The 143,709-nt window shown below is 43.5% G+C and overlaps 4 protein-coding genes across 7 annotated transcripts; 3 read left to right on the forward strand and 1 right to left on the reverse strand.

Moving 5' to 3' along the window:
• Window positions 1–13,769: 13,769 nt before the first annotated feature.
• PTDSS1 (phosphatidylserine synthase 1) lies at window positions 13,770–42,279 on the reverse strand. Of its 2 annotated transcripts, none has more exons than XM_005517007.3 (13): window positions 41,983–42,279; window positions 36,682–36,773; window positions 35,707–35,751; window positions 33,469–33,593; window positions 30,289–30,447; window positions 26,962–27,113; window positions 24,859–25,000; window positions 23,779–23,891; window positions 22,240–22,305; window positions 19,332–19,431; window positions 18,102–18,170; window positions 17,489–17,558; window positions 13,770–16,190 (listed from the first exon to the last, which is right to left on the reverse strand). In XM_005517007.3, exons 1-13 carry the CDS (start codon window positions 42,159–42,161, stop codon window positions 16,081–16,083), a joined length of 1,422 nt encoding a protein of 473 aa, XP_005517064.1. In that variant the 5' UTR covers window positions 42,162–42,279; the 3' UTR covers window positions 13,770–16,080. The 2 variants fall into 2 exon arrangements, with proteins under 2 accessions (XP_005517064.1, XP_005517063.1); XM_005517006.3 differs by having other exon boundaries at window positions 13,770–16,193.
• A 115-nt stretch (window positions 42,280–42,394) lies between these two features.
• On the forward strand, window positions 42,395–56,866 carry MTERF3 (mitochondrial transcription termination factor 3). 3 transcript variants are annotated; one of them, XM_005517008.3, is made up of 8 exons: window positions 42,395–42,523; window positions 42,953–43,286; window positions 45,619–45,771; window positions 46,761–46,950; window positions 49,977–50,124; window positions 51,325–51,396; window positions 54,117–54,278; window positions 56,610–56,866. In XM_005517008.3, exons 2-8 carry the CDS (start codon window positions 42,971–42,973, stop codon window positions 56,802–56,804), a joined length of 1,236 nt encoding a protein of 411 aa, XP_005517065.1. In that variant the 5' UTR covers window positions 42,395–42,523; window positions 42,953–42,970; the 3' UTR covers window positions 56,805–56,866. The 3 variants fall into 3 exon arrangements, with proteins under 3 accessions (XP_005517065.1, XP_087911962.1, XP_087911957.1); XM_088055831.1 differs by lacking the exon at window positions 42,395–42,523 and adding an exon at window positions 42,538–42,676; XM_088055836.1 differs by lacking the exon at window positions 45,619–45,771.
• A 2,118-nt stretch (window positions 56,867–58,984) lies between these two features.
• Window positions 58,985–63,707, forward strand: UQCRB (ubiquinol-cytochrome c reductase binding protein). Its single transcript, XM_005517009.3, has 4 exons — window positions 58,985–59,112; window positions 60,399–60,470; window positions 62,135–62,301; window positions 63,469–63,707. Exons 1-4 carry the CDS (start codon window positions 59,094–59,096, stop codon window positions 63,544–63,546), a joined length of 336 nt encoding a protein of 111 aa, XP_005517066.1. The 5' UTR covers window positions 58,985–59,093; the 3' UTR covers window positions 63,547–63,707.
• A 32,150-nt stretch (window positions 63,708–95,857) lies between these two features.
• On the forward strand, window positions 95,858–106,877 carry GDF6 (growth differentiation factor 6). The gene is made up of 2 exons (XM_005517397.3): window positions 95,858–96,253; window positions 106,009–106,877. The coding sequence occupies exons 1-2, from the start codon at window positions 95,917–95,919 to the stop codon at window positions 106,875–106,877; spliced, it is 1,206 nt and encodes a 401-aa protein (XP_005517454.2). The 5' UTR covers window positions 95,858–95,916.
• The last annotated feature ends 36,832 nt before the right edge of the window (window positions 106,878–143,709 follow it).

A 143,709-nucleotide genomic window follows, 5' to 3' on the forward strand; every position in this document is an offset into this window, starting at 1 on the left:
AGTGAGCGAGGGTGGGCAGCCAAGCAGGGAAACACCTGCCCCTTTTAATCCAGATTGGTTTTGCAAGCACTGGCATGGAGAAGGGGCATGCAGTGTTGTACTGCTGCCTTGGAGTATCCTCCATTTGGTTAAAGTGAGGACATGGGAATGGGATTGCCAAAAGATAAAAATGGGAATGACAGCCTGTACTTTCAGAGCTTGAATTCTGCCTCAGCCTTTGAATCCAGGGCTGGCTGTGGTCTTTGAGGTGCACACATGCATTTAACACTAAGGTGAAGGAGCAGACAGAATGGATGTCTTTGAATGGGATTTGTAACCTGCCCTTGAAATCCTAGCTAACTCCTGAATGAGCTATAAACTAACCAGAAACTGCCTTCAGTAAGCTCTGCTTACCTGAGCACCTCCTTGCCCAGGCCATAAACAGCCCATTATTGAACCAAAGCCTGGAGCAGGTGATTCTGCCTCCTGCCCCAGTGGTCTCTTGGTCAGAGATGTCCTGTTAGTCAGGGCTGCAAGTACCCCTGGCCCTAGATCAACAGCGTTGTGCTAGCAGAAGTGTAGTGTCTAAGCCATCAGAGCATGAGAAACTTCTCACTGCTGTAGATGGCTTAAGGGGCAGGGAGTGTCAGGGGGCTGGCAGTCAGGGCATAGCAGGGGGCCAGGAGGCAAAGGTGCCTGCTCAAGAGCCAAGCAGGAATAAGATGCCTGTTGTTTTGGTGATGGGCAGCACATTGCCTGAGCGAGGAGATGGTGGTGCTCGGGAAAGCAAAGCTTGCTGAAGGCAGCTTCTGATTAATTTTTCGCTTACTCGGGAGCTGGCTGGGATTTCAACAGCTGGTTCTACCACAGCGAACCAAACTGTCTCCTAGCAGAGCCCTGTCTGGAAAGGGGGAAGAAGAAATTTAGTTGAATCCAAGGAAATAATTTTTCAAGATCCTGTTGTCAACTGCCAGCTTCTTGGATAGCTTTTTCATTTCTCCTGTGCTCCTCAGTTCTGTGCCTGTGGTTAATGTGATGGGTTTGTAAACAGGCAGAATGTAAAGTCAGCCCTTCTGTGCTGAGAACAACAACTCTGTGGCCCACAGCATAGTATTATCTAATAATCTTTCTTCATTGTTTTCTCAGCTCACAGAGCAAGGGAAATGATGTGCAATTGTTCACATATATACACACACACCTATATATATGCATTTTCTGACATTACAACATGAAATATTCATGTGGAGAATTTTTCCATTATTTCTCAAGCTCAAGCAGAAATTTCTTAGATGCATTTGTCTGACTGTCATTATAGAGATAATGTTACAGTTTTTAAAGGATTGAGGTGATAATTCCAGAAAAAAATGAAAAAAACTATGCCAGAGCCTGCTGATTTTGAGAGTGGGAAACTTTTAAGAGTTAAATTTTCAAATCCTTGAAAAACTCTTCATTGAGTAACTTCCAGACTGAGACAGACCCATTCCAGCTAGCTCTGTTATGCAATGGCAAGATTGCCTGAGTAACTGAGAGATGTGTTTGATATGGCTCTCTTAATGATATCAAAAATTATACAATGAGTCCCGTGACATACTGGTCATGATGGATGTTCTTTGGTAACAACCACCAGTCATGTGAATGTGTGTGCTCTCTTCCAGTTAGTTAGGAAAGTCTGTGTGCCAGGCCATTAGAGCCAGGATACAGACTGAGCAGTACAGAAAGGGCAGCTGAAAAAATACACTATACCTTTGAATAACAGCTCTGAGTCCAGACAGCTCCCTTATTTAAATCCAATCTCCAAGCTGGAAAATAAGATGAAACAAATTTTCTGTCAGGGACTGTATCACCCACTATTCTGTCCATCCTCTCACTGGAGAATGTCTTCCCTTTGTCCTCAACAGTTTGGAAGAACACTTTTTTTTGCCATCTGCATTTCACCATATTAAATGAGTAAAACTTGCACAAGAGCTCAGAAGAAAAGAGGATGCCCCATATCCCAGGCAGTCACTCTTTCCCACGCAGCATGGCCACCCTCCTGCACTGTCCATCTGCCAAGTAAAATTCAACATCTTGGAGACAAATGGCAAGGGGGAAAGATTTTTCATGAGAAATGGTGAATTTTAAGAGCAAACACTATATTCATATTTGTCAGGAACAAAAAGTACCATTTATAGCCACGTGCAGCTGAATATAAATGAGTTTGCACAGCTGAGTTAACTTTAACCCTGCTGGGGAGGAAGAGATTTAGCTTAACTGGAAAACCCCACATCAGATTTCTCCAGCCACAGCCCCATGCACTCCTGTACTGGCCCTTTTGGTCACACAACTGCAACCTGCCAGCAGCATGAAAGATTTGTAAATTAAATACCATACTCCAGGACCAGGGGAAAGAAATACAGTTGAAGACTTTTTCCACCCTATTGAATCCAAGCCCAAATGCATTTGCAAACCTACCAGGAAAGCCCTCAGTGTTCTTACTTATCCAGACTATATCATGGTTCCATGAAATCTGAAAATGTCTGAAAATTAAGTCAGGGTGACCCATCTGAAACAGGAAGGGTGAAGTCAGAGGGCAAGGCAAACACAATTGCTACCTTTTGTCCCATTTCCAAGTCAGTCTCTCAGGGTCTATAGTTCCTCATCCAGAGATGGGGCTTCAAGTCCCTGCTCTGACCCAGCTGTTCCCACAGGCATTTCTGATGGAGCTGGCTGTTTTCTTGGCCTGCTCTAGCACTCACAGCACCTCTGCCCTCGCTGAGGTAGCTAGCTCTGTTGCTTGGTCAACAAGACTCTGTTTCACTCCTGCAGCCTCTCACTCAAGCCTGGTTTGGGGCTCCCTGGTAGGACTCCCCATTGCTGATGTGGAGCTGTGTGTGCCAGGCTGGAGAGAGGATGTCTGCATGTGACAGTGGCCGAGCGTGCCACCTGCTGCCTCCATGCCCTCGTGGGGAAGCCCAGAGGAGATCAGGGGTCTCTTTGATGAGGGTCAAGCTCTGCCACTTTCTTCATCATTTGTCAAAGATCATCTGGAGATACTCAGGACATACTGTGATTAGCACTATCTGTCAAACACGGGCTGCCAGAAGAAAGACTAAGGGATAGAAAGGGAAAACAATATATCTGGGATTTGTCCTCTTTCCAACCCATGCATGTTGCCTGAGTTGAGTTTCAAGGTTTTGTACATGTGCCTGGCTGCCAGCTGAGAGCAGGAGCAGCAGCTGGGCTGTGACATCCTGCAGTGCTGGGGGTGTGCAAGCTCCAAAGCAGTGCAGGACAGGAAGTCCCAGGCTTTCCAGGCATGGCTCTGGCTGGTCCCACTCAGGAAGACAGCAGCTGCTGGTAGGTCTGATATGCTGGAGCTACTGAGCTGCGATTTCAGCCAAGTGTCACAGGTGCCAGATGACAACCTTGCATTAAGCAACTTCCACACCCCCTGCCCCTCAGTGAGAAACAGGTTTAAAAGAGAACATCTTCAGGATAGTACACCTTCTAGTTCATCCTTTGAATCAAAGCTAGTCAATTGTGGATGTAAATAACCTGAGTAACTTGGCCTTAGAATTCACTTGGATGGATGGATGGATGGATGGATGGATGGATGGATGGATGGATGGATGGATGGATGGATGGATTCACCTTTGGTAAAACTCCCCTGGCTTTGGTGGCCTTGTCCTAGATCAGCAGCTGTCCACATCTGGTTCCTGCTTGCTGACAGCTGGAAAGGCTGAAATAGGCTGTGATTCACCTAAGAGCTGAAGTGGATGATCCTTGTGGGTCACTTCCAGCTCAGAATATTCTATGATTCTGTGATGGAGGAGCTTCTCCAGATTTTTAGTCTGTCCAAGGCCACTTCAACATCAACCAATTTCTTACAGTACATGCAGTCCCTGGAGGGAAGGTGGAGCCCTGGACTCAGCAGGGGAGCTGGCAGGCACATATTTAGTCCTTGATCCCTAAGCAAGAGAGTAAATACAGGAAAGCAAAGCAAAGTTTTCCACAGTAAGAAGAAAAAGGGAGGGGGAAGAGTCAGCTTGCACATTTTTATATTGAGATGCACTTGTCAGGAGCCATGAAGCCAACACATCACTAAGAAAGCAGAAGCCCTGAAGGGCTCATTTGCTGACAGGCTCAGTCTCCTGTGGCCGTTGAACTCAAGACCTACAGGGAGGTGAAGAACAATCATTTATGTTGTTCAAAAAACCACTGGGCTTTATCATAGCCTGCCACAGGAGTACACACACCTACAGATCTGGGAGTGTAGCTCAGATCAATGGCAAGACTAGAAATGAGGGAAAACTTCCCTGGGGGTATTGAAAGCAAAACAGTCCCCCAATCTTCAAAGGCAGCTTAGCAAGAGAAACAGATCTCACAAGCTGATTTCTGCAGGCACTGCTTATCTTTTCCAGTGCTGGAGGTTTCATACTTTAAAGACTGGCTTCCTCTACAGTGCTTGCACAACATCAGTATAATAATATTTCCCCCTCCTCCCTGGTGTCAGTCATTATATTCCAGTCTCCCATATGTCTTACTCAGATCACAAACACTGCTTGTGGGCTCTTCTGCACAGTCAACCCTTCACACTGACAAACAACAAATAACTGCAAATCATTCCCAAGGTTTGTTTTCACAGTGCTGCCAGATTTTTTCCAGACATTTTATAAAAACCATGCAGAATGACTCATTCTGACCCATGGGCAGCAATGCCTGTAGCTCATGGCAAGAGAGTTGTTAACTGCAGCCTACCATTCTCTCCTCTCCCATTCCATCCACCTAGGTCACTGTCTGTCTGTCTGTCCAGTGCACAGCCCCTGGCTTTTGGGCAATCAGGAGTCTGGCAGAGATGGCATGGGAAACCAGACAAAAATCCTGCTCTTCACCCCTTCACATGCATCCACGAAAATGGTACAGATAGCAGTCCCTTGTTTTCAGAATGCTGTCATGGTCTGGGAATGCATAGCTCTGCGTCTTTCTAAGTCATCCTTCCTTTAAAGAAAGTGGAAAGCCCACTGTTTTTCATGTCATGTGCAGAGACTGGCAGAATAGACTGGGTCCTCTGCAGAAGAAAGACAACACAAGAAAATTAGTAACATTTGGGGAGATTTTACCCAATTTCTATTAAGTTCTACTAAGAATACAGTTCCCAATTTCTATTAAGAACTGTAGTTGTGACAAAAGATAAATTGCCAGTAACTGAAGATGGCATGAAGCAGAGAACCTGAAATATCCTACACTGGCATGAATGTTGGCTCAGAAAATTATCTAATTTCTGTTTTTCTATCTTTGGTCCCTGCCTATCCACAACACTGCTTCATGCAATAGTAAAATGTTTTCTAAATAAAGCTCCAAGCCCAAAGACCTCACTCTGGGTAAATTAACGGAAGTAAACAAGCAAGCAGCTAACTGGAGCTAATTATATATCTGCCAGCAGCCTTGCTTTTAAGCACCTTACAGGTGAACATTTTAATTACTTAATGTGCTCTATTGTTCTTGAATTAGATATAAGAAAAATAACATTGATCCAATCCTTTTTTTATTTTTACACACTGGAATTGGAAGCAAGTGGCTTTGTAAGGGGATTATGCATGCGTTAATCCTCTTTAGCTATGATAAAGTTCTCTGCTTCCTAGTGAGGTTGTTTAACCCTCTTCTAACAGCTGAAGGAAGTTGGAGAAGATGAGTTACAGCTTGGGAGAGTTGACAGCAGAAAGAAAAAAACCTTTGTTTCTTATCTTTTGCCATGCTGAATATTGCTTATCACACTAGTAGGAATACCGCCTCAAATTTAGCAGGTCCTGTAAGAAAGCAGGTGAATGTCATTCCAGCAAGGAACCCTTAGTTTCCTTTTTTATACTGTATTTGGCTCAGAGTATCAGCATCATCCCAAAAGCCCCACATCGGGAAGGGGGTGATGTGTAATTCCCATCAGGTGGAATTATCTTCATTGCTGAAGTACGGTATTCCTGCATCTAGAAAACAGCATCATGCTGTGAGGACCAATGGGGAAAAGAGATGGATGCCTCAAATCAATGGAGCACCGGGAGCATGTACCTGGACTCATCCCTCCTAATTTGGGTACTTGCAGGAGGTGATGCAACGTGAAGGCTGGTGTAGCTACATGCCTGCTGTCAGCACTGAAGGCTCCTTTGGAGGTCACCTGCAACTCCAGAGAATGATTAAACCATCTACAACCTCCCTTGCTCTTTGAAGGTACCTATAGAATATTCTTGACTGGCAAGGTCAGTGGGGACTCTGCACCTAATTAAGGCTCTTCTGTTAATTGTCTTAAGTGGAGATGAATCCAAGCAACACATCCTGCTGCTGGGAGCGGCTGACTACTGCATGACAGAAGGTGACATGGCTGCTGAAGGAGTGAAAAGTCGTTGTTAGGTGTGGAGTGCCCCTGCCCAAAGAGGCAGGGATTTGATTTTAGACAGGCAGTGTTAAGGTGAGGGGCATGGCTTTAAGTCCCAGGAAGAGTGGATTCTGCCCCTCTGCCTTGGGGGATGTGCCCTATAAGCCTGGGAAGAGTTACTCCACCACCAAATCCCTTATAAAGTAACAGAATACTTTATCAGTATCACCAGAATGTTCTACCCTTCTTGTGTTGCTATTCCTTATATTCTGCTGCATTTATTTTAATAGCCCCTCCTATTGTAATCCTATTGGTTTGTGCCCCTGAGACTTCTTTGCTGTGTCCCTGTTGGACCCAGACCCAAAACTCCACCCTTGCTCCACCCCGTAAAACCCACCACCCTGCCCTTGTTCTTAGTTCTTTGTCTCTGGTTTATGGTGGGTTAAATCCTGTGTTGGTGACACCCCAATAAATGGATACCTGAGTTTAACCAAATGGAGACTCGTCTCGCTGATTTCCCACGTTGGTCACTGGTGGCTGCACCTCCCTGGATGAGACTCTGTTGCAAACATGACACAACAGCTAGGGGAGCAGAACAGGCTGATCCAGGCTGTCACCAGGACACATCTGTCACCTGCTCAAAGCTGAAGATTTGTGGGACTATATTAGGTGGAAGGATAGAGATGAGCCAGGAACCCAGCTCAGAAACAAAGGCTTTATTTCAGTTCCTTTTTCTTTTCACTTTAAAATGGCTGCTATCAAGTTCTAAAATGAATTAGCCCTTAATGAAATATCTCTGATGTGTCAAGGCAGAAAAGCATGGCTGACAGAAACAAACACCAGGGTCTGACAGGTTGAAGAACAGTATTTAAAAGCAGAAATTGAAACTTTTGAACCTGGTACAAGGACACTTGGGTCATCTTCTCTTTAATGCTATAAGAAAACAGGGAAAACATTCTGATGAAAAGATCAGCTCATTCAGCAATTACAATAAATGCAAAACCAAGAGGGCCTTAAGGTCCTGGTGTTAGTGGCAGGCCTTTACCAAATCATCCACTTTTACAAATTAGTTTCTTCATGCAGAAAGGCATTGCATGCCTGGGCAAAAAACCCACAGCAAACAGGTTTCTCTGGAGGTGTCCATCCAAGAACTGCACACAGCACTGCAGGTGTAGAGGCAGGGCAGAGCAGAGAGGCAGAATGCTCACCCTGGCCCTGCTGCCCACAATGCTTTGGATGCAGCCCAGGACACATTTGGCTTGCTGGGCTGCGAGCGCACATTTTTGGGTCACGGCCAGTTTTTCATCCACCAGAATCCCCAAGTCCTCCTCCACAGGGCTGCTGTCAATGTGTTCTCCCAGTCTGTGTGCAAGATCTTCTACTTTGCCCTATGTGTGTTGATCCATCTTTAGCAAACCTTAATTTTACATCAACAGCCAAGGTATTGGTTCCAGTGAGTGAAAGCTCACTGGAAAAGGTAAGTAAATTGAAGTAAGCCAGTGAAACAAAATTAATATCAGAATATAAGAATGGAGGGTGTATCATCTTGCTGCTCCTGTTCCATCTTACATTTATTTTCATTTTTAAGGACTAAGAGATGTGGGTAACATTCTTGGATTTACTACACAAGCTCTTTTTTAGGAAGTCCCATGGTAATTTTCAGGTAACAGCATGGAACCCAAAGGTCTGGGATTTTACTCTTCTCTTTGTCTTCAGCTTCCTGAGGAAATGTAGACAAGTGACTTCCCCTTTGTCCCCATTTCTATTCTTTAACGTTAACTTACTGGCCACTCCCCCCATCAAGTTTGCAATGACCTATGCATTGTTCCAAAGAAATTTCTTCAACATGGAAGTGGTACAAGAAAAAAAGCTACAGCATGAAAGATCATTACTGGTAATCATGTTACCATCCCTGTGAGAAGCACTGGGACTGAATGAACAGCGTGTGCTGCTGAAATCCAAAGTCACCAAGTGGAACATTTCACCCTGAGAGATATTTTGGGATGTTTAGACAACATGTCACCAGGAAATTGCAATTCAGCTCTATCTGGTTTCTCCACCCCAACCTCTGTCCTGCTATTCCAGATGCATTTTAAATGTGGGCAAATGGAATGCATAGATGTGGATTTGGGAGCCAAATATGGCAAAGTCAGCAAAAGGGCAGAAATAATAGTATTTAAAAAGTTATAAGCAGCATTTTGCATCACCTACAACCCTTACAGCACATAAATAAGAAAAAAACACAACCCTAAATGTCTCAGCTAATGTAATAAAAGGTCTTGGTTTTCTTCCAGGTTATTTATTTGATTAATGGAAAAATATGACTCTTAGCAATATTTTTCACTGTATTATTTTTCCTCTCCATTAAGTACTGAAGTCAGGCTACAACAAAAAACAATACAGGCTTACTTGTATTAGTGGCTACCCTATGCAGAACCAGATTGAGAAGAGCAAGGATACTGTTTCCTCCTGCAAGGAATGATGGCTGCAATTTCTTCTTCCAGCTGACCATATAAGTTAAATGATTTTTTTCTCCAATAGCCATCTTAGCATTAATAGAAGTTGTAGTAATTGGTACAAGTTGGGTGCCTTGTTGGGGGGTTTGTGACCAGAAGGATTTTCCAAATCTTTAGAAAAAATGACACTTAAAGGAGAAATGGGAATTTTTTGCAGATGGTATGAAGTTCTGAATGCTCGCTGATAAATACTCTGAGTCATCCAAAACTCTAAGCCACATAAACACATGAAGCAATAACATTCTGCACCCAGTGGCTTCCCTGTCCCAAGCAGATTGGCAGGGATGAGGGACAGGCTCATCTGAGCAAGGAGATACAATCACAACTTCATGGCTACAGCTATAAATTTAAGGGAATGGGCAGCACTGAAGATCAAGTCCTGGTTCAGCTGAGCTCCTGGGAGCAAAAACCAAACCACCTTTTCAAACAGCAGTCATCCTATCCCTCCCAGTGCCCCACACAAAGGCCAGTGGGAATAGGAGGAAAGCCATAAGAACCCTGCCCAGAGCTTCATCCTAAAGATCCTCAGGAGGCAGCAGGGCTCTCTTCAAATCAGGAAGGTACTGAGACAAGAAATTGGTAGTCTGTGTATGGTGGAAACCAGAACAGAAGCCTATTGCTCTTGCTCTCCAAAGACTAGAGCTGTCATTTAATGCTTTAAATAAAAGTCTTCTCAAAGCTACTAATTTGATTTTATTTTGCTTTGGTTATTCTGTAGCAAGTTTGACAACATGGGCACTTTGCAGGACTGTGCACATGGCACTTGTAATTAAAGTCAACTGGAGTTATGAAATCTTTAAAACCGAGCCGAGTGGCTAAGGCCAGTAGCCCAAAATTAGAAGCAACATTTGAAAATCCAGGTCACATTTTTTGTGTGTGTTACAGCATCACCTAGGGGCTGCAACTGAGATTAATGCCTACTCCTCCTGGACCTTCCAGGGGTACGGACAGACTTGGATTCTTCCAAATGCTCAGTTGTGCTGTAGTCATTGTCACAGAGACTATACTGAACCAGGCTCTGAGCATTTTGATGAGAAAGGTCATCTGGTAGATTTATATGTACATATACAAATGCACACAACTATTTTATGCATTGTCTTCTGAGCAAGAACCAGTAAAATACTGAACTGGAGGGTACAGCTGTTGTAGAACAGCCTTTGGATCACAGCCACAGGAATGCTGCTGCTGTGAATTCCCCTACTCTAAAAACATTAAATAAGCCATCCAGTTATTTCATGATCATCTGAAAACTGAGACCCTCAAAAACGATGAAAATTGAACCCATGTGTATCCTCAGTATACTCTGGCACTCACACTGTTGCTGATTATAGGAATTCAGTGTTTATAATTTACATTCTTTCCCACACTTGCTTTTTTTTTCAGCATTGAAGTAAAAACTCACTTGGTCTTACCATAATACAATTTATACTGTTGAGGGTAAGACTGCTCCTTTGTAAGAAAAACAATATCCAAGCATGAGAGACCAATTCTTGTCTTTCACTGAGAAATGATGAAAACGGAAGTCCAAATTAAAGACACAGGAAGGATCTGGAAATAAAAATGATCACCCCAAATTTCCAAAGTCCTTTGAGATAATAACGACTTGGACTCAGAGTACAAAGGAATTTGGTAAGTTTTGCTGAGCAGCTGTCCAAAGTGAACAGAGAGGTCACAAACATACAACAGAAGACTTATGCAGGATCTACTCTCTGTGATGTTCTTCAGATGGATAGCATAAGTGCAAAAAGCAACAGCAGATCTAGAATCATCCACAACCTAACCAAACCAAAGTACTTTCTCCAGACCCAAACTGGGTTCCTAGAGCCACCCTCATGGTTTATGAATACAGCTCTCACGTACAGGCAGGTTAGTGGCGTCATTGGTACAATATAAAATGTGAGCAAGCCTGAAAGCCTACTTACTATCTTCACACTGCCAATGGTATGCCCTCTGGCCCCAGCTGTGCTGACATGTCTGAAAGGTGTATCACTTAGTCCAAAAAAAGCTGGAAGTAGCAGAGCCTGACTATCAGCAGGCTTATACAAACGGAAGCAGCACAGGGGAAGGCACCTGAGGTGCACCTGCAGCCACAGCACTGACAGATGAGTGAGCAGGCATAGAGATAACAGACCGTGTACCCTGCTGGGCATAAGCCAGGAGTCTGGTTGTCCTTGTATTTTTCAGCCCACTATATGAAGAGCTTATGGTTTCCTAGTCCTACTTTCTTTGAGTAATATGTAAGTGCCCAATTCCTGACCAGCCACGCTAAAGCAAAAGTGAGTAACGTGGGCAGGGTGCTTGTCCAAACCACATTTCCACTCAACTGGGAAACTGCACCTTTAGGGAACTACCTTAATTTGCTGAATTAGGACCAGGGTCTGCCATGGCTCCACAGAACAAAACTGTAGTGTGGATAAGAAGGCAGATCACATCTGCAGACAATGGGAGCCACTTATTGTACTGCAGGAGGTATTTTGAGCACACAGTAAGTAAAATCAGCTCAGAAACCTCTGGTTAAACCTAACTGTGTGTTCCTTAGATTGCTCCTGCCTATACCAGAAGGAACAGGTGGCTCAGGAGAGTAGTGCTTAGGCCCATGCATACAGTAACATGAGGTAGCTAAATGAGAGCACTCAGACACTAAAGTAGGCACACCAACACCTATTTCAATCAAGATGCCAGCTTTTGGCTCCAGCTTCTAGTCTGGGCCAAATCATATGATCTTAATAGTGTGCAAGTTGTGCCACAGTTGTGACTGAGCACAAACGAAGGCACTAGGCCCATCTGACACTGCTGATAAAGCTCCACCCTCAACAAGACATAAACCAAGGATTGATCCTTCAAATGTAGCAGAGCTCCATGCTTATAAAGGAGTACATTTTTGAAGTGTTGCTTCTTACACAAAGTTTCTTCCCTGTTCCAATTTTTCCCCAGTATTTTTAATGCTTTGAAGAATGCATGAAGCATTGAATGAAGAATGAAAATATAAGCACCCTCCCCTTCTCTAATGTAGTAAGCAGTGTCTGAGAGAGGTGGCTCCTATAAATTTTTTAATCAATTATTTTGCCACCCTGCAAAAGAGGTTTTCAAACTGAACACCTGACTTTCAGGTGTTCTTCCCAGACTATGAACAAGCTTAATTCCTTAAGTTAGGCTATCCTTAACTTTACTACAACCTCAGAATGTATGGCCTCTGTAAAACAGAATTCAAAAAGATAAGTCATGTTGAAGGAAAGCCCTTCCCAGCAAATCAGAAAGTCCCAGTATTCAATGTCTGTGTAGAGAAGGAACTGAAGAAGAAAAGGAAAGCTGTGCTGCTTTACAAACTACACACCTGGCTCTGAAGAGCAATCAACAGCTCACAATAGGTTTTAGGTATAACAGAACCAGGAACTGCTGTTGTGGGAGGTGTCAGCAGTGGAAGCTAAAGCAAAGTGTTGTAGACACTCAGTAGCACCTTTACGCTGGCTGTTTACTTGCTGACAGCCAGTCCTACAGTCCTTGTACAGGAGGCCTCCTTTCTTCTTTGAAGGTCTGTCATGGGACCATCTTGCAACTCAGCTCTCCCATCCAGTAATAAATAAAACCCGAAAAGAACAAGCAAGACAACAACTTATCTGGTACAGTAGAAAAACTTCAGAAGGGGTAATGTAACTGTTCTTGTTATCAGATCTGCTGCTTCAAAATAATAAATTACAGAAAAACCTTAGAGTGCACTGTAGGCTGCTTAGGAACCACTGCATTTGTCAAAATTCATTTACAACATAATAGCTTCTAAAGGCAGTATATCATCATTTCCTATGCCTTACAGGTACAGACAAACACACTTATGGTGACACTTATGGTTGATTTACTCAGTTATTGCAAAATACAATACTTTGCAATCAATACAGAGCAATTCTATTCAAAAATTATTAAATATGTGGTAACATCTGCGTCCTCTTGTGATAACAAAGTAAAAAAATTAAAGTTTTATCAGTTGGAATATCAAGTGATGATCTTCACAGAAGAGTAACAAAAGAACTGGTCTAAACCATGCTCAAAATATTTAATTAGATGTGGTGTATGATCTATGCAGCAACCTTAATACTGGAATTCAGTACTCAACACAAGCTTTGATTCATTGTAAACCTCTATTTTAAAACTCTCAATTTTTATTTAATCTACTACTTAAAGTTCTTGCTACTACCTCCTGCTTACACCATGCTGCCTCAAATTAGCCTCCCTTCAATGACTGACATTGATGGACAGCCTCTGGAGGGCCAATTCCAATCTCTCCACAGCAGCATGAGAGATCACTGGAGGACAGAGAAAGGAAAGAACATCAGAAGCAGGAAAGTAGGAATGAGAAGCTGTGACAGAACAAGTAGTTAAAAACAGGACAGCGCATCCATGACTGTTACAAAACACTCTTCAAGCAGCAGAATTCACACATGGATGCTTGTTGTTAAACAGCTCAGTGATTTGTCATTATGGGAGTTACACACATACAGAAATCAGCAACAGCACGGTAATTGATAAAACTGAGATCATTAATTATACAGCAGTGATCAAAAGCACCTTTCCAACGCCTTCCAGTGCAAAGCTCATATCCAAAGTGATGGGCTGAAAATAACAGTTGTCAGTCAGTAGAGGACTCATGAGAACACATGCAAATTCCAGCCAGAGCTACTGCTAGAGACAAAGTGCCATTTACCAAACGGCACTCAATCAGTTTACTTAAGTTTCCCTTCTCCCTAGCTATCTCTCTTTTAAAGAAAGGGAAAAAACCCAACAAACCCAAGCAAAAAAAAAAAAAAAAACCAAAACATAAAACCAAACCCTCAAAACAAATAAACAAACAAAAAAAACCCCAAATCAACACCCTCCCAAGCCCCCCCTAAACCAAACACCACATGACAACAACAAAAAAAAACCAAACACAAAAATTTAAAGTAAAAAGACTTAATTGGAAATAATTTAAATGTGTTGTCAAACAACATTTCTACAAGGCCAAGCTGTTGTCATAGTTTACAGAAGTCAGCTTCCAACAAGATGACACTTCAATATTTCTCTTTCCAATATTTTTAGGGTGCAGTTCAGCAATGTGAGCACCAGGTCTGCATTTACAAAATGTGTGCTTGTCCCCACAGGCAGGTAGATGTTGTACTTCAGCATCTGTTTACATATGTAAGCTTTGTATACATAGTTGGTGTGTAAACCCCTTCCAAGTACAAAATAGGCTCTCACACTGGAAAACCACAGTACTTAAAATAACTAAACCATTAGATTTCAAATCTCTTGCTTTGGTATTGAATCAATAGAAAATTTACAATGCCATTCTTCAGTCTTACACAGACTGAGTTTTTAACCAAGGAAATAAAAGAAGTAACAAGTCAGTATCCAACGAAATCTACAAATACATTCATCAATATGTAGTACATTACAAATACAAAGGCAATATATGGAATTGCTATAGTATGAATGAAAACCAAGTAGTTGTAGGAGAGCCTGAAAGTTTTCCTAACATTTTTTTTTCATGTAACATTAAATGTCACTGCAGCAATGATGATATAGCAGCTTCTACTACATTACTTTCCAAGTTGTACACTCCATGTCTGATTGAAAAGCAGTGTAGGAAATTAAAGGCCTCTGAGGAGCTCAGCAGCAACACTTAAGTGCATTGAAAACATTGATAATCTGTGGCACATAGGAATTGATGGATTACACAGGATACTTTCTTCTATTTACAGTATCATACACTTGCATAAAGCCTCTGCTGCATTTTTGATTTAGTACCTAGCCTGTGGCAAATCACAGTAACATTAGTCAAAGAAAAAGGAAATCCCATTTTATCATAAAGACTATGTAACTAATGGGTATTACTTATCCTCGCTTAAGCTAGCTACTCCTCTGAATGCCTTGAATCCCACAATTTAATTGGCACTGAAACATTTTGATAACTTAATACAGAAACTGATTGCTCATGATTGCTTACCTCTTGACTTAATAATTACATTCACTGCTGGAGAATTATCCACTTTGCTAGATGTCACAATGAATACATTAAAAAAATCCAAAAGAACATCCAGACAAAAAGTAAATCACACCTCTCAAAAAAACCCCAAACCTGCAAGAAAGAGTGACTTTGCTGTTGAGTATCTGATGCATGATAGGAAACACCAAAGCAATGGGGTCTATCACAGTGACATCATGCTGCCTCTCAGACACCACAGACTACAGCAAGTCTTCACAAATAATTATGTTCATGGAGATAGTAAGCAACTTGGCTTCAGCAAAAAACTGCCTTATCACCAAGCTCAGTAGGGCATCTGAGCTTTCAAAGCAGTTTCTGGTATCAGTCTGAAGACAATAGGATTTCTGAGTCCAGCTAGGACGGAAGAAACAGAAGGAAGTAGGAAGAAACATTGTACACAATGTGGCACAGATGAAAAAAAGACAAATTTGCACTTGAAAATGCAAAACATACTACAATAGAGGAGGAAAAACAATGACATGACACGACCTCTGTCACTAAGGACAGGAGGCACAGCTTTCTACTATGAAGCAGATATTTATATATATGTATTTTAAAAACTTCGAATGTGTAGGGCTCAAGCAGGAGGACAATGTAGAACTAAAAAAACTCTGCGTTTGAAGATCAATTTCACATCCTTTACAAGAAACCTGGACCCATTTCCTTACTGGTAAAACCCTGACATAAGGCATAATGAGCCTTTAAACTAAAGTAAGCAATATGAAATTTTTAAATCCTTATTAACACTTGCATGGGAAAGATTTGTTGTGAGACTGAGAAAGAAGGGAAGAGTTGCTTTTAGTCAAAGGGTTGCAACACAATAAACCAAACCACAAAATAGTCCAATCAGCTATGCCAACTGACTATCATTTTACTAACCTTTGGGTTTAAGTCCTTGACTAAGATATTAAAAATGACCTTGCAACACCTGAACACAAAACAGGGAGTACCTGCTATGACAAAATGACATTTTTTTCCAGTATACCCTTTGTGAACTTTTGGTGCCACATGCTGAAGAAACTAGATTTACATCAGTGAATGGCAAGTGTCATCAGGCAATGATCTGCACTACACTGGTGGTTCCATCTTCATCATCCTTCTCTTCAACACCTCCTTTTCTAAACTTAAATTTAAAAATCAATCTTCCATTTGATAATACAGAGCCAGGTCTGATCTTCTTTGTCACTTCTGGTCACACTGTAGGATGTCTTTAGATACCATTCTTATTTCTTGCCAATTCCATTCGATACTTTTGATTTGGAGTGTCGATTCCTCCTTCTAGATGAATGGCTTTCACTATTAACTGAATGTTTTGGTGGACTATTGTCAGGACCTGCTGAGAAATAAATATTTATTTAATACATACACATATAGTTGACGTCAAGCTCCTATCTGATAGGCAGTAAGGCTCTTTAGAACTACAGTTTTACAGTACAGATTATTGCAGGCCAATACAAACTGATTGATACTTGTACCCCATCTAGTGGCCTAATTTTTTTTTAAAGCAATTTTTAAGACTTGTAAAATTATTCCCCACTCCCAAAAAAATCATAAGTTTGCTAGAACAGAGTACAGTGGTGAAACATCTTCCATTTTAAATCATATCAATAATTAAACATCCCCATTTTTCTTAGTGGCAGGTACTACTATCAGAAATTAAGAATTAGGTAAGCAAAGTCTTTTAAGGATCTTTTAAGAGTACTTCTAGATTTCAGTCTGTCAAACGACAGAACATGTTTTATTCTGAGAAAAAACGGGAGGCAGTGGGCACCAAAACAAGAAATCAAGAACAAAATGTGAAAGAAGCTGAAGCCTGTAATTAATGAACTAACAGGAAGCTATAGAGAATGGGGTGTTTTTTGTCAGATTTCTCCAGCATGCATAAATAGGAAAAACATTGAGTGCAAATAATTTTTCTCCAAAATATGAAAGTCCACAAATTTACTAAACTGAGATTTAACATCTGGAAAAATAATGTATGAAATATAAAGAAGATCAGCTGTAGGTGCTTTTCAAGCATATGATATGTAAGAAGTATTTTTAATTTTACAAACACCTGGAACAAACTCTGACAGATAACTTCCAAGTGTGAATTTTTGATATCTTTTCAATAAGCAAGACTACACCAAAAAGCCAATGGAGGAGACAGATAACTGACCTCTAATGTAGGGAAAAGAAGTCAGAAAGAAGATGCCTTTGCTTAGTTTAGAGAAAGCTGCTTGTGACCATCAGTACTGCACTGACAAGGAAAGTGTCAGTAAGAACACAAGCTCCAGGGCACATTGCTGACTATTTCTTAACCATCAAAAATAAAAGTACAGCAAATGCAATGTTCAGAGAGAAAACCTATCCACAACAGTTATGAAATGCATAATGCCCTACACCTACAATAATGGCCTGGAGTAACAGCAGAAAAAATCAGTTGACACATTAAAAAAGAAACACATTTCCAAGAATCAGAATTTAAAAAGGAGTAAAGAAAAATAACTTTGCAGATGATTTATCTGTATTGGTCCTGCAGGGATGTTAAAACAAATCCAGCTGAAACTAGATAAGTTTCTCAAGCCTCATTTTCCAGTGCTGAGCCTTAATGATATCATTTCAGGAATACAGCTACAGAAGTACCAATACCTCTGCTGAATTTAGAATGAAGCCAGGAAGCATCTGGACTGTATGGACTGTCTTCACTTTCTGATAAGGTCTGCAAAAACAAGGACACATGTCATTGGGATGTTGGTGGTTCTTGTTATCAGTACTCCTCCCATTTTCAACTGGACTTATAAACTGTGGCAGAAGTCCTCATAACACATTCAGACATTACTTTGGCCTTTTCCCTTCCTAGTTAGAAGGCACCACAGAGATGATGCAGTAAGAACTCACCACTTGCCACATGATCTGTTGTGTAACCAAGTATTCTTAATATTCCCCTAGCATTCCACCTGTACAATGAGAACATTAGCTAACCATTCATCCTTGAATGCTTTGCTAAAATTACGGCCTCATTTTGAGTAACTAAGAGGACAGCATTCTTTAGAAACCACAGTGTAATTTGGGATCTGTCCAAGGCCTGCTGAATTCAGAGTTCTTTCTATTGACTTCAGTTACACTCCAGACCATCCCCCCTTATCCCCATTTATGCTAACTCTGGTAAAGAATTCCAATATCTAGGAGCTTTGCAGTCTTAACTCTGGTATAAAAAAAACCCAAAAAAACAAACAAAACAAGACTTCTTTTATATAAGTACCTTTTCTCGGTGGCCATAATACTCTGCGTACCAAACCATACCATATAAACACAGGAAAGTTGTAAAGGCCTAAACAAGGGAGGAGAAAAAGAACAACAACAAAAAAAATAATCTGTAAAACTTTTTCTAAATTCCTTGCTGCTTCAAGGTTTCCAGAGATGTGCATTTAGACTTTCATGCTCTGTTTTTTCTGCATCTTTTGTCAGGATGAGTAAGACTCATGCATCAACTTCAAGCTACACACAGAGCCTGCCACCATGGGCTATGCAGAACAATTCTCAATGGGAGCAGGAAGATACATCCAGATCACCCACAGGAAACACTGCCAGTAGGATTTCTGTCCACACTATGTTCAGCCATCACACAAAGGCAGTTGGTAGGCACTTGTAGGTATATTATCAGGAACCATCAGTATTTTTTGGAAGAAAACCAAATTCTTCTCCCTGCCCCATGCTTCAAGCTAAGTTAGTTATATATTTGGTTTTGTGGTACTCTGATCTGAGAAGCAATTCAATACTTTTCTCCTCTGAAGTAAAAGGAATAAAATCACCTAAATCATGCTAAATATGAGAAAAATTAATTCTGGCTCTCCTTCACCTGTTCAAACTGTGTTCCCAATTAGAAGGGAGAAGTATTTATCTGTCAGCCCATTATAAATGCCTTATTTTTCACTGACCATGAAAAATGTGTTTGGCATCAGAGTTACAAGTCTGGCAAGACAAACGTCCATTTACTGTTATAAAATGGGCATTTCATGCTGCATTTGCAGTAATCACACTGAAGTACAGAAAGTTACAGCCTTAGTGAGAATGATTTGCTTGATAAATGAGGGTTGTTTATGCAGTTGTAAGACTTCAGTGTGGCACAACACGCATTGCTTATTAACACTATCCATTAACTCCTGTTCGTTTCCAGCAGGCACTACAGCAAGCTCCACCAAAGCTAAGCTCAATGAAATTGACATCATCTCACATAAAGATAAAGCATCCTATAACTACTGTTTGTTTCATTGTTAAGCACCAGTAATCTGCCATGTCAAGAAATGAGAAAATAAGTTATTCTAGTCCCTTCAAAGCAAGTTCCAAGCAGTCTACCATTTGTTTTAACTGCGACATGCATAAAGTTCTTTACCAGAATTGCCCCACAATGATCCCCTGCTGTCAGTGTTCCAGAGAGGAAGCTATTTAGATGCTTTCAATGTTTTTGTCATGCTTTATGTTTTTCACTTACCACACAGAGAAGCCAAAACACAACATACAGTATTTGTGTTTTGGAAAAAAGATCTTGTCCAAACTTTATGCACACAATAGCTTCGAGGAAGGCAATCACCCTGTGGGTAAATGAAAGCAGGGAGGAGAGTGATTAAAAACACTAAGGACTTAACTCACAACTCAGACCCCAGACTGTCAACCCTAAACAAGCACTACCCTCTAGTGAGCACACACCTCCCTGACACCACCATTAACTGAAATTCTTTGACAAATGTCTTTTTCTTTCTATACTTTTCTCAGCATAAACAGCACACAAAAAGAGATTGACTGGGAGTTCACTGTTCCATGGGGCTCCAGGGAACAAGGAGTATATGCCAACAGCAGAGAATTTTCAATTGTGCCTATGACTGTGCTTCACCACATATAAATTTCTTTTCAATGCTGAATACCCAACAGACTCCCTTGATGGATGAACTAGAACTGTGTTTTGTTTATTTCTATACTAGATGTAAATTTACTACAATTCTAAATCGTCTAGTTTGTTTGCTTCACATGTATTTCCCACATTTTCACATATAAGAAAATTCATATGAAATTACATTTCACATTCTCTAAGAATCCATGCATTTGCCCTTGGTTCATCTGTAAACTCAGGTCCACATGACAACCTCAGAGGATTTCGGCAGAAACATGAGAGGGAAAAATGCATTTTACTTTCTTCTCTGAAATGAAAAGAATCAAAAAAAGTATCTCCATCTCTCTCCCTGCTACCAGATGTTTACATCTTTTCAGGTTCTAAGCTATGAAGGCTTGTCCAGCACTTGTTTATGAATCCAAAGTTTCTATTGTCTGCCATGGAAAATAAATTTAGTTTGTATAGGTTCTGAAGAGAATATTATGTATGTTTAACAATACAAGTGTAGAAAAGTGACACTAAAAACCTGCATTAAAATTGTAGAAAACTGACTCATCTCAATCTGAAGCAAATCATGAAAAACACTATTAAAGTGTAATACTTAGCTTGTTTAATATAGACTTTAACATTGTACATCTGAGCAATGCATGAAAACTCCCCCTCACCTATGTGCAGACACACTCAACATCAGTCAAGTGTTCCAGTGTCCCAAGCTTGACACTGCAGGACACACTCCCTACCAGCACTCTCCATAGCCAGTTCACAAAAATGGCACTACTGCCTTTCAGAGTTTCCCACATGAAAGTGGAAGGAAAGATGTGTGCTTGACTAAACCACTGGTATTGCAGAAATGGTCCTGGTGCAAGCAATAAATCACAGTTTTCCCTGTACTATTCAATGTGACCTCCAGCATGATGAGTGAGGCCAAAACCTAAAACTGGCAGTAACACCCAACTGACCAATACACAAATCAATGAGATGCATATTAGCAAAAAATGAGAGTGGTATTAGTCTCTTGAGTCACTATTTTTTTCTTGGTTTAATATTATTCTTGCTGATCCAGCTTCAGAGTAAAAAATCTTGAAACCAAACTACAGGAGTGGGAAGAGAAAGACCACCATCAGAAAAAAGCACAGGGTTATGATATACCCAAAGGGATAAACAAAACAATAGACTACTGTCAATAAGGACTCCAAAAAAAATACAGCTGTTTGCCCTGAATTTATACATTCTGTTACTCCAGTCAAGAATTCTTGGGTTAAGCACATTTTACAATAGGTCAGCTATTACAGTTGATGAAGTGGTAAATCAAGAGAAAGAAGGATGCTAACAGTGCAAGTTGTTAGTGTCCTACTGAAGGGTGATGAGAGTACTCCACAGAACTAAATATGTAAGTTTTCTTTCAGGCAAAATGTTCTTGTAACATCCTAACAGATATTGCTTTTTGAAAGGCTTCATCTTAATGGAAATAGTGCAATTTCAGCAGGGCTGCTGCATTGTCTTGTTCAGGTATTACATCTCTTACTGTACATTTATCAAAAGTGATGCAATAGTTATGTCAAGTTGAAAAGAAACAATTTCATACTAATGAAAGACACTACTTTAATTATACCCATAGTTAGGTTACTTAAAATTCCATTTGTGCCTTTAGAAGTGTCTTGGTTACCACAGGTATGAATGTTCTATATACTTCTTCTAAGTGCTTCAGAAATTATATTCTAGATAGTTAAATTACTGGAAGATTCCTCCTTTTCTGCAATCAACAAGAACTCCTAGTGATGCTCTGTTTTTTCTAGCAGATTACAGAAGTAAGCAGTAGGAAGAATACTTCTTCCATACACATTTCCCACAATTAGATCAGACTGTGGGTGAATGTTCTATTGCAGTTCTTGTTAAGCAATCCTACAGACATACTTGGGTATCTATTTATTGACACACATGATATTAATGTGTTCAGTGAGAGCTTTGGACCAAGGATGATGGGTTCTGTAATCCTTAACAATTTTGCAGAAGCAACCATGCAAACTCTTCATTTAAAGGTACCCTCTAAGAGAAAAAGAGATTGCAACCAAGGTCTCCATGGCTCATAGTGCACTCATAAAAATAGTGGATAACCATGGCTTGTTTCACTGCCCTCTGCTGTGATGCTGCTGACAGCAGCAATGCCCACCTTGGCAGCCAGGGAAGCATTACGCTCACAACCTTCAAGCAAAGGCAAGCTGTAGAGGAAAAAGCTTTGTCCTTCTCACCTGACTGAGAATATGGGCAGAAAGGCCAATGGTACTTTGAAGGAGCCTATCTTTATTCAGCAGCTTTCTAGTTCTTCCTTCTGTTGTCCTTACTCATTCCATCACTTCCCATGTTCTACCTCCAAATTCAGAATTTCCCTTTCCTCTGAACTTGCAAAACCAAAACAAGAGAAGGACTGGCTTCATGGGAACTGCCTGCTCCTGTGCTGGACCTATCCTTAACACTAGCCCAAGTGCTTCAGGAATGCAGAAAGAACACTTACCCGAACACCCAGCACTGAGTTCCCACCCTCTTGCACTGTGTGTCTGTGAGGTAAGCATAGTATTGCCTGAGAAGGGAAGCAAGAAAATTCTTCAGTGAAGCTGAAAGTCCCCAAAATGTTTACATTTAGAAAAAAACTTCATGTTACAGATGTATCTATAGTGAAAATGAAGTGCTGATGGTTAAATTGACATGCAATCATTCTGGATGTCTACCAGATGGCTTCAATTCTAGTAGGACAGATTATCACATATATCAAATAGCTCGAGACAACACAGAACACAATCGTGAGAGCAAGGACTGGGAAAGTACCCAAACTAGTAGGCTAGCAACATTTGTCTCCTGCCTCTCCACTGAGTCTCCAATTGCCAATATAGGCAAACTGCAACACTTTCAAGAGAATTAGAGAATCCCACATTTTTTTTTCCCACAGTTTGTCTTCTATTTATCAACAACTGCATTTTCTTGAGAAATGCAGGTTTGAATCTTGAAAGAATATGGCTATTCCATATCCTGTTTGAATGGTCTAACCACTGGTGTATTTTCCTCTCAAGAACAGTAGAATTTTTCACTGTTTTTAAAACAGTATGGAGGCCATTCTGCTCTGCTCTCTATGCTCCAGAAATTTAAGAGTTTAGAGAGGGGAATTTCAAATAAGTGGAATCAAAGTTTCTGATATCCACTGACAGATGGGGAAGACAAGTGCTACTACTCCAACAATACAAGGACTGCTAAAGAATAAAGACTTCTACAGGTTTGCAAGTGCTACAAAGGAAAAAAAAACCTTACAAATTCACCTATACAAGAGCTCCCAGAGTGTTTAGAATGATTTAATTAATAGTGTGAATATCACTGCACATAGTTTAAGACAGTATTTGAGGAATAAACCAATTCATGGCTGCCATTTAACTGTCCAAGGTAACATCACTTTGCACAGAGAACAGGAAATTCTCTGCTTCTAACTTCAGATCTGTGTGCATTCTGTCTACCTCCAACTGTGTAATGGGAAAAAAAGAAAATCAGGGGATTTTGCTAACAAGGTGAAATTGCACACACGACCAAAAGCAGATTCATGCTCCTATACAGCTGTTAATGCTGCATATATGCTGCTCTGTTCTCACAATGAGCTACTGCTCAATCACAAAAACGAGCTGTTAGAAAAACCAACAGCTCTGTTTTTCCTCATCTACACTTTTGGGAGCACCTGACTCATTAACTTGAATCCTTTCACATGCAGTCCTCAAGGATAACATATGCAGCTATCTCACAAAATAGGGAGATGCTACACAAACAGGAGAAGGAAAAGACTGCCTCTGCATCCCTATGGCAACACAGTTGTTTATGTACATTTTACCTCAGTAGTTTATTTGTCAGGAAACACATTTTATTGACAGGAGATGATTGCTTTGCATTTCATGGTGGCAAAAGCATACCTTCTGTGAAATGTACCACACTCATTCACAAACTATATGTAGTTCTTAGATGCCTAGAAATTAAGCTACTTTAAACTGAAAAAAAAACCACCAAAGCAAAATATTACCTTACAGTGGGTGCTGTAATGATTCCTATGAAGAGAATTCTCCCCCAGCTTAAAGGGTGGCTTGCTTGGAACACAAAGATATGTTTCAAAAAGAATGTGTTCAACTCAGTTAGCTAGATTAAAAAAAAAGCTAGTTAATAGTGTTCAACTTATATAACTCCTAATGAGTTAGTACAGAAAATGTGCAAAGATTAATATGGAAATTAAAACATATAAAGAAATCTATGTTCTACTGCAGCTCTGCTGGTAAGATTGACCATTGAAAGAGGAATTCCTGCTCTGTCTTTTGGTAGGACAGGCAAGTAATATACTACTAAAACAAAGAATTCTCCCCTAGAAAACTCCATGAAAATATTTGCTCTCTTTCCCAAAACTCATTAAGGGACCAGAAACTAATTCACATTATAGAGGTCTTCTGATACCTTCATATCCTAAATCAGGTACAAATGACTGAGGCAATTTTGGGAGAGAAGCAATAGAGATCATATATTTAAAAAAAAAACAAAACCAAAACTCTAACAAATATATCAAAAATTTATGGTTTTCCTGTAAAACACTGAATTAAGAAATTAAAGAAGATTCACAAAAGTTTTAGTTTTATATTTTTAAAGCATTTGTGACACATTAAAGAGTCTTGCTGGATCAATGCCAGCATTCTGAGTATCATTGATCCATTCAACGGTCAATGGGAAAGGAAAAAATTCCAAAAAAAGCAAAGCAAAACAAACACCCCCCCCCAACAAAACAAACAAACCCCCTGCCACATCACCACAACTAAACCAAAATAAATTAGAATTCCACCACCCAAACCCCACTGTCTAACAGCTTTTAAATCAGTGTCAACTTCAAAAAACCAATATAGCAATCTGTAACATTTAGCTTTTTCCAGATTCTGTAATTACACTCCTGAACAACCACCTAGCTCATGTAAAAATGCCCTGTCCAATTCTGCATTATCAATTCATTTAACTGTGCATTTCAATAACAGACATACATTCCATGAGAATATGTTTTAGTCCAACATAGCAAACAAGCAACCGAGCTGATGGCAGCCTTGATTCCACAGAACTTATTTCTTACCTGCCAAATAATCATGAAAAGGTAGACTCCAGCCACTCTCTGAAATGAAGACTTTGGGTCAAACCAGCGGACATAGGTCCAGCTGGCCGGGGTGAACTGTAATACAGCTCTTTTGATTTTCCCTGTTGTTGTGTGAATGTCCCTGGAAAAAAATAACAGCTGGAGTAAATACAAGGAATATGCCAGAATGAAAAAACAAAAAAGCAACAGCCCTGCTACTGATGTTTCTGAGGAACAATCACGTTTTTTTGAACAACAGCAGCGATCTTCTCACACAACTATGTACCAGGGAAGGGGGAATTAAAAAAAAATGATCTATCAAGCATTTCAGTCAAGGTACGTGTTCTGCTATAAAAGTCCACCCTTCTCTATCCTCAGCCAATAACTCAGTAACTAACTACAAAACACATTTATCATTCTCTTCACAAAGAAACAAGGACAGCTATTCTGCAACTTCCTTGGAAAATTTAGAGGTTATTTCTTCCTAGTCTATGTTGCCACTGCTCTTACCCCAAACACTCCTTGTTCTAGAGCTCAGTGACATCAATCCTTAAAGATTCTGTCAGATTCATTATTCGTTATTTGTATAAGGGGCTGGCTCCACAGGTTTAATAACACTACACGTCCAGCACACAAAAGCCCTGCTGTTCTGATATCAGATGCATGTGGACATCCTGGAGAGGTGTGATAGCACTGTTAAAAGATAGAAAGCATTTAAATTCTATTTTTAAAGTGGATTTTAATGAAGGCTCATCTGACTGCATCTGATGTATTACTGATTCTTGCTTTTGATAATAATTCAGATGAGCAACAGCATCCAAAGGACACAGAATCTAAGAAAAAACTCAGAACTTCCTCTTCTAAAGGAAGAGTAGCAGGACTAGAAGCTAGTTTTCACCCTATTATTTCTCTGGCCCTTCTGGACAAAAAAACCCCAAACAAACAAATCAAACCAAAAAAAACCCAAACCACCTCAGATTTGATATTATCAATATTTGTATTTTTCTAGGCTGAAGAGAGCTTAGGTTAGGGAGAATCTTCTAAACTTTAAGATCTGCATTTATTAAATAAAAAAAAAAAAAAAGAAGAAAAAGAAAAGGGCAGAAGCAAAACTTTCTCATTTTTGCAGTGTCTCAAGTTAAAGGTCAGAAAAAACTATTCATGCATTTAAAAGAACATGAGGAAAAATCATTCCACAAAGACAGTAAAGACTAGCTGTGCCATAGATAGTCTGCTGTTTAAACTTTCAGTGAACTCTCTAAAAATAGAAAGACCATCAACTCTGATAGAAACGCAGGAAAACTGAATTCAGACTGAAGGCTGGATGGCTCTTAGAGTAATTAATAAATCTGTGAGTAAAAAAAGAAAGCAGTACAGAAATGCACACAAGGTACAAATTTGGAAGTCAAGATCTGAGTTCCTTTTCCATCTCTCAAGGCAATTCACTGCACTTGACCCTGTTTCATCTACACCATTGGTAATGTGCAGATAACCAGGCTTGCTACCAGCTAGGCAGGGAAGAAGGCAGGAGAGAGGCAAAAAGCTATGGAAGAAACCACACATGGACAGCTAGGAACTGACACTTACTAGGCCATAAGCTGTTGGCCCTTTTACACAACAAATGCCTCTTTATTTTACAATTACTCCATTTATTTTAGAAGGTCAGTAATGAGGTAAGGCAATTCACAGCACAGGTACAATCAGCCCCATGTCCCTACTGCAATTACAACTAGTGCTGACAGATTGCCACATTAATGCATCACCAAGGTGAGCCCAAATCTAGTTTAAAAATGTATGATGAGAAAACCATTGCAATTTGCTTTGCTCCCTGACTTCCTCAAAGTTTTATGTATACAACATAAACTGAAAATGCAAATAGCTTTACTATCTAATATTGTTCATTGGCATCAATGCTTGTAACTTAAAATTGCAAAAGGAAATAATATATACAGTCACATTTACAAATATATGCTGTATAGGAACACTACTATGACATTGATAGTTAACATTTAAAATAAAATTACAGCACTGTTAGCACAGGCAGATTCCATGCTATTTTTATACACGCAAAACAATGTTTATCAAGCTTTAATTTAGACCTACTTGAAGCTTGCCCAGTGATAGGTCCTCATCTCCAAGAAACGACAAACTACCATGCCCAACCAGATGCCACCCCCGTTACAAAGCAGGATGTCCAAAATGACTTGATCCCACCAGCATTCAGCAAAATTAGGCAGAAGGTGCATGAAGAAGAGCTATAGAATACAGCAAAAAGATTCTGGGTGAGGAACAGCACAGAATTAATACAAATTCACTTTTAAAGTACACATTCAAAAATCAGCTTTTCAGTACATGGCATACTTCAAGGGCATGAGCCACAGCCACTGAAATTTGATGGACATCCTTCCATTAACTTCAGAAGGCTTTGAACAGAACCACACAAGACATCAGAAGTTTCCTTCTCACTGTTTCCTGCTGAGGCTATGCTGAATATAAGGATATCATGCAGCTGTTGGCCTCTTAAAGATGATTCAAGACACATTAATAGAAATGTATGAAAGAAGCAGAACTATTGTGTTTCTTGGGGGAAATAACATGGTTTGTGCTTTAAAAAAAATAAATTTTAGAGAATATTTGTTTAATTTTTGCTAAACAGTTTTAAGTAGTATGTTTTCTAAACCAGGAACAAGATGCAGCAAGTAAAATGGATGCATTTTTAACAGCTGTCAGTAATAAAGCATGGTGGTGTTCAGGACATAAGACTTCTCTATTTCAAAACTGTTTTCAGGAAATTTAGCGACTGTAAAAAAATTAAGAGTAAAACAACATTTTAGACAACATTTCAGCAGGCTTTGTTACTATATTTGATACAAAATGGCTCAAAAAGTTAAGAGGACATTCCACTCTACTGATGCAGTAAGGGGAACATGTGACCAGAGTTAAGGCAAGATATAAAGATATTTTACTAAAACCTAGAAACAGATTCACTGCCTCTCTTTCTCCTTTAAGAAAAATAATTTTATTCTCTTACTCTGTGAGAAAAATCACTGCAATGCGAAAAAATAGACTGGAAAAGTAACCTATGGACAGGAAATCAAGAGAGCCATGTGTTAAGCAGTTCCTCTGCAATACTTGAGGAGATAATTAACAAAGCACATAGCAAACTAAAGAATGCACCTCCACAAAAACAGTACAATTCTTGTCAGCTAATGTACATACACTGTGGCTGTGGAAGATTATTGTATAATTTTGTAACAAAGTATCATTTGTAATAAAGTAATATTTTTGTCAAGAGATATAAGCATAAAGTACTGAAAAAAATCAGATTTGAGGAAAGGAACACGAAGAACATTTTCTGTATACAACAAAAATGAATGCTGGCCCATTTATAATACATTACAGTGACTAATACTGGCAATGACAATTCCTGTGAAAACTCTTGCAAAAGTGTATCAAAACCACTTGTTTTTCTTTGACAAAGCCATGTGAACTTCAACCTTTTCAAAAAAGAAAATTTGAGTTTCCCTTCAGAACCCAAGTGATACAGAGTTGTTCATTATTCTGCTAAAGTTTCCCTTTCATCCTTTTAATTAATTTAGCCTGAGAGGGGTGATAGCTTACAAATGTCAGTCAGATCCAGGCAAAGATACCAGAAGTTACAGATAAAGAGGCAGCAAAACCCGGATCACAGGTGTTTGCCAGACAGTCTCTAAGGTTCTCTAGCGGCTTTCTAAGAATGGGAGACCAAGGTCTGCCTGCTTCCCAACTTTAATCCAACAGCATGGAGCATGAGCCAAGTTTCCTATTTCAGAACAAGGAGTTGGCTGAAATCCATTAATGCTAATAGAAGATGCTCAGCTAAATCCCTATGTAACTGCCCTGATAACTTCTGGAGGTTTCTAATTACTCTCCTGAATTATCTAATTCATCAAAAATCCATTTGAGTGGTGGTAACATATCTGCGTTTTGAACCTCGTCCAACACATTGTCTGTTCCAATAATCTGCCTTCCAACAAGGGGAATACTAGACACCTGATGCTGTGTCAAATTGAAGACAAGGGTTGTGTAATGAACAATAAGAGTATGAGTGAAACAAAGCCAAATACATTCTTTCCCAGAGGAAAAAAATGAGTACAATAACAAGCTAAGGTGTTTTCTTTGAATGGGTACTTATGAAATCCCAATCTCAAGCAATTTCAAAATCACTTAGAAAACACAGAATGCCGCATGAACAAAAACATGTTTTGAAGGGGAACTCACGGCACCAGGATTTGCAAACTCAGAGGTTTAATTTCAGATGAATAAATCCTTATCTGTGTTTCTAAACTATAAATGCTCTGTCAGATAAGCCAAGCATTCTCAAGACAGCAAGCTTTACAGAAAACTGATTTTAGAGACTAAGTCCAGGTGTTTACATCAAGAAGTTCCCTCAACTCCATTTCACATGTACATTACATGTGGCTATACACAATGTGCAATATTGTATGTGAGGTAAAGGGACCATGAGAGTAGACCACAGATATTGCACCGTGAAAAAGAGGAACAGTTGCTCTGAATCAGAAAATATGTGAAGTAGAAAAGTAGAAATGATCCCCATAACAGCAGAAAATAAATTATGAATGGCACAAATAGGCTGACTTAGACTTCCTTTATATTCAAACAGTAATACATCACCTACCTAAAACCCAGCTTGCTGTTGGTCTTCTCATTCAGCTGCACAATTACTTAACATATCATTTATAAGACTTAAAATGTCAATCTGTACTGAGAACTAGAGAGCCATCCTTCTAGTAACATTCACTCTTCCCCCAAGAACAATTCACATCTCATGTCTATGGAGTGCCCCTGCCCAAAGAGGCAGGGATTTGATTTTAGACAGGCAGTGTTAAGGTGAGGGGCATGGCTTTAAGTCCCAGGAAGAGTGGACTCTGCCCCTCTACCTTGGGGGATGTGCCCTATAAGCCTGGGAAGAGTTACTCCACCCCCAGATCCCTTATAAAGGGATCTAGGTATCAGCCCAGAATGTTCTACCCCTCTTGTGTTGCTATTCCTTATGTTCTGCTGCATTTATTTTAATATTGTATTAAATATTAAAATTAAATATCCCTCCTATTGTAACCCTATTGGTTTATACCCGAGACTTCTCCCTTGCTGTATATCCCTGTTGGATCCAGACCCAAAACTCCACCCTTGCTCCACCCCGTAAAACCCACCACCCTGCCCTTGTTCTTGGTTCTTTGACTCTGGTTTATGGTGGGTTAAATCCTGTGTTGTTGACATCCCAATAAATGGATACCTGAGTTTAACCAGAGACTTGTCTCACTGACTTCCCAATTGATCACCAGTGGCTGCACCTCCCTGGACATGACTTGGCTGCGGTGTGACACAACACATACCTTTGCTGATAATTAAGATAAAAGAGTGGCCTACCTCAGTGAGCTCCCAGGTGATGCTAATAGTCCAGCACAGCCCATAGCTGCGGATCAGCAAAGCCTTCATAGCCCAGCCCCAGAAATGTCCAAAAGCAAATATATCAAAGTGGCTGAGAATTCTCTCCCAGGTGATAACATGACAGTTCACTGCATACTCCTATTATGAAAAGAAAAAAACCCAGAACAAAATTAGTCCGTCAACACACAATTTCATAATTTCAGAAAAAAGAAACATTTTTCCATCCAGTGCAATAAGCCTGGAATTATAAGGGTATTAAAATTAGCATTATTTCATTTTCTTATCCTTATAAACTGTGGCAGAAAATTCCCAGTATTAAGACTCGGTGCCATCACAGTACAGCTCTAATTTAAAGGGAAATAAAACAGACCTTGGTGCCTGAAGAAACATGCATTTCCTAAGTGACAGAGAAGCAACAAAACCAATAAAATCAGTAACAATAAAACCAGCAAACAATACCCCAAAAATTTATTTGCCTTTCTTTGGAGTCTTGATTTGAAATAACCACCTTTTCCCACATTCATGCTGTCTGGTATTCAGATGTGGCTCATTAGTGGCTAATCCTCCCCAGTTTCTGATGTAATGTTACTCATGTCAATGTTTACTCGAGTATCTTTTGTGTCTTCTTTTCCTCATGAAAGCTATTTCCCAGAACCCATTCATACTGAAGATGTTTAGTCACAGGCTTGGATTGAATAAAAATTTAGGAGAAGATCAAAGGGAACTTGCAAACGTGTTTTTCAAAGATGAGCAACAGATTCCTTAAGAATACTAATTAATACTCTAGTCACCAATGACAAAGGAACCGGGTTCTCATGACATGTTGTACAGCAAGTGCTAGAAATCACGGTCCAGCAAGAAAAAAAAATTGTTAGCCATCAGGAGGCTGCAACTGTGGGTTCTGTCTCATCACTGGGCGCAAAATGAACTATTCCTAACAAACACACATTTAAAAAAATCCCAGGCCTTCAATCCTCCTAAAATACACATTGCCACCTGCAGGTGACAACACAGCACTGCTCAGTGCTGTTGAATCAAGAATTCTCTTTCAGGCCAGAACTATTGCTAATCCTGCGCAAAAGAACACTGATCAAGTTTAAAAGGAGATAGCACAGAAAGATTTAAATCCTGGCCACTACAAAGAGAAGAATGCACAATTTCATATAAATCCTTTTATCAGCAGGCAGCTAAGTCCTTTTATGGGATGACAGGAGTTGTGTAGGCTACTATAAGTAACCTTACTGCTGGTGTTTTCTCATGCATGCCTGTGCTGCTGGTCAGAGAAAGGTGCACCACCTGTAGTAAGGATGGCAAGCCTGCAGCTTTAGTGCACCAAGAGAACTGAAACTGGCTCCTCTGCCAGCATGAGAAGCACGGAATACATCACAGAAAGTGCAGGCTCCTTGCTATACCACAATACCTATGCTGAGTGAACACAATGAGGCTACTCCAAAAGTAAGGGTTTTTCCAGAGCTCTTGCATTTTTGCTTTTATTTTTACTGGGGCTTCCTCCTCTCTAATTTTTCCAGCTGCAGTTCTGCCAGCCATACAGTGAAATGCGTTGAACTTTTTTTTATACCCAAGCAACTTTGCTAGTCCTGTGCAAGCGACCAAGCTGCAGCCTTCATTACAGCTACACTTTAAAAATTTTCTCCAACTTTAAATGACAATATCTGGATTGCAAAGAAGACCAGAGCAAGTTTCCACTGACTGCTACAGACAGGGAATCTGCTGTACTGTGGTTCTGTGCCAGTAGTAATAATAGTTCTCCCCTAGTTAGAATCTATTTCTAATTTAAACGACAGGAGAGCCAGGTGAATCTGACAAACCAACAGACTCCTTGTCTCAGCACCCTTTTGTTGCTCAGCAACACCACTGCTGCCCGTGCTGGGGCTCCATTTAGCCATGTGTCCTCCCCCCATCCTAAGGGCAAGCTGCCCTCACCTCTCCACCAGCACAGGTGGTTCCTGCAGAACCCAAAGTTCAGCCCTAGAGTTGCACAGCATGTTCTGCTGACAGGCTGAGGTGCAATACCTGACGCATCCAGTTTTCCAGGCAAGGAGCCTGCACGCAGCCCTCGCTATCAATCAACTAACATGAGCTTACTACAGTGTAAAGATTTCCATTCCCCCATGTGCTACAGGGCAAGAGTTTGCAGCCACTGCTGATGAGGTGCTGTGCATTGGTTTGCATAAGCAGTAAATTGCCACATGTGAAAGACAACCAGTCAATTTCCCTACTCATGAGGCATGACCCTATAAAAGCGCCTAGTATACAACAGGTGACCATAGTAGAAAGATACACAAACCCAAGGTCAAGGGATTATGTTGGTCAGGTGGTGAGGAGTAATTTGATGTGATAGTGAGGAGAAGATTGGCAACTCTTGCCTCTTCATGCAGCCTCCTCTTCTGCTTGGTACCCACTTCTCATGCTGTGGTCTGCATGCCACCCTGCGTAACTCACACCCTTCTCCCAGGCCTCCTTTCACAACCTCAGCTCTCTGTGTTCATGTCCCCACCTGAAGGGGAATGGAAAACTCTTTGCAAGCTGCTCAGTAAACAGAAGAAGAAGCCTGGCTTTCTATTCCACTCCAGATTATGGTCTATGGAAATAATTTCCCAATGGTAACAGCGTCAGTGCTCAGTTGCTGACTGACTGGAAGGGAGCTGAGTCCTGCAGTTGCCATACAAACACGCACTCCACAAGCTCCATAGAGTCACAATAATGTACTAAGCTCATGAGCAACAAGATGAGACAAAAGTTCTTTGAGTGCAGCACTGTGGCATCAAAAACCTTGATCTGGCACACATACCATATAGGCTTCATTTAGATACTACCTTGCTAAGTTTATTTTTGGTATCCATGCTCATATCTATTACCAAAATAAATCCAAAGCCACCCCACTGCAAACATGTATCATATTCCAATTTGCACACTCATCCAAACATCCACATTAGAAAAAATAAAATACTGAGAAGACTGTTTTTCACACCAGCTGATTTCAACATAAATAAATTGTTGTTGACACAAAGGACTTGTTGACTCTGTCAAGTATAGCCACAAACATGCACTGCTCATGCCAGCAAATTCAGATTTATCCATTGCCACTCATATAAAACATGCTTGAAGTATGTACAATAAAGTGCCATGGATACATACCATAATATCTGCTTCCCTTGTGGCATATCGAAGATTAGGGTCCAGCCAGTACATCACTGCTTTTACCTGCTCAAAGTTAAGGAAGAGCACGAACACCAGGAACAGAAAATAGAGCACGCTGAGACCTGCAAAAAGACTCAGTTTTAAAGTCATGTTCACTCACAAAACTGCTAGGAACACAGAGTCCAAAAATCTACTTCCAAACAGCTGTTCTACAAAAGAATTTCTATATGCATGCAGAAAAGCTAAGGAGACACCAGTCAGATGGCAGTGTCTGAGCACTCAGCCCTTCACATCCTGTCCTGTGACAAGTGATAAATAAATGCTCACCTGTGTGAACCCAATCAAAGCAAAATCAGTCTAATCAATTTAGGCATGTGTAGTACAAGGCTGTGATCAGGAAGCTGCTTAGCAAGAGATACATTAGGATCCAGGATTGCATTAGCTCTGTCCCTTTGCTTTAAGTATTCTTGGTCTCATTAATGCAAGTCCCTAAGCCTTTACACAGGTTTCAACATAAAAATCCATTTAATAATACCACCTGGCAATTCTGAGCTGTGCTGGCAATAAAGAGTAATTATAAATATGAACTAATGCATGTCTGAGTTACTTTTGAGAGCTGGAAAATTTGCTGCTTGAACCTTTTAAAGATAAATATGATTATTATTTATTTTCACACCACTATAAATTGAGAAACACAATTCTGTTTGGAGTACCATTTCTCTCCTCCAGTCTGACTAAGAATTTTTTTTTAATAAAAGAAAAACTTATTAGAAGTTGAGTCCTAGGTATAGCTCTGTGGGTAGCTGAGGCTTTTATTGGGACTATATATTTACATTACTTACAAGCTCACAGATATCTAAGACCACATTTGGAGGAGGCATATAAACCCTATTTCCATGGCCTCAAATGTACTTGTATCCTACAACAGTGTCATGGAAAGAAGAAAGATTAATGTGAATAAACTTAGGATCTGCCATTCAAAATAAACAATTCTAAAAAAGCCTTTTAAACTATAACCAGGACTCACATGTTGATAGCCCCCTGTGTAGACCAGAAAACAACTTTTATTCAGAGACACACACATGCACAGGAAGTATCTATATGGTCCTGTGCAGTCCCTTGCAGAAACATGATGGGAACAGATGTCACCCTGCCAAAGGAAGCACAGCCTGCAGGCCAGGGTGCATCTGGAAATGTTGAGGATTCACCAGTCCTGCCCTTCATCTTCCACAGGGGTGTGAGAACTGAAGCACAGCTAAATGAACCATGCCAGAAGAAGCAGAATCACACAGGGAAAAATGTTGCTCTTGATTTTGCATGCAGCCTTTTCCCAAAAGTACAGGGGTCAAGCTCTGACAGTATCAACATTGAGAATGACCTTTTAGTCTCTATGTGGTGAAACTGGAAGTGAGCAGTAAGACCTGTGTTTCCCAAACTTCCAAGAAGCGGGTTTGTGTAACAAATACTGTCTAATCATCAGCATCCTCTCAATGTCAACAGATGAGTAATCAGCTACTTTGGGAAGCTACTTATTTTTAGATATAAGGTGGCAGGAGAGAGGAATATTCAGTTTGCCTAAAAATAATCAAATATGTTGTCTAGCATATGTTCTGTGAACCCTGAATTATTTGAAAATAAAATTCCTCATGATTTTGCTGTGTAATTCAGATGTTTAAGGAGAACGATTTCACTTGTTAGTTTTGAAGGCAAGAGAATAATTTTTCAAACTATGAATGTAACTGATATTTACAAGTATTTTTAATGAAATAAGTACATGAATATATACATGACAAGACTACTAAAAATATTAACCTATGCAATGATACAATTTAATAAACATATAAAGTAATAGGGTATTTTTCCAATAATGAAAAGAAACCACCTGCTCAACTGGATTTAGAAGTCAGTATATGCAGTAGCTGGGGTTCGAAGAGCTGAGAGTAGGAAAGGTGTGGGGGAAGGAGATTGGGAAGCACAAAACAGAATTAAAACAGAGTATCAGAATGAATGATCCCTTTTTGGTGATTTCATTTACACCATCCTGACACAGAGTAACTACAGCAATATTGCCAAACATAACTAAGAATAGATTATAAGCAACTGCTCAGCAGTGGGAGGAAAGTAACATCCACACAAGTTTGATGCACAATTATGTTTCATGACAATTCCATTCACCAGAAAGTTAAAAAGGCAGGTCCTGATAAATCAATGCAAAAGTCAGAAACACAAACTTACCAAAAACCATCCTCCACAGAGCAGGGTGAGGACGTGTAAAGGGTCCTATAGACAGCAAACAAAAAGCTTATTTGGAGACAGTAAGAACTACAAAATTTATTTTTGAGTATATCACATATGATAAATAGTAAGAAGTGGCTCAGCAAATATTTTCAGCACATACTGCAGAAAACTCACCACTGTACGCATAAAGCTCATTTTTCTCTGGCACTCAGTTTTTCAGAACTTTGTGAAAAGCATGCATATAGGATTTTGAACATATGGGAAAAACACATCCCAACTCTGCAGTACAAAGCTGCCCTGAACAAAATCACTGTTTTTTCCAATTGTGAGACAGTTTAGACTTGACCCAAGAATCAGGATTTTGCTGACAGCAGTAAGTAAAAATTAGAAAACCAAAACAGACAAACCAGGTAGAAGTATTTCTTCCACAGAATTAAGTGACACACAGATTTTCTTACATTTTTACACTTTCTGCTCCTCAAACAACTACCAAAACTTTTGTCCAACTTTAACTTTTACTGAGCAACTGTGGTTTTACATTGTAAATGCAACTTAAACCATTTCTATCACTATCTTCTAGTAAGGTGTTGTGTCTGAGCATTTTTAGAATTACACTTCTGTTGAAAAACACTGAGGCAAAGTCCTCCTAAACATTATTTAAGGGTCTGTTGGCATCATTACTTAACGATCTGAACTGCAACTGCACATCTGCAAATAGGACACTAATTTTGAGAACTTGACTTCCTTGTTAAATACAGACTATAAATAACAAGCTATAAATAACACTTATCTCTGCTCAGTATGACTACAACCTATTTTTAGACTGCTCCTTAATTTAAAATAATTCAAATGAGTGAAGAAAAAATACACTGAGAATTGGTATGTAAATAAAAGTCAAAGTAAATATAGTGGCAATAAAGAGAAATTCACATTTAAAAAACATGAAGTATAAGCTGTATAAACCTTACTCACCATTAGGAAAAGCTAGAACACTGATGATTAGAAAGAAGAAAATCACAGAGAGGATACCCCTCCAAATATTATCCTCTGGTACAGAATCATCCCTAAAGAGACAGACAACACAGTATTAAAGTACATTACAAGGATGAAGTCAAAAGGCTCTCAAGATATATTATTTAAATAAAGAATACATGGAAATTAAATATAAGAAATATGTATGCTCATTATGTAACAAGTTAAGATAGTAATTGCACTGATTGATTTTCACACTATACTTCTGGGCATCCCTTTCTTACAAGAAGGTTAAATATTTAGTAAACACATGCAAGCCATTAGTATTGTTAGAAGAGAGTGTAGAAGCAATGACCAAACATAAGGTGAAAAAAAAATCTTCCTGTTTTAATGTTTACAGAAACATCATCAAATTACTTTTACGCCTAAACTAAAACCTCTGGAAACCTGGATTAAATTCCTAGGTTTCCTTCTGCTGTTTTGGTGCTACTTTCAATACCCTTCACTTCCCTTTGCCTATCCCAAACACCAAATGCCTGTGACAAGGGCAGAAATAATGATTAAAATCAGCCTTTAGAAATAATGAATATGCAGCTTGAATCTGTAACAGAGACACAGCACAATTTAAAAGACCCAAGGAAAAATATCAGTTTGCTTTTAGATCTATTAAGCCAAAGCTCTGATTATGGTATCATGCATTATTTGTGCTACTGTTACATTATAGACAGAAGAGAGACCTAAGAATTCAGGTTGGAATGCCAAGGCAAACTTGACAGAGCCCTTTCTTTTCAGGCAGGTAGAATATGGTATCAAGATTAACAAAATAACTGTCACCAAACTTTTCTATCCAGCAGACAGCTTCTTGGATACTTCAGTAATACAAACAAATAAACTTCAGACTATCATAGTATAAGCAGTGAATATTTTATAAAGTATCACCCAATACAACTGAAGTCAAAATTCTGCTATCTGGGTAGTTTTCTTGTACTTGGGATCAGTTTATTCATTTAAGTATATTTCTTTATTTATTCACAACATGATAACAAAAGAATTGCCGGCAAACTTTAAATGTATAAAGCTCTTCCTGGCATAGCATCTGTCACATTTCTGGATGGTTCAGAAAAGAATCTATAAGAGCATAAATGTGCTCCACATTAGATACTTGCTGCAGTTACAGAATATTTCTCACTTAGCCAAATTATTTTCCTTTTCCTCAAAACTGAACCTTAACAGCTCCACAGCAGGCTTTCATCACTTTGGGGCATTTAAGCAGTGTGTTACTTTAAATGTAAAATGGAAGAAGAAAGTGCATTAAACACTAATGGTTTCTCTGCAGGCCTTGGGGATTCCCCACAGCATTTTTTTAAAACCAGCTGAGTTCAGCTTTACCAATGATTTTCCAGCAGCCATGCTGCACAGGCTGACACTTTATACCAGCTGTAAACCCCAAGTCCCAGAGCTTAACTCTGGCTCCCTTCTTGGCTCTCACTTCCTAGCCAGAGCCTCTGGCTCTGATGGCTCAGACAGCAAAACCATATCTCTCTTTTAACACATGCAATTAACACACGGGAACATGCTGTCATGGCTGCCACCAAGAGGATGAACTTTTTTTTTTTCTTAGAGAGAACAAATAACTACAGTTGCATCACATCAATTCATCACAGCAAATAAAGAAGTGAAAGACATTGTGATCAAATCACTTAATTGCTGTGCCAGGTGGAATGAAAGTCCTCACCTTTGCATATCAGGATTCTGAGTACTACTCAGCTTCAGGAAAGCTGTCTTAGTCATGTTGGCACCACTTCCCCCCAAAATCAACAAAGATGTATACAGTGTTAAACTGTATCTCATTCCGTGTGAGTGGCAAGGCATTTTATTTTGGCTTGTAGATACCTTTCACAAGGGATAGACACCAAATCTTCTTGCCAGAAGCAGTTAAGAACATGTGGGGGCAAGAAACTTGCTGCCACACACTAGCTGGCATAAGAATTATAGTGTTTACCTGGAAAAACTATTTTGGGGAATGCCAAAGGGAAAGATGCAATCACAACAAGCTGCAGTTGGGAAAATGTGCTGAATCATCTTCTCATTTAGCCCCAGAAACGTTGACTCTGATTTTGAAATACAAGCATTCATGCAGCAAAACCAAGGTTTTTAATGCTTATGTGGGAGGACAGATGAAAATTCTCTAAATTTTAACCCACTTTATAAGGGCATTTTTCACTACCATGGCTTTTTAGAGAATAAAAAAAAACCCACAAAGTGCATAATAACTGCATAATCTTTATCCCTCTTCTGGTTCTTCTCCAGAGCACTAGATTACAAAAATGTCAGCTAGTGAGTTATTACATCATAAAAAGAAAGGATACTCAATTGAGGAAAAAATAGCTAGGACACTAAATTTGGAATGTGGGAGAGGGAGAAAAAAAAATCTTCCATAAACTCAACCAAACCTAAATACACAATAATCCAATTTAATCAAGCCCATTAATCAAGGGACATGGAAAACAAAAGCCCTACATTCTCACAAGTCTTAGTCCTGCTTCCACAGACCCCTGCAGCTTCATACCAGAAGCCAATAGTCTGTCACCTTCCTCAGTCCTATTGTTGTAACACAAAATATCCCCTCCAGGATTCATTTCTGCTAGCTGCCTCTGGGCTCAGAGAGGGCCACACACCTCTGTCTAGGGTAAAAGAGGACAGGGAAAGCTAGAGCCACTCCACACCTCTGCCCCAAGGTGCAGGATGGAGGCAGAGGAGCTTGTGTCTGACTCATTCAGCAAGAAACAACCAAGGAAGCTGCAGCCATTGTCAGAAGCACTAGAACGATGTGCTTTAAAGAACATAATACCCTGTATTCCCCACTTTAACATAAAAAAGTTAACCACACATTTATTTTTCTGGATTATTATTATTATTATAAACATACCTGAAGATTACTGCTATCTGAAGTTCAGTTCCACCCTTATCTGTCAGCTCAGAGACAGTAGGAACTGCTCTCAGTGATCCTAAGGACTTAATTCTATGTATGGCTTGCTACACACAAGGGAAAAGCATTTTCTAAGTTTCTCAGAACCCTCCACATGGTTCTGACACAAAAGAATTATAGAAGAGACAAGAAAGACTTTAAGGAACACAGAATTTCCTCTGTTGACGGTGAAGTTCCTGAAAAAATAAATTTTACTTCACAACACCAACATGAATTATCACAGAAAATCCCCCACTCAACGAACTGACCAGGACAGCAACGGAACAACTGACAGCACAGGGGAAGCAAAGAATCACTTGTGACACCTTACAGGGAAGTCTACAGCACCTTGTGCCCAGGAAGTGGGAAAATGAACTTAAATTAACTTAAACATCACCTTATTGCATGAGTCATTGTAGACTCAATGCAATAAGCTGATGGAATGGAGCAGACTGTAAAAGCATGTGGGAAAGTATCATCTCTTCCCCAGTTTCTCAAAGACTGTATATGGCTCGAAGAGTGTTCCAAATGAGGCCCAGAGGCAGTGCTCTGATATCACTCTGGAGATCTGTGAAACTCCTACAATAGTTGAAAATAGCAGAAAGAGGAGAGGGGAGAAAGTAAAATCAGAGTATCTTCCACAACCTGAGAAGAGGAGAAATACAGAAGAGTTAAAGAGAATCAACTGGTATTTAAACACAGGAAGTGAGGCAGAGAAAGAGGGAAGAAAATATAACTGAAGTCAGTTAGAAAGACAGCAAAACAAATGGAAAGACAAAGCAGCAATCCTCTTGGAAAAAATGCAAACAAACATCCCAGAAGCAAAGCAATTTTATTTGGGCCTAGAAGATTCCAAAGTGCTGAAATTGCTTCATCCTCTGCTTGAAAGAATTAATGGCAAAAATCCTTCCCCAAAGGTGAGCAATCAGTTCTATTAATCTTTCAGAATGACATTATTAAAATCTCTTAGTGACTCAGAAGTTTGACCTAAATTAGCCCTTCAGGGAGAAAAGTGATCAGGCAAAGGAATGAGGAACACTTGTAGCAAAGACCTGTAATTAAACATTGTAGCAGAGCACAGAAATATGTCTCTCCATGATTTTGGAGTTAAGAAGGGATCCAAGTAGAACAAGGGATGTGCTCACCGAAAGTATCTTCCTTGGGGCCACACACATGTTGAAACAAGAAAAAGGCACAAGTCAGACCATTTGCAGTTACACTATTTTACTTTTCCTTATGCTCCTGTCTCAACTCAAGCCAGGTTTGGCCATTATTTCACAGCTGATAAAACCTAGACATTTGGATTCTTAGAATAAAACGTAAGATTACACATTGAACTGTGTATCAGAATAAGTGATAAATAATGAGTTTCTTACATCAAATGGAGAGCTGTCAGGAATGAATGTTTTATGGTCACTTAAGAGGGAGATTCACCAGCATAAGAGTTTAAGCCACAAGACCACAGAAATTTGTGACTGTGTACACAAAATGCCACTAAAGTTTAAACGAGCCTAAAACCACACTGCACGACCTAGCCAAAACCTCTCAGATCATACACTGATGTGATCACAGTGCCTACAGACTATGCAATTTCGTCTAAAGGAGGATTATGCAATCATCTTCACATCCAGTAGAAGGCAATAAAAAGTATGCACAACTTCAAAAAACATGAAAGATACTCATCAGACTGCACTGCTATACCCTTTGTTTTCAAGTAAGGCTCCCGAAAAATCTGTCTATTCCTAGCACTATCGCCGTGAATGACTGCAGGGGTGATGCCCACAGAGCCCTTCCTGTGGTGCGCAAAGGATGTGGCCAAGCCCATCCGTGCCAGGGCCCGAGCCAAGCTGAGGCTGGCCACAGGCAGTGCGGGGTACAGCAGCGATGCCACAGAACAGTCACTCCCGTCCACTACCCGCTTGGGAAATCAGCTACATCACTGATGTCACTGCGGGGCTGCTCGATAGCCTAAAAAAGCCCATTTTTGGCAACTCCTTGAAACACACATTTTACTAGAGACTATAGCAGAGATCCGCAAAAGGATTACCAAGTTCCCAGGAAAGGCAGTGGGGATGATAAGCGCTCTGGAAGGGAGGGGAGGATGCCCGCTCTCCAGCACGGGCCTGCCGAGCAGGGGCGCGGGCACCCGGCGGTGCAGCACCCGCCCGGGGAGGGCACCGCAACCCCGGCCCGGCCCGGCGGGAGCCGCGCTGCCCCTGCCCGTCCCGGGGCCGGGCACCGACCCTCCCCATTCCCTGCCCGGGAAGCCCCTGCGCCCGGGGGGTTGCCGGCACCCAGGGGCGGGGCTGCGGCTCCCCGCGGCGGCCGCGCACCTGGTGAAGGCGAAGGCCATGAGGCTGAGGATGGTGAAGCTGAGGAGGGTGATGGTGTGCGGCCGGTAGAAGAACTCCAGCGTGATGTCCTCCACCTGCTGCTCGTTGATCATGCGGAAGTGCAAGCGGTAGTTTACGTCGTCCTTGCTCAGGGTCCGGCTCCCCACGCACGACACCATCTCGCCCTTTCTCTCCTCTCGTCGCAGGACAGCTGTGGTTACGGGGGGCGGCGCGGCCCGAAGCGGCGCGGCCCGAACCAGCCCGGCCGCCCGCCCGCCGAGCGCAGCCGAGCGGGCCGAGCGGGGCAGCGCCGCGCCCGCCGCGCCGAGGGGCGGAGCTCGCCCTGCCGCGCCCACGAGGCGAGGGAGGGAGCAACGGAGCGAGGGAAGGGGGGGAGGCGGGGCCACATCGCCCCTTTAGAGCACCGGAGAGAAGAGTGCTGCTGCCTGCTTCCCCCCTCTGTTTCCTCCCGGGTGGTCTCGCCCGGGGAGGGCCGGGGAGCGGGGCGCACACGTGGGCCGGGCCGTGCGGCGCGGAGCAGGTGAGGGGCTGGTGGGTGCTGGTCCGGGGCCGGGCGGTCCTGCCCTGCCTCTTCTCCCGCAGGCCGCACGCAGCGGCTGCCGGCGTGGGAAGGGAGCCCTGTGAGGGGAGGGCGGCGAGCGCGGCCCAACCCAGCCTCACCGCCCTGTGGCCGGTGTGTGGTGGTGGCTATACGCGGAGGCCCCCGTCCCCCTGAGAGGGCTTAGGTCCTGGCTGGGCTTCCCCCGTGCTCCCAAGGGAACGGCTGTCATACAGGGCTGCGGGCGGAGGCCTTCAGACCCGGCTCCCCCGTTTGTTGCGCGTTTAAAGCCTTAGGGTAGCTACGTGGTGCTTCGTAGTGAGGGATCGCTGTAACACCTGGGGGATTCACGCTCCCGACTCTACAGCGAGGCAGGCAGCGCCTGTGTCACTCCGCACCGTATTTCTCTAGGATGCTGTGCTGAGGTGGATGATGGCTGTGTGGGCTCGGCACGTCTCCCGCTGGTGTTGCCTGCTGAGCACGGCCCGTGCTGTTGAGTTTCCCGGGAGGCTGAGGAGTCGTGGCTGCCGTGAGTTTGCCCCTGTGGCTGTGCTGCCTGCTGGAAGGGAGCTTGTTCCGTGCAGACTGCAGGCGTACAGGCAGGTGTCTGTAGGAAGCTGTTCCCCGCCCGACAGCGCCAAGGATGTATCCTGCTCTTCTCCCGAAAGTAACTTGCCTTCAGTACAACAGGAACAAGCAAAACCAGAAACATTACCTGATCTGAATGCAAAAATACTGGACGAAGGTAAGAGCCTTTAAGGGACACCATTTCTCCCAAATCTTCAAATTATGTTTTCAGTACGCTGCGATTTAACCCCAGCTGAGTTCTCCTTTTTTTGTCCTGTTTGCCTAAAATATGTATCTGGAGTTTCTGACTTTCACTTCTGATTAGCTCTGTAGTTAATTCCAATATTTATGGTCAATGTAGAATGCAAAGAATACCTTTAAAGTGAGATAAAGGTATAATGTTTTGGGTAGAAATGTAGGTCTGGAGCTGCTGTGTGAAGGAGTTTTCATAACCCTACCTGCGTCTGCTGAGCATTTGCTTTCCCCTCACAAATGAAAGGGTATTGGTTTGGTGGTTTTTTGGGTGTTTGGTTTTGGTGGTTTTGTTTTGGTTTTTGTGTGTGTTTTTTTGGTTGTCTGTTGGTTTTGGGTTTTTTTTGGTTGGTTGGTTTTTTGTTGTTGTTGTTGGTTGGTTGGGGGGGGTTATTGGTGTTTGTTTTTTATTTTTTTAATTTTGAGCGAGGCTAGGAGATTCCACGCGTGAAGCAGCTCACAGTGCACAGCCGTTTGAGGGATCAAGGATGACCAAGAGGAGGCACTAGTGTGAAGCCTCCTTAAGCACTGCCCTGATGAGAAATGCTCTCCCGACTGTCTTCTGAGGAAAAGAGATGAGAGAAAGACAACTGTGCCTTAGTATTGTTGCCCTGAGGAAATTTACTCACTTTTGTCCCCCATACTTTTATATCCAAACGAGGATTATAGCATTTCCATCCTTTCAAATTACTTAGGGTATGCTGTGGAAACTTAACTCTGAATTACTAAATAGCCTTGTATGTTCAGATATTTCTTTGAGCCCAGTCAGCCTGGATTGTACAGAGTTTATTATTTGGGGTTTTGGATTATTTGGATTGTTGTATCTCAGAGCCACAACAGAGATCTGTGTGTGTAGTTGGTTCTGCAGCTGGTTGCTGCACCAAAATGATGGGTCAGCCAGCTGGCATGTGGCTGCACCTGTGATGCAGTTTATCCACATGCCAGATTTTTATCTGCCAGTAGACTGAGTGGAGACTGTGTGTGTGTGTAGCATTTTTCCCAGCTGACAGTCTATAAATGGAATATAAACATAATTGATAATTTTGGGGGGGTTTTGGTAACTTGAAGTATGATACCAAATAGGAAGTATAAAGACCTTAAAGTGGCAATACAAGACATGCATGCATCTGGAATGGATTTTATTGTATATTGGTTTGGTCCTCAACAAGTTGAAAAAAACCACTTGATATTCTTATAGATTCCTAGAGAGTTCCTGTTCAGTGTGTAAATGTTGCTGAAAACATTTTACTGTGCTTTTGTTTCTGAGTCTGTGAGAAAAAGACAAGACCTTCAACAGCTATCAAGCTAGTCTGTGCAACTCTTCCTGGAACATTAGGCACATCCTAATTACTTTGCAATCTGTCCTAGTAGAGTTCTGGTGTGCCTTTGTATCTTGACATGGAAGAGTCTGGTCATGGTCTCTAGGAAGCGATTATACAAAGGTATAGGGCACAGAAAGTCCCCTTCCTGCAGAGTTTATAATTGGGGCATCTGATCAGTAATCAAACTGATGATTGATGTGGATGCTAGCAGCTAGCCTGCAAACAGTAATCTTAATCTTGCTGCTGTGAGCTCCTGTCAATGGAAAAATAGATCTGTTAAGAGATTTATTTTTTTTTTTAAAAGGCACTGAATTCTGTGACTTGGAACACTTAAAGGAAAATGAGTATAATGATGTTCCATTGAAACCTTAGTAGGAAATTATTCCTTTTGCTCTTAGAGATAGTGGCAGTCAGCTGCCTTTCTGTAATGGATAAGACATAATAGCTTGTCTGGAGCTGGCTGTGAAATACGTTAAAAGTTAAAACAACTGCATTTCAGGCATCACATTCAGGAGAGCCACAAAGTAGTGGGCTTGTCAGGTTATGAAAAATAATTTTTGCAGTAGTCTTTTATCTGGCTGTGATCAGGCAAGAATGCACTTGTGAAGACATGAAAAACGATCCTTTTCGAGAGGGTGATGGGATCTGTTGTCTGCAGTGGTCTAGGCAGCAGACTGAGGGCAGACTTGCTGGGTACTACTCTCATATTTGGCCATATGAGTAAAAGTTGATGGGCAGTGACCAGGAGATGGAACAGAGGCAAAAACTGAAAGCAAAGTCTATGTTTTTATGTTTTCAAATAATAGGTTGGCTGTTTACGACATGGCACAGTGTTCCTGCATTTTGAAAAGGATTTTAAGAGCTCTGTATAACATTTGGTGAGAGCAGCTTTGTCTTTCACAAAATGTATTTGGGTCTTCTATATTTGTTTCTTAGACTGGGATGACATCCCACCTTCATCTGCTTTGCAAGTGATTTCTGAGGAAGAAGCTGTACAGATCATTGCAGAACCTCTTCTCCCCATTCAGTCTTCCACACTCCGAGATTACGTTGATCACTCAGAAACCCTTGCAAAACTTGTCCACCTAGGTATGTGTGATTTTGTTTGTGTGGTCTGCCTATGGCAGGAGCTTTGAAGATCCTGTAATTTGTTTTTTGCTCTTACTGGTTACCTTGTAAACTTGAAAATGGGAACAGTGACCAATGGTAAAAAGCTGCAGAATGTTATCCAGGGTAAATGGACAAGAAGAGGGGACTGTGTCACTAGCAATGCCATACTACTGGGGAACAAAACTGGCTGGTGTTAGTACCTTAGTGCTGTGGGTGTTAGAAGGAGGCATTTCCCACAGCTTCAGGAGGTGGGGAATCGCTGTGTTACTTAAGTGGTCTTTCTTCTTTTGCGCTGGTTAAGGATACTTTCATTTGCGGCAAAATACTTTGTAGCTTTCCATCCTTGGAAGGAGGGAAAAAGAATGGTTCCTATGCATAATCTTAGGAGTGAGGCACAGCACACTGGAGAGGCAAGAGGGAAGGGATTGATGAGAATCTTCCTTCTCATCAAAAAACACTTGGGCTACAGAGATACCCGAGTTCAAACTTCCTGACCATCTTGTTGCCCAAATGTGCAAGGAAGATTAGAAAGAGGTTGGAGAAATGAATATTTGAGAGGGGGAATCTGTCCCTATGTAGTAAGAAATTGCCATGTGTAAGTCGGTATACAAAGTCACTTCACTGCAAAATTGTCCTCTTCCCTTTTATAACAGATTTGGAAATTCCACACACGTGTACCATTGTGCATCAAGAGCAGGTCTCTAAATGTGGCACATGCAGGATTCACTGCAAATGTCTTCCATCAAAAAATAAACTCAGCAAAAGCTTCTAAAATGACTGCTTATTTTATCTGGATTCTTTCCACAATATACAAGGTGTTGCAGCCTTGCTGTGTTGAATAATTAAAGTATGCAAAATCAGTGCAAAAAATTGAGTAGTCCTATAAATTCCAACATGCCTTTGTGAAACATTTACAGAAAGCAGGGTCTGTGTTTAATTAAAACAATTTCTAATTTTGTTTGTTGTAGGAGTTGACTTATCCCAAGTGGAGAAACGTCAAAAGGCAGGTCAGCTCTTACTGACCTTGGACTTTGAAAAAGATGTAAAAAAAATACTTCTATTTCTTAAGGATGTGGGTGTAGAAGACAATCAACTGGGACCATTCCTGACCAAAAATCCATACATCCTTGGTGAAGATCTGGAAGCTTTAGAAACCAGGTAAGCCTTTCAAGCAGTAGCAGGGTGGTAAGCCCCTGGCTTTTGGTTTTCCAGTTGGTTTAATCTTGTCTGAAGGAACCTGTGCTGCCTTCTTTCTTGCCCTGGCTCCATGTTCTTGTGCCTCCCCATCTGTTGACACTAACCTGTGATGGTATCATAAGTCAACACCTTCATCCATATTAAAACTGTTAACAAATTTTACTGCCCATTCCTGTCTCTCTGCCACAGAGGAAGCAGCTTGCCTTCCTAGGCCACTTGCTTTACTCATGTCAGCTTTCTTTCCAAAATGACATCCCTGAGGCTTTACATAACTTTGTAAGACTATATTAAACTCTTCAGGCACAATTTGAAACCTCATGAATTCTGCAATCAAAGAAGCAGACCTGATCTCTTCTGTGTTGACATCTAATACCAGCAGAAGATTTTGGTGACATTTTTTTCCTGTTGTCCAGCTGAAACTCGACACAACACTACAATGTGCTAATGTGTGTCTTTGTTCACACTTGTATGGCCCTAAACTGTTCTTTAGTCCTTAAAATTAATTTTATGTATAATATTATTCCTAATTGAATAGGTTTTTTTTCAGAACAACTCATGTATATGTATGTGCATGTTTAATGAACTCAAAACTTCCCAGTACTCCAGAGAAGAAAGTCTGTTGTCCTGGCTCTTGCATGTAGTAGCATTTCTCTCTGAAACACACATATGAAAATACAGATATTTAGAAACAGGTGCATGAGTAGATTATTGTATAACATAGACCTAACTTCTTTCCTCTCTGTTTTTCTAATCTTGTATTCAATAAGGGGCCTTTCAGAAACAATATCCAAAAAAATGGATATTGTTTCTGAAAAAAACAAAAAAATACCCTGTGTCATTTTCCAGCACTAGTTTTGAGTCTAGATATCAGAACATATTGCTTAAGCTCTTCTGAAGAGAGGTTTGATGTTTTATTTGTGATAAATATCCTAACTCTTCCAGGAAGTCAGATTTTATTTTTAGTGACACTTTTGTGGCACTGGCTGCTTAGTGAAGTAGGGGCTAAACAGAGCAATCCAATTTCTTCTTAATTTTCTCCAGTGTGATTCTTCCGTAAGTTTAACACTTGTGAATGATTTCTTGCAGGCTTTAAAGTAAGTAAGTGTGCTGTAAAGGCTGTGAAGTGAGTGTGTCTCAAATAGCTGTCTTTTGAAAGCTGAGTATCACCTTTGCATAAACAGTTCGGTGCAGATGGACGTGGTATTGGTTACATCACTCTGGAATGTTTTATTGCTATGGATTCCATGTTGCCAGGAAACAAAACACAAATTTCAATAGGTTTGGCATTTGACTTCAGATAAACACTGTAAAAGTCAAAACATTCCATAATTCCTAACGATTTTGACAGTTGCAAATCAGTGTCTGTACTGCAGCTGCACCAGATGCTTTGTTTTATGCTGGTGTTAATGATGACTTAAAACTGTTAACATGCTACATAGAACTGCTGAGCCCTGTAGCAGAACGAGGGCTAACCTTGGTGCCAGCACTCACAGATGTATCTCAAACTTTGGCAAGGTTGGATAGCTGTATTCCTTTGATATACTAGTTTCTAGAGTCAGGTTACTACAATCTTGCCATCCCTCTTTTAAATCTCTTGCCTTTCCAGGAAGAAATGTTTCAGGTGTGAATCTTAATGACTTGTTGACAGAAAACAAGTGGAGTCAGGACAGCCAAAAGATTTTTCATCTGCTGTCCTGGGGTGGCTTTGCCCTAAACCAGGACATCTGCTCATTTAGCTGTTTCTGGGATGCTTGGAAGGTGTGCCAGTTCCATTGTCATTGTCTAGAGCCTAGGGTGCTACCTTCTGTGTTGGGGTGCCTGCTCAGTTAGGAATTGGTCCTCTAGAGCTCGTTCTTATATCTTCCATCTGGAAGTTTTTGGCTTGTGATAACTTAATTTCTGAGGATTTTGGAAAGAGGGAAGTTGTAGTGACTAGAAGGCAATTTTATTTTTTTTCTCTACACAAGATATGGTTTAACAGAGCCCATTTTTTGCTGAATATATGCTTCTGAAGAATATTCTGCAACTCATTTAGTAGTATCTTAATTACTACCAGATAAACCAATTCTTGTATGCTCTAAGTTGATCTGACTGCAAATACTTCTCATATTGCAATTGCTCTCATTATAACCAGAGGAAACCTCTCCAAATTGTTTTTTAGTACACGGTAGTACGTGGATTGTCTCTTTACTTTGTGTGCTGTATTTCCCCTCTTACGCCTTTTTTTCTGTGAGCTATGGTAATCGTCTACTGCAAGTGGTACTCAAAATAAGATTTCACTTTCAATGAAATCAACAAAGTTTGGAAAAAGTTTTGACTTGGAAAGAAAGCAAGCCAGCTCTGTTAAATATCAAAACTTTAGTCAACTCCTCTTGCTTTCTGAGGACCAGATGTTTGTTATTCACTTGTTAGACCACTTGTTAGTGACTGAAAGTAGGGACTTCTTTGTGGCAATGTAACTTCAGCTGATGTAGAAATGTCTTTTTCAACACTATCTCTACACGCAGCATCATTGTATGATATTCCTACTCCAATGCTATCGGCAAAGCAGGAATGTATGAGGTATAGTACTCTGCTCTTTCAGCAGTAGAAATGGAATTCATTAAAATAGCATAAGGCTGTATATGTCTTGTCCATACCCTATGATGATCTATTACTGTGTTTGCAATCTAGGAGACATGCTGGTAGTTAAATGTAGGTTAACATAGTTATCTGCTTAAGTACAGCTGGAAGGAATTAAAATCTGTCTTCAGTATTGACATTCTGCTCTGAAGTTTATTTTACTTCTAATTAATTGGAAGGGAGGATATTTTGCTTTTACAATAACTGCAGATTTCACCCTAATTATTTTTGGCAGGGTTGCATGTTAATGCTAGAACATCTGTCCATTTATAAGATATCACTGAGGAATTTAAGTGATCACTGAATAAATGGAGGCAGTAAAATTTTCATCACTGGATTTTATTTTGTTTTTGTTCTCTTTCTAGAGTGGCTTACCTAAAATCAAAAAAATTTGGTAAGTCAGAAATTGCTCAGATGGTCTCAAGAGCTCCATATTTGCTGTTGTTTTCAGTGGAAAGACTGGATAACAGACTGGGTTTCTTCAAAAATGAACTTGGTCTCAGTGTAAAAAAGGTAAAGACTGAAGTCTTCAGGTATTTTGTTAGTGACAGTTGTAAGGTCTTGCAATATGAATACTCCCGAGTGTTTGGAGGTTATCAACAAACGTGTTATCATCAGTCATGTCACTAGAGGGTTACAGGAGGGTAACACGGTTTTAACTGTCTGTGGAAGTGATACCTAACATTCAGAGGACATGAAGTACAGGTTCTGAAGATGACCTGCTACATGTTATTATCAAATAATCATGTGTATGTCCAGTTTTATTATTTGAGGTGGGTCAGAGTACTGAATTAATTACTGAAACAGCAAGCAGCTCTTTTAACTTCTGCAAAATTATTTGTTGCTCTTCATCTCTTTTAAGATACTGTAACATAATTAAGTCATCATTTTAAAAAGTAATCTAATCTGTGAGTATCATATCAAGATAAATGCCAAATCATATGTTCAGGTCACCAAGAGTGACCTCTGGGTTTGCTCATGCGTGCATACCACATTACCTGCTTAGCAGGTATTCAGCCCTGTGCTTCAGGGATCTTCAGGGCAGGTAGTAGCTGGACTTGCCTGGAATAAGTTAGTTGTGTCCTGCAGTAGGTGAGGATTGCAATGAATGCCAAACTCCAAGTAGAATCTAGGATTCTTCTATTACGTGAACAGTCATAGCTGCTGCAGTGCCCTGTTGCTGGCCTTTTCATGTTTGAGGTGAGAGATCTCTTTGGAAAAGGGTTTAGTCACTACCTTGTACTCAGGGGTGGATTACAAATAATCAGAAACCTTAGGGAACGTGGAGTAATTTCTTGTAGTGCTGTTACACTGGACTAACCAGACTCTGAAGTTAGCACCACTGCTGCTGAAAAATCCTTTTATAGCCTCCATTGGGTAGTGTGTTATTTTTTTTAAAAAGATGGGAAAAAACAACTGGAGGGCTGAGAGAAATTGGGCACTTGAGCATACTTTCTCCTTTTGATGCATGCTTTTACCCTCTACCTGTCTGCTTTACAATTGTATTATTTTTTTTGTTTTCCAAAAGAACTTATTTGAGTAATGTTTTGCATCTTAATATACTGCTGCTTCTTGCAAATTCATCTTTGGTGTAGAGAGAAAATGAACTACAAAATTAAATACAAAAAAAAGTATATATAGGATCTTTCTTTCACAGTTAAATTTACCAAGAAGCCTTCAGTAAAACTCTTTATGTGTTTTTCCTGATTGTAGACAAAGGATCTGGTAATTCGTCTTCCAAGGCTACTGACTGGCAAATTAGAGCCTGTAAAAGAAAATCTTCAGGTGAGCTTATGAATAGATATTAAGAGTATATTGTATATCCATATAGTTTAAGAGTTATCAGAAGATAAAATTCCTGTAGGGGATTGTGTACAGAAATAATTCAGTGAAATAATTTTAGTGATGATCTAAAATAACTCTACAGCGTGCAAGCTTACCCAATACATAGTGTTACATTAATCTGCCTTCTACTCTGATGTAGTGCCTTCCTGCCAAAAGTTGCTATGTGATGACATAAATGGTTAAAATAGTTTTTAATGAGTAGAAAAAATACTCAGTCTTTTTCCCCCTCCCCCCCCTTAATTATGTTTTTTTGCTAACTCAGATTGTCCGTAAGTATTTAGGAGCAAGAAATGTGCAGCTGATTATTTTTCTCCTGGCAGGTAACTATCCTGCCAAAATGTGCATTTGACACCTATTGTCTGATAGCAGATGGTCGTTATTAACAACTGTTGGGTAAATAACTTCAAACCCACAGGGATTCCTTTCCCTTTTGAAAATGTAACTATGTATTGGTTTAATTACTGTGCCATAAAGCCATCGAGGCCAAACAGCATGATGTAGTGTAACAATTTGTGAAATTCCATTATCCTATAACAAATAACTGTGAATCAAAATGTATCATTTTCAGATAGACTTACTGCTCTGAAACTATTAAAGACTAGAAATCTTGCAATCTGAAATGTGTGTGTGGTAAGGGAGGAGACTGGAAAGTAGCAGACTGTTCTAATTAATAGTGCTTTCTTTTTAACACACATTGTTTCCACAGGCTAGGGAGCCATTATTATAATGAATGTGTTTCTAAGTTCTTCAGTTCCATGTGACTATCTTGTTTATCTACCAAGAAATACAGCCTAGCACCTCTATTTTTAAAATGTGTGAGAGAGGGAAAGAAAGGAAGGATTTTTAGGTCCTTGTTGCTGGAATCTACTAATTCTTAGAAGCTCAAGCTTTTCAGGAGGTTGGATTCAGAATCTGTGTTCAGATCTGTATGTCCTAAAGTGGTGGTGGGAGGACAGTACTTGGAAAGTGAAATCATGTACCAACGGTTCAGAAGTGATCAGGCTGTATCCCTCATTCTGAATGGACTGTTATTTAGAAACAAGTACAGTAGCTGATAATTGGTTGTCATAAGATACCAGTCATGGACTAAATGTGCTGAAGGATGGCTTAGTCCATCCTCTGAGGGTTTCATCAAGCACAATTAGGGATTGTAAAACCTGAAAGCTTGCATTACTACTGCATATTGTGGGAAAAATACATACTTAGTTGAGTATTGCTGAGGCTTATCCTAATAAGGATATTAGCATGTGTGGCCTAGAGAGTTATTGAATATTAAATATGTTTACTGTCAGATTGAGTGCAGTCAAAGCAACTTACACTTGAGCTCACAGATCATGTCGAGGGAGCTGTTCCACAGTAGAAGAGCTCAAGATTCTTGCCACAATTACCTCTACAGTGGGCCTAGCTTTATATCTGCAGATTTAACACAGTGTCTTAACTCTGGTTGTGCATCTTGATGCAGGAAGTTACTCCTGTCAGCTCAGGTCCATGGAGGATACCACTCATGTACAAACACTTATTTTCATACTTGAATGCTGTCTTAGTTGATTGGTATTTTGTGTGGTGCACAAATACTTATAAAGCAGGAAGTTAAAATGAGGATTTGAAAGACCTGATTATAGTTGCCTCTAGAAACAGTTCCCTGTAAGGATTTGGAAGTCCTAAGGTAAATTCAAAACCCAGATCCTAAGCCCTTCCCTTCATTTGACAAGAAGTTCTGGAAAAGAGCTGTAGTCTTGGTACATCAAACTAAGCAAACAAAAACACCACCTTCTTGCCAACTGAAGTACCTTAGTTTGATATGAAAGTCTGGTTATATTAACTGGCAAGCACACCTACTTCACAACTGAAAACAAGCTGCTTCTAAGTGTCACTGGAGATAGAAGAAATTACTGAGTTAACAGACACTCTTGTATGCTGAATTCTTTCTCAACAACTCAATTAATTGGTTGCCATTCTGCACTTTGGGAGGAGTGCTCATGATTTTATTGAAAAAATGTGTTTTGTTTTCCTTTGGGGAAATCATAATTGAAGTCAAGGCAGTCTCTGAAAAAGATGTCTTACTTTAGACATTATTGAACTGTAGAATAAATTAAATAGACGGCATATTCCACACATCTCTTTTAGATTTAACAATCTGAAGTTGAAGACTATAGAAATTATACTCCCTATTATAAAAATATAACTTGGATACATGAGAGGTAAGACATTAGCAAAAGTAGGTGCTAGCTATTTGAGTGCTGTGTTTTACGGAGCTCATCAGCTCCATGAGAAGAAAGTCTCTTGACAGCTTGGTGTTGAAAATGATAAAGGACTCTTAGGGGAGAATTTTTATGCTTGTAACTACCATACATATGGAGACATGGGGTTTTTGTTCATATCTCAGACAAGCTGAAAAATAAATAACATTCATTATAATAAATAAAGTCATCTTTATTTTGGGGATATTCTATAAACAAACTACACTTTAATCCAGAACAATAAAAAATTTGCATCATCTGACTTGAGAAGAACTGAAGTGGCAGATATTTTTGTGGTTTGCATGCTTGTTGCTGTATAAAGGATAAAAGAATTTTGCATAAGTTTATTTTAGTGGCACATTAAAATAAGCTAAGTTTGCTGTAGCTGATTTGTGAAGATAAAATTATGCTCTTTTTCAGGTTTGTCAAATTGAACTTGGTTTCCAACGTAATGAAATTCAACAGATAGTGTATAAAACTCCCAAGATTTTAACTGCAAGTAAAAAGAGACTCAAACAGACATTTGACTACTTACACAACATAATGGGCATTCCCCACCACATGCTTACTCGCTTTCCTCAGGTGAGTTGTTAATCTGGGAATAAATTGTAGGTGCTTTTGTCACAGGCACTTCACTAATGTGCTGAAGGTGGAGCCTTGCTCTATGCAGAACATAAGTGAATTCTTCAGCTAGCCTGTGGCTGTCACTCTAATTGGGATAACTTTTATTAGCAATCCAGAAACCATTGAGGATTTTAGTGTGGAACTGCTGCTTTTTTTCCCCTTAGCATGTGTGACATCACTACCCACACTCTTGAGAATTTTCTACAGAGGTAGTCATGCTCATCTCTTCTGTATTCATGCAAGTGAGATTAGTGCCTGCTTAGGGATTTGCTTGTCCTGAAATCTTGCCTAAGACACACAAGAGAAGACAGATTATGCAGAAGATCTGTTCATTAGATAACACTATATGTATATATATACACACACAGATATATATATATATACAGATACATTATATATATGTACAGGTATTATATAAACATTCCTTTCAGGTTTGTTTGCTTAAAAAATAAGCTTTAGAAAATTTAGGATCTGAAAATAGTGTCAAGGTGTAAGATAAGCTCTGCCCATTAGGCAATCAGATTCTCATTGGTCTTATTCCTGCAGCAATTGCTAAAATAACATGAGATTAAAAATAGATTAGCTTCCTGATTACTATTTTGGGGGTTTCTTCTACCTTCTCATTACTATTTCCTCACAAATTAAAAGCTGAAAGTGTTAGTCACTTCATTCAATGCTGACATGCAGTTGCACTATCTTCTTACAACGTGAAAATGAAAACACAAGTTACAGCTTTGAATGGCAGTCATTTTCTTCCTAAAGCAAGTCTAGTAGAGAATCTAAGTGGCTAGAAAGCTAAAATTATATGAGGGAATAAAACTGCTTCCCAGGGTTTTGATTATCTTGCTATTTAATGTATCTTTACTTAACAAGGATGCTTGCTCTAATGCTCATCTGTGTCACTTTGTCCTCCTTGATCAGTAAGCGACCACAGGTTTTGCTTACTTCTCAGTTGTCTTATTGTTGGCTTTCTGGTGGTTCACCTCATCATTTTCTTCTTTTTGTTTGGAAGGGTAAGTGGGGAGTTTCCTCTGTTTCTTGTTCTTGGCCCAGACTCTCCTTCTCTTTCCTGTTCTTCCCTTTCACCCTTCAAAACTCTTGAGTTCTGGGATACAGGTAGTGCACATCAATCTTCATATGGTTGGGCCTTTAACTTGTGTATTCACAAATGTGTATTTATCTCCATCTGTACTCACTTCTATCCTGAGTGACAGTAATGTTGAAAATAGGAAGTATACAGGATTTTTTTAGGGGTCAAATTCTCTCTGATGTTACAGCTCCTCTTGTAGCCATTCTTTCTGTCAGCTATCTCCATAAATAGTAGTTAAGTGTTTTGTTTTTTTAATCCTGTATTCTGACTCCCTCTTAAAATTCAAGGAAGGCAGAGGAGGAGCAGTCATTTTGGTTTTCCCTCCTTGTTCAAATTAGTTTGCATCCTCATGGAATTCTTCTTCCATCAATGTAGTAGTCTCTTACCTCTTTTTTAGTAAAATCTCTGCTTCCTGTAGCATTCACATTTTCATTATTGTCTCCTCCATAGCATCTCTGTCTGTTCAGTGGTACTGATCAGGAATGAACTTAGAGCTTTGCTTTTATGACTTCACTGTGCATCTCATCTTCCCCACTTCCCTCTCTTTTTAAATGCCCTGCTGATTTCTTTTGTGTTTCCCCTACCACTGTTCTCATCTTTGACTAAGTTTGGTTTTTTTTTTTCATCAGGTATCTTCAAAGTAGGCACTGCTGTGCAGCAGAAGACAGATGGTTGTTTTAAATCACCACACGGTGCCTTTTGGCCATATTATGATGGCAGGAGTTACATCCACTCACCTTTGCCCTTGCCACTGTGCCAGTTTGTTGTTTGAATTATGCCATGTGATCACCTCTTCATTTCTTCCTTGTAACAGTGGTCATTTGGATCTGTCTGATCCAAATGACAGGGAAACTACAGGGAAAGTGCTCCTTGCTACTGAGTATCTCCACTCTCTTGGCTGTGATTACACAAAAATAATATAGTTGTTATATAGAAACAACTCCCAAGCACATTAGGTTTTTTGTTTCCCTGTTTTCTGTTGTGTGTCTCTCAGCATATTATATTGAAGTATTTATTAAATTTTAGATAATTTATATATAAATGTAACCTACCTGGTGTTTGACATAAATTAAAGGAAAATAAGTGTATTATTTGTTTGCTTCCTAGATCTTCAGTTTGTCTAAAAAAGGCTCTTATTTTCAATGCCTCAGGGTCTGAAATTTAGGGAACCTAAAAAAATCTTCCCTTTTTTCTTTTAGGTTTTCAACTCAAAACTATTACGAATCAGAGAAAGGCATATGTTTCTTGCGTTCTTGGGAAGAGCCCAGTATGACCCAGCACAACCCAGCTACATCTCTCTGGATCAGCTGGTTTCCTTGCCCGATGAGGTGTTTTGTACAGAGATTGCCAAAACGTCCATGCAGGACTTTGAAAATTTCTTAAAAACACTTTAATTAGTAACACATGAAAAAATTTATAGAATTAAGTTACAAAATAAACATACTTTATAAAACTACTTCCCTTTAAGGTGTCTTAACTTTTTAATTACTGGTTAAAAAGTCACTGTGCAAAGCGTGTAGAATTTAAAGGCTCACAGTAATAGTAATTTAAAAATGTATTTCAGAGGGATTGAGCCAATGTGTTGATTGCTACTAATGCAAGCCTTGCAATTAATTCAGAGTGGATGATGCAGCACATTAACAGAAAGGTAAATTCAAATTCTTCTTTTTTCTTTTGATAATGGCAGAATTTTGGGAGATGGAAAAACTGGCTAGTGACTTATTCCCTGTCTCGCCCTCTGTTGTCTTCTCCTTTCACCCTCTTCTCCAAAAGCTAGAATAGCAAGATAATGTGGTAATGAAGTAGTGTTGTGTTTACCTGCTTGAAGTAATAATGTTATTATTTTCCTGGTAAGGTAGAAAGAATCACACCATTAATGTGTGAAGCTCCTCATACAGAAAGACATTTTTTCAATATGTTACAAAGGTGTTTCCTAGTGAAGTGGGCTGCTGAAATTAGTATCCTAAAAGCTGGTTATAAATGTCAAAAAACCCCAAAAAAACAGCAAACTTAATTTAGGCAAATTATAAAAAGAAAATAAAGCTGTTTTTGTCCCTGAAATCTAAAAGGATTTTTAGTTACTTTTCTCTTCCCCTTGTTCAGTTCCACCCCCCCATACCAATGAGATTTGTGTGGTTTTATTATAGAAGTAACTATATTAAAAGAGGCTATAGTATATATTATGGTGATAGAATTAGTCAGTTGTAAAAGCTGAAGTAAATGCTGACATTGTGCATCATGGGAGTATTGGAAATACTTAATCTTATCGTTAAACAAAGCACATTAATATGGAATTATCAAATGCTTCACAGTGTATTTGGGAAAAATGAAAAAGCTGCCTAAATCCACACGCAAACTGCCTAATATTGTTTAGAAGTTTCCATTCAATCATTAAAAACAGTTCAGGAAATCTGAAATCACGATGTTTTAATTTGGATTTAAGCTTATTTATTGAAAAAGCCCCAGTGTTTTAAAACATCATTGTTGAAGCTAAAAATAGCAATTTTTATGAACACAGCAGAATAAAATTCAAAAGGTTAAATTCTTATAATAGGTGGGAAATAAAGTAAGGTTGAAGAGATTTAAAGAATGAGAATAGTAGTGATCTCGGGGTTATGACTTCGGACAAATTCTTATTTATCCAAGTTAAGAATTTGAAAAAGAATTTCTTTGAAACACATTGAAAAACCCCAGTCATTGTCTGCGATATAGCTGAGATGATCTCTTTTGTCCTTTTTCTCATGATTCCTGTTCCATTGGCCTGGAATGATTGTTTGAAATACTCTATTAAATAGATTGTTCTTGGTGGAGATGCATAACAAATTTCATGGTGACTGAAATGTGATGAATAAGCACTTCACCCCATTTCCTCCTTTTAAATAAAAGTATTCAAGTCCAATATGCTTACTTGGATTTTTGACTTTATTAAATGCTAATAACAAACTGTAATCTTCAGTCTTGTAAAAATGTTAATAGAAAGTTTGTGGGTTCATAATGTTTGAGTTAACTTTTGCAGATTTGCTGCACTAGCCTTATTACTATGTCTTACATTGTAACAGAAGTCATATTATACAGCGTGTATATTTTGAATGTCTCAAACTTTGAGCTTTAAATTCCCTTAGTATTTTTAAATGTCGAAATGATTGCTGCCAGAGCTAAACCAGTTTCTTTGAAATGTTAAATACACAAGCTTCTGCCGAAATAGCTTCCCCAAACTACGATGAAGAATGGAAGCAAAACATTTAATGGGAGTCCTAAAATGGAAGGGGAGAGAGGCTCGAAGACCTTTTTGAGGATCATGACAAGAACGTTGTGGCTTTATGATTAAAAAACACACAGCAAACTTCTGACTGAAGTATTTGAGTTTCCCATACCTCCGCACTTTGTTTCTCTTGGACGCTGTGGTCCCTTCCTGAGGGAATGCCTGGACAGATGCAGCGATCTGTGCCTCAGAACGCAGAGCCGCTCACCTGGCGCTACCTGAGCAGAGAGAGGTTTCTGCTTCTTGGCGTGACCGATCGGTGCTTTGTTTATCCTGCTTTACGAAGCTCATTTTTGTTTTTATAATTTTCAGCCCTCACCTATGCCCGCCCTCCCGCCGGGGCGCATGCGCCGGGCGGCACTGCCGGGCCCGCCTCGCCCCGCGCGTCACCCAGGAGGCCGCGCGCCGCTCCGAGGTCAAGATGGCGGCGAAGGCGTCTGGTGAGGCGGTGGGGGCCCTGGGGGGGCGGCGGGGCCGGGACCGTCCCTGTCCCCCACCCGCCCGCGGCGCTGGGCTCACCCCAGCCCGTGCTGGGCAGCGAGGCGGGCCCTGGCGGGGAGAGGGAGAGCCGGGGAGCCGCTGTGCACCGTGTGCCCTTGACGGGGACAGCGAGTGCCGGTTCACAGTGCCGGGCGAATCTCCTCGGCAGCCCTCCCGTGGCAGCGCAGGGAGCCTGGCTGTCATGCCTGAGCTTTCTGGGCGTAGAGAGTACTCGGGAGCACTAGAGGAAGCCTTGGGCTGCTTATGAGGGGCCTCGGGGATTGCTGTCCTGCGCCGATACCGACTCGACGCACAGTTGGTCTAAGGTTATTCCTTGTCCGGCCTTAAAGGACGAAGGAGTAACTAAGTAACCTGCTGAGGTTGTGCTCTAATGACCGCTAATGTTTGGGGGGACACGTGGTAACACAGGTGTCTTAAAAGTCACATAAAACAGCTCGCCCGCACTGCATTGCCCGTGTTGTGCCGTTCGTGGCCTTCTAGATCCCTTGTTGAGATACGTGATTATGTGTAAAGGCACCTTTGCCGTCCCAAACCACATTTGAAGGAAGGTGAACATGCTATATGTGGTGTGGAGGTTTATTTTTTTGTCTTACTGATTTTTTTGCTTGGTTGGTATTTTTGAAGTTTTAGTATGGATTTCGTGGTTGTCTTTGGCAGCTCTTTGAAAAAGGAATAGCAGTCAAGTATCTGGAGAGGAGACTAGAAGTATAATATGTATATTATATCTATATATATATAATATAATATATTATATAATACGTATATAATGTGTATAATATGTATATATTATAGTATAATAATATGTTGGGCTTGAAGTCACATAGCAAAAGACAAGGAACTTAGATGAATTGTTGGAAAAGCCTGGTGGTTTTGCTGTGTGTAGACTTTATGGGTTTTGGTTCATGTGTGTGTTAGAGTCTTAAGAGTTTTGTTGCTGTCTTTGATGAGGAATTGGTAGAATTTTTCCAAGTCTTAAAGCAGCCCAATATTCAAATTTAGTGAAACAGTTTGAACTCTTGTATGTAATGAGCAGTCTTTCTATCTGTTCAGTGTCAGTTACAGGATACTGAGACGTAGAAGCCAAGTCACACATGGTCAAATTCAAACTTGATGAAATGTTACATTACTGCATGTGTTGGAGGCCAGCAAACATTTGTGTACTGTCACAGTAATGTTTAAATGTTGGATTTTACCTTGCTGTGCAACTGATGATGGTCAAATTCAGTTGCAGGAGGTGGTCGCCTGTTAGACAAGATTCGCAAGTGGTATTACAATGCAGCTGGGTTCAACAAACTTGGTAAGTGTTTCATTGAGTTTTAAAAACTGCAAATGTAACAGTTCTCAAACTAGTTATGGTTCATAGATGGTATATGGACATGCATGTTGGCATAAGTCTTTTTGATCAAAATTAGCTACTACTTCTGTGGTGAGAAAAGTCAGTAACAGCTTCAACTATTTCTGTTATTTTTGTGTTTGCTCATGTTCCAGTAAATTAACTTATAACAGCTAAGGCCAGTCTGGGGTAGTTGAAAACACTTTGACAAAGCAGTCCTGCAAACTCATTTATTTATATTTCCCCACCAAGTCACTTTCATTTGCCAGTGTCTTCTAACCCAGAGACTGCCCTTGAAGCTGGAGAAGTTCCCACTGATAGTAGTCAGCCTATCTGCAGTACTTACGCAAAGTATCCAAAGTGCAAAAAAGGTTATAGTTATTCTGCCCTTTGTGTCAGCATAACTTCAGCTGGCATCACTCTGGCCTGCACAGTGGTGGAATAGGTGTCAAAACAGGGCTTCCTTAGGGAGAAGAGGGTCCCTTAATGGTATTGTCTTCAGTTTATTCAGAGTTGGTACCAAATTTCTTTCAAACATTTAGATGGCAGAACGGCTCTTGGATGACAAGAATGTCAATATTTAGGTGCAATTTATTGCTCACCGCAATACAAGCAAATCTCTTAAAGGAAGTTAACATACCTGCCCAGGAAAAGTTAGAAAAAAATTACAAAAACACCTGTAAACAAGCCTTCCTCCAAAGATGCAGTACTTAATTCCTCTTTGATAACGCCTGTCTGCTGAAATTCTTACTTCTGCTGCTTCTCTGGAAATGCAAGTAAAAAATTAGAGAAGCACCAAACTTAATATAGTGATTAAACTAGCAGCAGTGCTCCCTGTGACTTTGAGTCTTTCAGTTTTGTATTTTATTTCAAAAGAAATTTTTGTTTTATTGAGACACAATTGCCAAGTCAGTCACATGAGATTAAAACCTTTAACCACAAGTCAGTAGGTATGTTGTAGTAATCACCTTTCATGATAAGATTTCATCTTTGAATGCTACAGAAGTAATATTTCATTAACACTGAATCTTACAGAAGGGTTGGTTGAGTTTCAAGAATCCTTTGTGTCACAGAAGTTGTTGGAATGTTTTTAGTTTTGAGAAGACTGGGTGTTTCTCCCTGATTTAACTTGTAATTTGGAACTCATGCACCAACATAGAGCTGCAGGTTTCTGTAGCTTCATGTAGTCAGCAGAGATCTGGTCATGGCAGTTTAGAGAAAAAGTCTTCAGTACTTAGAATCATCTGTGGCTGATTCTAAGCTCTCAAAAATCCTTTGCCTGGACAATCATCTTAAACAGAGATATAAAATTAGATGCACATAAGTTCACCCCTTAGATCCAGAGACGTTTTTGTTCTGTATATGTATATTCTCATGAAACACATTGAGCTAAATACCTATTTTCCTTATTCCCCTTTAAGAAAAGGAGTAGAAAAAGTAAATAGAGTCTTTGAAAGTCAATGTTTAGGATTGCATATTGTCTGTGAGCAATTAGTGTCTCTCCTGGATTGGTTTGGTTTTTCTTCATAATTTTGTATTGGAAGTGTTTTGCCCATGGTACATGAGCCAATCCTAAATCTTACTGAAGAACATTTATTCAGTGACACTGTAAATTCTTCTTGGTACAGGGCTATTGCGAGATGATACATTGCATGAAGATGATGATGTAAAAGAAGCATTAAAGAGACTTCCAGAACATCTGTACAATGAAAGAGTATTTCGCATAAAGCGAGCACTGGACTTAAGCTTGAAACATCAGATCCTTCCAAAAGACCAGTGGGTGAAGTATGAAGAGGTACGTGCATGGAGTGTTTCCAAGGTGCACGTGTTAAATGGCACTGCTAGGGCTGCTGGTTGGGAGTTTCATTTTCTGAGGGGACACATGTTTACGTGTTCTTTACAGTGAGTAAATGAGCCGGTATCTCATGGAATACCTCTGGAAAACACTTTTGATTGCAGTTTTAAAATGTTTTTCAGTACAAATTACTAAATTTTTCTCAAAATGACAGAAGCTTAAGCTGCAGCTAAGAATCACAACACACTGTTTGTGTTTAGACAGAATATTTCTTCTAATAAGCTGACAGACAGAGACACTGTGTAAATAGCTTTAGAATTCTTAAAGAAGGTCTCCTGCTTTTCTGATTAATTTCTTAATCTTGCAGAAAATCTTGAGCCAAAGCTTTTATTGATGAAGGTGCCAAGAAAGAATAATTTGAAGGGAAATCATGCATTAAAATAAGTGTCATCTTGTAATTTAAAAAACAAACTGCACTTTCCTTATAAGATGTAAATAAATTTTATTTTTTGGTAGTGAATTGATTCACAGACTTTGCATTGCTGTCCACCACAGCTTTCTCCAGATTACCCAACAGAGAGGGATTTTATTGTTAAACTTTTGACCATAGGAGAGTATGCAGGTATTAATGCATCTCTGAGTAAACAGAGGCTGTTTCTTGTGGTCTCATAGGTCATACTTAGGTAACTGCTACATTGAATAATGCATGGTCACTTATTTCCTCAAGCAGCAGTTTGGTTTGTAAGTGTTAAATGTGGTCAGGGTGTTCTATCAAATACAAGTTTACTGTGCTGGTTAGAAGTTAAGCTCAAAAAGAGATTTTTCTGGAGTATTATTGTTGGACTTCAAACTAATTAAAGTGGATCTTGTACATTTGGGTATCTGCCAAAAACCCCACTCTTTCTAAAGGCATAGCTGGAAGCATCATTTTGCCTGATGAGGCATTAGGCATTAGGGTGAGGCACTAGGAATTAGTGGTTGCTTCAGGAGAGAACTTGTCATTGCAGACCTGTCAAAAGTTTACCTTTTCAGGGTAAGTAAGGCTGGATTTTTTTGGTTTTTGTTTTTTTCTTTATAGGTTGGTGTTTAGTCAGACCTGAGGAGGAATGAGAAACAAATAGTTTGTAGGAATTGCTGTAAATTTGAATATATTCTCTTCTCTTTCAGGATCACCCTTATCTTGAACCATACCTAAAAGAAGTAATCCGTGAAAGACACGAAAGGGAAGCATGGAACAAGAAGTAACTATTGAGCTACTTCATGCAAATACCCAGATATTTCTGATATTTTTAAACATTTGGTTATAGAAGTCCACAGGGAGGCAATTGTGAGGCTGAGGAGTACTGTTTCAGCTTGTTCATTGAGTCTGATCATCCAACTAAAATAAACATGTCAAACTATAAAAATCTTGGAAGAGTTCTTTCTAAATGTTAAATCTAAAGCTAATGTTCAGATCTTTCCTGTGAGCATATATATTACACATTAGCTTAGTGGTATGCAGTCTTCATTCCAGCTTTTGATTCTTACTCTTTTCATCATACAGCTGTTTTCTGCAGTAGTAGAATTAGGTAAGAAGTGTTCAAGGCTTTTGGTGCTAGTTGCTCTCTAAGTTGAAAACAGTTTGGTATTTATTCATCACTTGTCACTGTAGACAACGATACTGAACCAGTGTTTGATGTTACAGTGGTATTGTGAGATAGCAGAATGTCATGTTCTGTGTACCCAAGCAGATACATACTTTAAAAATAGAAAATACAGATGATTCCTTAATCATAAAATATGAAATGTTTCACTAACTTTATACCATATACATTGTTAAGCCTTAAAAACTATTTTCATGTAAACCATAATGACTGTCTCCATATTTTTAAGACTTTTTATTCTTTCAAAGAGTAAAAGTGGTATTCTGATGTGCTTTAAAGAACACAGCACTTAACATAGTTAACTTGTGTTTTTTTCATCACCTAAAGCATGCTCTAGTTTTTAGTTGTTGCTATCCAGAAAATACTGGCCCTTACTGGCTGAAGATCTGGAGTTTAGTCTTCTATAGTTTAATGGTTAGTGTGAATTTGAGACACATACTGGTATAAAGCATGAAGTTCAGAGCCTGTTGTATAACCTGGCTGAAGTACAGAATCTTGCATGCTGGCCTCAAGGTTTACTTTTTTCCCTTCTGTTGTGCATGCTTGTCTGCCAACTGCAACATTGGCTTTACCAAAAGAAAAAGGAGCAAACCACATCTGCAGTTTTGAATAGGTACCACCAAATAAATAAAATACTGGATTAGAAGCTTTTAGCTTTGCTCATCACTCTGTTACTAACCTTCACCTGCTTGCTTAAGTCCCTTGCATCTGTAGGATGGATACAGTGATCCCTCAAAACTTGACGGCCTGATGTTGCAAAACAAAATTCTGCAAAAATATCTGCATTGCCAATATTCCTCTAAAGTCTTTGTGGAGATTATATTAAAAATTTGAGGTTTCATTTTTCTCCTATAGCAAAATCTAATGATTGAATCATTAGATTCAATAATTTGAATACATAATTTGATGTATTTTTGGGAACTTTATGATTTTCTTCCAAGAGACAAATAAGGCATGAAGTTTCATGCTTCTCTTTATAGAATTATTAGTTTATAGTTTTCAAATGAAATTAGAACTATTTCAATATCTCTCAGAATTATATTAGAAGACCTAATTGCATAGTGAAAGTAGTACTTTAAAAGCATAGCTGGTCACATTTCTACAAAAGCTAGAATTCTGTGGACAGACTGTCTGCTTATTTGACCACAAGTTTGGATCAAGAAAAAAGTCACTCGAAAATTACTTGGTTTGGACAAAAGAGTTTTGTTGGCATAAGGCGCTTAAAAATAGGCTGATCTTTGAGTGAAGTGCAAAGCAGCCATGCCCCAGTTGGCCTAAAGCATCTGAAATCACTGACCCCTTTACTCTCAAATATAACATCTTAGAGTCATAGGTGAGTAGTAGAAGTTAGTAAAAGAGTCTTCCCAAGTGATCTTTTGGGCAGCTCAAGGGAGAGAGGAAAAAGGAAACCATGTTAAGGGCTTGCCTGTTTGCTGAAGCTTCATTTAAATGAGTTTTCAGATGCTTCTGACTTGGATTGATAATCTTTAAGTTTCCATAATGTGCAGTCTTTTGAAGTATTTTGAAATATTTACTATTGTCTAGTTGTATCTTGGAAGGCTATTAGTAAGGAAAGTATTATTTGCCATTTTTTGGCAGAGATGGAAGTGTATGTAAAAATAGGGAGGAATAGGGAGGAAGGAGGGTGGTGTAAGACTGGCATGTGTTGCCTGGGAACCAGGAGCTATAGCAGCTTTGTGTTAGAGACCAAATTCTTCTTTAGGATATGTGATGTGAGATTTGTATGCTTCTGCTGCTGGCTAGTGAAGTGAGTAGCTTGGGAGATGCTTCATATTTCACCCTCTGGTGTTCCCCTCCGTGCACACTGAGTTGACGAGCATTAATCTTCGCCAGGAGACGTGGGAGTTGTCTTGTATGTAAGTTTTGAATCCTGCTGGTGACAAGTTGGAGGGTCAGCATGATTCCCAATTTTGAATGGTTGCAGTTACGCTTAAAAATATCTGGGATGGAAGGAATGCAGTTGCAAAAATGGTGTTTCAGACCTGTAATTTCACTGTCATGATTCCATCTCACCTGTCTCTCTGTGGGATCCTGCCTTCTGAATCATCCTGGCCTATGTAGCCTTTAGTTTGCTACCTGCAAATTTGCTTCATTTTAAGGAAAAGCTTAAACAGTAAAGGGGATCAAATGGTTAGAGGTGAAAATAAAAGTCTGGTGAGGAAGGAAAGAGCATTCACCTTGGAGAACTGGGCTTTCTTCTACTGTCACAAGGTTCTTCTGTAATACTAAGCAAGACACTTGGTTCACAGAAGCTCCATAAGAATTTTGCTAAGTGCTTAATATCCCCTTGCTTGGAGCTACATCTGCAGAAGTGCAGAGTAATCACATTTAAGTCTAGGTTCAGTTTATCGGTTCTGAAAATATTAGGTGCAAGTATTGGTATTTATCCGTACACACAATGCTTACTACAGGTGGTGGTAGCAGGAGCAAATTTCACAGGGATTCTCACAATTCATATTCCTCTGGTGGTAAATGCAAAAATACTTATATAGAAGATGATATATTTGTGTCCTGTACATGGTACTTTCAGAAAGGATGAGTTTTGCACTGAAGAGGATTGAAAAGAACTTCTGAATGAGAAGTGTTGCCTACTGGGTAAAATGTGAACCTCAATTTAAGGTCATACCATCATGTACAATGCAACAGCGAATCTTGCATCTCCTTATTCCTGATTTTGAAACCTTCATCTTGGTTAATGTAGATTTTTGGATATAAATTTTATAGGGATTCCATAAATTACTGAGGTGTTTTTGTAGTTTTTAGTTCACTACATCTGAATTATATGTGGTAAAATTAATAGTCTGAGCTGACATTGCTAGTCCTGCAGTTTGATGATGGCTTTGGCTTATATTATTCATCATTTTGAGGAAACATGTGCTTCACTTGAAGTTCTCTTTATTAAATACATAATGAAATATAAGAATACATTTTGATTGCTGAAGATCATGTTTGCTATGTCAGTCTGATTTCTTTCAATTTTGAATTGGTCAACCCCAAAACAATGGATTTTTTTCAGCACGGTAACAAGAAACATATGCTTGTTTTACATCCAACTTCCATCTGAAGGAGAGCTACAGCAGATACAAGTCCCATAAGAATTTTTATGAAACATCGTGCTTGTCATTTTGATGGAAGCGTTTTAGCATTAGTATGATAAACGCTTTCTGACTTGAGGCATTTTCTCTCTAGATAGCAAAGGTCAAAGATGACCTTCAGGATTTCTCCACAGTGTTGGCGGTCAGTTTTTGTGGGCTGAAATTGTGGCCAGGACAAGGGCTGCTCCTGGGCAGCAGAACAGGCAGAGGCACCCCCTCCAGGGTGATACCATGGTGACTTCACTTGTCATAGCCTCTCTTAGCTGGTCTACAACCCAAAGGGGTAGCATCTTGAAAAATTGTAGGCCATGAACTTTGTTAACAGTTTGTGTTACCATCTAAATATCATTGAATGGGGCCTGATCCTGAAAAGAAACCTGTTTCCTCAAACTCCCCTGCAGACCACGTGGAGCTGTTAGCTTCCTTGAGTGTCAAGGAGTTCCTGACTCACCCAGAACCTCTGCTGGTGTTGCTGGGATGAGGTGACAGGCAAGTGTGCTGTCCCAAGGTGACAGAAAGCATCTGCGCCTCTGCCTTCTGGGCAAAGTGCTTGTTAAGATATGCCTGGAGAAGGAGCCCTCAAAGCCTTCTGCTCACTGGTGATTTAATGCTAGCTTATGAAGGCAGCCCGCCAGCTCAATTCCTTTTCCTTCACAAAAGGTGTGGATTCACAGTTCCCTTCTCTGTGAATGCTTACATATTTTTTACATTATATTTACATATTTACTGGAGTGCAAGTGGGACTATTAGTCCTTTTGGCTATCTCTCTTCTGCTATGAAAGATCTGATAAACTACCAGGAGACATGAGGACTCAAATTGGTTGGTTAGAATTTTTTTCTAGAATGGTTTATGATGTGCTTCAAAATAAGGGCAAAGCCTGACTCCACTTACCTAGAGGCACTTGACTGCTGGGGCAATTAACTTCTGCCCTGCTCTCTCCTGAGCCCTGGCGCTGGCCTGGGGAGATAGGCCAAGGGCCAAGTGAGGAATGCAGAGTGGGTGAGGGGTTGAGGTAGACCCAGGATAAGAGAATCTGAAGGAAGTCTAAGGAAAATAAATTGACCTCTATCCCTTTTGCCTGCTTTGGAGGTGCACAGTGAGGATGAGGTGGAGTTGGTGCATTTACGTGCAAACATGTGGTTTCATGCATTTTGGGAAATGGGACCACTGAGTATGAGTATGTGGAGAGAGATATGAGGTGGTTTGACAAAGGCAAGGGTGCTTTTCAGACCACTGCAGAGGTGACACCCGTGTGTCTTAACTTTGGGAATACCAAGTTCATGGTACTCACTGAGGCATAAGTTTTCCCTAAAGAATATTTAAAGATTGTCCACTGAACCTTATTGTGAGTGGAATCCAAGCTGTCCTTGCCCTGCCTCCAGGCAGGGTGCCACAACATGGCGTAAGCATCCATCTCCTGTGGCCCAGCCTCATCTGTTTCTTTCACAAAAACCAGAATATCTTCAAGAAGATGGCCCCACAGTTACAAGGTAGGTCTGAGTTTTGAGTGCTCACATCTCTACTGCATAAGAGAAGCACTGGATCTTTCTTTTCCAAAGCCTAAGCAAGTGCTGGAATTGCTGTTTTATGAGTGTGCTGCTTTGGTTCCTGTGCTGGGAAAGGATCTGGAGCCTGAAACCGGATCAGAAGGAGGTAACTCAGCACAGCTGGGCTGTGCTCTCCTCAGCCCTTCCTAAAGCGGTTCCCCACTGGCGTGCATGTATCTGGTTCTTTGTGTCTAAATCTTCTGGATTGCAAGGGGAGGCTGCATAGTGAGACATGGAGTTAGGCGCTGCTGCACTCAGTATTCCAACACCTAAGCCCTTTTATGAAGCCTCATACTCCCACTGTGGCCTAGCAGATTGAAATGATTGTTTATAAGCAGCAAAGTTCAGAGTCCAAAGCTCAGATCTCTTCAAGGCACTTCAGAGGGTTTTCTGTCTGCAAGTTGAGTTCCCCAGTGGAGTATTAGTTTAAAAAGATACTATTATGAAACAGTCATAAAAGCAGCTTGATCTGTTTGGTTTGTTTCAATTAACTAAAAATTCTCCAAGTTCTCTGTGTGTCTCGGCTGCAGTGTCTCGCCCTGAAGAAGGTGGATGAAAACTCCATCAATGTGCAAGCGGGCCCCCAGCAATGCTCGGCACTCAGCCGGCCTGCTGGAGCACACCACACTGTCGTGGCAGTGTAGAGGTGGCTCTGATAAAAAACAAGATGCATCCTGCTGCCAGGTGAGGCTTGGCTCAGCTCTGTTCTGTGCACTGCAAAAGCCAAGGTACCAGAGGAGGGGTGAGATCATAATTTTGGAGCTCTATGGAAGCAGTTATCCCTGCTTAGGAGCACTTAGGCTCCTAGGGCAGGGCAAAGTCAGGACATGGGGCTGCACTGACAGCAACTAGACATGCCTTATTTATATGTTTTATAAAGTGACAACACCAAAAAAAAAATCTTGAGAAAAATAATAAAAGTAACAGACCATGTTTCCTTTCAGAAGTGCAGCTTTGTTTTTATCTGGTCACAGACTTGCTCTTTCTCGTGGAAAGGAGGGGTGTAGTCACCTTCATCTCTGGAGTTCTGGGGGATCTCTTTCATGAATTTCCATCCTTAGCTTTTCATAAGTATACCAAACCCAGTGGTGTGTCTGAATGTGTCCAAAACAGCCATTGAAGCCTTATTCAACAAGCTACTTCAAAAAGAACAAGAGGAGGTATGATTTGAAGGGGGACTTCTCCTCCAGCTGCTTCCACCCAGCATTTTAAAAACACATAAGACACAATAAAGCACGTGTTGACATAAGTGAGCCTCAAAAAATCCATTGGATTATTTTGAAGGAGTATAATCATAAGCGGGTAGAGTTATCATCCTTCACCCAGCAAAACAATTACATCAGTGCAGCTTGGACTGGGATCTGCCTTAAGATCTCCCAGATGTTGCAAATGGTGTAGTTGCTGATCAGTTGCTCTGGGTAATTATAAACTGTGAGATGGAGGAGAGGAGGTTGGCTCTCAAAATGAAGCAACATAAAAGCTTTTTGGGGAATTATAGAGAGGAAATCCACTGTTCACAAATAACACCAAGAGCCATAACAGTCTCTGCTTATGCCTGACTTTCTCAGACCAGTATTATGGACATGTCTCAGAGCCTATCTTGGACCTGAGCTATGGCATGCTTCATAGAGATGAGCCCTGCAGCAAGGGGTTTGCTGTGGACTGATCCTAGCTCGTTCCGATTCCTGCTCAGAAATTCTTTTAGCAGAATCTCCTAGCCTGGAATGAGGGACCTGCTTCCCACCTCACTAGCAGAAGCCCATCTGATCCTGAGGCAGCAGATACCAGCCCTGACATTCAAATGGAAAGAAGCAATCTGGGTAAAAACTGCCACCTTGCAGGCCCTGGGGGAAAACAACTTTCCCAGCCACAGGGCTGGTCCCCTGTTCAGACCTGGCCTGAGCAGCTGGAGGACAGAACCCCTGAGGAGGTGTTGGTGCTGTGCTGCAGCACAAGAGTTCAAGACTCTGGGAGCTGCAAGAAGATGGGGAGCAGGTCCCTGATACTGTAGCTGGGTGGCTCAAACACTTACCAGAGCCTGTCTCCAGCTCAAAAGTTAATTTTTGTGCAGTTTCTCTGAAACATTTGTTTGTAGCACAAAGAAGCTGTGGGCATGGTGAGCTTATGCCAGAAATAAGCCTCGGTTCCTGTCCTCATTGTGTATGACTGCTACCTCCCTTGAGCACACCAGCAGGTCACTGGGCTCATGGAGCATGCTCAGGTCATCAGTGAACCTCTGCTCAGCCCTTTGAAGGATTTGGGAAGGCACCAGCATCCTGAATAGCCTTTGGGAATCAGCTGGAAGGTGCTTCAGCCTTAGAAAGAGAGGGGATTTTGGAACTCCCCCATGCTGGTGTTTCCATGGGGTAACATGAATTGGTGAACTGCCACTCCAGGGTCCCTTCTGAAAGCCCCAAATCACAGTCCCACTGGGCTCCAGCCATGCCATCTGTCCAAGTGGCAAGTACCTGGGGTGTCGATCCAGCTCCCTGCAGCCCAGGGAGCCACATTTGCCAGGTTGCAGAAGTGCATCAGGCTGTGAGCAATGGCATGTGAAAGCATGGTTCATGTGCTCCCAGCCCATGGCTGTGGCCCTTTCTACCAGCATGTTTCTGCTTCACCACCACCTGCTCAGTGGGGCTCCTGAACCCCAGTGCAGACTGGGGTGCACTCAGGGAGGGTGTGCTCAGCCACCACCCTTGCCAGGGATGCAGGTGACTTCATAAGCACACAAGGGTGACAAGCTCAGCAGCAGGTCAGCTGCACAAAAACAAACCCCTGGCAATGCCAGTGCCCCAGGTGGAGGGGTGGCTTTGTCTTGGACACGATAACAGTGGGGAAAAACACATCACCCATCTCCAGCATCACCCATCAAGGCCACCTCACCCTGACACAAGGTGGGGCTGTGCTGTAACTACAAGCACCACCACAACGTCCTGGCATTGTCTTCTTCGCTTTTTTAATTTCATTTTTCAGGATGACAACACTTTAGAGGTTTATGACCAACAGGAGAATTTACTACTAAGTCATATACTGATGTAATGAAATCTAATATATGCTGTGTAATGAGTTATGAGATGTTATTTAGTTTCAGGGTTTTATTACTTCAATCAGTTATGACTATATTTCCTTTTATATGATTGCTCACCCTTTAAACATACCAGATGACTGTACAAAGAACACCTAATAAAGTCTGGAGATGTTAAAATATAAATGTTTTAATTTTTGCCATAAATTTGTTTCAATTCTACCAATGGTGGCTTTTGCACTGGAAGTGGTGCACTGTTAGCAGTGCAGACCCTGGTAGTGTTGACTTGTTCCTTTGTAGGAAGAAGCTGGACAACTGTGCTTCATTACAAAGCACAGTTAGTCACCAATGCTCACCCTTGGTGATTATACACAGAAATGGAAAGGCTTTTAGAATATAAACAAATGAAAGACAACACTGATCTGTGATAGAAGTCATTATCTTAATTAACCTCTCATATCTACCCTTGCAATTGCAACATACACATGCCCTGGTTTCTACCAGTCTTCAAGAAGGAAGAATCAGGCTTATGATCTTCAGCATCAAGATTAAATCCAGAGATGTTCTTCCCATGTACCATTTGGCAATCCTCCTAATTTTTACACATTTATGCATTGTATTCTAAAATCTTTCGGGATAACGTCAAAACAGTGGAATTGTATAGCTGTGAAACAAGATCAGGATCAAGTCTTCAATAAATCAATGTTTTTGCAAGCAAAGGACAATTGCAGGAGTAGAGTCTCAGTTGTGATGTGTTCACAGTGAGTGTGGAGTTCTCAGAAATTATTGTAGAATGTATTTTATGATGATGACAACTCTGCAGTAAGGATTTGTGTCCAAGTGGATACCGACTGCTGTAAGACTGTAGCATACAGCCACCCACTCATGGGAATGCAGAGATCTCCAGTGCTGCTGGCTGGGGTCCTGCACGGGTGTCACCTGCCTGGAGATGACACCTACATATAACAGAAGTAATTACAACCTTCTAATTTCCTCCCCACCTCTGCAACAGGCAGCACTTGTGTGGTTTGCTGAACCTGGTGGAAGTCCCCACCACGGAGGTCCAGGGCAGGGGAAACGGGGCAGTGCTGTGCTGGCCCTGAGGCTGTGCTGCTGCTGAGCTGGGAGGAAAGAGCCTGGTAAACCTGGGCCACTGTACAGGTTTTCTTGGCCATCTTCAAGGGAGAGAAAACTGCCTCTTAGTTACATCTTAATTTAGAGTTTGCAGCAACCAGAAATATTTTCTTCATGTTTAACCTGCTGTGACTGTGACTGCCACATATATCATGGCCCAAGGGTATCTTTGTAGGGATGATCCCTGCTGTTCTACTGCCTGCAGCAGAAAGGTACCAGAGGCCAAATTTGACAGAAGTTCCATCCTCATCTCCATCCCAGCCTCCGAGTCCTATCTATGACCAGACTGTGCCTTGGTTTAGCTGTGGGTAGTATTGCTGCCATATGTATTCCCTTCTTTCCAATTCTGCGAGGCAGGGTGTCATCTCAGAAGAGTCTTTCTGGACAGCTATCAATTGAATGTTTTTTAGTTGTATGTACATCAATATGCTTTACTTCTCCCAGTATTTATTCAATTATTGATAGAGATACTAACTGAAGGGAAAAACTTCTAAATGATCCATCTTACTTCGCCATTCTATTAATATCTCTATCACTAATTGCATAAAGTTTATGAGAACTACAGCAAGAAATTAAATAAAGACTTTACTATTCACAGTTCCAGGCTAATAATTCAGCCAAAGAGAATCATACATCAAATAAATGGCCAAGTGTACTTAAAATGTGTCTTTGTACAGTAACAAGGAACAATTTAATCCCATTAAGAAAATGTTGGCAGTGGCTCAGTGTTTGGGAATATGCCACTGAACTGTCCTGCTGTAACCTTGGATGCAGGAAAAGTTGAGACAAAGCAGCATACTCAGTTTGACACATCTTTGCCCTTTAGGTCCTTAATGATGCAGTGATTTACTGAAACATTTAATATTGTTTAGCTGCAGAAATTGTCTCATACATGGAAACTAACCAATAACATGCTTGCTGAATGTGCCCTATCTGCTCCTTCCTAAGCAGAGTTTATTTGCAACTCCATAAAACACAGATTTCTGAGCTATCTCAAAACAGCAAGTCCACATATTAACTCATAAGAAACAAAATATTTGTTCCATATATTTTATTTAAGGTATAAAAAGACAGGTAGGTTAGTTTCTCACTAACCAAGGATTCAAGAAAAACACTTTTTTCCTCCCTCAGGTTTTAGTTTTCATCTGGGTTACTCTGCTTTTACTTTGCCCCCATTATTCTCAGAAGGATCCAGAGTACTTCTCTTTCTCCAGGTACTTTGTGTGTGGGACTCTGCTGCCAAAACAACTGACTTCTTTCTAATTAAGAAGGATTTAATATTTACCATTTACCAAAAAACAGTACGGCTAGATGCATTTCTCATGACCACATATTGGATCCTTGCAGTTTTAGATATGGATCCTGGGAAAAATACTGTGTAAATTAGTGAAAGCATTAGATTTTCAAGATGAAATCACTCATTCAGTATACCCTACCTCCAGTAGCCTGCTGGGGGCTCAGCACGATGAGGGCCTGCTGCTTTGGACTGTTCCCCACACTGCTTCTGCTCCTCCCCATGCACACAGCTTTTTTCCCTTCTGCTGGTGTGTCACTTCCCTGATTCTCTAAGCATGGAAGGAAAACGGGTGCTTTGAGTGGTGCTAAAATGCACAAATGCTGTGAGTAGGAAGTAGCAATATTCAGTGCCTTCCACTGGTCCTCTATGAAATTCTTGCTCCTAAAGTATCATCCGTGTGGTTTTCCTCCACTGTTACTTGCAATATCATGTTGTGGTGTGGAATGAATCACTTGACAGAGCTTTGTGACTCTTTGTACTGTAACAGCTTCTAGAAAAATTGAAACTGGCAGTTTCTGTAATAAGGCTTGAGGAAATATGTTTGAATAGTGCATGTGTTTTATAGTGTAAGGTCAGAGAGTACACATACATTACAGGCTACAATGGGGAATAAGAGAGTAACTACAGATATATGTGTAACACACAAACATGAGTGATTTTTTCAGTTCTCATCCTCTGGCATTTGTTGTCAAACTAAAGGGGAAAAAAATGCTTTTTGTGTGACTGCAGGAGTGTTCACTTCACAGAATACAGCTTGGAAACCACAGGAAGCAAATAGTGTGGCCCGTAGAGATGGGGTGGCCCTATTTTTCTTGCTCCAGTGCTAAGGATCTGGCACAGATGCTCAAAGAGGTTGTGCTCCTGTGCTGGCAGCCCATGGTCATGGCCAGAATGGGGTAACCATGCTGCTTCCAGCAGATTTACTTCAAGGAGCGGAGGGGCAGCACAGCATAGTGGGGTGCTGTACCCTATCAGGGCTCAGCACCAGCACTGCCTCCTAAGTGGCTCTTTGCTGCTGACAACCTGGTGTTGATGGTTTAAGGGCAGCTTGCTGTCAGTGGAAGTAATATGACAAAAATTAGGTGGGCAACAGGGATTAAAACATGTACAATATTGCAGAACTTGTTAGGCTCAATTACACGAGTCAGGAACTAGTGGAGTGTTTGAAGACCTGGAAATAATTCCAATTTGTCATACCAGGAGACTCCTTCCCAGAAACCGGCTGTGTAAGCAGAGGCAAGTCCACCATATGGAGAACAGATGTCTCAAGGGAGCTGAAAAGAAGATACTTTGCTAGTACTAAAAATATTCAGTATGAGGAGGTGATAACAAGTGCTTCTAAAGAAGAAGCAATTATTTGTCATTGAGTAGGCAATTTTTACTGTTTCCTAGAACACAAACCTATATGCTTAAATAATCTCAGACTGCCAGAGTGAGGAGGCACTGATTCACAGCTTGGGGTATAAGCTATAATGATAAGCAGATTGCTCATCTTGGTTAACCATCTGATTTTTAAAGCATATTTTATCACAGTTTGTATCACTGGGGAAAAAAAAAAAAAAAGGAAGTCAGAAGACAATGAGTTATTGGTGTACAGTTGTTTTAATGTACAAAGCAGTATGATTGCAGCTTAGATGTTTTACTTTTTTCCCTTTAATTAGGAATGCTCATAGAGGTTGACACAGTTTATAACTCAGTCTTGTTAGAATGGTGTCTGTGAGAGCTGCCTCCAAGGACCAAATCTGCTAAAACATCAGGAATGAGACTTGGGAGAAGCACTTCATCGCTGCCTTTGGGTGCCTCAGGAGATGTGCTAAGGGAAGATCCAGCTGAGCAAAGAAGCCCAGGGGCTGCTTGAATTCAAGTGGGGGTCTGCAATGACTTGCTCTATAAGCAAAAGCATGCAGCTGTGGCTGCTGCCTGTGTAAGTACCAGCCATGGTGCCCACACATGACCCAGGCAGATGGCTGGGTTTTCCTCCTGACAGAGCTGTTCTGCTTCCTGAGCAGCAAAACAAGAGCTATTGGCACAGCTCCTTCAGCTCCTGCAGAACTCCAGCAAATTACTGCAGAGAAAGGTAAAGCAGTACCAGCAAGGTAGGGCCCTGGGGCTTATTCTCTGGTGCTGAAGTGAGAAGAACTGTAATAGGCTGTCTGCAATAGCCATTCATCTAATCTGTTATTAAAAACCTCTAATGACTGCACTCCCCCAGCCCACAAAGGCAGCCTGCTCCTGAGCTTATATTTGATTATAGCTGGGTAGTTTGTCCTACTATCTAAGCTAAATCTCCCTTGCATCCTGTTAAATCTATTACTCCTTATGTCCACTCTCAGTGGATATAAAGACAGCAGATTTTCATCCTCTTTACAGAAAAAAATGTGAAGACTGTTATCCCACTCCCTTTGGACCTATCTATCTTCTCTTCACTAGACTAAACAACTCCAAAATCTTTCAATCTCTCCTCACAGGTCAGATTTTACAAACCTTGTAATACCCTTGATGGTCTCTCAGGACTTTCTTATTTCATTTATGTCTTTTCTAAAAGGTGATGTCCAGTTGCTAGATGCAAAACTTGAGGATAGAGGTTCCTAATGCCATGAAGTTTCCACCCAGCCCTTATCCTCACATCCTCACGTGTCCCCTTGTGGGTGTCACTGTGCTCAGGTGGGGTGTGTTTACCTCCAGGTCTCTTCTGCTGCCTGGTTGGTCACACCTTGTTTCAATATGAGCCCTTCTGACCTCCTAGTACTCTGCATGTATCTCTCTTTGGTTCCATTTGTTGATTCTGGAAAACCTCTCCAATTTTTCATAGCTATTTTGAATTTTAATCCTGGGCCCCACTATGTTCACAATCCTCCTGGCTTAGCGTGATAGGCCGATTTTATAAGCATACTTTATTCCATTATCCGAGTTACTAATGAAAATATCAAACTGAAACAGGCCCCAAACAGACCCTGGGTGACCCTATTAGAAATGGATTTTCAGTTTGATAACAAACCATGATAAGTTCAGCATGTTTTCTAACCACTTGTGCACCCACTGATTAATGATTTCATCTACCTTAGCTGTCTGTATGAGAAAGTCATGGGGGACACATTCATATGCCCCACTCAGCTGGGCAATTGCTACTTTAAAACTGTAAAAAACAATTATTAAATACATTGTCTTTTTCTGCTGATCAGTGCTGGGGTCTGCAGTGATCATGAGTCTGTAATGCACCAAGCACCCAAGGAAACAGTTAAGAAGGGAAGGACAAGAGCAAGGCAGCATCCTCTGCAGAGAACAGCCTGTACTGAGGCTCCTTCCCTCTCATCCTGCATCTGACCATGGGTGCTCCAAACCAAAACCCAACATCTCTGGTAGCCAACAGTGAGAGCAGCAGCATCCACAGCCCCAGAAAGGTCAAGGGATTGTTGCTAGTTCAAGGTGAGAAACATTCTCCTTATTTTGAGAAAGGATTAGCATTTCTACGCAGCCCTCACATACATGGAGAAATCCTCCAGTGGAGGATCTGTCAGAGGGAAAAGAAATATCCTTCTGGGAGAGCACAGGAGAAGGTTGTGCTTTTCAGGCTCAGGTTTGAAGAGGACACTGCAGGAGTGATGGAACTTTATTGCTAGGGAAGAGACAAATAGTTTTTAGTACACATTTTGGTTGCATGTGGCTGAGTGTATACTGGGTGCCACGGTGGCTTCTGCAGCCACAGGATTCAGGACAGAGCCTTTTCTGCTGGTAGCTCTGGGCTATGTATATTACACCTTTACATTCAGTTTGATACTGCCTTTAGCCTGCTGGCCCCCTGCCAGTGCAGCTGCAGAGAAGTTGGGGAAATTTGCCATAATTTGCTTGGGAATTCTTGTGGAAAGAGAGTTTCACCTACTGCAGTGGAAGGGATAGGTTTAAGGGGTTTGGGTTTCTTTTTGCCCTGAAATGCTCATCCTCACTTAGAAGTAAGGTGGAGTTCAACATTAAAATATTCCAGCTTAAGCATACAGGAGAACTAGAAATCAGTAATGAAGACTGTTCAGAAAATACACTGAACTCATGCCCCAGATTCAAACAAGGCAAATGTTACTTTAACCAAGATCCTATAGATGTTGCTAATACTAGTGAAGAAGAAGATACTGTCAACCCAGATTTTGGTGAACACCTTTAAAAAGCACCGAGATGGGTGTCCTAGTCACTGCTCAGACAGCAGCACAAGCTCAGCCAGAGTCAGGCTTAAGGCAGCCTTGCCCACATGCTGCCTGGCCAGCAGCCAGTCTTCCCCTGCCTTCAAGGAGTGAAATCCTGGCACTAAAACCTCTGCCAGCACCAAGAGCCCCAACAGCTACACCTTTCAGCTGCAATAGGGGTCTACCAAGCCTAGAGAAAGAGGACTGCAAGGGTATGGACAATTAGAGACACAGCGGACTTTTATGTGTTTCCTATCAGGAAAAGTGTAAGTGATGTTTTAGGTTTTCAAGAATACCCTAACTCAGCGTTTTGCTGCAGCAGGGTGGTCACTGGGCTTTGGACTGCAGCCCAGCCAAACAGAACGGAGCTTTTCGTCAGTTAAAGTCCAAGAAGGGAATAATGATCTCAGAGTTTTGTATTTATCATTAGACTTGGCCTCCTGACCCTCCTAAAGAAAGGCAATGACTTGAAAAAGCTTTCACAAAGCCAAGACATAAATGGTTGCAGTAAAAATGAATTTTATCCTGATCTCTCTTTTTTTTTCCCCAGATACACAACTTCTATTATGTTTGGATAAATCTTGCCCCCCCCGGTTCCCTCAGAGTGGTCAATGAAGTTCTCCACATTGGAAAGCTATGCTGGCCCAAAGATGTCACTGTCTTGGCAATGGCTCACACAGCCCCAAACAGGGCTGTGTGGAGTTATGTGGAGTTTTGTATGATTCAGCAACAACAAGTGTGAAAAGGCTGAGACTCCTAGTGCTTGCCCTTCTCAACCTTTTCATGTTCCTGGCACTTCCTGCGAGCATTGCTGGCTGCAGATATTTAAAGAGCAGAAAGAGCGAGTACTGAAGTTAGCTTTTTTTATTTTTTTTCACTTAACATTTTTCCTTCCTCTTTTTTAATTTAGGCAGAAATTTATGCTTTTATGGACATGAAAATCTTCCCTCGGTTTATTAGCACCAGCATGGAACATCTTGCTCTCCCAGCAAGCACTGATGAGCAATACCCCTTGTCCCAGCAGCCTTTCTCCTCATAGCAGGCACTTTTTCCCCTCACCCAAGAAAACATGCAGGGTCTGTGTGGTGAAAGCACAGGGGTTTTTCTGTCACACAGAGGGTGCACATTCAGCATGGTGAAGCACAAGCACTGGCTAAAGCGATGAGGTACCTTATATGTTCCCATTGATAGGCTGCACCATACCAAGAGGTCTTTGGCATTTTTGTCGGAGGGCTGGACATTACTGCTCTTTGAAAACCTAAAGACCTCCACATAAAAAAAAACCCAAAGCCACAACATAAAAGATCTCTGAAAAAAGACTAAGGGATTTCTATGCTTCCAGTACACCTATGGAAAAATGGAGACAAAATCTTTCCATGCTACACCTACATGAAAAGCCATGCTACAAGATTCCTTTATGCCTGCCACAGCTCAAAGCACCATGTTTCATCCTTCTAATATAATTCTTCTGGTATGAAATAGGGGCAAGGTCTACACAACTAAAATGGGACTTCAGTCTCAAAAATCCACCTGACCCTAGGCTGTGATTTAGTCTCCGTGGTTGTATTCTCCAAAGAGGTACTTAGATTAATTGGGTACTTCCCAGGCCACTGGCACCTAACTTCTGACATCCATGTATCCCTCAGGTATAATGGGAATTGTTTATCAACGTTAAATTAATCTGGTGGTGGCTGGAGGTTTTGAGGAGGGGAGTTCAGAGAGCCAAAACCACTTGACAGGTAGGATTTCTCTCCACCTGCACTGGCTGCCTCGGCAGAGGTGCCAGTGATTAAACGGACAGAGCCTCATTTCTCAGCCAAAGATGCCTTTCCAGGTGCCCAGTGCGCAGCACTGCTTGCTGCTGAATGCAGAGCTGAATTCACTTTCAGATGAAAGCAAATTCACCTACAGTCCTGACATTGAAAGCAATCACATGCTTAGAGACCAGACATGTATGTTTGGTTTTATTCCCCTTTTTCACAACATACATGATTGCTGGAAATTCTTTCCTGTGCACAATCTTTCCATTTTCCGTTTATTTATCCTTATTCAAAGCTAACAGCTGGTTTTACCTATGAGAACCAGCTCACAGATGCACTTCAGGATATAAAGCACATTTATGATAAGACACCTGATAAATCCCTGTATGTTCCATATCTTTCCTGTAAAGCTGGGGAGGAGGCCAGTGGAGAAGGAGGAAAGACCTGCTTTAGGATGATGTCATGGTTGTTGGGCACATCTGCCCCAAATTAAGTTACCATCTAAAGGGCTTATTTCTCAAACATATTTCTTTTCAGCTTGGAAGGAGACATAAAGCAGTGTATCCCTTCAGTTTGCATTTGGGGAGTCTGAAAATTTGGGATCACCCTCCACAGCATGCCAGCAAGATTTACTAGTGCTGAGCCGCTCAGGTAATGATGCTGTACAAGTTGCACGAAAATGAATCTTTCTTGGTTCCTTGATTAAGTTGTGACTCCTAATAAATCTTCCAGAGACATCAAGCCTGTCTTGCTAAAAGCATGAGGGACCTTTGCAAAGACCTCTAAGAAGGTGTGAGAAAGAGGTCTCATCTGTGAGAAGAAAGCTTTAAAAAGTGAACCTGTTTAAATTTAAAAGTATTCATTCTCAGTGTTTCACAGTAAACTCTATTTTCATGTCGGAATTAGAAGACAAAAATGCAGAATGCATGGGAATAAACAACAGTGTTTAAACACACCAAGAATGAAATATTTGCAAATAGGCTGCTTTGTCTGCTGCTGTACCATCCCTACCCCCCCATACCTCCAGAAGAAAAAAAGGCAACAGGAAAAAGGAAGAGGGGAAATCAAGGGCAACTATTATTTTTAATACTTTCTGTATGATCTTTTCCTATGAAGGCAATCAGCCTCTATGGTTTGTGGGTGAACAATAGGAGGCAAATGCTGGACCAGACAAAATCCTCATACTCTTGCTGCCAGCAGCAGCTGTCCCCAAAATATTCATGGTGGCAAAGCCTTGTGTAACAAGGGAACCATTTTTTTTCTCCTGAGCAGACCCCCAGACAGAGCTGTGCATGTGTGTGGCATCTTCTGCATTGGAGGAAAAGATGCAGCACATGCCACACACATGCACAACCTTGTAACTGCCTGGGCAACCTGTGCTGCCTCTTTCAAAGCCCCAGACAAACAGCATCAAAACACAGCAGCCCATCTAGAAACCATGGCCCTGGTTTTCCAGCACTACAGTTGGTGGAGTTACACTCAATTACACCAGCTGAGGAACTATTCCTACATTTTCACCTGGTTCCTGAAGATTTATATACTAATTCTCTGCAAAGCGTTACAATGGGGGAAAAAAAATCTCTAACTGGGTCCACAAGCCCTATTTCATAAGTGAGTTATCTCAGCCTTGCTGGGTCTGATCTTACTGAGAGGACGATACATCCAGGGCTGTCATGTAAATCATTTCCTTTTGAATACTTATGTCTAATCAACTTCAGACCTTGTTTTGGACACATTGTACGTTTCATAAGCTGAAGAACTCTCTCTGATGAAATCCTTGCCTCCTGACCCCAAAATACATCTGAACAAAATTGTCCCATCAGGAGTTCAGATAATTGCTTGGCCTTTCCTGTCAGTCATAAACCAGACAGATGCAACTTTTTTGGACACTTCCCCACACTTGACTGCACTTTTCAAACATATTCCAAACAGCGTAAGAGAATAGGAATGGTTGCTTTTATAAATGTGTGGTAGTTCATATGCTTAAGCAAAGAAAACAGACACTCTCTTTGCTGGTGCCATATGTATTATTGTGTGATAAAAATTTACCAGCATGTAGTTCTGCAATTATTGTTCTTACAGCTCCATTAGTCTTAAATCTTATTTATTACTGTGGACTTTTTTCTTTCACTGGGAATCCCAGGCTCCCTTTTCTTGCACCAAAGCTTACCAAGTAGTCCAGGCACAATTTGAAGAGTCCATCTTTCTCACACCCAAAGAGATTGTGTTTAGGAGTGGTTTTTCTGTTCCCACACACCAAGCCCCTCTGGACCTGCAGCCGTGCAGTTCTGTGGATGCAGTGGAGATGGCCAGTGCTGACCCAGCAGGACACGGGCACTGAGCGAGGTTCACACAGCCCACCTGGCCACGGCAGCATCCACCTCACAGGGCTGCAGCTCGCAACAGGGACAGCCCAAAGCCCTGGCTGAGGGCTGAGCTGGGACACTGCCCAAGCACTGCTGGGGTCAGCAGGGAAGGCACACCATGGAGTCTGCAAAAGCAGGTGAAAAGTTTTCTGTTGACTTCTGAGGGGACCACAATTTTCTTCTCCTCGTTGTCCTTGACAGCCTGCTGGTGTACACAGGAGAGCTTGGAGAGGTGAGGAAAAAATTGCCGGAGGAAACCTGGAACATATCTGCTGGTGAATGGCAAGTCACCCCATGCACTTGGATGGAGCTAAATCCTGAACAATGAGAAGTATTACAAATATTCAGACATCACAGACAAGGGTTTACAGAGATCACAGTCTTGAGTTGAAAGCCTGGGAATTCCTCAAGGAGAAGGTGTGGTCTGGGGCAGTGCATATGAGCCAAGAACTTTCCAAGTGCCTCTGCAGCTCTCAAAATCTGATGAGAAAATTAAGTTCATGGGCAAAACACATTGTGAAAATGGAAAGCAGGCTGCTACACTCATCAGTAAGTTGAAAGAACAGAATGTATGTGAACGTTAGAAAAGAAAAATCATTAGAAGTTCATTCTACACCTAGAAGAAAGCTTTCCAAGGAGCAGACAACAAGGATTTGCAGGGCTAGGTTGCCATGGAAGAACCTAATTTCTGCACCTGAGTCCTGGCTGCACAAGCAGAGCTGCAGAACCATATGCATCATCTCACAGACCATTTGGAAGCTAAGCATCTGTATGTGGTTCCTGCAGACAGACAGGCTCTGTTAGACATTACTGTGCCTGTTTGTGTTGCCAGCCCCTTGGTGGTTTGACAAAAAGTCATTGCTATCTAGCAGAGGTGACAAAACTGCACGTGACTCCTTCTCCCACTGTTGCGGTCTAGCGCTTTACGCCTGCAGCAAAGAGAAATCTGGAAACAAAACTGGTGTTTCTGACACTGCTGAGTGACACATGGGGCAGGGTTTGGCTCCAGGACAGCCTCATATATGTGCCCAGGTCTGTATGAGTTACAGAACTGCTCCTGAAGCTGATGCTGGCTTTATCATTTTGCAGGGTACCTTTGTGAGCCTGTAGTCTCGGGCAGAGCTTACACAGGGTTTACAAAGCTGTCCTGTGAGGACATGGAAAAAAAGCATGAATCTTTGGGAAAATTGTATTCTCTGCAGGAACACCTGCAGCAAGGGCCACAGGAGTCCCCTGAGTAGCTGCTGCACACTTCAGGTTGCCAGAACCCATGGACCAGCTTCTCTCCAAACTGTTCACCCTTTCCAGACTTAAGCTAAGTGTAGAAAAATAACTTTCAATTTTTCATATCTCTGCATTTATCCTCTTCACTATTGTGAGAAAAGCCCTTATCTCATAATCCTGCTGTGCTGTGTGATTTAGGTTGGATGCCCACTGTTTCAGCTTCTACCCTGCTTCTCAGCTCGGATGTTCTCTGTAGCTGATCCATGTCTGTGCTGTCGTTCCTGCTGGATCCTTGCAGCGTGCCAGGCAAGTGCCAGGCAAGTGTCATATGGGAAAATCCGTCTGTGGGCTCCAGCTTCGAATGAGCACGTGGAACAAACGAATACAAAAAGGAGGGCAGAAATTTTTGGCACTCCAGCAGAACAATCCCATGGGCAGCGCCGCCGCAGGGAATGGAGACAAAATTAAGGGAACCGTCCTCGAAAAGGCAGGTGTGACTGTCACAGCGGCGCTCAGGGACCCTCAGAGCGGGGAATCCCAAGCGGAGCAGAGTCCGGACCGGGAGCCCACCGGAGCGGGTGGGGGAGGGGCTCCCCGGGACCGGCCGCGCTCTCGCTCCGGCCGCCAGGGGGCGCTGTCGGCCCGGGCACGGCCCGGCCGCGGGACCGGGAACGGGAACGGTACCGGGAAAGGGAGCGGGAACGGGAGAGGTACCGGGAGAGGGAACGGGAACGGTACCGGGAGAGGGAACGGGAACGGTACCGGGAACGGGAGCGGGAACGGGAACGGGAGAGGGAACGGGAACGGTACCGGGAACGGGAGCGGGAACGGGAGAGGTACCGGGAGAGGGAACGGGAGAGGGAACGGAGCGGCACCGGGAGAGGTACCGGGAGCGGTACTGGGAGCGGAAATGGAGCCGTACCGGGAGAGGGAAGGGAGCGGAGCGGCACCGGGGCCGCATCGTGGCGGCACCGGAGCGGGGATGCTGTCCCGGGAACTGCGGGGAAGGGGCCGCCCTTGCTCCCCTCCGGCCGCTTTCCCGGGCGGGGTTCGGAGCACGCCGGGCTCTCCGGGCCGTCTGTAGCTGGAGGTGCGAGGAGGAGCTCAGGAAACGGGAGCAGAGTCCTTACGCCGTGTGTTCCCCGCAAAGCCCCTGCCTTCCTCAGATGTCGGCCGCAAGGGGGAAAAGTCTGCTCGTAGCCCAAGTGCCAGTCCCGCAGAGCGCATTTCGTGTCACCCAATGGTGACACCCATCAGGTGCCAGTACGACGCCGATTGTCACTCAAACATCTCCCTCCGAGGCTGTTCATTCACAGACTGCCCGGGTTTTCACGTGGATGCTGCTAGTTCATTTGGAGTGATACATGAAGGTGACTCAGTGATCCTCCCGAGGACCCCCTGAGCAGCAATTTGTCTTGGAAAAAAAAAGCCTTATCCCCACACAGTGCCTTGTACCAGCCTATGAAATACATCATGTAGTGCAAGCACGGTGGTATGTTGCACTTTTAACTGGCTCTGCATAGAAAAGCATATTTCTTGTCTCTTTGCTCTGATCATTTAACAGTGCTGGTGGCTCTGAGTTCACATCTCTGCTCAAAGCAGATGCAGCAGCTTTGTTTGGTGAGGGTTTACTTCAGTTAGAGACATTTGGGACTGAAACAAGCCCACCACTCAGAAGTCCTTCATAGTCCAGACACGGTCCCCCAAAATTGGAGACCAGGTCTGTGTCCCAGGTCTTTGCAGTCACCAAGCCCAGGCAGCATTTCATTGCCCACCAGTTTTCTCCACAGTTCACTGGTATGGGCACTGCCAGGCGATGTACCCTGCTCCCTTCCCAGGCACCTCATCAAAGGGCAGCCCCAGACATTTCCAAACACCAGCTGCTAGTGTTTATTTTGGCCCTTCTACAGGTGTTTCCAAATTATTTTGTGTAAGAACATGGAAAGCATAATTTAGGGCAACCCACTGCAGGAGCTGGGAGACTGAAGGTGAAAACTCCCCAGATGATATCTGCTCTTTGTGCAGCCTCACTGCTCCATCCTGCCTTGCTCTGACCCTCAGTATGAATGTGTAGTGCTGAGTCCCTCAGGAAAGGCAAAGCCCATCCACAGCCCTCAAAACAAGGGCTTAGGAGTTTATGCAGAATGCAACCTCTGCTCTGGAAAACCTGTGACTTTGGAGACAAGTGGGATTTGGGGAGGCTGAAAATGCAACAAGAGAAGCAATTTTCTTCAGATGTGTGGATGCTGTTGTAGGCTTCATGAGCCATCAGTAAATGAAAAGTGAAGTTATTTTAGTAAACAAAAATGCACATGTAATCATTGAAAGGTGAAGTCAGAAGTTTGGAGTCAGTTTGCATTTTAACAGACACAGAAATAACAATGAACTGAGGAAACATGCTTGTTTATAAGGCTGCCTAAGCAAAGCCATACAAGTCAGACAGAGAGCCATCAAACTCAGTTATGCTGAATAATATCCAATTACTCCCTGGACAAATAAGCCAATCCTCACTGGAGCTATCAAGGAATACCATTCCATAAATTATATACAATTCTGAACTTGTTTTTTAAACATATGCTTTTTCTGGGGGTGGGAAATCCATTCCATTATTTTCGGTAATGTCCTCTGTTTCTATAGGTCTGATAAAATCTGTGAGATGTTTCTTCAGCTACCTCAAGGCAAGTGCTGACACTACTAGGAAGAAAGCAGTGCTAAAGAAAGAAATGTATGTAAGTGAAAGCCTGGGCTGAGACTCCATGTGATGAAATGGAAGATGCCCAGACAAACATTAAAGTGCTTCTGCTGACTTACCATGGAACTTTGTCCTTTTGCTGAAGAACTACTGTGGGATTTCAGGCACAGTTGAGTCTTGATGAATTGTGAGGTAAAATTTGATTTTGATTAATTATTTGTTAAGTTCTGAAAATTGCATACACTCAGGGGAAGTCTCCCTATAACATGCCTATAACATTCCTTGTCGTGCTGCTGTTGGGGATATTGAACACCTCCAGCTGTGGAATCCCTGCCCCGGGAAAAGGACGATGTCAACTAAGCATAGGCAGTGCTGAGATTTATAGAGAAGTAAAGACAGCTTCTGATATTAAGCAAAGAAAGCTGAGCTGGATAAAAAGCTTGCTTGAGTAAAATGAAGCTTTTCTTTTTCTTTTTTTCCTCTTCCTCTTCTTCTTTCTTAAGCTTAACAAAAAAAAGAAAAATAGAAAATCCCCACTGATTGCATCCAGCTGTTAAAATTTTATGATGCTGAGATTCCCAGTTGTCATGACCACTTCATGTAGTTTAATATGCAGTCGTATTCTTTTCAGTTTCATTTTCTTCCCCAACTCTAGTTAATAAAACACCTTTCAGACAGCCTGTTCTTAGCAGTTATAGAGTGCCTGGTCTTCTTTTATAAAGAGGAGAACTGTGTGCGGCTATACCTTGGCACATGAGAAAGTTAAACTGCAACCATAATTCCCATTACTGTCAGTGAGAGCAATGCTGATGAAAAGGTGCTGCAGGCTGAACAGCAGCAGGTTTCTTCTGATGACCATAGACCAGCCCTGCAATAAAAAGGTCAGCTCTCTGCCCCAGCCAACTCCCCTTGCTGCGGATGGCTTTGGGTCCGTGCCCAAAGTGAGCAAATCTCTCCAAACTTCAGACATTCAGAGGCAAACCAGCACTTCCCAAACTATTGCACATCTTATTCTGTTTGATCCACAGCGAGCATGAGGATTGTTATCTACACTCTTTGCACAGTTTCATCTTGCCTTTTATAAAGGACTATTTTTGCTGCTTGGTTGGCACAGATAAAATACCCAGGATAAAGGCCATGCTCATAATTCTACTTGTAAATGCACTAATATTCTGCCATCACTGCCAGGTTCCTCCTGACTCACTGGTGTCTGCTCACACCAGTAGCCAGGCACGAATAGGAGGTGTGGAAGTGATTCCCCATGCCAGGGCAGCGTTGGCATCAAGGGGGAAGAAGAATACTCCAACAAACACTTCTGCTTTAGTAGCACATTGGCATTGCTCTGGCTTGCTGCCACTGCTCCTGTATATTGAAAAAAACTCACCATACATTAGGAAAGAATAAATGTACACATCAGCAGCTCAAGGATCAGACCAGCTGATTTAATTAATCCCAGAACAAGCATTTTAAATAAGGGAATTTGGAATTATGATTAAGCTGCAAAGGAAACAAAATATGCTACAGGCAATAGGGTTTTGCTGTGTTCTAGCTGGTGAATTTTCTTTTTGAGCCTTGGTATTCTTTTGTGTAAATCTTTTGCCTTTGTGGTGTTGAAAATGGTTTGAGGAATCTATTTAATGATGCAATTTTATGTAATAGGTAACCACATTACTGCATTAAATATAAAGCAGTCAGAGGAACTGAAAATGAACTTGTTGACTTCCTAAGAGGTAGCACTGATAAATACTTTGGTCAACCAATACATTTTATGGCCAATGTTAAAGGAAATATTATCTTCTGGCATGCTTAGCTTAAAGAAGCTTTGTTCTTCCTATGCCAGTATTTATAGTCATAGTTTAATAGGATGCATCTAATGATAACATCTTGCAGCTTCTTTAATCATCTTTTACTGAACAAAATGCCTGAGTTAATTCAGGACCTGTAAAGGATGGGCACCCTATGTCTGGTATAGGATATGGATATGGTATAGGATATAGGGTATGGTATATGGATAGGAGCATGGAGGCTCCTGGTGGCTGCTGGCAGGATTGGGACTGTGTTGTAGCAGTGCCCCTTGGAGAAATACTTCAGCTTTCTCTCAGGGGCAAGTAATCAGCTTCCATTTGCTGTGCCTGGATCTCTTGTGACAGGGATAAGTGACTTCTCACAATTGCAGAGATTTTAAAATGAAAAAAAAAAAAAAAGAAATGTAAAGGGAAAAGAACACTTGAAGCATGTGGGTATGTTTTCTGAGATGGAGTAGAATTCACATCAAGTCCCTTTATTTATTGGGGAAAATCCAGCTGATAGCTAATGTTTTGACATAAAAACACTATCACCCCTCCCCTCTATGCCTTTCACTCCCTCCTCAGTAAACCAAACAGAAAGGAAAGGGAAAATAGTGGAATTACCATGACATGTGTCATCATCAGTTCAGCCTGTGCCTCTCCTTCCCCTGCCACCATCCTCAGGTACACCTTCTCTGGACAAGGGAATATCCCCAGCCTGAGGAGTGCTGCAGCCTATATCCTTCCAATATCAAAGCATTGCCAAGGATTAAAATGAATTTTATACTTGCCAGGAGATTGTTCTGTTTGCCAGAGGCTATTCCATTGGCACCTCCCTGGTTTGGATCCGTATGCAGTGACCCTCCTGGATTGCAACTGAGGGGTTTCTCTAGGGCAAATGGCTCCAGGTTGTGGTCTGGGAAGGCAGTAAGCAACACCAAGTGGGCTCGGCACTGGTGGATTGCTTTGAATTACTGTAAGGAAAAATTAAACTTTCCCTACCAAGAAAATAATTAAATAACAGGGGCATGGTGGGAAGCAAATCCTGTCCTGGAGAGTTTGTAGCTGAAACAAGGAATGAGGCAGAAACAACAGTAAGGAGAGAGACAGTGGCACTCCTGAGGTGGCATGAGTAGGGATGAGATTGGTACCCACATCTTTGAGGTGTCAGGTAAGTGCTCATTTTCTCCCCAGAACTGGTAACAGAGTGGCAGTCAAGACATCTTGAAGTCATCTCAGGGTCTGTGAGAAAACCCAGCTGCCATGCTCCAAGTGCCCATGCAGTGCTGAAGTGACAAGAGGGAAGTGAAGGAAAAAGAGATGGGTGAGAAAGGAATCATAAAATAAAAGGATGCAAATAAATTTCTTTGTGCTGTTAGGCCAGACTGCAGTGATGCAACACTTTGTACAGACTCCCTCATCTTTTTTTGAAAAGAATTTGCTCTATGTCCCTATCCCTCTCCAGTCAGAATGTGTGATTGTGATCATTCATAACAGCAAGCATCATTTAATAGCACCAGCCTGAGTGAAGCCAAAGATGGAAGTCTGAGCTGAGATATTCACCCCCGCAAAAACCCAAAATGGACAGTTAAATCTAGCTTATCAGAACTGCAAGTATTCTTACGTAGAAGGAAAAAGTGCAAAAAAATCTGCAAATTATTTCACCTTCTTTTCTAAAATGTAAAGTTACTCTGCATATATGAGCTCCCACACCTCCTGAAGCAAAGAACAACCCTAGACATAAGGCCACTCATTATTAAGGACGAAAAATAGTGTTATTCAACCTACAAATTGAGGGCTGAATCCTGCTGGATCTGAGTTCCTTTTATGTCCTATAAAATTAAGAATTGTGGATATCAAAGAAAAAATGTTGAGTATCCTCCAGGGCTGGTTCATAGCCTTGCAGAAAGTCAGACTAAAAAGAAAACAACAAATTAAAATCCCACAAAATTCCTCAGAACAAAGAAACTGCATTGAAGCAACAGCTTTCACTTTTATCCCCTCAAGAGCTGAAATAAGCAGGCACTGAGGTGGTAAGCAGTTCTCATCCTGCCACCAGCAGCAGGATATACATTCTTTAGTAATGACAGAAATTGTCTGATTTAGCAGAATAGCTGAAAAAATTAGAAATGACGGTGTGAGTGGGGGTTTGGTTTATATAGCTGGAGTGCCAAGACAGAAATACAGATTATGACAGGTTAATGGAGACTGTGACATTCCATATACATGTAAATAAACACTGAATTTGAGAACCTCTGCTTTCCCCAAGCACTAGTAAATAAAAGTATAACAGAGACTTCGTGTAAAGTAACCATATGCTTATAATTATACAAACATTGTGGATCCCCTGTGTGAAATTTCACATCTTTACTGCGTCTATTTTAATGTTTACAAAGTTAGCAGTAATTTTTCAAAATCAAATCTATCATAAACAGGAAAAACTATTTCCTACATAGTTTTAATTTTCTACACCAGAGCAAATGAAAGCAGAATCACTGTTGCAAACTTCTTCCCTTCCTCCTGATCTACACGCTGCAATTCGTTTTCCTGATGTCAGGATGTGTTTTGATGCACCAAGAATTCAGGAGTGGATTCACTCTTCACATCCATATAGTAAGTTTTTAACTGTGAGTGAGAGACAATGTGGTTCTAATCTGAGACAGTGACAAAAATGCTGAGAGCTTGCAGAGAAGCAAAGTTGCCACTGGTTTGTGGCAAAATAAAACACTGCAAAAAGCAACAGTGATGTGTAGGGTTAGCCCTGCTCCTTCTCCCGACTTTTCTTGTGAAAAGACTAACTGCCAAAAGCAGGAGCAAAAGGAAGAGAAATGGGAAAGCCTGTCCCTGTGCTGTGGGGCTGCACAAGCCTCCACTGAGCTGGATCACGGGGGACTCATATGGAAGAGCTCTGTGGGCTGTGGGGTGCAGGGAGAGGTGCAGATCCTTGTGAGGTTCTTGGAAAGTGAAACAGAACTTTCCTTAGAGGACCACAATGCAGGAGGTACTTCAGACTCTCCTAAAGCAACCCCATTTATTTGGGTATGCTCCTTTGTCTTCTCTTAATTCATACACCATAGTTTTGGAAGTTAAAAATCTTGATCTGCTTAGACTTTTGAGGTTTATGTTGACAGTTTGGAGATGGGACATGCTGAAATAAATATATTTAGGAAAAAAGGATGGTTTCCTGTGTTAAGGAAAAAATAAATTTTGGCTAATGCTATGGTCCAGAATGCAGGCAGCAGAGAAGGAGCTTGGTGCTTCATCTCAGAAGATACTCTCAGACAAAAGCAGAGCAGTCCGGGCAGGAGGGAGGCAGGGAGAGGAGTTAGCCCATTACCCATAAGGAAGGATCCTTTGGGGGAAGAGGAAACCACTCCTGGGCCAAAACATAGCTGCTGAAAAATAAATATTCCTACCAGTGTGAAACACTGAAAACCAACATTTTCAGGAGCACTGCAGAAAAAAATTAGAGGTGCTAAAAATGCTGACACTAAAAGGATAAGAATTTAATGCCTCAGAACCAGGGCCTTTGAGATAAAAAGAAATAAATCCCATTTTTCAAAGCCACGGCTCGTGGAGACTGGTGTTTTGCTGAAAACCAGCACATATGGACCAGACAGGCATTTTGGAAAATGTACTAACTGCTGTGCTGGTAGGAGTCCCTGCCCCCTGATTATGTGGTGCAACCACGGCTTTTTTGGAGCCTATTGTGCTAAAGTGGGGAAAAGCCCATAGTTTGAGGGGGTACATTTTCTAGTCATCCTAATAAAGAATTATTTTGGTTCACAGAAATAAAAATCCTACAATAGATTGTTCATGTTAAGACAAGCATCAACCTAGATTCAAAAAGAAGAAAGTACTAAGGAGGAATATCTACAAACTGATCAACTCTGTACTCAAATCCCTTAGGCACCACAGTAAGTCTTACAAATGACCACAAACCAGAGGTGAAACGAGTGATGCTTACATCTTGGCTTGAACACTTTGCAGGGATGAATTTTAACCTCTGACATTCCTCCTCAATATGACTGTTTGTGTTATGATTATAGAAATAGAAATTTCCATTAACCTTCTAGATGAAAGAAATCACATTTGATTTGGACTTCTTCCCGACTTTCAAATTTTCCTCCATTCATTTATACTTTTCCCCAGAACAGTAAATTCACAGAAAGAAAAAATGTGAAAGATGTGAAAAGTATGTGCACTAGTGCAAGGAAATTAATAAAACTAGTTTTAAAACTGCATTTTTGCAGTCTCCAAATTGTTTTAGTTCTGAGAAACATCCTTGAAATTAAAAAAATTGTTACAAAATATGTATAATGCAATTATAAACTGAAATCTGGCCAACTTTTATTGTTGAGAAAACCAGAAAGGAAACAAGTTTTTAAAACACTATTCTTCTTTTCTGGTGGCTGCTATTATTTTACTCTTTTTATTGTTGCTGCCATTATTTCACTCTTTGCCATGCACTGAAGCAGGGATCCCAAGTGTCTCACAGGCGCTGATTCATTCTCATGCTGCCCCACGAAGTGCCCACTCCTGCCTCCAGTTCCCAGGTCCAGCTCCACACAGTTTTCTCTGGGGCAATCAAAACCAAAACTTGTTAAGATGGGTCAATGTATTCAGCTTTGCTAGTTATGGCCAGATCCCTCTCAGTGACCTGACTGTGCTGCTCCATGAGGTGCCACAAGTGTTATATCCCCACAGTTCCTTACTCTGTCATTCCCTTAAATGATTGTCTTGGCAATTAGCTGTATTGAACAATGGCATTGTCTTCCAAATTGGCACAGGGACAACCCCGAGCAACCTAAAACTTTGAGAAACAGGCTGGAAAGCAACACAGACTATTTATTTATGGCTGTTACTGCTACCTGTGTGCACTCTCGCCTGCTAAGCAACAGTCTCGGGGTGCAACTGGGGGGCATCTGCCTACACCCTGCCTGAAAGGTCATAAGAGCCAGAGAAAAGGCCCTGTAGCTGCAGAGGGCTTCAAGTCAGGCCCCTGATAAAGACGTGACAGTGCAAAGCAGCCATCCAAGTCAATTTTAGAGAATGTGTTAAAACATGCAAAAGCAGCAGGTAGAAATTAAATCAGGCTGATGGAAGTTGCTCTTGAGACCTTGCGGCTTTGCATTAGTACAAAACCACCTCCCCTTGGGAAAGGAGGAGGCCAAGGGAGGAAAAAGCCGAGAACAAAGAGGGAAGAAGAGAGACAGACCAAGAGACAAAGGCAGGAAGGGAACAGACACTCTGTGAGCACCAGAGGGGACCCTGGAAACCAGCGGAGTGAGAGTGGGAAAGGGCAGCCGTGCAGCAGCAGCAGCATTTGGGACCACAAGGAGGGGATGTGGGAAGTGGGAACAATATCAGAAAAGAAAAACAGGACAATGAAATACAGCAGGAAAGAAAAGAAAGAGCCTGGGGGGGTTAGGGTTGGGCAGAAGTTGACGGAGAAGAAACTGGAACTGGGCAGCTGATTGGAGATAGCCAGCAGGAGCATGGAATAAGTGAATAGGACACAAAAGGGGCAGAAGGAAACAAAAAAGTGATGATAAGGCTCCGGAAGGAACTGGGTCATGGCAAGAAAAAAATAGCCAAAAATGCTAAGTACAGAGCAGAAAGAATGGGAGTGAGGCATCAGAAAAGAGAAGCCAAAGGGACAGGAGGAGAGGGGACTCTCCCAGTGCAGAAAGCAGCTGATGAAAAGGGTGGGTAGTGGTCAGGAGGGTGTCTGTGAAGCCAGAGGACGGACAGGAGAAGTGAAAGCACAATAAATAAAAGGGGGTGAAGAAATGGGACGGAATGAAGTGGGAATTGGTTTTGCAGAACGCTTGCCTCATTTCTGCACTGTCACTGATACTTTTTGCAGCCCTGTCTCTTCACAGTTCATCTGCCAGCACCTCGCAGTACATCTATCCTGCTAAAAAGAAGCCAAGGCAATGACGGGCCCCATTCTCTAATCCCAGCTGTATGATGTGTCCCACATCCACATGGGCACATCCAAATGGCCATCTTGGGACAGCCCCTGGCACAAGCCATAACTTCTAACAGGCCTGGGTATTGGCTGGGAAAGTGCTAGTTGGCATGGGCCAAAACCACACCAGGGAGCTCTCTAAGCCATGTACAGAGGGCTGCAGGATAGTGTGAGCTCCTGTCTTGGAATTATCTTTTTTTCTAGTAGAGATGCAGCCTGGTTCACTTGGAACTTGAGCCCATCCCTTGCTTTGAATGTTCCCCTTGTGTTCCTCATAGTCTCTAGCATCTCTCCGTGGGAGATGGGGAACACAGTGGGACTAAGCACCCTACAGGCAAACTGGGATGTGCCAGGCTAGAAGCCTGCATCATATGCCTTGTCAGGGTCTGCCTCATCTCACTGGTCCTGTGCTGTGCTGGGAGTGGTGCCAAAAGCCCAGGCAGGAGCTACTCTCTCTTGGTGGAAAATTAGAACAGGGAAGAAAAAGACAAGTCCCCGAGTCTAGTGTATGACTGCATGAAGAATGGCAGCTGATGGAGAAGCATGTTCAGAGATCTCAGATCCAATGTGGGATGGATTCCCTTTATTTACTGTGGACCTGGATTTCACAGCTAAACAGACATGACCTCTTACTGGAATGAAAGGAAAATCCACCAGTGGCAGAGCTGGGGCAGATAGGAGAAGGTAGGAAGAAGTGGACAATGGGACAGGAAAGGAGGAACGCTCAGCACAGGGCACAGAAAAGCCACATGGAGAAGTGGAGGAGGGTGGTTTGTGGCTGCCTGCAGCAGAAGGGCCATGGTTCAGGCAGGAAGACGAGAAGGTGAAGGAGAAGCAAGTAGTGAGCAGGACAGGTAGAATAATGCAAGCATGTTACCATACTTTGTCCATGGCTGTGAACCCTAGACAGGTGGTTGGGTGAAACCATTGGAGAACTGACACCAGTTCTATGCTGAAGGATGCACCTCTGAAAAGCCAAATGAAAAGGGGTGGGTGAATTTCTTAATCCTTGTACTTCTGCTCCACTGCTGTCTCTTGCATGACCAGGACAAGGCAAATGGGCACCCTGCTTTGAGGAATCTTTCCTGCCTGCCCCAGGATACCATGATTATCTTGACAGTGTTGCCTGCCCAGTAGTGCCCAGTGGTGCCTTCTGCCAAGCCCCAGCCTGGCGCTGTGCTAGGTCCCCTCTTGATGCCTGATTTGCAGATTTTGAGATGAGGAGAATGGTGTCTGGCTCATCCTGTGCTTTCCCTTCCTTCTCTAATGGGTGCCAGGGTGTGCCTCAAGGCTGCTAGCTAGATGGGCCCTGGCACATCCGAAGGTGACACCCTCACTTGCCACCAAATTCTCCTTCTTGTAAGAACCCTGCTTTGTGCCAAGTTTTCGGGCACATAGCCACGGGAATACAGAGACTCTCGAGCAAAATCATTAGCATCGCACGAGTCTGCCCACACTCAAACCTGGAGAACCTGTGAGGCGCCTGAACAGACGACAGCACCGGTGGCCTGACGAGAAGCGGTACCCGAGAGGTGGCAGCAAGACGCGCGGCATCTCCCTCGGGCCCTCGTGTCCGCTTCCCGCGTGGAGTAAACAGCGAGGAGGGAGCGCAGAGACCCCCAAGCGCCGGACGGCGGGGTGTCCCGCCCCATCGCGGACCGCCCCGCGGGGGCGGGCTGGGTGCCCCCACGGGGCGGTGCGCGGCGGGGCGGTACCCACGGGGCGGGGCGGGCGGCTGCGGGCCGGGCCCGGCCGGGTGCAGTCGTCGCTCCGCGCCACGCCGCCGCGCAGTCCCCGCGCCGCTCCGTGGGCCGCCGGAGCCGCACGTCGGGCCGCCCTCCTCTTCCTCCCCACCGCCGCCGCCTCTCGCTATGAATGCGCGCCGGGCCCTGCTCTCCGCCGCCTTGCTCGCCAGCCTCCTCTGGGATTTACCTTGCTGCCTCCCGGCTTCCCTCCCTGCCTCCTCGGAGCTCGCCGCCTCTTCCAAAGGTGGTCGCAGCCGCAGAGCGCCGCGGTCCCCACGGGAGAGCCGCCCGCGGCAAGGGGGACACGCCATGGACCGGGCGCTCCCACGGGCGGAACCCCACGAGTACATGCTGTCTCTGTTCAGGACTTACTCTATCGCGGAGAAACTGGGCATCAACGCCAGCTTTTTTCAGTCGTCCAAATCCGCCAATACCATCACTAGTTTTGTAGACAGGGGACGAGGTAAGTTCTGCCCCCCTACGCCCCTCACGGTCCCCCCGGGGCTGCGGCTGCCCCTTCCCGCTGCGCTCCGCAGTACGAGGCTGCCGTCCTGCGGAGCTTGGTGCTGGGGAGGTGAGGAGCGCGCTGCAGTGGTCACCGGTGCTGTTCCCCACCCCGGTATTGCAGAAAGCGCAAATCTCTCCGTAAACTGGGAGTCGGGTTGTTTTGTTTTAAAGCAAACGGCCTCGCGGCACTGAACCCGAGCCGAGGCAGCCCTAAGTGCTGCGTGCGAGAAACACGAGTGTTCCTCCCCGCATCGTCATGGGGTGGTGGAAAACACGCCCCAATTTTGCAGGCGGAATTTGGGTGTAAATTCAACCTTGCAAAAAAAAAAAATTAAATTAAATATCGCTCTTCTGGTTTCTTTCCACCCGCCGGAGAAAGGGTGACTCTTACAGACGCGGCTGCACGGCAGAAAGAAAGTTTAAACTGACCGAGGGCAAACATCGTCTGCCTGAGGCTGCTCTCGCTTCGGGTCGCGTTATCGGGGTTACCTGGAAGAGCCCCGGCCCCGTCCGAGCGCGCTGGGACCCTCCGGCTCCGCTTGCGGGGGCGCAGCGTGCAGCCCAGGTACCGCCCGGTACCAGGACTCAGCGAGGGGTGGCCGGACTTGACGTCTGCTCAGGGGTCGCATCCTTTGGACTGTATGCGGGGTTAGTCCTCACTCACCCCCGGGCCGGGGTTGGCAGCGGGGCCCGCTACGCCGGGCCGCAGAGCTTCCCTGGCAGCAGCGGTGCCGCGGGGCTCCCGGCCCCCTCCGTGACCTGCAGCCCCGGCCAGGGCCCTCCTGTGCTTTTCTCTCATTGTGGTATCGCTCGTACCCGGATCCGCGGGTGCACATTTCTCGTAGACCCAGAGTAAAATTTTCTCTTCCATAAAAACGCCTCCCTGCCCCTTTTATCCCACCCAGCCCCCCTTTTTTCGTTATCCTGGTTGTAAGCCATTAAGAACAGACTAATTAACAGGTTCTTAATGAAGGTCGCGCTTTCGTTCCTCCCCCTCTCCCACATCTGAGGACCCTCCCCTCCGTCCGCGCCTCCTCGGGCACTGGTGTACCTGCCAGGGGCTGGCAGCGCCGGCAGCCGGGGCAGCTCACCGCCCTCCCGCCCTGTCCCAGCCGTTTTAGGGCAAAACACAGCGCCCGGAGCTACAGAAGCCGGTAGCCCCAAACCAAATCGAACCGAACCCAAACCGACCCCCTTCACCGCCTTCCCGAGCAGGAAGCCTCTCCCCGCCCACGGCACCCAAGGCTCAGCCCCTTGCCCCATCGCTACCCATGGCTCGGGTTTTCTTTTCCCTGGGAGGGAGATCGGCGGGGCTCTTCGCCTCCCTCCTCAGTGCCCGGCGCGCCTCTCTGGGCTGGGGAGGATGCGAGGAAGCGCCCACAGAATGTGCCCCTCGCTGTCGGAAGCCCGCAGATGTTTTCGAGGGGAAAGGGGACAAGGGGTTTTTCTCTCCGCCTTCGCCTTATGGGGGTTGTTTTCTTCGTCGCTGTTGAAAGCGGGGTGGGGAGAAGAGGACTCGCTTTCTAAAAGCACGGTTTTGAAAATTCAGCCGTCAGAAAGGAGCTGGACCGCTCCCCCTGACGGAGAGGAAACGGGGTGCTAATTCTGCGAGCCACAGGAAATGGAGCGCTCGATATCATCTTATTCTTGATAAGCAGAAGAAAGACAGTTAATTTGACAAATTTAGCTCATCTCGCTGCATGTGAGATTCTACTCCGGGGGAAGTGATTTGCTAACGGGAGTCCTGGTTTGATTAAGGAAAAGCCTCACTTTTCCCCATTGATTTTGATTTGATGTGTCACAGGCTGTGACCTTCTGCTGGACCTTCTGAGGGTTGCTTAGCATCAAGCCACTGATTGGAGTATTTCAACTCAGTGATCTAATTGAGTGCTCATGTCATAACATATCAAATATTGTCTAGTCTCCCATAATGAAGTGGACCAGCCGATGGCACATCACCAAAAAACTTCAAGAGAGCTTCCGTTCCTCTGAAGTGGTAGCTATTTTACTGCCCACCTCCCCGTGGGCTCCTAGCCCAGTTAATTGGCGAGCTGGAGTTGTGCTGATGATGAACAGTCTTTGCTCAGGGAAAGCGGGGAAGGAAGGGGGGGGGCGGTTTTCTGTCAATTCATTTGCAGACAATATAGCCGCCCAAATTGACCCAATTAGATGGGCTGCTCTTTACCTAAGCGGCAGCTCCGGGGGGGATATGACGGTGGCCGTCCCACCTGCCGCACGCCATCCTGCATGGCAGCATTTCGGGGGAACAGCAACCCGCAGAGGAGCGCGAAGCAACTTTTAGTTCTGCAGTGAAATACCTTTCCTGTTGTGCCTGCGTGTCCGCGGGAGCGTCCGGCGGGGCTGCTCGGCGCCCGGCTCGGACCGGCAGCAGCTCCCGGCTGCAGCAGTCCCAAGCCTGCCGGTTCCGCCGCCCTCCGAGGCTGCGGGGCAGAGCGCTTCTGTGCAGACACCGACAGCCGCTTCCCTTTGCTTCTCTTCGTCCATTCCCGCTTGAAGCTAATAAGATCGTTTTCAGGGTAGCTCGAGAGGGAGTGAAGCCGCGCTACTGCTTAATACATATATAATTTTTCCCCCGTTGGTAGAAAAAGAGAGGAGAAAGGGGGAAAGGGTTTGCGATTTCCCCTTCTCCACCCCCTCCCGCCCCCCACTCGCTCCCCCTTGTTACGGTCGCAAGATCAGACAGGACCTAGCTGAATGCAGGAAAATTACTGTTGGCACATGAAGTAACTCATTAAAACGCAGATGGTGCTCTCACTGGCCTCAGGACCCCCAGCATTGGAGCTCCACAGCAAGGCAGGACAATTAGGAGCTGCAAGGACTCCACCAGGCAGGGGAAAAAAAAAAAAGAAAAAAAAAAAAAAAAAAAGAGAGAGAGCGGGAGGGAGCTGGAGAAGGGAGTTATAAACAAGCAATCCCACAGCTAGCAAGAAACGCGGCATGACTGGGAGCAAATCGAAAAGAAAAAAGAAATAGCCGGAGTGCGAGGGAGCACGGTTTTCGGAAGGATCTCCGTGGGAAGGGATTGCCACGAGAGCCGGCTGCTGCGAGTGCCCCTCGCCTCACCCTTTTGTGTCTGCAGAGCTGCCCGCAGCACCGGCACCACGGCACGGCTCCCGCATACGAAATGCTGCGGTCCGCGCCTCAGGGACGGGGAAATCGAAATAGGTCGAAATCGTCTCCTTTTTCCCTACCCGTTTTCTTTGTGCAGTTTCGCGTTCCAGTTGGGAGGCAGCTGATTCGGATGGGCAGGGATCCGAACATCGTTGTTTTACTCTTGCCATGAGGGTCGTGACGGTGGTGATTAGAGGGCTAGGACGAAAGGGGGATCCCGTGTGCAGAAACGGAAAATGGCCCGGCTGTGCATGTGGCAGAAGAAAGAGCGTAAATCCCACTTGAAGTTCATCTAGTACAATATATTTATGCAAAAACACCGGGTTTCTGGGTGGACCGAAAGCTGCAATGTAGTGTAATCTGTGCAGCGCCTTTGCCCAAGCAGTGTTGTCGTTGGCAGAAGGAAAATGAAATATAAACAGGGAAGTATTTTAATGGGAAAGGAGGGAATTCACAACTGTTAATTATTTGGTGACCTTGTATTCGATTTGTTTGAGCCCCTTATAAAAACACTAATGCAGACCAGACGGCCGGAGAGCGGCAGCGAGCTGCGCTCCTCATCCCCGCCGTGCACCCGGGAAAGGAGCGAGCGGCCCGGCCCGACCCTGCCCGGGCTCCGCGGAGCCGGGGGCGGGCGGGGGCTCCGCGCTGCCTGTGCCGGGAGGTGTTTCGGGGTGTGCTGTCTCACCCCTGCGCCGCGGGAGCGCAGTGTCCGCTCGGCAGCTGCGGCCGCACCTCTCTCCTCTTCCCGGTGAAAATGGGGGCTGGCGGCGGGGGGGTTATTTTTCAGTTTATCTTTCGTTTGTTTGCTGTCCCTGGAGAAGGCGCGGGCGCTCAGAGCCGCGGGACGGGAGGGTGGTCTGGGGAAGCGGCGCCGGGAGCTCCGTACATCAGGCAGCTCTGCGCTGCTGCGGAGCAGCTCTGCTAACAGGACGAGTAATTAACGCCTATCAAATCATTCCGGAGGCTCATTTCGGACCTTCTCCTGACTTTTTTTTTTGTTGTCTGTTTTTTTGTTTTCTGCTTGTTTGTTTTTTTTGGTGCATGTGTTTTTTTGGTGGTGGTGGTTTTGTGTGTGTTTTTTGTATTTTTTGTAGGGTTTTTTTTGTTGTTGTTGGGTTTTTTGTTTGTTTGGGTGGTTTTTTTTGTTGTTGTTGTTGGGTTTTTTTTAAATCTAGAAACCCTCCTGCGGGGCTTGCTAAGAGGCTACATTTGATTTTTTTCTTTTGGGGGTCCGGGGTGGGGAGACACGGGGGGGACGGAGGTCCGAGCTCTCCGACTCGGAGCGATGGAGTTTCCGCCGCCCGCGGGGAGATGCTGTGCCGCAGCTGGGCTGGCCACAACCGGCAGCCGAATGGCCCGCGGGGAGAAAATCTGGCGCAGGCCGGGGCCACTCGGTGCTGGGCACGGCAGCCGGGCGCCTCACCCTCCACATTTACCTCCTCCCTTCACAGAAGGAAAAAAATCCGAAACGGTCGATCGGAGAAAACCTTCCTTTCCTTGCGATTTCAGGGCAGGCTAAAATTGAGGGTAGGAGTCCTCTCGTGCCTGAAGTCTGATTTATGAGCGAAAGGGGATGTTTTAATCTTTGCTAGTTATGGCCAGATGTGCATGCTCTGTTGCTGTATCCTAACGCTTCCACATTTATCGCTTAGAAATATATTCGCTAATCTTTGCTAGTTATGGCCAGATCTGCATGCTCTATTGCTGTATCCTAACGCTTCCACATTTATCGCTTAGAAATATATTCGCTTCATTTCTTAGCTCCAAGCGCTGGGAATGTTCAGGCCGATTTTCTCAACACGAATAATTTCGGAGGAATTACTTCTTCTCCGTCGAAGTACTTAGGGTAGCATAACTACCGCAGATGGGGAAAGGGAAAGATACTGGGTTAAGTTCTGTTACAGCAGGTAGAAACCCCACAGGGAAGCTCCTGTCAGCCTCGGCGCATCTCCTGGGACGATGCCGACAGCCGAGGGCCCGGAGCCTTGCGGGACGTCCCGCGGATGTTGCGGCGATCCCTCTCGGGGAGTCACTCGTGGGAAGCGGGGAGGTGGCGGCGGGCGGGGAATGGGGCAAGGGCAGGCAGCCTTCCCGGAGCAGGTACGGTACAGCGGTGATCAAAGGTACATCACAGCCAGGTGCCTCCCCGCTCCGAGGAGGAAAAGAGGAAAAAAATTAAAAGGAAACAGCCCTCCAACAACTAGTTAGTGCTTTTGGCAGGATTGGGAATTCGTCCGAGGAAGGTGTGGTCTTTCTCGGTTACTCGATAGCGAAGCGAACGATACATTTAAATCTAATCACTCGGTGTAATAAAAAACCGCGGCGAGGCAGGCGCTGGGAGATGTGGAATTGAAACCCGGAGAAATACCACACATGGAGAGTCAGCCCCTTGTTTCCACAGCTTGGGCAATGCTCCGAAAGAAATACCTGTCAGCCTTGCGACTCTGCAGACAACGTGTGGGCAGACCTTCGCAATTAGGGACAATATATGTTTTAATTTCCAGATTATTGTTGTGCGAGTGTCTGCAAAGTGTCTTTAAACTGAAAATGTGCTTTTGGTTTGCGAGTTTAAATACGGCTTGAAAGAGAATTTGGGAATGGGAAAATTCTTCTTGAATGTGGTTTGGGTATAATTTGCAGCGATGTAAAGTTAAGATCTGAGCCCTGATGAATTGGCTGGAAGCCCAGTACCTGATCTGCCATGAAAAGGGAAACTTTGTGTAGCCTTCTTTAACCCCCGTCTCTCCTCAAAGCCCAGACTGCGGCTAGAAAGCAACCCGGGAAACGGGAGAGGCTTCACACAGGGAATTCAGGGAAACGTCCCAAGCCAGTCATTCATGTAGCTTCGGAGATGCTGGAACCGCAGCCACCGCACCGCGGAGGGAAGCGTGGGGAAAGGCGGGCGGGGGCCCGGCGCAGCCCCCAGGCCCGGCCCTGCCCGGGAGCACCGGGCTCGCAGCGCCTCGCGAGGGACAGAACGGAGGAGGGCTGCTCTTTCCCATCCGCCACTGACACATCCATAAACTTCTGACAGACCTACTCCGTCCTTCTGTCCCTCTTTCCCGCTCCTAATATTTTATTTTAGTCCGAAAAAAAGAATAAACTATGGAGAGTCGAAATAGAACTAATACTAACTGCGGAACTAACATTCATCTACATTAACGCTACAATTAAAAACACACCTCCCCGGTGTATTTTCTTCAATGTGGCTTTGCCCAGCCCAGCTGGGATGACTTTGCTTGGATGACCAAGTATTTCGGTAACGGGAATATCAGTAAGGACAGCTTCAGCTGGCCTGAGAAAAAGGCAGATCTCTAGCTGGCTGCTAGAAACCCCGGGTTTCACCCCAGTCGCTCCTTGGGTTTAAGGGAAAACTAAAGAGGACAAGCCGCTATGCGTTGTGCACTGCTCACAGGGAGAAAGAGGGACAATCAGCGTGTCTCTACGCCGTCTCTGCTGCTGCTCTTTGTGTGCTGGGAAGGCAGCAGCTTCCCTGGAACAAAGGGTCCCAAATTTAGACCCGTCTCTCCCTATTTTGTAGAGGTTCCAGAGGTCGCGCTTTCCCTCCCCGCCCTCCGCTGCTTTTCCCACCTTCTCGACTGCGCTGGGAGCGAGCCAGTACTGGTTGAGGATTATGTATTCATCTGGAATTATTAGGTTACAAGAGTGAATAAATAGCGTTTATCTGATCGGATTCAAAGCTGCTTATTTGAAACAACCGGCAGCCCTGCCCCTTTCCCTGCCTTCCCGAGAGAGGCACGGGAGCCGGCAGCTGCGTGAGCCAGTGGGACTTTTCCAGCACGGTTTCGGTGCTGCTGAAACCCGACGCAGAGATCCGCTTGACCGGGGGCACATTTCTCTGCAAATCGGCCGTGTTCCCAGCGTGCCATGCCACCGAGCAACCCGGAGCAGCCGTGCAACGCCCCAAGCCCTCGCCAAACAGGAGTCTCAAAAGATGCTGCTCGGGGAGCATCCCTGAGCAAGCCTTCTGGCACCCACAGTGCTGGTTTTCCCCCGCACCGCCGGGTGACAAGGCTCTATAGACCCTGTGAAGCCCATTTTCAGCAGCAGGGACATGCGGGGAATTCAGCCTCTCGCTGTTTCCCTCCCGTCTAAGCTGCATGCCTGGATGTTACCCCCAAATGGGATTATTTCCTGTGCCGCGACAGGCCACCTGCGTGACTGTTCCTCGGGAAGGGGAGAGGCGCTGTCACCTTCGTGTCCCCTCATCCCTCGGGAAAGGGCTGCCCTTTCCCTGAATTCTAAGACTGCCGGGCAGTGCTGCCTTGCTCCTGCACCCCGGCAGAGATATGGGGGACCCCAGGACCGTGGCGTTGGCCGAGAACAGGACAAGGAGGAGTGTGTGTGGAGGTTGTCTGCTCCGGAGGGACAGCGACCTGGAGGCAGCACTCTCCTCACCCCCACCCCATGGCGACTGGGAGTATCAAAGAGAACGAGCATCTCTCTCTGAAACCAAGCGTGACTCCCGTCTCTCCATCCCCTAAGCAACGAGAGCGATTAAAAGCGAATCCGTGCCCAGGCCCGGCTCTGCCCACATCCCGAAGCTGGGGACAGCGGCAGGGGAAGATGCTGGTCTAATTTCCTCGACGGTCGCTGGAGCCCTTGAACGGAAGTCTGAGGCATCTCGGTAGGACCAGGAGATCCGTCTGCGCGCTGTTGGATGCCCGAGTATCTGACAGATGCTGGATGCAGAAGAAAACCACAAGACGAGAGGAATAGGAGAAGGAGGACCTGCGTTTTCTTACCTGAGGGATGCCCAACCCCTTTTGTCTGAAGGTCCCAGGACCCCCTTGAAGGAGGAGGCAATGACACCAGAGATCTCCTAAGCTTTTGGACCCTCCTCCCGCAACCACGTGCACCTCAGCCTCTGGCCCCCACGGCCCGCGCCTGTGAAGGGCAGAACTATCCCCAAGCGCTCCCAAAACCCACAGGAGACTCATGGACCGAATCCTGGACTGTTCTTACAGTGCTGATGAAACTGTCCAGCACTCTAGGCAGCTCCCGATGGGTTTCACTTTTATTTTCACAGCTCGATAAAGCAGCTGTTGTCGTCACCTGGACTGTGACGACATTTTTCGGGCTCTGCTCGTGTTTTTTCAGTCTCCTCCCGCACTCCCCGAGCAGGATGCACGACCAGGCTGCCTCTCGCCCTTCGCTGGGAAGGAGCAGCCCCACCGCGAGGAAACAGACAAGCCTCAAATGGGGGGCGGAGGCAGGGATGAGAAAGGCCTGGGTTCAAATTCTCTGTGATGCCTGAAGGGCCTGACCGATTCCGCATCGCTCCCGACGGCGCGCAGCCCCGGGGTGGCGGGGAGGCTCCGGCTCGGGAACTCCCTCTCCTTGCTGACTCCTTGTGCCACTCCGGGCGAGGCGAGGATCACGGCCGTGCTCCTGCCGCCGGGCTCCGGGGGCAGGGCAGGTGTGCGGGGGGCTCCGGGGGCAGGGCAGGTGTGCGGGGGGCTCCGGGGGCAGGGCAGGTGTGCAGGGACCGCGGCCGTGCCGTGCTCCGCAGCTTGGGATGCCGCGTGGGTGCGCGATGCGGGCGGGCGGCGGGGCCTCCCACGGCGGGTCCCTGCGGGGCGAGGGGGACGCGCTCGGCAGGCAGCCAGGCTCCGCCGTAGGATCCCGTGGCCTGGCTGCGGGGCAGGTCTTTTTCCCAGCAATTCCCGCTGTCCCCGCTCCACTCCACGCTCCATCTCCCCGCTGACATCTAGGGGAACACGCAGCGACGCAGGGCGACTGTCGAGTGTGCTAATCCGCACTGATGAGCTGCACGTTAATCCGCATTGATTTTTACATCGCCGTAGCTCGTCTGAAGGTTTTGGTTTGCATAAATCATCCCCTTGTCTCTCCCGCCCCGCAGGAGGTTCCCAGAGACCTGTCAGGTAGAGGCGAGGTTATGAAACATACTGATTAGGAATCGCAATGACCTTTGATATCGGTAAATAACGGGCGGGTGTGTATTTCTTTAGTCTCTGTTTCTATCCCTGGGGCGAGCTGATTTTGGAAAAGCGGCGAGGAGCTGCTGAACAGAGGCTCCAGTGACACTTTTACTATAGAAATCTATACAAGCTTTACTAGCTTCTGGGGAAAAGCAGGGCCTTTGGGAATTTTTGTATTTGCTGGGTTGTAAACATTTTATTGGAAAGCAGCTCAGGGGAATCTGGTTTGCTCTCTGCGCTGCACTTTGTACACCGATGTGTCAAAAAAGAAGTCCAGGTTTTCCTCAGAGGAGGACAGATACGTCTATATGGGGCTGATAGGCAGAGGATGTGCGTGGAGCAATGTCTGCCTCTAAGTGCTGAGAGCTGTCTCCGGCCTGGTGCGGGTTCTTCCATAGTTCCTTTCCTTTCCTTTCCATATTCTTCCCTTCTCCTTCTTTCTCCTCTCCCTACCCTCCCCTGGCCCCGGTCCGGCTGGGGGTGGGGGGGGTAAGGCAGGCAGGAGCGGCCCCGGCCGGGCGAGCTGGCCGTGCTTCCCTCCCTTTCCCGCCTCAGAGACCTCTCGGCAGATCCCCCCGAGCGCCAACTGACTGTAATTATTTTTATCTCGCAGACGATCTCTCGCCCGCTCCCTTGAGGCGGCAGCAGTATGTGTTTGATGTGTCGACCCTCTCGGAGACGGAGGAGCTCGTGGGGGCCGAGCTGCGGCTGTTCCGCCGGGTTCCCCGCGGCCGCCCGCCGCCCGCCGCCCCTCCGCACGTTCAGCTCTCCGCCTGCCTCTCGCCGCGGCCGCTGGACTCCCGCACCCTGGACCCGCGAGCGGCCCCGTCCGCCGGCTGGGAGGTGTTCGACGTGCGCCAGGGCCTGCGGGAGCAGCGGCCCTGGAAGCGGCTGTGCCTGGAGCTGCGGGCCTCGGCGGACCGCGGGTCGCGGCGCTGGCTCGACCTGCGGGGCCTGGGCTTCGCCCGCCGGCCGCGGCCGCCGCAGGAGCGGGCGCTGCTGGTGGTCTTCACCCGCGCCCGGCGGCGGAGCCTCCTCGGGGAGCTGCGAGCCGAGCTGGGCGCTCCCCCGCCGCCGCCGCCCGCTGCCCGCCGCCCGCCGGCCCGGCGCCAGCGCCGCACCGCCTTCGCCAGCCGGCACGGCAAGCGGCACGGCAAGAAGTCCCGGCTGCGCTGCAGCAAGAAGCCGCTGCACGTCAACTTCAAGGAGCTGGGCTGGGACGACTGGATCATCGCCCCGCTGGAATACGAGGCCCACCACTGCGAGGGGGTCTGCGACTTCCCGCTGCGCTCCCACCTGGAGCCCACAAACCACGCCATCATCCAGACCCTCATGAACTCCATGGACCCCGGCTCCACGCCGCCCAGCTGCTGCGTCCCCACCAAACTGACCCCCATCAGCATCCTCTACATCGACGCGGGCAACAACGTGGTGTACAAGCAGTACGAGGACATGGTGGTGGAGTCCTGCGGCTGCAGGTAGCGGGCGGGACGCCCCTCGGCGGCAGCCGGGTCTGCGTCTGGCGGAGCTGCGGCGGCAGCGGCGAGCGGGGCCCCCGTGCCGTGCCCGGCGGAGGGGAGCGGCCGCCCGGCGCCGGGGCTGCCCGCGGTGGCGGCGGGGCTACGGCAGCTTCGGCCCGCGGCTGCCGGCGGGGAAGGGCGAGCGGGACGGGCAGGCGGCGAGGCCCCCTCCCGGTCCCTTCCCCGCTCCCCTCTCCTCCCTCGGGTTTATCTGGCGATCTATCCTCCTCCCTCCAAAGGTGAAGGCAATTTACCAAGTACAAAAAGAGTCGGGGGAGGGAGAGGGAGCAGACTGATCCCTCTCTCTGAAGTTGCTCTGAAGAGGGCTGTTTCATTTCTTCCCTCTCTCTTTCACATTCCTGCAAGCTTACCAGCCAGAAATAGCCTATGCTCCCCCCTTCCCCCCCCAAGGGGAAAAAAAAGAAAGAGAAAAGGAGAAAAAAAAACCAACCAAGAGTTGCTTAAGTGTAATTATCAGCTAGATTTTATTTTAAGACAGCAGAGAAGAACTGTGAAAAGCGAAGTGTTACTGAAAGCACAACGGGGGTGGATTGGAAAGGAAACTCCTTCGGGTCTCACCAAGAGCGCAAGGATGCCAATGCCAGGTCTCTGGGTAGCTGTGTCTCGGCAGCCCTCGCAACTTGCAGCAGTATTATATGCAAATGTTGTGCTGGAAAAGGCGTTTTGTCTAAGATTTCTGTTTCTTTCCCACCTTTGGTCTCAGCTGCGGCTTCACCTGAGGAAAGTGCACTTCGAAGCTATGCCTAGCCATTTCTTAATGTAATTAATATGTTCGTAGTTTCAGGCTTTTCCCCACCGATTTCTAGAATTGTTGGCTTATCTGGTATTGCAGAGCTACAAACTTGTGGAAAAAAATAAAAAAGAGAAGAGAATAATAATATAAAATGCTAATAAAAAGACTCGAACAGGAGCATTAATTTAAAATGCACATTTTGCTTCGGATGCACTGTTGTTCATATAAAAGTTGTAAATATTTGTTTATTTAAACAGACTGAAAAGTGCAAAATGGAGATGAACAACATGCATTTCTTTTTTTAATGTACAAAACATGATATGCACTCGAAATGTTATAATTTCTAATATTTTTAAAAGTTTATATTTGAGTTGTACAGAATTAAGCATTAATCAAATATTTCATCCTTACTTAACATTATCATTTCCTTAAGATATTATTACAAGATTTAAATTCTGTGCTAATAATGGAGAAAAGAATTTTTTTTTACTGTCTACCTCAATATAATGCAAGTATTTACAACTCTAAAGTTATCTGAGGTAAATTAATATTCAGAACACTTTTACAATACACCTTTACTGGACGATACTACAACTATTATTGTATTATTAAACATTTTTTTTTCCAAAAAGTCAGCTTGCTTTTATATGTTCTATTATTTGATTAAGTAATTCTGAGTTCTCAAGTAAATATTGGCTCTGATTCTAAAATGCTGCAGAGTTGAGTTGGATCAAGTGCCACTTGAAGGCGCACCTAAAGCCATTCCTCCTGTCTGAAGACTTTTTGTACTCTCACAAGATCTTTAGTTTCATCTTTGGTATATGCCACTGGCATAAAGCTGCATTGTGTTTTTATGCATTTTATGCAATGATTATTGTAAGTGGGAGAATGCATTAAGGGGAAAAATTCAGGCAAACGTTTGTAAATCTCATCTGTACTGGGGTCATTAATATACACTGTATGATGATGATGATGAGCAAAAGACAATGAATGTTTTATAAATGATATTTATTTTGATGCAATGGGTAATATATTTATTAAATATTTCCTGGCTATCTCTTAGATAATGAAGAACTATTCAATGAGTAGCTGTTTCAGTAAGAGAAGGATCCTCTCTCAGTGATGCGTGCAGAGGTGGTACAGGCAGCTTGGGGGCTGTGAGCCCCACTCTCAGGGAAAAAAATAAAAGCCTCATCTTATATGCAGAAGGGCTGAAAGAGCTGCTCACCTTGTGGAATGTGTTTGAAAACAAGGTTCCTTTCATGGAAAGTGGATTTTTTTTTTGCCATATCACAAGATCTGATCCCACACATTTTTCTCTGACCAGCTTTCACTCCCTTGGACTGGTGCTTGAACAAAGGAGTGCAGAATCGGGCCCGAGTGTTTGAATAGCAGCAGCTAAGAGACCTGTAGAAGACTCCAGCCTTAGAGCTGGTACAACTGCCAGAGGAATATTGCATCCTAGTACGTAGTATTGTTTCAAGTTTGCTACTAATAGTGGATTTAGGAATTATAGCTTAAAAGGAGCTTTGGTTTTAAAGCCAGGTTCACCATGTGCAGTTCTGACTGGTGTGAACTTTGGTTGCTGTTCTGATCACACCAGTTCAGTCTTCTGCTGTGGATCAAGACTCTGCTCTCCTTATGAGGGAAAGAATAGGAAAATGATGTCCAACAAGCTGCAATATACTCTCTGAGGAAAGGTAATCAAGATATGTAAGACATTGTCAACTGGAAATGAACATGATGTAAAATCTGAAATTTTACAAAATTGTCAGCTAGAGAAGGCTGAATGAATCATCTCTTTATTTTGCTGTCTATTGAGCAAATGAATTATTGTGTGTACAGACAATGCTTTGGCTAAAACCATACACTCAGAGTTTCAATGCAATTTCCTTTCCATGTAAAAACCAATATCGCTTCTGTTGCAAGCCCATTCATCACACGCGTGGTGGCAAGCTGTGCTGTCACTGAGTTGTCCTTTCTGCTCCGCCTCAGACATGGCTTTGGGGAGCTTCATCAGACAAAGTCCAACTGTGGGAGGCCTCAGGAAACTTCCATCAAAGGAAATTGTTAAAGAGGCAATGCTTTTCTGTCCTGGGTGCACAGTGTAATGCAGTTCATACCTTCTTCTACATTAGCTGAGTTTTTGGTGACATCTTTAATGGCCAAAAAATGTTTGAAAGCCCTTTGTCCCAAATGTCTGTGGTTGGTAACCTCCAAGAGGAGTGGAGAACCAGACAAAAGGCAAAATTAGTTAGAAACTGCAGTATCTGCTTTGGAGGCACACCTTTTGGATATTGCTTAATGAAGCAGAGAAAATACTGGCCTTTTTGAGCATGTGCTCTGCATGCTATAGCTAATATAACATTATCTGAAGCCATTTTGGCAAGTCTGATATTCCTAAAGATGGGATCTCTGCTCACTTCCTTTTTTAGGTCTGCAGTATTCTTTCGCACAAATCTGAAAAGGAGCAATATTGTGCTGAGAGGGAGAAGTGAATAGATACAGCAAAGCTGATTGATGGTCTTTCTTTCCTTGCACTTCCCATCTTCTCTCCTACCTTCCCCCCAAGAGATACCCAATTAATTGAAAATGTAACAAAAAATACCTGTAATTATTTTTTTAAGCTTCTTTTTTACTACGAATACTGCAAGTCTTTGTTACAGAGAAATCTGAATACGGAAATGCAGTGGATACACAGCTCAGATCTCTTTGTCCTGCCAAAGTAATATGAAGTTTCTTTTCCATTTCTCAACTCCCCATGCTCAAAATCAAATTTAAAAAGGGGGAATTATTTCTTTTATTATGTTGCTGGCCAGAAGAGGGAGCAGAATCTATGAAATAGTGGGAATAGACAACGAGGGACAGAAGACAGCTGAAGTTGGTCTGGCTGATGGTGTGATAGTTATCAGCAGACGTTACACAATTCATCCATCATACTGGCTGTGCTCCTCAAGCACAAGAAAATCACTGGCTCATCTTTGAAGTGTAGATGTGCATTGGAACAAATTCTGAGTACATGAGTGAAAAAACCAGCATGGGACTTAAGCCCTTACTTTTATAAGTAAGCTCCTTTTTGGACCACAGACTCCCTCTTACATTTATTTGTCGGAGGCGTGTGTTTTTGTAAATGTCTTTTTGTGGGGAAAAAAGCTGGAAATTCACCATGAAGAGCAGATCCAATCTTCCTCCTTGTTATCTCCATGTAGATGAGAGGTTGGTCTGTTTACTGCATTTATAAAAAAAGCATGTTGTTTTTCAACAACTCAATGTTTAACCTCAAATATAATTTGAGCGGATCACATTGTATGAAACATCTTCCTTCATAAACTCTTATCTTTGCTTCAAGAAGCACATCTGAAGCTTTGAGGAAGTCGAGTGACTGAGCTTCAATCTTGTCAATCATTCAGAGGCTGGGCTGCAGGACAGGAGATATCAATAGCATGTAATTTGTTCTCTCACATAGCAGCCATGTGCTATAAAGTAGTATATTCCCCTAGAGCAGGGTTCTCTTGTCAGCATTCAGCTATATTATGTGATTAGATTTCCAAACATTTGTTCTTGTTGCTTTGCAGTGTCAGACCCATTGTAAACTGAGGATGTTCCAGCTGTTCATAATTGTGAGGGAGGAGAATCAACGTATTGTCCCAGCTACACTCATCATATGCCTATTGCTTGATGACTGCAGCCTTGAAAATACCACTGTCTTAGTTAATATACATTACTATTGAGTGTATTATGCTGTTGGGAATTAGAAATGATTCTCCCAAGGTTTTACCCAGACCTAATTTTGCACAACATCAGCCTGATGCAGAGTATGGGACTTTATATTTGCCCATGTGCTAGCATTTTGACAAAACTAGCGTTTGTTTAAACTATGAATGCCATCAACCCCCCCTCTGGAACTGAGAAATCTGAAACTGGACTGTGGACCTTTATCCGATAAGACTGCTTTCTTACTGGCAACTTTCTGCACCACTTTTTAGGAAGACCTTAGGGAGAATCTCCATCCGATGGAGCATGCTTAGATCAGTGAAAAAAAACCACTGCTTTCCAGAATGTGAGAATTTTATTGCTAGAGAAAAATGAGTGAAAATGCTCCTAGGACAGCCAGGTTTGAGTGAGTGGGCAGGAGAGACCTCAGGTGAGTAAGAAAAGTGGAGGTCTGGTTGACAAGTCATTGCTTTGGTGGAAGTGGGAAATTGCAGGAGGGCCATAGAAGAATGAAAGGGATAATGTAAGGGCAACCTGCCAAACATCTGAGATGTTTTCACTCTAATGGTAAGAGTATGGAGAATAAACAGGAAGAACAAGAAGTCTTGGGACACAACAAAGGCTACAGTTTAATCAGCATCACACAGTGAAATAAATTGTGGCACTTCAATATTAGCAGAGAGAGTGTAATAATAATCTGTGTAGGAAGTAGAGGCAGTAAAAAAGGGAAGAGTATTATGTGGTATATTAGGAATGTATAGAAGGCCAGAGAGAGGGGAAAGACAGAGTGGTTGGAGATGAAACAGAGGAACAGTAAAACACTGCTAAAGATTACTGAATGAGGAGGAGGTTTTGAGCAACTTCTGGGAGTGTCCTGAGGATATGAGGTAGTGGTAATCAAGGACTTTATCTAAACAGGTTATCTGCTGTCAGAAATTTTAAAAACCAAAAAAACCAAAACCCAACAGCACAACATAGCACAGCACAGCACAAAAAGTTCCTCAAACTTTTTGAATGTGCTTGGACAATTCTTTGTTTCGAAGTATTAAGGCTGTTATGGGAGACATGTTCAGATAAGACAGGATAGATATGATTAATAAAGATAAATTTGCTAGAAAGCAATTTGAGCTCATCTGTCTGTGGAGGATGAGAGCAAGACCAAATGACTCCTGTATGGCAGATTTTCTCACTTTGGGCAATTGATAGGGAAAGTTCAGAAGGGAGGAGCCAAAAGGAGAAAGAATCCTAGGAAAACAAGCAGTTTGGAAGAAATCCTTAGTTAAAGGTCTCATGGGAACCTATCCTGCTGGCAAGGAGGACACCATTGGAGAAAATCAGGGGGTCTGTGTCAGAAGTTGTGTGGTTATCTATTGACAAAAACCCATCATACAGAAAGTGAGCAAAGACACTACTAGGATAAGTAAAAGAGAAGGACTGAAATATAAAGAATGCAAAAGGGATCAGAAAAAGACATTAGGAAAAAGATAAAATGATTATCTATACATGAGGATGTTAAACAAAGGACAAATGACAGAGTGGGCTGAAGTGTGAAACACCACCTCTGCAAGTAGGAGACACTTGATATGAGAGGCTGAACACACTTAGAACTAGCAAGGGAATTAAAATGCGGCCCTCAGAAGAGAAGTGGAGGAACCTTTGAATAAAGGGCATATATTCAGAGCAGGAAGTCCTGGGGAAATATACTCTGGTATAATTAAAGAACTAACCACAGGAATTTTTGAAATATTAACAAGTGTATTTAGGAACACAGAGAAGATTTAAAAGGTACCAAGAATTACAGACCAGACAACCTGTCTCAGATACCTCCAATACTTTGAGAATTACTGCAAAAAATTCAAGTGCTTCGTAAAATAGTAACTGCAGAATGATAATGGGATAAGAATATCCAGTGTGAATTTATCCAGAATAAATCATATCTATTTTGTCTCTAAGAATGACATGCAATTCAAGCACAAAAGCTTCCAAAATTATTTTGCCACATTAAAAGGACAGCTTGATATAAGTACAGTGAAAAGTAGTAGCAACAATATATACTTAAGTGCTTTATGCAAAATATTACACTTAAGAAAGGATAACATCAAGCAAAATATTAAAAAAATGAGTTATTAGTGCTTATATAAGAGAGAATTTGAACTATATGGTGAAATTAATTCTGAATATAAGGTAGTGAATGAATCATTCAGTTTCCCAGGCTATTTCAGAGAATAACAGCTGGGATATTAGGTGTCAGAAATATTCTGACATCTAGACTAATGAAGGCTCAGGTAAAGCCCAGTTTTAGGGATCATGATCTAAGAGATCATTTTCTGGCATGTTCTGGATCATTGGTCATCTGCTGACCATAGACTAACATGACTTGGGACATCAGTATATCTGGGCACAACAGATACCCATACAAGACTCAGTCAGGGCCAGCCCTTTCTCTCTGTTTTGAAAAATATTTTCAGGTATGTCTACCAGGATGGGCCTTGCTCAGTCCTTTGCCATCAAAAGAGGAGGGAGTAGAGCTCCCAAGGTGCTGTTGCATGGAAAATTCTGCAGTGCCACAGTGCCTGGGATCTTTTCATCATAAACTGCCTGAGGCTGAGGAGAACTGAAAACTGTTATGTGCTCGTCTGCAATTATCTCCCTTGAGACATCCAGATCTGAATTTTCCTCTTGAAATGGGAAAAAGGGGATTTATTGTGATGCCTATTGTGGCACCTAAACTGTACTGTACATCTTCTGGGATGTCATTAGTACTGAGCAGATTGGAATAAATGTCTCTCATAACTTTACATAAGGCATTCTGTGTAATGCAGCCAGATGAATGCTTCACAGTGAGGGAGTCCCTTTGTTCACTTCCACTCAGATGGGGTCCAGCACTGGATGAGAGTTTCTTGTTGCCATCATAAACAAGACAATGGGTCATAGCATGACAAAAATGTGCTTCTGTGAATTCACCAGGCACAATTTGCTGTTGATGCCAGCTCTGGTCAAAAAACTCCCAAATCTCAATCAGCCTAAAAACAGTTATCTGCACTTACCAGCAGATGTTCAGCAGCCAGCTGTGTCCTACAGCTGACTCTGAAATACTTTTCAGAAACTAGGTTATGTGTTCTCAAGAGTTTTAATCTAACATTGCTGTTCCGTTTGTCATTTCATTTTGGTTCAGATGTGGAGCACTAGAGTATTGGATATTACTGTGACCAAACAAATAAAAGCAATGAAAAATCTGGTCCATCTTGAACCAGAAACCCTGCAGACATCAGTTCTGGGCTATGTGTCTGCAGGCCCATGGAACACCTGTGAACTGAGTACCTGCTAATCAACCCTCTCACATACATCTTTGATTAGTGAAGAACATCCAGTATGTACATTTTTGCCAATACCCTACAAGCAGAATATTTTCATTAACAGCACTGAAGTTGTACTGACTCTTCTCTATCATTTCATTGCTCTTTTTTTTTGTTCTTTTAGAGTAGAGTCTAAAAACCTATTTAAATTGGGATGTATCTCTGCCAAAGGCTGTTTTGCTGGGAGACAATGCAAACAAATTCATGACTGACAAAAGAGGCAGCAGAGCCGTGGAACATTAGGCATCTACTGCAGGTATGGCTAAAAAAGTTTTGAGAGAGAAAGAGGAAATACAGAAAAAGTGTTTATCATTTAAGGACTTCTCAAGTATTTCTGACATCATATTTTATCTCAGGAAGAAGGTTACTCATTACATTAAGATGGCAAGGAAGATGGGATTGACCTGGGGCCATTAGAAGTGTGGCAAAAAATTGGAAAGCAGTCAAATTTGCTGAAAAACAACAAAACCTCATCTTTTCTTTAGTTATGAGAGCTATAGTACTAGAAATTGCTGCAGCATCTACTCTCTAGCTGCCCCTTAAGTACCACACTGTTTCAGATGTGAGAAGTTTAGAGCAGCCTAGAGAAAGCCAGAATGATGTACTCCTGGGCACTGTGTTTTGTGCAGCTTGGTAGTCCTAGTGGGTTTGCAAATATTTCTTGCTCTGGTTTCTGCTCTGTTCTCTATCAGCAACCACCAGGACAAATTCCTTGATGTGAAGGTAGAATTTGTTTCAGATGGAACAGCCCAGAGATAATGCCTTCTCCTCCCTACAGCCTTGGCTCTGGTCTTTTCTGTTTGTGGCACAAGCTTTGCTAGAAGCTCTGAGACATTTAGACTCATAGCCTAGCTAGAGGGTTTTGTTTTGTGTGAGGAAGTATATGCATTCGAATTCAAAGCAGATTGTTTTATGCAGTGTCAAATTCTGTGCAGATGGAACATGATATGATATGTTGAAGTGGGATACATAGCATATGGCTATAATTCAGGGAAACACATTTCTCCAGCTGGATACCTACTCTTGAGTTGGAAAACATGTGTCCTGCATTCTGGTAGGCTTCCACCAGAACAGTGAGAGGACATAAAAGACAGCTCATTCCTGGTATTGAGTATCAGCTAATACTTACATCTATTTCACTGGTTTAATAGTGCTGTTCACAATTAAGCCTCCTGTTATCACAATGAGCATAGTGCAACCAAAAAAAAAAAAGCTATTGCTGAGCTCTACACCCACAAGTACATGTGGACAAGCCAACATATCCAAACAGGCTGGACTGCTTTTGGGATGGCCACGCCTTCTGCCCTTTCCTGTATGGTCTGGCAAGGTGCAGGCATAATTTCACAGCATCCCTAAGCAGGCAGGAGCTGAGCTGTACATGATAGAGCTATTCCTCAAGGAAAACAGGCTCATTTTGGCCAATGGCCAATGGGAGAAGTGAGATGTAAGCTTAAGCTTACAGACTTAAGCTGTATTAATCATCAACTTATGCCTTCTGCCAGGCAGAAGTAGGCTGTGCATGCAGCTTCTTCTGTGGTTCAACTGTTAAATACCTCATGGTCAGACTCATGAGTAATTACCTGCCTCAGCCTACTTAAAATAATGAAGCAAGTATAAACCATTGCCCTGGAGTGATCCATCCTTTTCAACGTGGCTATTCCCTGCCCGCTGATCACCTGCTCTGCTCCCTTCACCCATCCAGGCTCCAACATCTCTCTGCTCCATCCCAGCCAAGCACAGTCAGTAAATACCCATTTCTCTCCTGTGATTAGGCTTACAATGGTCCCCTCTCACACCCTTACCTCTGCTTTTTCTTTTGCAGATTCTACTCTTCTTGAGTTTTATTTTCAAGACCTTGCACAGCTAATAACCACTCTGAATGTTGTCCTTTCTCTGGCCTCTTGCATATAGATGATGGCATCTGCTATTTCCTCCTTCCTCTTCCACTTGTGGCTTTTTCCATGTTAGTCACCCCTTCCCACTCCCAGATTTAAAGCCTAACATCACTGTCACAGCTACACAGATTTCATTATCTTCAGATGCACTGTGCCCTTGCAATTCTGCTAGTTCAATTCATACTATACCACCCCCTCAAAATCCCAATAGCAAAAGTGGAGGCTGACTAGTATGCAAAAAGAAATGCTTTTCCCAGTGGCTTTTTTTTTTTTCTTTCTTATTTTTACATAAAAAATGGCTACAATATTTTATGATGCAAAGCTCTGCCCCCTCACTGGAACAGACATATACCTAAGAAGAATAAAATATATTTTTATGTATAAAAATATCACTGAAAGAAATTTCACTGTTGATAATAAAGAAGGTTCTACAAGGACTGAGGTGAAATATAACTTTCTGTGGTTTTTCATATCTGTCTTCTCTATTTTTTCAATACCATACACCAAGCAAAGCAGGAAAACACAAAATCCTAAAGACCTAAATTTTTCATTAAAAAAGTGAACATTTTCATTCCATTCCAGGCTTAGTTCCTCAGCAACCCTTCTCACCCCAGCATTCTGTTTTTTGTTTTCTTTTTCAAAATCAGCAGCTGTTCCCCTCCACAGCAGGGGTGGCTGGGGCAGCTGGGATGCTCTGGGACCTGGCAGGTTCAGCCCTGCAGGAGCCAGGTGCAGGTGAATGTCCTGGGTCCTGGTGCACCATGGGGCTCCCTGGGAGGTGACAGTGACACCAAGAGCAGGGGCAGTGCCTTCCTCTGCCAAGCACACCTCCCTGGCATGCCTGAGCAATAAACACAGACACCACCAGCAGCTGCACTGGCTTTTCACCAGTGTGCTGATGGCTCCTAATTCACCTAAAGTGACATAACTGGCATGGGACAACCCATCCCTTGTTTCCACAAATTCAAAGAGATTCCTCCTAGAAGGCTGTGGGAGGCAGGGAAATATGTATGTGACCTGAGGGCAGGCATAGGTAGCTCCCATGGTGGAGACTCCAGAGCAGCTCAGCATTTCCCTTTTGCAAACAGCCTGTGATGTATGTTGATGAAGAAAATACTATAATTATACTGACTATTTCTAAAAGGTTTTTCATATTGCAATAAGGACTGAAAACAGCAAGAAAGGACAGACATTGACCTGCGTGGAGGGTGTGGAAATTGCAACACATTTTTTGCCTTTATACATTGCAATTTTCAACATATTCCATGCATATTCCCATCCCCTTTGTGCATGAGCACAGCAAAGTTTGAGTTCCATGGGCAAAAAAATGTATTATATTTTAAAATGTTAGTTTCATTAACAATATAAAGATTAAAAAGAAAAAAGTAAAGAGGTAGGAAACACATTGCAGAGTTCTTAATTCCTCTTATTTGTGCTGGAAGGGGACAGCATGAACAGCAGAATGAGCATGTCCATGTCATGAACAGCAACAGCTCAACAGCACAGCCCCAGTTCTGGATATTTGTGATCAAGCCAAAATCAAAACAGTGATGATGTCCAGACGTGTGTGAGGGCTGGAGGTGCTCATAAATGTCAAGTGAGAAAAAAAGGGACAGCAGCTGTTACTAAGCGTAGTGAACACTTTGCTCTGGGTTTTGCACCCCTGAGGCATTCATGGGGACCCTACGGTAGCTGATGGAGGTGCTCATGGCTTTCCAGTGTGTCTAGTTGCTGTGAGAGGCTCTTACTTCAGAAGAGGGAGTTCAAAGAGCTCATTGCCATCTCCATTTCCTGCCCTTCTCAGTTCCTGGACCTTACAGAGGATACCTCTGCTTCCCATTTAGCAAGGGGAGAAGCTGAAGGAGGTAAGCATGTCCCTTCTCTGAGGCAGCAGATGCTCCATGAGAAGGTGCCAGAGCAACACAGCAGGTTGGAGCTCTGCAAACAGTGCCTGTTCAAAAGTGAGGAAAGCAATCCCAGCTGGAAAGTGTGGTGTGTGCCTCATGTGGCAGTGAAGGCACCCTGGCAGTAAAGTGGCTGCTGGATGCTGTCCAAAGGCTACCACTCAGTAGCTGGTGTCAGGTCTTGTTGTGGCCCACTGTGGGTGGTGGTGGAGGGTCCCACCACCTGTGCCGGTGGGGAAGTGAGTGTGGTGCACGTGTTGTTACTGACCTAGGAAGGAAACACAAACTTTGATTTCCATGACCTCTGTGGAGGAATAGTGCTCAGCATTGTGAGAGGAGAAGAGCTGCTTTTACAGGGAGAGGACTATGTGTAATTAGGATGCTGTAGGAAAGCCCTGATCAATACCTTGGGATGATAGAGCCAGATATCTATTCCCATCAAACTCAGGCTCTGATTAAGCTCTTGGAGAAATATAACATTTCTGTTTAATAATAGAGAAAGTGCATTAATGTGAAGAGTTTACATGCTATCCAAATTTTGGACAGCTCTGTCTCTCCTGAGTTTTGTGTTTGTGATAAGTAAGTAACGTCCCGCAGTAACTCTGTAGATCTAAATATTTGGCTGCCTGTGTATTTCATGGAAAGTTCCCCTGATTTTGAAAGGTCACACAAATGTTAGAGTTTGGCCAGATGTGAAAACCAAAGAGCCTCCCCTGAGTGCTGCAGACCAGCAAGTCACTGGCCACCTTTGGATGCCACAATCATTGTTCATCAGTTTATTAGACAGGCTGTAAACAGGAATGATCTCTATGGAGTTAGGAAGTCCAGGCCAGTGAACACTTCTGTGCTATTTGCAATCTGTTGGAGTGGAAAAAAACCAGCATCTTTTTTATCTACAACCTTTTCCTCACTGAAATGTGGTTCCAAAGGGATCTTAGCCAAGGAGCCTGATGCTGGCTTTATGCCTTATATAGAGCTGCTGGTTTTCATGCAACACACCTGAGTTCTCAAAATGGCATAAAAGCCAATTTAACCAGTCTCAGAAGAATGGGCTTGGGTGTGGGGTGCCCTTCTGGGCACTGCAGATGGTGGCAGTGCCCATGATCTATCCCAGGGCATGGTGTGCTAGAACACTCGTGGATCCTCTTGGATTTCCAGGTACAAGACCCACAGTGCTGCAAAGGCTACTTGAAGCTTTTGTCTGCTTATGAAAGCGCCTTTCTGTTTGGCTTGCTTGACCAGTGGAGGGCCCATGGAGCTGAGGGATTCTTTTGTATTTCTGAAACGAGCTGTATAATGGTCCCTTTCACACTAGTGTGCTAATGGAAAAGGCAGTGGCAAAGCATCTCCTACCAACACCTCACAGAGCCCCCCAAGCTCTGCAGATATTAGCAGACAAGTGACAGCAGCCTTCAGGTGTCTCAGTGTGACATGGAAAGTGACATGGTGGCATCCTGCCGAAGGCCCAGGAAGGAGGAACTGCTGGGTCTTTGCTTTCTCATTTCAGCATCAGGTGGTCTCATGTGGGCAGTGCCCTGTGGGGCAGCAGCATCTCTTCACCACTGAGCTTCAAGAGATGTGGCTCCTGGGCAGGGCTGCCCAGACCCTCTGGTACCTGCAGGGCTGGCTCTTAGATCCTGTGCACTGGGGTGTAGTTATAAAGATCTTTCAGGTCTGACATCTATGCAGGATCTCATGGATTATTCTTCTGCTTTCCTAAAACAGTGAGGGGTGACAACTATCCCCATATTTCCTTACAAGTATATGAGAGGGTGAGTCATTGGCAATTTGGATACAATTTTCATGTGATCACCTTCCTTGTATTTATCCTGGCATGAGAAGCTGGAGAAAACATCGGTATGCAAAAACTAGGCAAAGATAGGGAGCTACTGTATCTTTTGTTTAGTTTAATATAACTGGGAGATATCATGCATGGTCTCAATTGGCCTGAGTCCACGTCTGCTTGATTTACTCCAGCTGAGGATCTGGCTCTATTTTCTTCCTCATAGATGTTGCTGCAGTCAAGCCAATTGGTACATCTGTGCAGATGGGCATCCTGTATGAAAATCAACAGAGAGCAAATGGGGAGTAAAATTCCAAGCACAGAGAGGCAGCATTAAGCTAACCCCTGCCACTAGCCCAAAGTGCACCCAAATGTTCTGCACCCCGTAGCTTGGGATTTCAATCACCACAGGGCTTGATCTTGGCTGTGCTCTGCTCTCCCTCTGAGCCTTCTCCCTCCTACCCCCTGCAGATTCCCCCCAAGCCCTACAAGCCCCTGCCTCTCAACTTCTGTTCCAGCAGTAGCTCCTGCCCTCGCCCTGGCAGAGGCACACTGCCTTTGGGGATGGCAAGCTGTATTCTCTCTGGCAGACTTGCTCTTTCTGCCCTCTTATGTCTCAAGTACTCTCCTCAGACTCTTATGCTGGCCTTGGAAGATGTGTACCACGGGTGCCTTTCATAGACAGCCTGCAGCTGTTTCCAGCAGCCTGCACATCCACCTGTTTCAGTCTCAGACTGTTTTTTTTTCTACAGAGGATAGGAACAACAGACGTGAAAAGATTTTTCAAGGCTGCAGGAACAGTTTCAGATCTGGATTGATAATCTAAAATTTTCTGTGCTCTGAACTCACTATAGAGGTCCCTTCCTTGGGGAAGACCTGGATGGAAGAATTTGTGTGTATTTGGGGCACCAGTTGCCAAACAGACAGGCTGACTTCTGGGCTGCAGGGCAAGAGAAGCTCCATGGGCTCTCTGCAGACGAAACTGTGCAGAGCATGAAACACCTGGTGGGATTCCCGGGGCTGGGTGCACCACTGGGGCTGCACCCAGTGCTGTCACTGCAGATTTCAGATTCGTATCCCACCCTCTCTCCCAGAAGCGTGGCACTAACTTACACTGACCCTCACTATGCATTTTTTGTCTCTCTTATCTCTGTGCAATGCTCCATCTGGCAGCATATGCATTTTAGCTGCTCCTCTGCAATGACTTTGACTGTGCATGAGTTTAGAAAAGCCACAGGATTTCTTACAGGAGTCTTGCCCCTGAAAGCCTTCAAAATTTCTTGTCACGTGTTTCTGTCTTTAGCTGCCTATTATTTAAGTTGCCCCTTAGCCTTATTAATATCTATTCTGCATCCCACCTTTGGTACACCATAATACTCTCAGTGGCATGACCTGCAGGTAGCCGTGTAACAATGCTTTCTCTTTTCCTCATGAATTCCAAGAGATTAATTCCTTCTGTGTCTCAGCTATCATAGAATTATAGAATATGCGGAGCTGGAAGGGACCCATCCGGATCATCAAGTCCAACTCCTGCACATGGCACCCCAAGAGTCACTGCATGTGCCTGAGAACACTGTCAAATGTTTCTTGAATGCTGTCAGGCTCTGTCAGGCTGCTTCCCTGGCCTCTTCTGAATTGTTGTAACTTAAGTGTCTGTATTTCCAATTTGCAGGTCTCTTTCACTGGAAAACAGTACATAACAGCACAGCGATGCCACACAGGAAAAGGTACAAAATTCAGTGAGCTGATTTCTGAGTATCATCCTCCATGAGGGAACCTTCTACCTGCACACACCACTGCCTTCTTTCCTTTCCATCTAGCCAGCGTGTTGGTCCCGTGAACGCACTGATCTTCATTCATCATGCTTTGTAGACCACTGTAAAAACACAGCACACCAGCTCCTCTTTGTACAAAATAGTTTTTTATCAGTGTAACAAAGTTTCCTTGCCTACCTCCTGGCTATCCCTCCTTCCAGTAGAGTCACAATGAAGTTTTACCTAGTGACAGAAGTTGAAAGTTTCCTGATTTTAATGTTTATTTAGTAAAACATTTCACATTCCTGGAGAGATACCAGCTTGTCATTAATGGATTCTTGGCTTGATGCCAGCAGCTAATAGTTTTATTGGTCTTCACACAGCACAGTTATGCAATTTGGGTAACTGCGTTGAGCTGTGCCTTCCTATTCTTTAAACCAAAAAAAAAAATCAGTGCTGGAGGATGGACAGCCATCAGAGTCTGGAGAGGGGGAAGTGATGAGGCTGTGCCCTCCTGAGCTTTGCAAAGGTTATACACAGTTCCTGGCAGGCAGCTGGAGACGTCCACAGCCCCTGTGAGGGGCAGGGTGAGCTGGAGACCATCCACACGCTGGCTGTGCAATGATGAGTTCTCCTGCACTGCCTGGGGTCTGCTGGGACCATTGTCCCCTTGCTGCCCATGGCCCTGACCCCACATTCCCAGTATGATCCCCTGCCCCACTCCTGCCCTCTGCTTCCCAGAACACGGGTGGGCAGAGCTGGCTGCCAGCCAGGGCTGTAGGCAGAGCTCCCTGACTGCACAAGTGGGGTCTGGACCCAGAGCACAGTTTTATCCTTAAATTACCTGTCTCATTCAAACTCATTTTCCACTGGCAGTTAAAATGAGGCCACTTCTTTCTTACAGCCTCCTCCTCTATTAATCTCAGTGACAAGAGGAAAGGTGGCAGTGTTGTTGTTTTTTGATGGGGCCTTGCATTTGTTTTTCAGCTGGAGAAGTCAGGATGCTGCACACATACAAAAGCATTTCAAGGGTATGATGCAAGGGGAGAAAAGTGAATGCTTTCGTGCTACAGGTCAAGTTTATTTAACACTACAATGTTTTAAAACAGAGTGATGCCATTTCAATTAAATACCCTAGAATGTTTTGCAAGGTAATAATTTAAGAAACTTTTCAGAACTACTTTTGTAAATTGAACACATCTTGCATAAAACACCATGGCAATAAAATTGTATGTGTGAGAAAAAATATGCTGAGGACTTTACTAGAAATGAGGGAAGTAGTAACTTTCTTTTCAAGACAGGCTGGTTTGTAATAAAATGTTATTATATTGCTTAGCCTGTTGGGTATTTCTTTTGCAATATTTGTGTTTTGCTTCTCTCTTGAAGCAACCTTGTGATAAAATTGTAAGGGACTATTAGAAGGGAGGATAAAGCAAAGAGCAAGAGGGCGCTTGAATTTATAGGGCACATTCAAACCTGCCTGCATCTCTTTCATCTGCAACATCTCCATTCCTGCTCCCTCTTCGTGTTTCCCACTGATCAAACTCAGTTCCACAGCTAGGATTGACGGAGACCCAGAACTGAGCTTCACAGAAGCAGATAGTTGTAGGGACCAAAGAGACAAAGGACACTTTAAAAGTTAATTCTGTCTAGTTCTCTTGGTATTGCGGCCTCTGGATTTGTAAGACTGTGAGATTTCTTTTGATTATTGAAAATTTTGCAAGGGATTTTGTGTTCCTCAGAACCATTGGTTATTTGATACTTTTCTCTAAAGAAATATTTGACAAAGCTGTGGCACAACGGTGTCTCATCCTGTTTCTAGGAAGAATGGAAATAGGGGGAAGGAAATTTCCAAAGTGAGTGTCAGATTCTAATCTCTTTTACAGAAGGATAAATCCAGGGTAATTCAGTGCAGTTACTTTAGATTTATGCTAGCATAAATAAGATAACAATTTGGCTCTGGGAATCTCTGTAGCTCCCTGCTTGCTCATCTAACAGCTGGCAGCTTGCTTCTTGCTATTTCTCTTACTTTCTGGGCTAATTTGTCTTGCCTGGTGCTCAAGTTGGGGCCAAATGAACTCGGGACTTGGTTAAACGAGCAAATGTGTTTTGCACAACACATGACTCCGAATGGCTCAAGATCCTTCACGTGATCATACATATTTCAGATTTCCCAAAGGTCAGAAATTAATGGCTAGTAAATGGATAGAAATATTACTTCACACAGTATGTAGTCAACCTGTGGAATTTGGTACTGCAGGAGGTCACTGATTCAAACAATGGGTCACGATTTGAAAAATGGCTGGATAATTTTATGTCAATTAATTATACTTGGAGCTGGACAAGCAAAGTTTGAGGTAAGTAGGTCTTTTGCACCAGCATAGGCATGGACTCCCCTGCAGAGACTAGGAGGAATTTCCCCCTCAGGTTGTGCCCACTTGGCAATTGGTTTTGCCTGCTTTCCTCTGTCATTTCACAGTGGGAGGCAAAAGGAGCGAGTAAGTGAAGCTGAGGTTTGCAGGGCTCTGTCTGCTGCAAAACCTCAGATCCCAACACCTCCTGACTTTGAAGCTAAGATCTAGATCTAGAGCCAAGCCAGACCTACATCACCTCCACCTGCTTTAGGTGCTTTTTGAGTGTTATCTGTGTGCTGGAACTGGTACACACTGACAGAGAGCAAAATACACATTCACATCTGTAAGCTGATGCACTGCTGTTAACAAATTAAATCAGACAACAAAATCACTTACAAACCATTTTAGAAAATAAGTAGCTCCGCCATAAACCATGAGTCTCTATTTAAGGATTTATACTTGTGTTCTAACCTCTCCTTGGGAGTTTCCTAGTGAAGGCACCAGCCAGACCAGCTGTAGATATCTAATGACACTTGAGAGGACCTGACACACCAAGATGTCCTCTGGTGGTTGGCGGGAAGAGGGTTTATGGGAAACTGCTCTCAAGCTGCTTGGGGCCAGGTGACACCAGCTGGGGCATCTCAACTAGCCCAAAAGTCCAGTGCTGAGGCAATTAAGTCCTACTTACTGTGTCAAAGCATGAACATACATCCTATCCAATATATCTCCAAAAGGGAGCTGAGGTTGTTTTCCAGAACTGCAGAAGGCTTCCTGGCACAGCACTGACCATTGTCTAGGGCATGGCCCTGGGGTTTAGTGACAGATGTGTACTAGACCCAAACTTGCAGTGTGGGTAGTTCTGTCTGTAAGCCTTAGGACTCGGTCTGGGTCTAAGCAGGAGTGCAAGCATGCTCTCAGAAGTACAACTTCCTGCAAACCTGCTTTTCTAAAAAAGCTGACTAAATCACACAGGAAAGAAGAAAGGGTGGAAGGATTCCCACTAGCAGTAGTATTAAAAAACATGGGCTCTGAGAAGGTGTTTCAGTGGAGGCAGCAGGTAGGTGTGATTTGGAGTGCCTAGAGCAACATAATCCTAAATACTTGGTTTCCAATGTTCACTTTCTGTGAAGGTCCTTACAGAGTGAACCCTGAAGTACATGGGAGACACCTCGACATCTTCAGGAAAAGACACAGGCAATTATATTTCATAAGAGAAGTTATAGAAGTGCACAGCAGACGAACACGACTGACAGCAGCATATGGAGGGAGCCTGAGGACTACACAGAATTGCATATCACTGGATTTTGGTCTGCGTTACATACACAGAGTCATTATTTTTTATTACTGACTGCTCTGACTGCATTAAACACCTGAACAATAAAGACGTTGTGGTTTCCTGTCATAGCTGGGAAAGTGATGTCAGTGGAAATCTGTCCCTAGTTCCTCTCAAACCATCAGCTTTGCCTTTGAGATGGCCAGAGGAATTGAAGTGAGTCTGCTGAGCAGTTCCATGCTCTGATTTGAATGTATTCAGACCAGGAAAAAGCCTCTTCTCTCATACAAGGACTTCGAAAAAGGTTTATGCAAATAGCAGGTCTCTCACTTGACTCAGGAAATCTGTGACTTGCCAGGCTTTTAGAGAAAATCCTCCCTTATCTGTTTGCAACCTGGTTAGGAGAGAGGATCACCACATGGTAACTATCACTTCTCAACAAGCTCTGCCCTTAACTTTTCTAGGTTTAGTTGAAAATTAGTTTGCAAACAGCCTCAGCATTTCAAGTCCCACTTTGAACTGTTGATCAAAGAAATAATGACATTTCTACTTTGCACAGCACAGCTCAGGACAACTAAACACTTTGAGGTGATCTTTTTGGCAAGTAGGAAAACTCTTCCTGCTGAAGTTGTCCATGATGAAGCTTGCAGCTGCAGTGAATAATCTCTGGATTCCCAATCCCTTGCAGATGCAGACACAGGCCTCCTCTCCTCCTTTGTTTTTCTCTGCTGTTTTGTCAACTGTGAACAGAGACCAGCCAGCTGCTGCAACATGCTCATAAAAAAAGGCAAAGGTCTCCACTCACCTCTGTCTCCCAGGCAGCTGTTCACAAATGTCCTGCTCTTTACTGTTCTCAGTATATTGAAGTATCTGCACGTGTTGTCATGCTGAGAATCCAGAGAGCCTTCAGCTGGTGGGGTCAGAGGCCCACGGTGGCTGTACGTGACCAACAAGCCTTGGCCTTGCGTGGGTTGGACTTGAGAGGGGTCGCTGCACCAGCAGGCAGATCCACTTGTATCCTAAGAGTTTCCCACACATGTTCAATTGATTTCAGATATCCAGAAACTCCCCTTGTGTCTCTTCTGTGTTTATGATCGTTCCTCCCTGAGATGTACTAAAGTGGAGGAGGAGCTGGTACTCGTGGACAAACAAGGTGTGACTCCAGTGAGTTCATCTGTAGGATTAACCAGAATAAAACATTTGTTATCCAGCTGAACAAGGCTTTTAGTGGGAAATGTTTCACAGCATCACAGATTCATCCAAAAATATAATAGTAGAACATTTTGCTAAAACATAGCAGTACCTAAATGAAGCTGCTAACTACATTTCTCACATCCAGAAGAAATTTTACCTTTCCTTGGAGAGAACCTGGAATATCAGAGACTGAGATTCAACCCCCTCAGCTAAACTAGAGAATCTAGGTCACCTCTAGGGCCACCAGATGTCTTCTGAGTCTGTTTTTTCATGGTAGCATCCATGGAGAATATTGTATTTTGATTTTATTCTACAGAGAAATAAAATATATTGACCATCATGTTTCACATGAAATAGAGTCCTGGTTTTCTGAATAGGCCTAGCTAGCTGTGAATAATAAGACTGAACTTTAGGGATACTACATCCCCCTGCATATTCTGGACTTTGCAATTTTTAAATTAATGCTTTGCAGACCTAGGCATGCAAGGGAGTCTCACAAACATTTTTATTTACCTTTTTTTGATATCCAGTCATGAAGAGCACATTATTTTTATGGGTGTATGAGTGGGCATGTGTGTAACAGTGTAAGTAAAAATTGATGCGTGTAGCAGTGGTCATCAAAGAGCACTGTTTAAGTGTCAGTGCACAGCTTCAAGTTAGCCTTGAGATACAATTAGACATTGCACAGCTCCTCAAGAGCAGGGGTAGGGCTAAGCAAGCAATGGTCCTTCACTATGCCCTTGCTGGTGCAGAAGAACTGTTGAAGCAAGAGAGCAGAGGGAGCTGGATGCTGGTGGAAGGCATGGCTAAAGGACCATGCTTCTTTCCCAGCAGACCTGGATTCACAGGACTGGACAGGCAGCCTACAGCATCACTGGGGTACCAAGCTGTTTGTAGCTAAATCCGACAAGATGGACATTCAACTGGTTTAACCATCCTAGTGATTTTCTGACCAAGAACATTTACAGTAGGATTTTCTTTCTCAAGCTGTATTTACCCTCAGGATAACCATGATGTGCAGTGTCCCTATGGAGCTCCTGGTAACTCCACGTCCAGGCATTCCAGTATGCAGGACTTACCCTTTGGGGGGGAGCGGGGGGTAGTTCTTCATCAAGTACAGTCTCTCTGGGATCTGCTGTAAAGGGTTGTTGTCCACATCACCTTCCTCCACTGGGTTTGCCAGGATCTGTGTATGACCTCCTAGGACTTCAAAACGTGATTCATTGTATATTACAGAATGTCCATTCCTCTGGGCAGTGATTAAATTGCCTTTGATGTGGGTCACCGTGGAAGGATGAAGGCTGCATGATGTCACCAGTTTCCCTCCGACCGACCCATGCAGCCCTGCCAATGTCAATACAGAGTGGTGGTGCTGGCTGGCTGTGAGAACCACTGTGCTGGGTCCTTCCAACCCTGCAGGACCTGTCAGGGGTTTATCAGCCTGTTTGGCTGCTACAGGCAATGCTTCACAGACCCCTGCAAAGAATCAGCACAGGCAACTGTCATGCAAGTCAGTGTGGAGTTGAGCCATAGCTTCTATTTTTAAAATAAACACTTCTACAGAGCTTTTTAGTATTCCTCCTGGCCTCTGCTCTGGGTGTGTGTGCCTGTGAGGGTGGAAGGGTGGTGTTTAAGCCATGTATGCATCTGATACTCTTCTGGTACCCTTAGAACCATGCAATACTCAATGCTATTTAGATAATGGCTCAGAAAAAACTATTATGTTTTAACTGGTCTGCAGTCAGTTTCTGGTTTCCCAGGACAGTAGCTATCAAATTTTAATCTTTTGAGATAGTAGGAACAGGGTATAGAATAAAGCAAAAATGCAGATACTGTAAAAGCTAATTGCATCTGGCTCTGGGAATATTTTATCTTTGAAAAACTTAAAACATGGCTTGCTGGAAAGTAGAGTGTCCCAGACTGGCCCCTAACTGACCCCACAGCACTTCTAAGCAGGATATCTAAAGCTAAGGATAATGGATGCTGCTAGCTCTGATCCAGGCTCCTACAGATGCTGTTGGGCAGGTGTCCTTTGTCTCCAGGGAAAACTGGTGCCTTGGCAGAGCCCAGAGCTGGTGCTGCTGCCTTGGCCTTTGCAGGTACACATATCTATATTGTCTATATCTGTTTCTATATCTACAAGGAGCAAGATGAATTCAGAAGCTAAAGCAAAAAGTGTAGTAAGTAGTCAGGAGGTGAGTGGTGAGGATGGCATGAGATGTGCTCCTGCATTTTGCAGGTAGTGAGGAGCACAGGTGCAGGACATGGATTTGGGGTCCCACCTTGGTGGGAGAAGTAGGAGGAAGACAGTGCTGCTCACCCAGGAACATTTCCTAGGCTTACTCACAAAACAAACCAACATGAATATACCTTAGTTCTAGGAGATGGGGAAGCTCATTGTAAGTATATGACAAGCAAAACAAAAAAAATCCATCAATGAAGCAGTGGGCAGCAGGCAGGGCTAGTGGAAGGGAAGCTGTGTGGGCAGAGAGGTTTCACTGGGGGCAGGTAGCCAGTGGCTGGCTGTTACCTGTAGAACCATGACATGAAAATGAAGCCAGGTCAGCAAAATGGCAAAAATGGCAGCATTCAGCTAAAGGCAGCCAGAGGGAAGTGTTTGTAATGTGATCCAGGAGTAGATCACTGCCTGGGAATGGGGGATAGAAATAGCAAAGAAATTGTATCTTCCTATTTTGAGTCCAAATGTGATTGTAGTACATGTTTTGTCTTTTTTATTTTTGTAATTGAGTGGGATCACGTCAGTGAAATCCCTGATTCTGCCATCTACTTTTTTTAATTGAAATGAGCAGAACTCTCTGTAATGCCTGGGTCGGGAAGCACAACCAGGAGCCAGACAGAAAGCAATCATGGCAAAAGGATTGTGAGCTGATGGTGTCATTGAACTGAGAAGAACCAAATGGTGGAGATATCAAAATTACTTGTCTGGAATTAGGGGAAGAAAAAAAATCACAGACAAGGTCTAAAACAAGACCCAAAGATTTTGCACATGGAATTAAGACTTCGAGCAGCTGGAGATGTCAGAGAAGGAATTAAAAGAGGGTATAAAGTATGAGCTGAAGGCTTTGCAAAAAAATGAGAGCAATGTCTGGAAGTTTCCCAAAAAGGCAAAGAAACAAGCCTTAGATTGAAAATTGTTGAAGACATCTACAAAGCATTTCCCCATCTTGGGAAGCCGCTCAGGTGCAGCATTTTAAATCAGAAAAGGCTTTGCTGAGGTTCTTGATAGCCTGATTGCTGTATTCCACATGAGATTATTCACTAGAAGGAAGGAGCCCAAGCAACTTGTGACTAAATTAAACTTCTAATTGGTTTGAAACTTGTCAACAGAAACAGACTCACATGGGGATTCCAGAGGACGCATTATGACTCTGAGAATGATGCTGGAGGTCAGTGGTCATACAGTCCCTGGATTTTAAGGTGACAAACAAGATTTGGTTTAGCACTTTCTCAGTTTATTCATAACCTAGAGGCCTGAGGAGTAATCTTGCCTAGATCCAGAGATATAAAAAAGAATATCTCTAGGGAGCGAGATTCCAAAACTCTTGCTGAAGCAAAAATCATCCTTAGGTGTTTTTGCAGACTAAATAAAATTCAAATCTCCTAGTTCATCTTGAGTGACAGTATGAACAAAAAATGCTAGCTAGAGTGATTCAGGCCAACTTGAGCACCAAAAACTTGAGTAGGTTCTAAAGTGCTTCTTTGTAATGGTTTGTCCCAGAAAGCTACAATTTCCCAGTCACTATAATTGCTCATGGCAGGAAGCCTGTGGTTGGGACAGCACTTGCCATGATCATCTACAGCCATATGTGCTGCTCAGACACTGTGTGTGTGGGAGGATGACAGAGCTGCAGGCTTGCAGCTGTGCACAGTCCTGGGCACCACGTCCTTCCAGAGCCTGCTCTCCCAGCCCTAGTTGTGGGCATCAGACATGAGCAAGGAATACACAGAAATGCATGAAAAGGGAAGGAAGCCTCTTCACTTCCCATGACCTGCAGGGCAGCAGGCATTCTTGCCCAGGGTGAATGTGCTCCCACAGTACAGTAGAGGACATTTTCTGGCCACAGCAAAATGGTCTGTACTAAAGATATATTAGAGTTGGGAGGCAGACAGAAGAAATACAGTGTCTGAGGGCATCTGGGAGGCAAAGTCACAGAGTATGGAAAAATATCTGAAGTTGACAGGCCCTTCTGGAGATTGTCTGGTCCAACCCCTGCTCCAACACCATCAGCTGCAGCAGGTTGATAAGGCCTGTGCCCTGTCAGACTTTGAATATCTCTAAGGATGGAGACTTACTTCTCCACCTCCCTGGTCAGCCTGTACCAGTGTTTGACCTCCCTCCACATAAAAATGTTTTTCTCTTATGTTTAAATTGAATTTCTTGTGTTTCAACTTGTGAGGTCAGTCCCCAGTGCCTGGGAGGCTATCTCATAGGAAGCAGCATGTTGGTGCCTGCAGGAGAAGGGTGAGGCAGGGATGAGGGCCTGCCTGATGAGTGGGATGTTCTATAACCACCAGCCCTCAGTGCCATGGCAATTTGGTGTGGTGGTGTCAAGATTTACTTTCTCTTCAGATTTGACAAGTCTTTTGCAGGACACCACTGGACACAGACTTTTCAGTGCTTGAAGAGCAGGTGGCAAGAGTGAGATAGGTTGTGCAGAAGGATGGTCTCCCTCCAGAGCCCCATCATTCCTCAGGCAGCAGGGACATCCGCTGCCCTCCCCTTGGGCAGCCCTTCTCCCCACCTGAGTGGTGCAGGTGCTGACAGTGGGATGTGAAATATGCTTCTGCTGTGCTGGATGTGTATGGGCAATCTGAGCGAGAAGAGCTGGAGTTTTCAAGCAGAAGTTGCTTAACTTCTTTTCCCAAAATGTTCCTGAGATATATTTGCATGGAGTCACCTCCCTTCTGGTCTTGGATTCAAAAATAAAATAGTGGAAAGAAAAAATCCTGATGGTGACAGCGCAGGCTTAGATGTTAAAATCAGCTCTCCTTTGTGGGTAGGAGCTCATTTATACACATGATTTATGCCTGCTGGAATGAGAGGGACAGACTTAACAAATGGCAAGTTTTGAATGGTTGAAAGTAAAGTTATTAATGTCTGCTGACTTGGTGCCCTGCCCAACTTTGAACTTCTTTCAATTGTATGGGGCTGAACAAGAGTTGCGTGAGTTTTGAAATATTTCCACATAAAATAAGCTCTGAGACAGATGGAGAAATGTGAGTTTCCTAGTGGGGCCTAGTAAGAAGAGTGCAGGAATGAAAAAAAAAAAAAGTGGAGGGGGTTATAAGAATCTTCCTCAACTGAAACAAAAACAAAGAATCAGAGGAAATATTTTGCAGTGCCTGCAACCACCATTGCCTGACAGGTTGTACTGCTGCCAGTTAGAGGACAGGCTCTTTCAAAAAGGCTTTTGCAACACCTTTCACCTGCTCTGCAGGTCAAGCAGCACCACATCCTTAACTCCAGCAACTCCAGCCTCCCAGGCCAGTGCTACTGAATCCCAGCCTTAATTTATTTAAATGCATACAAGATGATTCAGTAGGTGCTAATGCTGCTAATTCAGTAGGTGTTAATGCGTGAATAATTATAGACATATTTAAGCAGCTGGTGCTGTGCCTTCGAAAGTTTCTGTGCACGGAAATTAATAGCTCTGTGGTGGCATATGTGCTTGCACGATATAAAATGAAGATGTTGGTAGCAGCTCTATGTTAAAATCTGAGTTAATATTTTCACTTGAAGTAGAATTCTTGTTTTACCCTTGTATATCTCCAGACATGGTACAACAGATCCTCAGAAAAGATCTGATATTTTTTCTGTATTCTTTAAAAAAAACCCACTGTTTTTTTACATCCTTGACTTCCCCTCATTTCTCAGGATCCCCAACAGCACGAGCTCAATTCTGACAAGCTTCCTCCACATGCATGTACTGATGATATCTTAGGAGCAGGCCAGATGAGAACAGCACACACAAACAAATATTCCCCTTATTTGCAATAGCTGTTTGGAGCTAGATGGAATAGATGCTGGAGCTGTTCTTCACTTGACTTAAGTCTGTTTATGTAGTTCCAGGTGAATGCTTTGCACTGAGCAGGTGACAAGGCACCTCAGATGGACACACCCCGTAGGAAATAAACCTGTATGAAGTTCAAACACTGCAGAATGACAGGGAAAATGGGGACAATGGGAACAACAGTCCAGTTTGGGCCCCACTGACTGCAAAAAACACTTTCTCATGTATTTTGCTGTCAGGTCAAAAGGGTTTCCAGGCTTCTGCTCAGAGGTGCTCAGCACCTTGCAGAATCAGTCCCCACAGAGATCTGGGCTGAGGCAGGAATTGACAGCCAGGTTTTGACGTGTCAGTTCTGGCTTTGGGACAGAAAACAGGGTCGAGTTGATGCTGCCTGGTAGATTTCCCTGGGTCATCCTGACAGCTGTAGAAAGCCCTTTATTGCTTTTACCAGATAACCAGGAGGAGCCTGCTTTCTTTCTTATCCCCTGCCTTCCTGTAAAGGAAGCATGAGTGCTGCTTCCCCTTCAGCTGCCTGGCCCGTGAGAGTGCCCAGCCTTGCAGGGGAGGGGTCCTGCCAGGCAGACCTGAAGCAAGGGCTGCAGACCCAGGCATTTTCTATATATAAATATATTTTCTTATATAAATATATTTTCTATATATAAATATGCACCATGAGAGCAGAGAACTTTACTGACCCACACTGCTGTGATTCCAGCATTTTTTGCCTAGAACAGGTGATGGGACCTCTGGCTTGTTCATGGTGGCTACTTTCAAAAAGTGGCATGAGTTTGGATGGGAACCATTCCACAGACATCTAGGATGTCACAAAGCTTAAATTAATTAAATAAGCATTGCTCTAGCATCTGTTTTAAATAGCTGCACATTAGACTGACTTTCAGTGCCTCAGTATTTAATAGGTGAATGTCATCTGAAGGTTTCACATTATCATTTGGATGAAATACAGATTTTTGAAGGTAGAATGATATCCAGTATTTTTTTTTTTTATTTCCAGAAATGCCATATTAATATGTTCTCTGTTCCTCTGCAAAAGGCACAAAGCTGTCTCACCAGTATCAGACATACTGCACAAGAATGGCTCACAATTGTTAATTAAAAAAAGTCCAGGATGACAAGCAACAAGGTCTGTTCTCATGTACTTTGTATGCAGGCAAGGAAGTCTCAGAGTTCATGAATGGTTCATTTATACTGCACTTTAACTTATCTGTTTCTTGAGTGCTCCCAGTCTTTTAAAAATGTTGTATAAATTTGCACTGGATACCCCTCACCCAAACTGATTATCAGTATCAGATCCAAAAATAATTTAATTCCTCTAAACACTACCTGTTGCTTCCTGTTCCACTGTACAATAGTTTATTGTCTGGCTGTGTTGTGCCACATTTTGTCCTGTCAACTGAAGCCACAGATGGGCTGAAAGGGGAGATGAAAGTGTTCTGCACTTCTTTACAAACCACAACCCAAAACCCAGGGAATGCACTTTACATCAGATGCCCCCTAGCCATGCAAGTAATGACTGTTTTACCTTCATCTTTGTACTGATATCTTTGAGTTGTCTGGGATTCAGAAAGTATGTATGGTGCATGGGGTGAGGGGGGCAGAGGGTGTTCATTAGATAAAAGCTACATTTTCCTGACTTGTCAAAAAGGTGCACTGTAAAAGAACTCACTTCACAAGAATTTGTTTTTTCTATTGTTATAGTTACAGAAAAGTTGAGTGTTTAGTGTAGCCCAATATTTTTCACCAAATAATCCTGAAGGAGCAGAAATATGAAGAAAACAGACCTGTTTCTATCTTCTCACGGACAAACCCTTCTCCTCTGCCCCTTTGTCCCCCTTCCGAGGTGGAGGATGTCTGGTATTTCTGCTTCTGAGAAAGGCACCTCTCACCCTCACCACTCTCCCTGAGGTGCTCCTGGGGGGACAGGTGGGCTCTCAGGACACCCAGAGTCAGGAGAGGTGACTCTGCCCCTGCTGCAGCCCCAGCTGCTGGGGAATCACCCCCAGCCACCCTGCTGCTGCCTTCTCACTGGAGAAACCACACTTCCCTCATCCCTGAGACAGAGGTAACTCAGGTGTGAAACTCAAATGTAACTCAGCTATAAAATCTTCTACTCATTCATGGTTTCTCCCTCAGCCAGGTCTTCATTGTTGCCCCAATATTTTCTTTGGATTTTCTCCTTTCCATCATTTCCCTGATTCAGTTTTCAGCTTATTTTGGAAGACAAATCCATAGATACACAAAAAGAAGAAAAAATGGAACAGGAGAGAGAAGGGAAGAGAGAGGGGGAAGGGAAGGTGCGGGAAGGTGCGGGAAGGTGCGGGAAGGTGCGGGAAGGTGCGGGAAGGTGCGGGAAGGTGCGGGAAGGTGCGGGAAGGTGCGGGAAGGGAAGGGAAGGGAAGGGAAGGGAAGGGAAGGGAAGGGAAGGGAAGGGAAGGGAAGGGAAGGGAAGGGAAGGGAAGGGAAGGGAAGGGAAGGGAAGGGAAAAAGGAAGGGGAAAAGGAAGGGGAAAAGGAAGGGGAAAAGGAAGGGAAGGGAAAGGAAGGGAAAAAGGAAGGGAAGGGAAAGGGAAAAAAACCTCTGAAATCCCACCTCCACAAACCAAACCAACCAAACCAAACCAAACCAAACTAGAAAAAAAAACCCAAACAAGAAAGAGAGCATAGCTTTGCAGGATGCTTGGCATATGCAAAAAGTGTAGCAGGCATTGGCTCTCCCCCCCAGAATAAACTCTGAACAGCAGGAGGCAATTCCTTGCTCTGGTCCAGGCCACACGCAGGTCAGACTGCCCTCAAAGCCCACCTGCTGTGGGCCACCAACCCAACACCCACAGCATCTCCTATCTGCCCAGGTCCCCAGGAAGAGTGGGACTTGTTGCTCACCTTTAAGGACTATCTACCTGCCTGCTTTGGCTCCTGAGGAGGCAGGCATTTACATTCAGGTAAGCTGAAAACCCCACCAAGAAGGTCCTGACAGCAGCTCTTTCTATGAGGTTCAGCTTGGGCTCTGTCTGGACTGGTTGTGCTGGAGACAGCAGTCCTGTAAGACCTCCATGGTAAGGAGAAGGTGCAGTTAGATTGGAGCACTTGACTCATATCAGTCCTGGATACAAGAAAGATGTTTTCTGTTGTGAAATAAGCTTGTATTTGTCCATTTGATTGAGTGCAAACTATACAGACAAGATAGGATTTGAGAGTTGAGGCATACTCAGGGAGAGGGGGAGAAAATTCTCATCTTTCAAAGTCCTTGAAAGGGGTTAAAGGAATGTATGCTTCCAGAGCTGTGTGTTTCACACTGAATCAGCTGTACATGTTCATCAGTGATTCTGCAACAGGGACCATATTTCTAGCACCAAAAACCCTCTCCTTAGTATCTGCCTCTAGCATTTTCTTCTAACATGTCTCAGAATTGTTCTGCTTGTAGCCTGGAATCTTCTTTCACTTCTTATACCTGGTTTCTGCTGTCTCATTTAGATACTCCTTCTCTCAAACTCACAAAACACATTAGAGAGCACACAGCCAAATACGGAATCCTCTGCACCTTCTCCTCTGAAACAGACATGGTACCAATTGTGCTTTAGCAAAAAATCTCAAAAAACCTGATTTCTTTTGAGTAAGAACCACAGCAGCTCTGCAAGCCCTGTGTTTAAGGACCAGGAGATGAAGCAGGTAGCAAACAAGGGATGACAAGATGGTGAGAAGAGCTGGAACAGAGGTTTCATTTACTCACATTCAGCAGCTAAATCTCTGTTTGATGCCTGAGGACAGAGAGTCAGGGGCTGGCTGGCTCTGAAGGAAAGAAGACATCAGGTAGAAAGCAGGCTGCAGGGGCAGGCTGGTGTGCTGGGGACCAGGAACCAAACAAACTGAGCTTTTTGTGGGCACAGGGAAGGGCTCTAGCCTGGTGTCACCACTCTGTTGTCCCTTGTCACTGCTGAAATGCCCTATCAAAACTGATAGACCAAAATATGGCAGACTAAACACATTTAAGCACAATTTATTTTTTAGGCTTACTTTTCTGCTGAGTAAAGGACACCCTTAAAGTGTCATATTGACCCAAAAGATTTAATAGAACGTTTAGCTCTTGTTGGAATCATGTTGTGAATTAACATCCTTATGCCAGTGTGTTCCCAGCTCATTGGGGAGGCCCTAGCAGGCACACACTGTGTCTTGATTCCCATGGCACCCCACCCTGGCAATGACAGCATGCAGTCAGATTTGCCATCTGGGGTAAGGAGTTTGTCCACTGCTACCAGAGGCACCCTCGTGGTCGCTGACCTCTGCTTCTAGTGAGGCCCTTGGACCTGAGCCTCAACACAGGCTGGGAGAGGTGAGAGCTCCCTCCCTGGCTGCCACAGTGGATTCAGACAGTAAAAGTGGGACGGGCAGTCTGCTCTCAGGCATGGGAACAGGTAAGGCATGAGGCTGAGGGCCTTGCTTGGGGCTTCCTTCAGAGGTGTCACTGCTGTGCAGCCTTCTGCCAACAGGACATGGAAGCAATGTGCCCCTGGGGCTAAGGGACTGGGCTTGGCTGGAGAAGCCAGGGTTACTCAGAGAATTGGAAGAGGACAGCAGTGCTGCTGTGGCTCCACAGAGCTGCTCACACACCTGTGGCCAGTGTGGTGTGGGTTACACCAGGAGAGCCGTGCTGCCTCCCTAAGCCACTGCCTGGGACTTAAGATCCTGGTACTGAGGAGCTCAGAGAGTGTATGCTGTGTAAGGACCTCTTGACCTAAGTCCAAAACCATGACTCTTCTTTCTGGCATCTGCCAAGCCCTGAGGCACCTAAAACTCAGCACCAGCCTGTTGAAGAGCACCTCACCTCCATTCGGCAGCCTATAAGAGCTTGGCACTTTTCCTAGGCTGGATGTTGTTCCAGCCATGTGGCCCAGGTGCTTGAGCCAGGGCTGCCTGCACCTGTTGTGCCCTGAGGGAGTTTGGCCAGGGGAGGGTGGCAGTCGTGCTCTGATAACCAGTTAATTGTTGTATGTTAAATAGCTAGTTCAGGAACTGTAACAATAGACATTAGAGCAAAAATGAGACCCTCAAAGTCCCTCTCTGAGCAGATGATTGAGGCTGAGAGCACTCTTGCTTGCTCTCTCCCTATGGTCCAAATGATCCTTCACAACTCCTTGCCAAGTGAAGGTGTTTCAGCAAGAGGGTTTGGCATTCTCTTTCCTCTCTGGAAATGCTGTAGTATGAGCCCTTGCAGGCAGCTGAGCCAGCAAGGTTTGGGGAGATATTATTTTTGATCTATCTGTTGACCACCTTCACTAAGAGCACCTTCTCAGGCTTTTTCCCCTGAGTGAAAAGCTGGCTTTTCCTCAAGTTTTGAAACAAAGCACACAAATTATGTGGGAGGGGGGAAATTATGCTGAAGGTAATATTTCACAGCCAGGTTTTCCTTTTTGGCCCTTTCAGCAGCCCTCAGCACAGGAAAGGGTGCTGGTAAGGTGCATGGGACATGATGCCTATGTGGGGAGAAGAATGGGGTTAAAAATCTTCCTGATCTGATTTTAAAGTATTATACAAGAAAAGGAAGTTGAGAAAAACAGACATTCAAGTGACTGTTTCCCCAGTAGAGGCTAGCTTCTACTCTAACCAGGAAGGATGCACACTTCCTCTTGTATCTCAACTTACAGAAGCACTAACAATGACAAATTATTTAATAAAATAAACAACTAGGAGGCATTTTGGGACTCACCTGTAAGAAACCCAGAAGAGATCTTAGCACTTCAAAGTTAAAGTTCACAAAATAAAAATCATGGTAATTTAAAAATACCATTTTCACATTCTACACTTGTTCACAGTACAGGCAGAGGAGGGAAAAGCTGCCAGGCCTGGGGCAGGGTTAGGGGCTCAGCCAGCCTGTGGTGACAATGGCTGGACCACCATGTGCCAGGGCTGTAGCTCTGCCTTGGCTGTGCTTGTTTTGCTAGAATAGATGCAACCTGATTGTTCAGGGATGGTGCAGCACAGGACAAAATGACAGCTGAGGGAAGAAGCCACAGATTCCCATTTGAGCACTTCTCTCTGCAAGATGCCAGAGTGTCCCTGAATTGGAGGCACTGATCTGCACTGGATGAACAGAGAGCTAGGCCTTCAGGGGATCAGGGCATTCCTGAAAACCACAGGGACAACAAACTGGTCATGAAGAATGTCCCAGCTCTTTGACCACATCCAGCATATGTAATTAAATGGGAAACTCTGCATCTTGGTATTAATTTCTAGATGATTCCTTACAACTATTCCTCCTCTGGGTATCAAACTCTAGGCAAGTCCATAATCAAAATAGCAGATAAGACTGATCTCAAAATATGCTTTGTTCATCTGCAAAGGAAAGGTGAGTGCCATTTCAGTTGTGTCTGATAATCACAGAATAGTTTGGGGTGGAAGGAACCTTTAAGATCATCTTGTTCAACCCCACTTCAATGAGCAGGGACATCTTCAACTGGATCAGGTTGCTCATAGCCACTCTCCAATCTGACCTTGGACGTTTCCAGGGATGGGTCATCCACTGCCTCTCAGGGCAACCTGTAACAGTGTTGAACCACCCCCATAGTAAAAAAAACCCCTTCTTCCTTAGATCTAATCTAAATCAACCTTCTTTTAGTTTAAAACCATTACCCCTTGTCCTATCAAAACAGAATGTTTCAAAATAACCTAACAAGTAGCCAGTAATATATTTAATTATAATGATGACTTTACAATATTAGATATGCTTGTAAGCTGAGCTTGTAGTACAGAGTGAATACATCACAGTGCAGGTGTCCATTAACTTGCTGGTAAAGCACAGACCAACCACACAAAGAGAGCTGACCAAAGCTCATGAGGCTGCATAAAGTCTGGAGCTGACCTGCCCTTGAACTTCTCTGGGAAAGGTGGATCTTGACAGGAACTCCATATGCTGGATGTCTCAGGACAAAAAGTCAGGAGGTGTTTGGAGAGCACAGTGGAAGGGGTATGTGGGACACCTTGGTCACCAGCATGCCTGTAGTGGGATGTGCAGGCACTGGCAGGCAGCCAAGGAGAGGCACGTGTCATGGAGCAAGCATCACTCTCAGCTGGTTGAGCTGCTTTGGATGAATGGAGCAAGGGAGGTTTTCTGGGCTCACATGTTTATGTTTTACTTCAGTGCTGCCTCAAACCAATCAAGACCCTCAGAATCCTCTCTGGACTATGAAGAACAACTTCCTGTCACTGGTTGTTTTCTCATGCAACAAGGAACAAAAAAAAGGTGAGGCAGAGGAAATAGGACATGCGTGCTTTGGGCACTTATGCTTCATGGAAATCCTGGGCTGTGTTCCTGTCTTCTTACTGCTTACTTCAAGACTTTTTTAAGTACCAGCCAAAAAGGGTGACAACATGGTTGGCTTTCCACAAAGCTTAGTCTCAAGTGGGGGATTTTCTTTGGAATATTGCATTAGTGGCAGTGGAAGAAGCAGTGGAGCATGATCAGGGTAGGACTGTTGACCTGAAGAAATGTGTGTTAGTGCAGTGGCACATTGCTTCCAAGGAATAGGAAATAAACTATCAAGAAAGCCAGAGAAATGCTTCATAACTGGCCTGTGAGAGTTCTCCTAACATCTGGTAGGTAGTGCTATATGTGCCAAATACCTAACGAACACAAAAAAAGAAGAAAGTAAATCAAATTTTACTGAAACATAAGAATGTTAAAATTCAGCAATATGGGAGATCGGCAGGAGTGGTTTTGAAAGAATCTGCCATGTTTTTTATTCTGCAGAAGAACTGAAGCCACTGATTTTATGAGAAGATCACGGAGAGCAGCAGCCCAGGCACTGGAAAAGAAATTGTCCCCTGGGTAATATGGTGCCATGGAAATACAATCTGATGGCCAAAGTCACCAGATGGTGCTATTGTGCACACTATTTTGTGTGTGTGTGACCATCGTCTGTGCTTTGAAGGGACTTTGAGGGGTTTCTCTGTAGGATGAGGGCTCTGGGGTGGTTTGCTCTCTGCCTTCCTCCCTCCTGGTCCAATGCAGACCTTGGGGCTACACACTCCCAGGCTGATCACTGCCTCGTTGGGCCCAGCTCCCAAATGGGGACCGCCTCCATGCCATTTCACCATTCTCTGTTCGAAGACAAAGAATAAAAGAAACACACTATACACAGAAAACTCCTCATTCTGAATCACTGATTTCTTCCCTATGGGAAAGCCAGTCTTAACTCAAGGGGATGTAAAAAAATAGCTGGGACTTCCATCGTGCCCAAGGAGGCAAGGAGCATATCTTGCTCACTGATCAACAAAAGTGCCTTCTGAAATATCCCACAGCAAAATTACACTGTAGCCAGGCACAAAATTCCATCCTTTAGGCTACGATCCCACAGAACTGAAGGGCACCACTCTGTGCTCCAGGAGAGTGCTACTTTCTGGAAAGGCTCTGCTTTCTCTTCTGAGTGAGCCCTGTAGATCAACTCCCAACAGCAGGAAAGATTTGTGTTGGTGCTCCAACCTTGGCTGCTGTGGGGTCTCTGAAGGGAAGGTCAGTCCAGAAAACACCACTGCTAGCATCAGGGATCTGGGTAAGGCACGAAATTATGTGATGGCCCTGGTGAGACCTCACCTGAAGTGCTGTGCTCAGTTCTGGGCCCCTCAGTTCAGGAAGGACTTTGAGGTGCTGGAACACGTCCAGAGAAGCACCTGCAGCAGAGCTGGTGAAGGGTCTGGAGCACAAGCCAAGTGAGGAGTTACTAAAGGAGATGGGGTGGTTGAGCCTAGGAAAAAAGGATACTCAGGGGAGACCTTATCACTCTCTACAAGTACCTGAAGTAAGGTTGTAGTGAGGTGGTGGTCAGCCTCTCCTCCCAAGTAAAAAGTGACGGGATTAGCGGAAATGCCACCAGTAGCACCAGAGAAGGTTTAGATTGGATATTAGGAATGCATTGGAACAAACTGCCCATGGAAGTGATGTAGTCACCATCCCCAGAAGTGTTCAAAAAACATCTGAATATGATGCTTGAGATATGGTTTAATGATGGACATGGTGGTGGTTAACAGTTGGACTCAATGCCCTTTCTTTCCCTACTATGATTCTGTGATTCTATGTTCAAAGTTATGCATTATAATTATTTTGCTTTATGCCCATTCTATAAGTTGCTTAGTGAGCCTGTTTTTTTCTAATGACTGTTCTCTAATTCTTTTCTAAAATGCACAAGCAGTTTCTAAACAGTACTCATACAAAAAGTGTGACCCTGAGATCCTGAGTAACATATGAAAGGTATAAATGGGCATTTCAAGACTGCCATTGCAAGATATATCAGGAGTATGGCTGAGAGGACTAAACTCACTTTGGTGTCATCTCCTCTGATTGAAGTCCTGCTGCTGCCTGTGTCCACTGGGCTGAGGATCTGTCTGTGCTCAGTGTTTGGAGCAAGGATTCAACAACAACAGAATTCAACAACAGAATGACTGGGTTGGAAGAGACCTTCAAGATTGTCAAGTCCAACCCATGCCCTTACACCTCAACTAGACCATGGCACCAAGTGCCACATCCAGTCTTTTTTTAAACACATCCAGGGATGGTGACACCACCACCTCTCCAGGCAGACCATTCCAGTACTTTATTATTCTTTGTGAAAAAGTTAAAAACCTTTTCATAGTATCCAACCTATATTTCCTTTGGTACAGCTTGAGTCTGTGTCCTCTCGTTCTGTTGGCTGCTGCCTGGAGAAAGAGACCGACCCCCACCTGACTACAACCACCTTTCAGGAAGTTGATAAGTGATAAGGTCACCTCTGAGTCTCCTTCTCTGTGGGCTAAACAACCCCAACTCCCTCAGCTGTTCCTCACAGGATTTGTGTTCCAAGCCCCTCACCAGACTTGTTGCCTCCTCTGGACACACTCAAGCATCTCAATGTCCTTCCTAAACCAAGGGGCCCAGAACTGGACACAGCACGCAGATGAAAAATGCTGTCTGGTCTCTATCCCCAGAGCAGGATCTGCTGTAGCAGGTGGTAATAGGGGGTTTGTTAGATGTCCACACCACTGGTCTCCCCGCAGAACTGCCCCAGGGCCACAACAGGAGCCTGTCTGCTGCTTGAAGGGTAGCAGCTCCTCCAGAGGGTACCATGAGCAGGGGAGGCCATCCCCAAACATGGAAGATAAAACCCTTTTGATCCAAAGCACCCCACTGCTGGCTGTGTTCTATTCCCCAGTGATTAAAACCAGGGGGCATATTTTTGATTCAGAAATAGAGGCGAGCAGCCCCCTCTGAGTGGGTGTCTTTTGCCTTGCTTGCACCAGACCAAGCCCCTTAGCTGCAGAGATCCAGCAGCAAAGCTGTCCATGGGGAGAAGCAGCACTGGCCTGCAAGAGCCCCCACGCAGGGACAGGGATGGGGCTGGGATTGGGGCACTCCCCTGAGTGAGTGCAGCTGCTGGAAGGGGATGAAGCAGCATCCGAATGCTTTTAGCAACAGACACAGGACTTGAACCAATAATACAAGAAAGCCTGTGGTCGGCGGCATTTCTGGCCACAGCAGATGGACCACCATTCAAGGAAGGGTTTGAGGCTTCCTCTGCCTGAGGGGATTTTAAACCACATTCCCACATTTCAGGCGAGTACCCTCATCACTCTCTGGCCTGTAGGTCTGCGTAGAAACTGCAGCATTGCACAGCCAGGAGTCACAGGGCTGGGAGGAAACTGAGCACAAAGCATGGCTTTTGTAGGGCAGTTATCTGGGAAGGGCTGCTCTGGTGTCTACACCCAAGAGCAACCCTGTCCATGGAGATACTCATACCTCAG

This window comes from Pseudopodoces humilis, chromosome 1 (genome assembly GCF_049639895.1).
Source record: "Pseudopodoces humilis isolate 2021_Gansu_Grassland_sample_001 chromosome 1, ASM4963989v1, whole genome shotgun sequence".
NCBI lineage: Eukaryota > Metazoa > Chordata > Aves > Passeriformes > Paridae > Pseudopodoces > Pseudopodoces humilis.

Coding starts and splice junctions, on each gene's coding strand:
- PTDSS1 (XM_005517006.3), bottom strand. CDS start 42,161: ATGGTGTCGTGCGTGGGGAGCCGGACCCTGAGCAAGGACGACGTAAAC. Junction 19,432..22,239: donor ACTCAGTGCTGGGTGTTCGG/GTAAGTGTTCTT, acceptor ATTTACCCACAG/GGTGATTGCCTTCCTCGAAG. Junction 17,559..18,101: donor ATTATGGCCACCGAGAAAAG/GTACTTATATAA, acceptor TTGTTTTTGCAG/ACCTTATCAGAAAGTGAAGA.
- MTERF3 (XM_005517008.3), top strand. CDS start 42,971: ATGATGGCTGTGTGGGCTCGGCACGTCTCCCGCTGGTGTTGCCTGCTG. Junction 43,287..45,618: donor TGCAAAAATACTGGACGAAG/GTAAGAGCCTTT, acceptor TTTGTTTCTTAG/ACTGGGATGACATCCCACCT. Junction 54,279..56,609: donor TGCTTACTCGCTTTCCTCAG/GTGAGTTGTTAA, acceptor TTTTTCTTTTAG/GTTTTCAACTCAAAACTATT.
- UQCRB (XM_005517009.3), top strand. Junction 60,471..62,134: donor AGCTGGGTTCAACAAACTTG/GTAAGTGTTTCA, acceptor TTCTTGGTACAG/GGCTATTGCGAGATGATACA. Junction 62,302..63,468: donor AGTGGGTGAAGTATGAAGAG/GTACGTGCATGG, acceptor CTTCTCTTTCAG/GATCACCCTTATCTTGAACC.
- GDF6 (XM_005517397.3), top strand. CDS start 95,917: ATGAATGCGCGCCGGGCCCTGCTCTCCGCCGCCTTGCTCGCCAGCCTC. Junction 96,254..106,008: donor TTTTGTAGACAGGGGACGAG/GTAAGTTCTGCC, acceptor TTTATCTCGCAG/ACGATCTCTCGCCCGCTCCC.